The sequence below is a fragment of the Diceros bicornis genome, chromosome 37 (assembly GCF_020826845.1).
Source record: "Diceros bicornis minor isolate mBicDic1 chromosome 37, mDicBic1.mat.cur, whole genome shotgun sequence".
Classification (NCBI taxonomy): Eukaryota; Metazoa; Chordata; class Mammalia; order Perissodactyla; family Rhinocerotidae; genus Diceros; species Diceros bicornis.
In genome coordinates this window covers 16,910,543-17,032,438 of record NC_080776.1, presented here as the reverse complement: position 1 = coordinate 17,032,438, position 121,896 = coordinate 16,910,543, and the positions used below count along the sequence as shown (strand labels likewise).

At 39.6% G+C, this 121,896-nt stretch overlaps 2 protein-coding genes across 3 annotated transcripts; both read right to left on the bottom strand.

Annotated features, from left to right (window-relative positions):
• Positions 1-10,359: 10,359 nt before the first annotated feature.
• DAW1 (dynein assembly factor with WD repeats 1) lies at positions 10,360-60,489 on the bottom strand. Of its 2 annotated transcripts, XM_058533142.1 has the most exons (13): positions 60,172-60,489; positions 49,668-49,740; positions 45,599-45,743; positions 44,121-44,179; positions 41,414-41,536; positions 37,585-37,684; positions 33,565-33,672; positions 30,076-30,182; positions 29,079-29,181; positions 28,201-28,315; positions 15,797-15,873; positions 13,054-13,216; positions 10,360-10,771 (listed from the first exon to the last, which is right to left on the bottom strand). In XM_058533142.1, exons 1-13 carry the CDS (start codon positions 60,251-60,253, stop codon positions 10,737-10,739), a joined length of 1,290 nt encoding a protein of 429 aa, XP_058389125.1. In that variant the 5' UTR covers positions 60,254-60,489; the 3' UTR covers positions 10,360-10,736. The 2 variants fall into 2 exon arrangements, with proteins under 2 accessions (XP_058389125.1, XP_058389124.1); XM_058533141.1 differs by lacking the exon at positions 10,360-10,771 and having other exon boundaries at positions 11,008-13,216.
• Positions 60,490-105,825: 45,336 nt separating this feature from the next.
• Positions 105,826-108,632, bottom strand: CCL20 (C-C motif chemokine ligand 20). Its single transcript, XM_058533431.1, has 4 exons — positions 108,554-108,632; positions 107,347-107,458; positions 106,549-106,626; positions 105,826-105,847 (listed from the first exon to the last, which is right to left on the bottom strand). Exons 1-4 carry the CDS (start codon positions 108,630-108,632, stop codon positions 105,826-105,828), a joined length of 291 nt encoding a protein of 96 aa, XP_058389414.1.
• Between the last annotated feature and the right edge of the window lie 13,264 nt (positions 108,633-121,896).

Here is a 121,896-nt window from a genome sequence, read left to right as displayed (position 1 = left end):
ACAAACGCTATGAATTTATATTATATAAATTTCAGGTATACACCATTATATTTTGATTTCTGTATAGACTACATCGTGTTCATCACCAAAATTCTAGTTGCCATCAAACGAATGTAACATCAATAAAAAAAAAAAAAACTGCTATGGAATTCAGCATAAGGAGCAAGCACATCCAGCCATGGAGATGAGGGAAGATTTGAAATACGAGCTGAGATTGAAGGATGGAGATTTGGGTAGCAAAAGTCTAGAGACGAAATGGCATACTCAGACACATTAGATAAGCTAGACCAGACAAAGAATTCATGTAAGCAAATAAAGGAATATATGTTTTGAAGAATCAATCATGACCAGATTTGCACTATTAAAGGCAGAACTTCATTCTTTTAGCCACTGGTAGTTCTTTCTCTCTCTCTCAAAGATTCAAAAACCTTTCTTCAATTGCATTTTACTTGTAGGCTAAAATCAGGAAGAAAAAAAGGGTAAGCTCCTCTGGTTAAAGAAAGATGTGGAGAACAGGATTCTGTATGCTGAGGGCCTCACTCACTGTCCTTGATGCCTTTAAGGAACCTCTAAAGAACAGCTAATATTCCATAAAGCATCGTTTGAAAAATCAATGCAAAAGTAATGGGCCATATCAGTATTAGTTCACTCAGTTAATCAAGCTATCAATCATTAACTATTTAGAGCACTCTACCATGCCACCTTCTGGAGAAGCTCAGAATGTGTCTCCTGGTGGTAGAAACGGCTTGAGAGGTAATGATTACTTTCCTGATGTCCTGAGAGGCAGCCTTCTAAGGTCTTTGAAGTTTATTCCAAAGACAATTAGTCCCTGACAGAGGAGATAGGAGTTTTGTAAAAACTGTGGACATGAGTTTACCAGGCTTTTCTCTGACCTCATCTCTCCTCCACGAACTTGTGCCAGAGCCCTGAGGAGAGGAGGCAAAAATAAATTGCCCCATCATAAAAATCTTTGAAACATCGGGTCAATGGCAAAGCCGCTTCATAGCCCACACAGCACACTTCACTCGAAGTGGAACAGATTCTAAAAATGGAATATGAGAGAATGTCATCTATCACAAGAGGGAAAGGTGAGGGTCATCATGGACAGAGGCAAGAGTACTTGTCACCTTGCCTGCAGAAAGTCTGACAAATCCAAAGTGGCCCAAGGATACTTCAAAGTCTACTTACTTGGTCCATTTTTCTGTGCAGACTTTCCATTTTTTTCCCAACCTCCTCATTTCCAATGCCCTAGACTCGTTCCAACCAAAGATCCTCTCATTACTCAGAAAGTCCTCTAAAAGACTTTCTTTCTCCTCGTCTCTTGCTGGTTTGTCCCCTCATATTCTGTCCTCATTCATTGCATTGCCCATATCTCACAGCAAACCAACAGAACTATCCTCACCAGCACTCTCAAACTTGAACTTCTGTCCTTTTGTCCCGATCCCTCTGTAAACCCTAGGCCAGGACCAATTGTAGAATGTGCCTTCTCCACACCTGTGCTGTGCAGCAAAGCACCATGGGAGAGAATCACACAATCATAGTGCAGATGGCTACAACAAATCTGGGGTCTCCAACCTTGGCTGGACCTTTGGTGCTGCCCATCAGCCTTTTGTGCTCCCCTTCAGTGACTATCAAAAAAAAAATCATCGACATCCATCTCAGTCCCTAAGCACCTCATTCTCAGCAGACAGCCCTACAGAAGCCAAGGTCATCAGGTATTAATTGGCTAGGTCTTGGTGTTGCTCATAAATAACTTCACAGAACATCAACATCAGACAAAACCACTCTGTGCCCACGATGGATCAAGACAAAAACAAAACCACTTCATTATCATGTCTGACACAGACAAAATATGAGCATTGTGCAAGCCACAAAAATGACCAAACATCCCCCTCTCCTGGCTAATCTCAGTGGCAGTTGCTTACTTACTTTGCATAAAATTTATGAAGACACCCACTCATAGAATTACCTCCACTTCCTGACAACATCCAATCTACAGCAAAGAGCAAAGTCCCTAAATCCTACCCAAATGAACCCAATGCAAGCCCAAATCCTATAATAAAATCCTTTCTAACATTCTCTTTCTGAGATGCTCCATGATTCCCCAAGGGAGTGCATTCTCCCTCCAAGGAACAATCAACCCAATTTGCTCAACTACAGGCATATTCCTGGTGGTCTCTGGCTGGAAGGCATTGACAATAGTAATAAGAATTATTGTTATTATTGATGACAGTGACGATTTTACCCATTGTAGACGTGGAAACACTAAGATTGAACGCAATTTAAAAGCCACCCAGGTCCCAAATCCAGCATAATGGGTGGAGGGATTCCAGAGTCTGGCCCTGGAGCTCATGGTCTTAATGATTTTAGAAATACTGAACTACAAAATAATCAAGACCATTCTTTTCCTCATATCCTCCCCTCCAGTCTCACAAACATGAGCTTTTCTCCTTTCAGTGCCAACCCCTCCCTCTGTCTGTTCTTTGACCACCCTTCTGTCTCCCTACACCAATTTTCTTCTAATTCTTCAACCTTTCCTTTTCTACTAGAACCACTTCTTCAATCTAAAATTAGGTATAAGCCTCTTCCATTCTAAAAACAAACAATAATTACCTTCAAAGACCCCATGGCCCCTTCATCTTTTTCATCTCCAGCCCAAGTTCTGGAAACCTTAGTCTGTATTTAAGAATAACATGATTAAAAATTATAAAATTGGCATACATGAGTGGAATTTGGAAGGAAGATCTTTTCCATCATGGAGGGGTGAGGGTGCATGGGAGGGATCAAAGAAGAGTTCAAGAAAAAAAGTGATATCTGGGGCTAAATCGTAAAGCTTGGGGGGTGGGGAGGAGGGTTGCCCAGCTAGGGATACAGGAAAAGGAATTTCAGGGTAGCTAGGTGCTATAGACTAAATGTCCATGTCCCCCCAAAATTCATCTGTTGAAAACTAACTCTCAATGTGATGGAATTAGGAGGTTCAGGAGGTAATTAGGTCCTGAGAGTAGAGCTCTCGTGAATGACCTTAGTGCTCTTGTAAAAGAAACCCCAGAGAACTCCCTTGTCTCTTCCACCCCGTGAGGACACAGCAAGAAAATGGCCATCTATGAACCAGGAAGCATGCTCTCACCAGACACCGTATCTGCTGGCACCTTGATCTTGGACTTCCCAGCCTCTGGAACTGTGAGAAATAAATTTCTGCTGTTTATAAGCCACCCAGTCTACGGTATTCTGTTGTAGCAGCCAAATGGACTAAGACAGTAGACAAAAGTGAAATCACAAAGAAAGGAAAGTCTGGCACATGTTTGAGACCTGATGAGTGGTCTCATTATCTGCTGTATTAGTCTGCATGGGCCACAATAACAAAACACCACAATCTGAGTGGGTTAAACAATAGAAAATAGAAACAATTTTCTCACAATTCTGGAGGCTGGAAGTCCAATATCAAGCCGTTGACAGGTCTGATTTCTCCTGAGGCTTCTCTCCTTGGCTTGCAGATGGCCGTCTCTTTGCTGTGTCCTCATACGGTCTTTTCTCTGTGCGTGCACATCCCTGGCGTCTCTTGGCATGTCCAAATTTTATCTTTTAATACCACTCAGATTGGATTAGGGACCATCCTAAAGACCTTCTCTGTGCATGCACATCTGACTACATTTCAAAGTGAATTAGAGCTTCAACATATGAATTTTGGGAGAACACAATTAAGTCCATAACACCTGGGATTCAAGGGAGCAGGAAAGATTAGGCCAGAAATGTAGATTAGGGACAGCTCACAGGTGCTTTGGAACATAAGAGTGGGAAATCTGAGCTTCTTCTTTAGACAGTGGACTACATGAATGCCTGACATGACATACTTCACCTCCTTAGACTGTTTAAAATTGAAGGTGAAACATGCCAACACGATTCATTTACTAATAAATCTACATATGTTGTAATGTATATTTTGCAGCAACTACTTCCCTCTGAACAGACTCACTTTCAGATATATATATTCATATTCTTTTATTTCTATCCTTCTCCTTCAAACCAAGTTTGAAAACTCTATAAATATTTAAAAGATTGTCTGAAACAAAATGTTTACATACAGCCAATGCTTAAAAAAATGTTTTGATTAATACTTGTAAGCATTAGCTCAAATGCTTAAGAGAGCAGCTGATGCTATTCTAAATATAGGCCACCTGCTTTTCTCAAGGGAGTCAGTAAAACCTGAGTGAGTGTCTGAGAAAAGCAGATTTGAGAAGGGAAGGCTCTGTGCACAACGTGGGCAAAGGGCCTTTGGAGAGGCTACCCTCGGTCTCACCAAGAAGGGCAGTTCACGCAAGACCGTCTTTCCCATCACACAAGTCAGAGCTGATCCAACCTTGAAATGGCACATTCTCAAGGGAGAAATGGAAGGCCAAGGACACTTGTGACCAACTATACCACAGGCCTTGAGCTGGTCTTTTCAGGTGCACTATCTCATTTCACTCTATTATGATGTTTCCATTGTATAGATGAGGAAACAACCTCAGAAAGGTGAAACGACTTGTTCATAATAATCGAATGATGACTTGAACATTGTCTTATTCCAAAGTCCACGCTCTTTGCCACACACCATGTTAAGTGGGTTTTCTCCCCCATGATCTTGTAGGTCACGATATCATCAGCCTTCACTTGAATCCTGCCATTTGCCCTCTGCAGGAGGAGGACACTATGCTGCAGTAATAGGCTGTGGGCCACTACCCAGGACCTGTTTGAAGATAAGCTTGGACACAAAATCTCTCACCTTGCACATACACAGCAATATTTTAGGTTGACCCATATGAAGTTACTTTTCGTAAATCAAAATTTGTCAAAACTGGCGGTTTCATACGATTCAACCTAATTGCTTATTCATGGTAATAACCCAAGAGTTAATCATTGTAACTGCTATTGTACTTTCTGTTGGGGATTTTCTGGCCTAGAAAAGAACTGTACGTGGCCTTTTGCCTCAGGCACACCTAGAAAACAAGTCCCCTCTTGCCTGGGGAAAAAAGCCCAGCGTCATCCTCCACTCCAGGATATGCACTCCTTTGGGAAAAATCACATCTAAATTGAGCAGAAATTCAGGCATTCCTCCTTGAATTGCTATTTCCACAACTGAAGACAAGACAGAGTGTGTCCTAGAAATGCTTGCAAATAACAAAGTATATAGACAAAGAAAAATACTAAACCGGGAACCACACCACAAAGGGTTCCAAGGGATTATTGCACGTTTGGCATAAGCCCACACCCGAAACGTTACAGGTCAACATGCTGAAGATGCCAATGGGAAAAGTGTCTGTGATCACTTTTACCGAAGGGGCACTGGCTTCTTTGGCACTATGAGTAATTAAAACTCAAATTTGAGGGCATTTGTCAACTCCTCCAATATGTATGAATCACTGACAGTTTAATAGAAATCAGAACACCCTGGGGAATATCTCCAGCTTTAAGATATTTTTAAAGAGTATTTGATAAATTCCCTCTAATTTTTCTAATAAAAATATCTTATCTTCTCAAGTACTGAGAGGAGGGTTTCAAGAATAACTTTGAAATTCCACTTAATTAATGACATTTGTATCTTCCTCCTCATCTACAATGATTTCCATTGCTGGGCAAGATGGACCGGGCTTTATTTGAAGTTCACAGCTTTGTGAAGGAGGAAAGATACTGAAAAGCTGGGCTGATTCAGAGCCATGACCACTACATGTTTATTAACCTGAACCCGAATTTTATTAACATGCCTGAATCCATAAGAATTCATAAGAGATGAGCACTCAAAATATCCGTTGCATTTATTTTACTCTCCATTGGTTTCCTAGGAGAAGGTGAACAGGAAGATTTTTGTCTATTGCAGGGATGCCCCAAACCATAGCAAATTAATGAGAAAATTTGCCTTGAATATGAAAGTTCTTTCTTAGTTCTTAAATCCTTTAAATCCAAGCCATTGAAGCAGTGAACACAAATATTGGCTACCATTGTTTACTATTTATCAGGTTCTTTGCGTACCTATTAATTTATGTAATTGTCACAAACTCCTCCCATACTATTATTAGTCCCATTTTATAGATGAGAAAACTGAATCAAGGAGTGTTTGAATATTCAAAGTCCCACATCCGAGAAGTGGTTGAGCAGGATATTAAAACAGGAATTCTGATTCCAGAGTCCATGTCTTTAATCTCCAAAATACTGCCACTCATGAGAAACTGGATGTCATGGCAGCCACTCCCTTTCCCCCAGAATAAGGACCATTATGGCAATTTGATGGCAACAAAGCACCCATTGACCCCTACTTGGTTCCAGGAAAGTCACTCCATTTCCAAAGCTCCCATCTTAATAGAACACTTGTGAATAAAAGACTATCTCAGTATTTCATCTCTTTACTCTTTACTCTCCTTTGAAACTTTGAACTCCTGCTGAAATGAAAGTGACAGCAGATGGTTTCTCTTGCTGCCAGTTTATGAATAAGCAGCCTTTGTTAATTTGGTCTCAGATTTACTTTTATCTTTGACAACCAAACACAAATCAGTTTGACCCTTTGATTTATGGTTATGTTAAAATAATAAAATTCAAAGTACCCACAATTCTTAGACTCTCGACCCACTGAAATTACAATAAACCATATTAAAATATAAAAAGAATCCCTATTACCCTCTGATCAAGTATAAATATTGAAAGACATAATTGAATGTTGGATTCCTTGATAGATTGTGTTGTTATAAAATAAATAATTATAACATGGTTTCCGATGGAGGGATCTAGAGAGAAAAATGGAACTATCTCTTATTCACCATACTGCTCTGTGTCCTCATAAATAGATGGAAAAATGTCTCTACAGTGCATCAGAATTAATGAGATATGTCACTTGCCCCAGATATGCCAAGATAGTCCTAAGCTTTAAGCCATACCACAATCTGAGCATTGTTATATATCCCCACATAACCCTGATCTATAAAGGACACAGAATAAAAAGTTTACTCTTTATACTCTTCATTTGTAGCTGTAAGAAAAGAAGCAAGACTTTATTTGCCAAAAGATAAACACTGCCAGCTGCTGAGATGAGAGAACTAATAGAAGCATGCAAGCTTACACACTTAGAAAACACAGCAACATTTTCTGGTTTTCATAAGTGAGAGCAGTAAAAAGTGTGCTCTTCATTGCTCAGTAAAATACAGACACCTGATATGTTGTCGCGGTTACTTGATTAAGATGCCAAAGTCCCAAGAAAAGAGTAGCAAAGGCAACTTTGTTCAAAGAGATGCATCCAACATTCCCCAGAAGGTGGAATAAATGACAGTCCTCACCTTCACTGCATTTACAGCTTCCATACAGCTTTTCTGGGATTCCCATCTCTTGCACGCCTATGAATAGTCATAAACTCATTTTTATGTTCTAGGTAATATAACCTGAAACTCCTAACTCAAGAGGAAATTTGCTACTGAAGAGAAACTGATGGTTTTGCCTTGACGTGCAGAATTCAAGGAGCCCCCGACACACATGAACAAATTTATCAATTCCCCTCTACAGTCTAAGCCAATATCCAGACTGAGATTTCCTATAAAAAAAACAGGGTGTTTCAGAGGAAGGAAGAAGGTAGAGGAGGATAGTAAAAAGGGGTAAAAAACTCTAAGTTATACCAGCTCCCTGGTGGAGTCTTCCAGATGTTATAAATGAACTGACCTCAGAGGCCTGTGAAATTCCACTGGCTTTCCCCTAAAAGAGCAGAGTAACCCTAAAAGTGGCATTCCCAAATGTAGACTACTCCCATATAATCAAACCAATTTAATCAATTCATAAATTTTTTTGAGAAAACTTTTTGAGGGCTTCTGGGTCTTGTAATTTCAAAAGCACCAAATACCAGCTGGATCCTCCTTTTCTTGGCCAGATTTTATGCTCTAATAAGAGAGTATTTTTCCTACCATGATTCAATTATTTTATCCTTCAGGTTTTATTTTTTATTTCAAAGATGTCAATTGTATTAACTATCACAATAAATCAGAAACTAACTCATTCCTTCAAATGTATACTCTTCATTCTAAAAAGAGAAAAGAAATTCCAAAACTTCCATAGCCTGCTTTCTCACCAAAAAACTAATCAAGTTGTTTGTAAACATAGCTCCCAGCATGGTGTAACAGTAATTGTTGAAATATATAATACAGCTATGAATATATCCAAAGAATTAATACCAATATCTTTATGGCTTATGTCTTTTTCTCCATGAGGTCAATGTTTGATTTCTCTTTAAATAATATGCTTCTAAACACCAAGTGTATTATGCTGTGAAAACCAAGAAAATTGATCACTTACTACTTGCGAAAGATTGTAAAAATGGATTGAGCATTCAATATTTTTTTTCATTGAGGTGAAATTCACATAACATAAAGTTAACCATTTAAAAGTGAACAAGCCAGTAACATTTAGTATATTCAGTGTTGTGCAACCACCACCTCTAATTGCAAAGTATTTTCATCACCCCAAAAGGAAACCCTGTACCCATTAAGCAGTTGTTCCCCATTCCCCCCTCACCCCCCATCTCTGGCAGCCACCAATCTGCATTCTGTCTCCATGGATTTACCTATTCTGGATATTTCCTATAAATGGAATCACATAGTATATGACCTTTTGTGTCCGGTATCTTTCACTTAACATAATATTTTCAAGGTTCACCCACGTTGTTGCATATATCAGTACTTTATTCATTTTTATAGCTGGATATTCCATTGTACATGTTAGCTATATCACAATTTGTTTATTCATGCACCACTGTTGGACATTTGAGCTGTTGTGAATAGTGCTGCTATGAACATGCATGTACATGTCTTTAAGTACCAGTTTTCAATTCTTTTGGGTATATACCTAGGATCAGAATTTCCGGGTCATATGGCAATTTTATGTTTAACTTTTTGAGGAATCTCAATATTGATTTTTAAATTAAGAACAATAACAACATAAGAGATGGAGTTTGCCAAGTAGCAGAGAGTAGGTTCTGATACCCATGGATCAAGTGATGACCAGCCATAATCTAATCTAGTCTTGCTAAGAAAACTTGCTTAGGATCAAGGATTTCACCAGAATGGGTACAGCTGTCAGGAGGAAACTTTTCCATGGTAGAATCTATATTCCTTTTTACCATATGGGTATACCTGGCCCATATTTAAGAGTGATAAATTCATTCTAATATAAAGGAAAGGAAGAAAATATGAGAATCATAACCTGCCACTAGGCTAATTATATGATAAGTCAAAAATTACTACCTTGGATATGATAAATTGCATTTAAAAATGCAATTCTTGGGCCGGCCCTGTGGCTTAGCAGTTAAGTGCACGCGCTCCGCTACTGGCGGCCCGGGTTTGGATCCCAGGCGTGCATCGACGCACTGCTTCTCCGGCCATGCTGAGGCTGCGTCCCACATACAGCAACTAGAAGGATGTGTAACTATGACATACAACTATCTACTGGGGCTTTGGGGGAAAAAAGAAAAGGAGGAGGATTGGCAATAGATGTTAGCTCAGAGCCGGTCTTCCTCAGCAAAAAGAGGAGGATTAGCACGGATGTTAGCTCAAGGCTGATCTTCCTCACAAAAAATAAAAAAATAAAACCAGCTTCACCATCTACCGTCTGGTAAATTATTTAACTTCACTGCAACTCGCCTTCCTCATTTTAAAATCAGGTCTGTCATCTGCTTTGTAACAGTTCTGGGAGGATTAATGAGATGATCTACATAAAGTGGGTGGGCAACGTCTGGCCCACCATAAGCACTCAGCCACGTTGACTATTATTTTTATTATTAAAGGAAATGATTCTATAAGATTCTCATGCATTCTCTTGCTCTGGATTCAGGCATCACTGGTTTTATCTTTTGATTTATCTTTTAACATAAATTTTTAATATCCATCATGGCACCTTTACATAGAAGGACCTTTTAAAAAAAATTTTTTTAGTATTTTCAGCAGCAATAAGGTTGCTGTTTGATGATTTTCCTTGGTACCTCAATTATTTTCCACTCAGATTTTTAAATTCAATAGTCTGAATGTCTATTCTGTTTAACTTTTCCTTATAGATAAACCTGCCTAAATTTTTTTCAGCGAACTATGAATCAAGAATATATTTGCTATTGAATGAGAACCATTTTATTTTCACTATATGCTGCCCTAATTTTATTCAGTGTAAATTCTCAACGTTTTTTGGCGGGGGCGGGGGCGAATACGTTCTTGAATACGAGAGAAGAAAGATTAAGCTCCTATTCCAAAATTACCTTTCTCATTCTTAGCTGCAAAAAGTAAAATAACTAAATAATAAAACTTCTGATTAAATTCCTAAAAACATACATCATAAATAGAGATGTATAATTCACAATGAATTTTCTCCAAAACTTTATTCAACACGAATTATAATAATAACCTTCAAAGTAGAATCCAGGAGACACATTGTTAAATTCCTCTGGTTTCATTTATCAGTATCATGATGCTCTTAAAAAATAAAACAAAACTGAAATAACCAGTGGTATTTGCCAAACATTATGCTGTTTCCCATCATCTCCATCAAATAATATCAAGAAATGATATAACTTCATCAAGTTTAATGGTCATATCTGTGAAGTTAAGAACAGTGTACATATGGTTGATTTGAGGGAAAAGAGAAAACACATGAAATATCAAAATAGCTTGCTTGGTATTTGTGAAGCTCCAGATCTTAATCACTGCTGCTGGCAAGTTTGCTCACTGACTAGCTTTCTTCAGTCAACGCCATATCCTACAGGTATTATCCTTGCTGCCTAACAAAACAAATTTCACAGTTATTTTTTGTTTATTTTATTCACTTAACTCTCCTTTTACAAGTTGACATTTTCTGAGTCATTGTCAATTATCAACGTGCTAAATGTGCTAGATTCTCAGTGCCCAGCTTCAGAGTCCCGGGTAGTCAAGCTCAGGCATTTTTGGAGTAAGAATCTTTTCCTTTTTCTTTCTTTCTTTTTTTTTTTTTTTTTTTTCATGATTCCTGTCAGTCCTATATCGAGCAAGTTCATGTCCTACTCACACCAGAAATATTCATGGCGTCTTAGAACTGGAGAGGACCACTTCAGCCATTCCCCTCTGCTTATTCTCTCTGCCCTCCCCTCAAACATCGCCACCAAATGGAAATACAGTGGATCTGAACATCTCCAGGTTTGGATGATTAGCTTATGAGCCTTATAAGGAAGCAGCACATTCCATTTTGGAACATTTCAAAATGTCAATAGATCTTTCTCATCATCCGTGAAAATATGAAATTTGCATCCTCCCACCATCCCCACTACTATGACAGACACTCTTCCAAATTGCTTTGATATACTCCTCCCCAAGGGACATCATTCACATTCCCTCTTTGGAAATGACAGCCCTGGTATAGACAAGTACTGGGCCCTGCTGGTTCTCTAAACTTCAGGGGCCAGACTCGTAACATCAACATAAGAAGTGAGGGGGCTGTGTGGACCGGGAAAGCCTATAAAAACTGTGTGTTTCACCAAAAGGCACTTCATGTTTTTAAAAATGTAATGACCACACTGGCCAGTTTTCTTCCAGTTTGTGATTCTAAATTCAACCTCAGGTAGTCCCCTAAAAAATGCATGCAGTTCGTCACACTGGGGTCTGCCAAGAAAAAAGGGGCAGATCAATTCAAAGTCACGGCTTTGCTGCTGGCAAGACAGAAGTCTGACCCCCATTCTAATAAGCTCTGTCATCCAGTGGGCCAGTATTTAGCACCTTGTTGCTTTGGGATACACCAAATAAATCAATAATATCTTGAAAGAGCTCAGGAATTTAAATGCCAGCACTAAAACAAGGCACAGACAATTAATATTCCCTCCCTAAGCTCTCCAGAGTCTTCTGTGGTTGAGAGTAGAGGTATCGAGAGCTGGCTAACATGAGACACGTGGACTAGGAAAGGTTGGTCCTCTGACAACTCAGCCCGGGCTTCCTTCTTCCTTACATGGCAGCAGCTCCCTACAGGAGCATCCTGTGCCCTCTGTCACAGCCTCCCACCTCTTTCTTCATCATGGGAAAAGGTCTGACATTGTGTTGACAATAAAATACATGGCTTTTTATGGTATTGTTTTAGGAGTATCTACATTTAGTAACACTTGCAAATTGTAAACCCAAAGAAAGTAATCTGAAATTTTAGAAATTATCCATAATTAGCTAGAAAGGGGAGGTATTTTAGGGCAAAAGGGGAGATTATTCTCAGCACCCCTGAAGTTATATGACTAAGAAGCTATCTAATCAGCCAACATATAAAGCCAACCTCGAGTATGTGACATAACTTATTAGACTGGATAAGCGATTTTTAAATTTACTCAACACAATGAGAATCACTGAGAGTTCAGCAGGTTTGGGCTTTTGTGCCCTCCTAGGACATCCCTACCCCTCACTGTTGTTACCACCCCACTCCTGCCAAGGCCTCCTCCGGAGGTACCACACTAACATTACCCCATACTCTTGTCATTTCACCCCTTTCCACAATCTAAATGAACCTATTGTCAATCCAGTTCTTATAAAATGTTGCTTACATGATTAATTCACAATAGCTTATTCATGGTTGAAAAACGCTCAACATGCGTGCTTTTCCCCAAATATTAATGTGTTAGCAGGGGACATCCAAGGAGAAAACAACTTAGCTCAAAGAACAAACCTCTAATGGGCCATAAATCCAACGGTGGAGAACTCGGGTCCTGACTTGTTTTAGTTACTAACGCTTACTGACATCAGCTGAATATTAACCATTTGGCAGATGATGCCTGGGGAAATGTAGTAACCAGTAAGGCAGGCTACCGAATTCTCATTTTGTCTAGAGCAACAAAAATTCCAAATTCACAAGGCCTTACAGTCAGTGGCAGAGCTCACTCCTGTGGTTCAACAATGCAACTAAAATTAAATAATGGATACAGAACACACCAAGATGAGCAGGGACCCTGGACGAGGGGTGGGAGATGGGTGTGACCTCCTTTTGGTATTCCCCTTAGAAACTCTAATAGCCAATTTAACAGGAAAACTGAGTCTATGGTGTTTATTTCTCCCCTACCTGTAATGACTATGTCGCCTTTATAGTTGAAAGTACATGTAAAGATTTCATCAGTGTGCCCCTCGAGAACCTGGAGGCATTGACCAGTCTGAGCATCCCAGATTCTCGCTGTTTTGTCAGAGCTGCCAGTTAGAAGACGGTTCCCCTGGGGGTTGAAAGAAATCTAAAAAAGAGAAAGAAAAAATGATCACAGGTTTGCGTAATGATTCCCAATATATTTTTAATCAGCAAAAAAGGGACATTACTAAAGTACTTGTCACCTTCCCAGCCTGGTATTTATTCTTACACAGAACATTTCCTCTGTGATGGGAAAAATATTGCAGAGATTAGTACACGAAAATCAAAATCTAGACAGAAAACTTTGCCTCCCCCCTCACAACTCTGAGGATAAAGACCAAAGCACCCTTATAATTTCAGTATTCCCCACTTGGCTTCTTTCCAAGACTCATAATGCCGTTCTCCTTGCAAACAAAGAGGCTGGGCCCTGGTGTGGATGAGAACATGTCAGGCTCCCTCATACCCAAACCCGATGCCATCTCTGCAACCCAATTTTCTATAATCAAAAGCATACAGATCCTATACAGATGGCCAATAGGCACATGAAAAGATGCTCAACATCACTAATCATCAGGGAAATGCAAATCAAAACAACACTAAGATACCACCTCACACCTGTTAGAATGGCTATAATCACCAAGACAAAAAACAACAAATGTTGGAGAGGATGTGGAGAAACAGGAACCCTCATACACAGCTGGTGGGAATGCAAATTGGTGCAGCCTCTATGGAAAACGGTATGGAGATTCCTCAAAGAATTAAAAATAGAGATGCCCTATGATCCAGTCATCCCACTACTGGGAATCTATCCAACGCACCTGAAATCAACAATCCAAAGAGGCTTATGCACCCCTATGTTCATTGCAGCATTATTCACCATAGCCAAGAAGTGGAAGCAACCTAAGTGTCCCTCGACTGACGATTGGATTAAGAAAATGTGGTATATATATACAATGGACTACTACTCAGCCATAAAAAAAGACAAAATCGTCCCATTTGCAACAACATGGATGGGCCTGGAGCGTATTATGTTAAGTGAAATAAGCCAGAAAGAGAAAGACAAACACTGTATGATCTCACTCATATGTGGAATATAAACCAACACATGGACAGAGAAAACTGGACTGTGGTTACCAGGGCAGTGGGGGTGGGGGGTGGGGGGTGGGCACAAGGGGTGAAGGGAGTCATATATGTGGTGATGGACAAACAAAAATGTACAACCCAAAATTTCACAATGTTAGAAACCATTAAAACATCAATAAAAAAATAAAAATAAAAAATAAAAAATAAAAAATAAATATTTGTTGAGAGAAGGAATAAATTTTGAACTTCCTCCCCAGTGCATAATAATTCAATGCTGAGTAGAGGAGAAAAAGGTGAGAGTGCTCGAAAATGAATGACAATGAACAATGATTAAATTATTCAATTTAATCTAGAGAAAAAAAAAAAGCATACAGATCCTCCTTCAGTCTCTGCCACCTCCTCTATACCTGAATGTTTGATGAGGGCAGGGCCATGTCTGTTTTTTCATCACTGGGTCACCAGTGCCTAGCACAGTGGAAGCACTCAAAAAGCATTTGCTAAATGAATGAATGAATGAATGAATACCTTAGCTTTGCACCCCCTAGAAATGCCACTACTAGACGGCAATTCAATAAGCAATATATCACCTAACAAGTATAAAATGCAATAATACAGACTTTGGGTACTCTTTATAGTCACACACACACAAATAGATGTGAACTTGTTAAATGGAGCACACCAGCTGTGTCAATAGCTACCAGGCCAGACACTCAGAAACATGGCCCAGGCTCTCTTCTCAGCCTGTTTCCCATGTCCACACTTCGCCACCCCCCCTTCCTGCCAGTCCCTGAGGCCTCCCAGCCTATAAAGAAGATGTGCTCTGCACTGCCTCGGAGACCAGCCCTGATGGGCCAGCCAGCCACCAGCAGCAGGCGCAGATGCAGGAGAGAAGAGAGTGTAGCAGGGGGCAGTTCCTGGGTCCAGGGGGAGCCTTCAGAGCCCTGAAACCATCAAGCCTATATTTTACAAGGAACGAGCAAACCTGATCTCAGGTATGAGACCAAGGTACTGGGTTGAGCAGGGAGGTGAGAGTCACCAAGCCCCACCCTTCTCTAAAATTTTCCAAGGATACATTTCAACCTCAGATCACTGATTGGACAGCCTTGCTCTGTGATTAAGCTTTTGGGAGGAGCTACTACAAAATCCTAAGCTATGGCTTTGGAGTTTCAAAATAGGTCATTTTAAACTTTATTAAGTGTTAAATATTTCTAAGAAATACTTCCTCAATTGATCTAATTTACAGAACACTTGATACTGGCTGCCCAGCAGGTTTTTTGCATAATATAAACGTATGTGTTTACTAGAACCAAGAAAAGCACTCCATGAGCTTCTTAAGTAGTTTTAATAAGTATTTTCAGCTAACAAAATCTCTTGCTGATGGCTGAGAATACTGTTTTATACTTTTTGAAAGGTTTGAGAAATCATTTATTATGCTGAGTTTGAGGACACACTTAAAAATAAAGTCTTTGGGTAACTGATTTCTAGAAGGAATGAGATCATTGGACAAACCTTAGTACCCTCAGTGCCAATAGACCTAGTTATACTAAGCACGTGGTCTATTTTTGAAAGTAAGTAAACTGCTCCAAATGAGAAAGCAACTCACCTTTGAAATTTCGCCTTCATGGCCTTCCAATTTGGTAATGCATTTTCTTGTGGCTGCACTGAAAACTCTCGCTGTTCCTTTGAGATGAGTGAAGATAGATATAAATTCATCTGAAATACAGAACTTTGAACCATATGCCTTGAATTATCTAAATATCTATTCCTCTGACACACAAGCTCTGTGCTAAGTTTGTCTTCTTGCCTGCGGTGAGAGCCAGCCACTTAATACTCTAAATGCAAGCCGGTCTCACCGTGGGAGAAGACAGTGAAAAGGAGTATCTCTCTAGCCCCAAGATTATTAGAAGAGATAATGGGTGCCAAGGTGGGAAAGGGGAGGGGGGCCAGGAATCCAGAAAGAAAAAGGATTTTAAAGGGAAAAAAGGCAATCAAAACAAGTCTTGAGAGGCTGGCGATGAAATAAGCAGCAAAATCATCATCAGACAACAAATATGAGTTTAACGTTACAGAAGGTGCGAGAAGCCTGTCTAAGAGGGAACAGCGGCTACTGCTCAATGAACAAAGAATAGGCACTAGAAACCCTTTTCAACAGAAAGAGCCAATAGAATGGTTTGTTCTCTGTTGTACCCCAGTGCCCAGAGGCGCCAGCCTCATAGTAGACACTCAATAAATGAATAATGGATGGATGGATGGAAGGATGGATGGATGGATGGATGGATGGATGGATGGATGGATGGATGGATAGACGGATGAATGGAAGAAGAAACATATACATTTCTTTAGAATTGAGGAGTTAAATAAGCAGAGAAAGAGAAAAACAGCAGTAGTGAAATTGTCAGAAAAACGTTACAATTTATCTGGCCAGGTGAAGGATGCTTTTGTTGTGTTTGTTTTGTTTGTTTTGTTGTTGTTGTTTATTGCCGTAACATTGGTTTATACAATTGTATAAATTTCAGGTGTACATCATCATACTTCTATTTCTGCATGGATTACATCATGTTTTCATGTTCACCACCCAAATACTAATTACAATCCATCACCACACACAGTTTTCTTATTGCAAATTACAGCATCACATAGGGAATTTAGCAACAATAGGGAATTTTGGTTACTTAATTTTCACTCAGAGCAAAGCAAAATATCTCAACAAATTTTTTTTTATTGATGTTTTAATGGTTTCTAACATTGTGAAATTTTGGGTTGTACATTTTTGTTTGTCCATCACCACATATATGACTCCCTTCACCCCTTGTGCCCACCCCCCACCCCCACTGCCCTGGTAACCACAGTCCAGTTTTCTCTGTCCATGTGTTGGTTTATATTCCACATATGAGTGAGATCATACAGTGTTTGTCTTTCTCTTTCTGGCTTATTTCACTTAACATAATACGCTCCAGGCCCATCCATGTTGTTGCAAATGGGACGATTTTGTCTTTTTTTTATGGCTGAGTAGTAGTCCATTGTATATATATACCACATTTTCTTAATCCAATCGTCAGTCGAGGGACACTTAGGTTGCTTCCACTTCTTGGCTATGGTGAATAATGCTGCAATGAACATAGGGGTGCATAAGCCTCTTTGGATTGTTGATTTCAGGTGCGTTGGATAGATTCCCAGTAGTGGGATGACTGGATCATAGGGCATCTCTATTTTTAATTCTTTGAGGAATCTCCATACCGTTTTCCATAGAGGCTGCACCAATTTGCATTCCCACCAGCTGTGTATGAGGGTTCCTGTTTCTCCACATCCTCTCCAACATTTGTTGTTTTTTGTCTTGGTGATTAAAGCCATTCTAACAGGCGTGAGGTGGTATCTTAGTGTTGTTTTGATTTGCATTTCCCTGATGATTAGTGATGTTGAGCATCTTTTCATGCGCCTATTGGCCATCTGTATATCTTCCTTGGAGAAGTGTCTGTTCATTTCCTCTGCCCATTTTTTGATCGGGTTGTTTGTTTTTTTGTTGTTCAATTGTGTGAGTTCTTTATATATTATGGATATCAACCCCTTGTCAGATGTATGTTTTGCAAATATTCTCTCCCAGCTGGTTGGTTGTTTGTTCATCTTGATTCTGGTTTCATTTGTCTTATAAAAGCTCTTTAATCTGATAAAGTCCCACTTGTTTATTTTTCTTTAGTTTCCCTAGTCTGGGTAGGCATGTCATCCGAAAAGATTCCTTTAAAACCAATGTCAAATAGTGTGTTGCCTATATTTTCTTCTATGAGTTTTATAGTTTCAGGTCTCACCTTCAGGTCTTTGATGCATTTTGAGTTAATTTTTGTGAATGGCGATAGCACATGGTCCACTTTCATTCTTTTGCATGTGGCTGTCCAGTTTTCCCAACACCATTTATTGAAGAGACTTTCCTTTCTCCATTGCATGTTCTTAGCACCTTTGTCGAAAATTAGCTGTCCGTATATGTGTGGTTTTATTTCTGGGCTTTCAATTCTGTTCCATTGATCTGTGTGTCTGTTTTTGTACCAGTACCATGCTGTTTTGATTACTATTGCTTTGTAGTATGTTTTGAAGTCAGGAATTGTGATGCCTCCTGCTTTCAACAAATTTTTTACTTACCTTTCTGACAATGTCAACTTCGGGAGGAAGTAGACAAAATTGTTATTTTAGAATTAATATGATTAAAAATATCAAACTGCTACTTAGTTGGAGATTTCAAAAGCCTTAAAATGACCAATTTGTTTTAAGAGTTTCTTAATAAAACAAAAGGATATATCCTGCATAGAGTCATACTCTAAATTTTACAAAAGCATTTTTAAACTTCAGAAAACACAGAAATAATATAGCCCGAAACTGTAATTTTTTTAAAAGATAGAAATAGGAATAAGACACCAAAAAAAAAAAATTCAGCCTTGAGGGTAATTCCAACAAGGAAGAAAATGGTGATAAAAAGAAATAGATGTAGCTCGCTCTGTTGAATGAGATCCAATTTTAAGAAGGGAATGAGGAGCAAAGACTAGAGATAAATAAAAAAGATTGGTCTAAACACCAAGACTTCTTCTAAGGCATAAAACGAGAAGAGGTTTACAAAACACACCAAAAGAAAAAAAGGTTTTCTGGAAGTAATGTCTTACGGAAAAAGGAAAGAATAGAATCAGTGCTAGGAGAAATAGCAGATGATGGAGAAAACGAAGCTAGAAGAATTGAACTTGTATTTTATTCTCATCCATCCCTCTGCATCCTGCTCCACTGACCCAGCTTGCCCCCCCGAACCCCATAGCACTGACCAGCTCCTAATGTTCTGTATAATCTAGCATCCTATATAATATAACATTCTATATAATATAACATTCTATATAAAACACACGCATGGTATTGTTCATCATCTCCCCCTCCACAATATAGCTCCACTAGGGAAGGGATTCCTGTCTCTTCTGCTCACTAGTATATCCCATGTTTCTAAAACAATTCCTGGCACAAAGTAGGTACTCCGTATATATTTGGTGAATGGATTTTTTTGTATAAATGAGAATGACATTTAAAATGAAAAGGGCAGATTAATTACAGTTCAGGCATGATTTTTAAAAGCCAAGATCTGTGAGAAGGATGAAAAAGTAAGTAGTCACTTTAAAAAATAAAAGTCTCCAGATTCAGGTAGTTTATATTCCAGGATATAAAAAGAACTTGTATGTGTGATCAAAGGATCACCTCTGAAAAGTCCTAGTGAGTAAGAGAACAAGCAAGTAGATGTAATTTTGAAAAGGGAGACAACAATGAAACAAAGACTGTGTAATTAAAATGAATCACCAGCAAAATTCTACGACTGATTATAGCACAAAGGATATGTGACTACTTAAAAGTATGTTAGTCACAAGAAGCAAATATAAGCAAACAAAGAACAAGTCATGCCTGGAAAAAGCATTATAGTTTTGCCAGAATTTCTTAAATGTCTGCTAAGGAATTTAAGCAGACATGATGTACAGTCACATATGGTCATTAAGGGAATTAGACAGACATATCTAGCATCATATGTGATTATCAGGGAGATGACTTACACATAGCGTAGGCTTGTGCATGTTGTCAGGGCAATGACAACGTCATAGTGTAGCATGATATGCATTCACGGGAGTGACACAGATATAATACAATGCCATATGTGGTCATCATGGAGATGATGTAGACATGGGTTGGTGTCATGCTTGGTCATGAGGGAGATGGTGCAGATATAGTTTAGGGTCAAATGTGGTCATCAGGGATGACCTAGACATAGCATAGTGTCACACATTGTTGATAAGGAGATGACATGGACATAGTCTACAAGCAAGAAAATGATACATAGTGTAGCATCATACATGATCATCAATAAGACGATCCAGATGTAGTATAGAATCATACATGGTAGTCAGAATGTTGATGTTAACATAGTGTGCATTGTGTGAGGACATCAAGGGGATAATGCAGCCACTGTAGCATTCTATAGCATGATGTGTGGTTGTCAAGGAGATGAAAAGATATAGCAGAGCATCATATGCTATCAAGCAGATAATGGAGACAGTGTAGAGTCATATGTGGACTACAGGGAGATGGCGCATACACAATGTAGCAACATACATAGTCATCAACAGATGACACAGATCTATTGTAGGATCATACATAGCTCCTGGATATGACACAGACTATGTCATCACAGATAGTTGTCTAAGAGACAACACAAGATAGTGTAACACTCCACTTGGTTCTCAAGGAGATGACATAGACGTGGTATAGCATCACATTTAGTTTTCAAGAAGAGGACATGCACATAGATATTCATAACCAAAGAGAAAAACCTCAGTTTAAATATCACACATAGTTATTAAAGAGATGATGCAGTCATCATATAGCATCACAGGTGCTTGTCAACTAGGTTTTGCACATATATTGTTGCATCATATATGGTTGTCAAGGTGATGACAGACATCTTGCAGCATCATATATTGCCATCACTGAGATTACCCATAGTATAGCATCATTCATAATTACTAAAACATGGTGTAGACATAGTATAACTTCATTTGTTCTTGTCAAGAAAATGATGCAGACAGCGTATACAATCATACATTGTTGTCAAAGAGATGAGTAGACATAGTGCAACATCAGATTCAGCTTTCAGGGTGATGACACAGATATAGTATATAGATATCTATATATCTATATAGTATATATAGAGAGATATAGTATATAGTATAGTGTCATATATGGTCATCGGTGAGATAATGAAGACATACTGTTGTATCATACATGATTGTCGAGGAGATAGCAAAGACATTTAAACATCACATGTGTTCATTAGAAAGATGTGACTGACATTGTGGAATATCATAAATTACTGGGAAGTAATGTATCATAATACGTAATTTTCAAGAGGATGACACAGACATAGTATAGCATCATAAATCAACGACGTGAAGTATGGCATAATATCATAAAGGGTTTTCAAGAACACGAAGCAGATGATAGTATAACATTACATGTAGTTATCAGGAAGAGGAAGTAGATGCAGTGCAGCATTCTATGTGGTTATCAAGGATATGACACAGAGTGTAGCATCACAGATGGCTGACAGAGACAATTACACCATGTCATAATAAATGAGAGTAGTGAGATGAAACATAATATAGCTTCATACATGGTTATTAGGAAGTTGGCCCAAACAGAGTTTAGTATCATAGGTGTATACTATGGGAATGACATATCCTACAGCATCATCCATCATTCTCAAGGAGACAGTGTACATACAGTATAGAATCTTATGCAGACTTCAAAGTGACAAAAGAGCTATAATAGATATTTGTGCATTGCATCATTAAATAATGGGACATAGGGAAGCAGCATGCAGGGTTTCAGGGAGATGATACAGACAGTGTAGCATCCTATGAGGCCTTCAAGGATACGATGCAGACATAGTGTAGATCATACATGATCAAGGGAGAAAACACAGTCACTGTGTAGTATCATACATAGTTGTCAGGCAATGACCCAGAAATAGTGTATCTTCATACATGGATACCATAGAAGCGAGGCATTATGTAGGACCACACATAGTTAAAAGGAAGAGGAAGAACACATCTCTGGCATCATGTGCATTTTGAAGAGATGACATGACATAGTGTAGAATCAAACATGCCGTGAGATGACGCAGAACCAGTGTAGCAGCATACATCTCATCAGAATGATGGCTCAGACATTGTTGTGGCATTCATGGCCATCAGAAATGACATATATATAGTGTAGCATCACATGTGATCATCAGTGACACACATAAATATAGTGCAACACCATAAAGGGGCTTTAGGAGATGGAGAGACAGTGTAACATATGGGGTCATCAGGCGTATGATGCATGTTATCATGCATGATTATTAAAGATAGTATACAGACAAGAGATAACATTACACATGGTTGTAAAGGGATGATACATATATAGTGTAACATCATACTTATACTAGCACAAGATTAAGCAGGCATAGAGTACTATCACATGTGGTCAGCAAGATGATGATGTATACATAGTGAAGAACCATACCCAGTCAAAGAGATGATACCACATGGTGAGGCATATTACTCAATGGTCAGGAGATAGCATAGATATGCTGTGGTGTAATACATTGTCACAAAAGGTATAACATACTCTAGCATCAAGTGGTCATCAAACAGTCAAGACAGACATGGTATAGCATCAAACATGGCTTTGAAGGAGGTGATGCAACATATTGCAGCAACAGTGGTCATTCTCTAGGTGGTGAATCTGATATAAGGTAGCGTGATGCATAGTAATCAGGAAGATCAGGCAGACAAAAGATCACGATGCATAGTCATCAGAGAGACAAGACAGACATAAAGCAGTGCCACATGTGGTCATCAGGAAAATAACATAGATGTAGTGTAGCATAGGTGATCTCTATGGAGATGAGGCACACAGTGTAACACTGTTACGTGGTTATCAAGGACATGACATAATATAGTATGAGAGATGGTTATCAAACATATGGTACAGACATAGTGTAGCATCATAAGAGGTAATAAAGAGATGCTGTATACTATAGCATCATATATGGATATCAAGGAGATGACATAAACAGATACAGTATAGCATCAGATATGTTTCACCGGGAGACAATCCACAACATACCATCATAACTAGTTATAAAGGATATGACACATAATTTAGAATTATGTGGTTACCAAGGAGATGAAGGAGCATAGTATTGCATCATATGAGGTGTTCGATGGAACTGAACAGACTTACAATAACATCCAGGTAGTTATTAAGGAGATGAAGTACACACAATGTAGCATCATATAGTTATCAAGAAAATAAGGCAGCTATATTGTAGCATCTTACACAGTAATAGGGAGATGACACAGACAATGAGTATGGTCATACATTGTCATCAAGGTGATGACCCTACATATACCATCATACATGGTTATTAAGGAAATTAATGAAAGGATAGTGTTCTATATGGTTACTAAGGAGAACAAACACTGTAGATATTCCGAGGTTATTGTCCAGGAAATAACCTTGAAATAGCGTAGCATCACACATGGTTATCAAGGGAAAGACACAACCATAGTATTGCATCCCACATGGCGTTCAAAGAGATGATGCCGACATCTTACAGCATCAAACGTGGTCATCAGCAAATTGACCCATAATAGAGAATACTTTGTGGTTGTCAAGAAAAAGAGGGGGGCTGGACCCATAGCTTAGCGGTTAAGTGCGCACGCTCCGCTACTGACGGCCCAGGGTTCGGATCCCGGGCGCGCACCGACACACTGCTTGTCAGGCCATGCTGAGGCGGTGTCCCACATACAGCAACTAGCAGGATGTGCAACTATAACATACAACTACCTACTGTGGCTTTGAGGAGAAAAAGGGGGAAAAAAATAAAGGAGGAGGATTGGCAATAGATGTTAGCTCAGGGCCGGTTTTCCTCAGCAAAAGGAGGAGGATTGGCATGGATGTTAGCTCAGGCCTGACCTTCCTCACCAAAAAAAAAAAAGAAAGAAAGAAAGAAAAAGAGGGAGACATAGTATAACATCATTCATGGTAATCATGAAGATAATAGAGACACAGCATTGCATCCCACATGATATTTAATTTGAAGACACATACATAGGGGAGCATCATATGTCATCATCAAAAAGATGACACATAGAGTATTATTTGAGATTATCAAGGAAATGATGAAGTCATAGTATAGCATCATGCATAGCCATCAATGAAAGGATGCAGATATAGTTTACACCCCTACAAGGTTGGCAAAGACATGAATAATGGCATAGCATTATGTACTTACCAAAACATCCTGTACTACTAGCATACCATGATACATACTTAAATAAGAAATGATGCAGAGTGTGGCATCATATTTTTCTGTCGAGGACATGCTGCAGACATCATGAAGCATCATTCACTGTCCTCAAGGAGTTTACCCATAGCATAACTCATACATGGCTATCAAGGAGGTGAGGAAGTCACAATACAGCATCATATGTAACATGTTAAAGGATGATACAGACATAGTGTAGCAAGATATGCGATTGTCAGGAAGGTGACCCATGGCATAGAATCATACATGATTATCAAAGACATGATGCAGACATATCATATCATGTGATTTTCAAGGAGAGGAGTCTTCAGGCAGAAAATGCAAACATGCTATATGTCATACATGGTGCTATGGGCTGAGTTGTGTTCCCCCAAAATTCATACGTTGAAATCCTAACCCCCAGTACCTCAGAAGGTCACTTATTTGGAGATAGGATCTTTAAAGAAGAAATTAAGTTAAAATGAGGTCATTAGGGTGGGCCCTAACCCAATATGATTAATATCCTGATAAGAAAAGGAGATTAGGACACAGACATACACAAAGGGAAGACTATGTGAGGACACAGGGAGAAAACTGCCAGCTACAGATCTCAGAAGAAATCAACCCGGCTGACAACTTGATCTTGAACTTCTAGCCAGAATGGTGAGCAAATAAATTTCTGTTGTTTAAGCTCCCCCAGTCTGTGGTACTTTGTTATGACACACCCAACAAACTAATGTAGCAATCAAAGAGATAATGCAGTTACAGTATGGCATCACATGTGCTTGTCACAGACATAGTGTAGCATCATACATGGTTGACCAGATGACACAGACATCTTACTGCATCATACACGGCTGTCAGGGAGATTACCTATAACATAGCATCATACATGATTATCAAAAAAATTATGCTAACATAGTGTAGTTTCATCCATTGTCAAAGACATGATGAGACATAGTATAGCTTCTTACATGGTTGTCAAGAAGATGACCGGGAAATAGTGTAGTATCCTTTTGGTTGTCGGGGAGATGATGCAGATATAGTGTGGTGTCATACATTATCAAGGAGATGACACATAGTGTAGTGTCATATATGGTCATCACAGTGATGATATAGATACAATTTTGTGTCGTATGAAGATATCATAGATTTGACACAGGTATGAGGCAGACATATTGCAGCATCATAAACTGTAGCCAAGAAAATAACACAGAAATAATGTATGATCATATCCTGTTTTCCAAATGACACAGACGTAGTGTAGTATCATACACGGTAATCATGGACATGATGCAGAAATAGGTTAGTCACATACTATAGCATCTGATGGAGTTGTTAAAGAGATGACGTAGTAGTAGTATACAACACACATACTTGTCCAGGAGGTTTCACATAATGTAGCACGGTTGTCTAGAATATGATGCATATATGATGTAGCATTATACATGGTCATCAAGGAAACTATCATAGTATATAGCATCATACATGACTATCAAGAAAATGATGTGAACATAATATAGCTTCATATGTTATTGTGAAGAACATGATACAGAAATAGGATAACATCATACATGTTTTTAAGGAGATGACACAAAAATAGCACAGCATTTTACTTGATTGTCAAGGAGATGGTGTGGTTATCAGGATATGACACAGACACAGGGTAGCATCATACATAGTTGTCAAGGAGATGATGCAATCACAATGTAGCATCATAAATGGAGATCAGTGAGGTGGCACACTGTAGCATCACACAAGATTATGAAGTTGTCAACATAGCATAACATCATACATGCCTACCACGGAGATGACGCACAATATAGCATCACACATAGTACTCAAGGAGATGACATAACAAAGCACAGTGTCATGAGCAGATTTCAAAGAGATGATCCAGATATAATGTAGACTGATGCAGATAGAGTAGACCCTGCAGACATATTTGTCAGAGAGATGAGGTAGAAATATTACAGGATCACATACGGATCTCTAGGAAATGACACAGATATGATAGAGTATCATACATGGTTATAAAGGATTAGATAAAGATATATTGTAGCATCATACATGATTTTAAAGAGGATGACAAAGACTGTAAATTAAAACATAGAAGTCAGGTATATGATATAGACACAATATAGCACCATACATGGTCATTAGAGGGATAACATACATGGTCATCAGATGGATGATGCAGATGTAGTATAACATCATATTCGTCTCCAGAGAGATGATACAGACATAGTGTAGCATCATACTTGGCTATCAAGGTGATGTGTTACAGGATAGCATCAACACATGGTTACCAAGCAGATTAAGCAGACTTAGTATAGCACCGCACAAGCTTGTCAAGGAGATGATGCAGATAGAGCTCAGCATTATAAGTGGTTTTTAAATGATGACAAAGTCATGGTGTAACTTAAAACATAGTCATCAGATGTACCGTACAGCATCATATGTGACATCATTGTGTTATTAGAGGGATGATGTAGACTTAGTACAACCTCATACATGGTCATCAGGTGGATGACATAGGTGTGGTGTAGCATTATTTGTAGTCTTCAGGAAGATGATACATAGTGTATCATTATACTTTAGTATCAAGGTGATGACTCACAGAATAACATCACACATGGTCGTGTGATATCATGAGGTGACATAGCATCACATATGCTTGCCGAGGAGATGATGAAGATGGAGTGCAGCATGATACGTGGTTGTCAAGGAGATGAGGCAGACACAGTATAGTATCACACATGGTTACAGGGATATGACATAGACATAGTGTAATGTCATACAGGGTTGTCAGGGAATGTTGCAGAAATTGTGTAGTGTCTTACATGCTTGTCAGGAATATATGGTTTTCACGAGGATGACTCAAAGTTTAGTATCATAAATTATCATCCAGGACATGATGTATACATAGTATACCAATACAGATGGTTGTCAATGAGATGATATAGACATCTTATAGCATTCCATGTGGTTTTCAATGAGATGATGCAGACACAGTGTAGCATCATATATATTTGTCAGCAAGATGAGTCCTAGTACTGCAACATACATGGCTATCAAGGAGATGATGCCGACATAGTATACATCATATGTGGCAACCAAGGAGATGATGCAGGTAGTGTGGTTTTTAAGAAGTTGATGTGAGTATAGGGTATTATGCATGGTCATCAAGAAGATGATGCAGACAGCATTATGCCCAATTGGTGATCAGGAAGATGATGCATACATAACGTAGTATCTTACTTGGTGACCAGCAGATGGAGTAGACGTAGCGTAGTGTAATGTGTTGTCATCAAAGAAATAACATACATTGTAGTGTCATCGTAAGTAGTTATCAAGGATATGATGCAGATATGGCATAGGATCGAACGTGGTTTTAAAGGAGTGGATGAAAACATAGCACAGTATAATACATCACTTTCAAGGACATGATGCAGATATAATGTAGCTTAGGTCCTGGGGGGATGAGACAGACATAATCTAACAGCATACATGGTCAACAGATACAATACAATACAATAGATGTATTGTAGCATCATATGTGGTCTTCACGGAATTGAGACACGCATAGTGTAGCGCCAGCCCATGGTTCTAAATAAGATGATGCAGACATAGTGTAGAATCACAAGTGGTAATCAAGAAGATGATGTATAGCATGGCACCATATACGTTCATCACAAAGATTTGCTAGATATAGTGGAGCAGCACATGTGGTTATAAAGGAGATAATGTGGATTTATTATATCACCATTGATGGTGGTCAAGTTGATGAGGTCAACATAGTGTAGCATAATGCGTGACGATCAGGGAGATGACCCAGAATATACCATTATATATAGTTATCAAGGAGATGAGGAAGACCTAGTATAACGTCATATGTTGTTGTCAAGGAGGTGACGCAGACATTATATAGCATCACATGTAGTTATCATGAATATCATATCATATCAAGAATATAATACAGACATAGTGTAGTGACGTACACGGACATCAAAGAGATAAAGCAGATATAGTTTCTATCATAGCTGGTCATCAGGGAGATGAGACATAGTGTAGAATCATATGTGGTTATCAAACAAAGCATAGAACCCTCCATAAATTAAATATATGAACAGATTACCTACCATCAGCTGAAGCAGTTGCAATAAGCTTGCCAGTATAATCAAAACAGCTGTCTAGTATTTCATCATCATGGCCTGTTAATGTTGCCACACATTTTCCATTTGTAGCATCCCATAGCTGCTTAAAAAAAAAAAAAGAAGAAGACGACTATGACTTCCTGTCTAAAATGCAAAGATGGCCAGAAGTAGTCTTTATGACATGTTTATGGCTAGTTAAATGACAATGCCAAAGCCAACCATTTAACAAGGCACACTTTGGATACAGAGAAGACCAGAGACAGAAATTTAAAACAAGTGGTACAAATTCGCCACTACGTTAGGAAAAAAATCTCAAAGTACATTCACTGATTGGAATGGAAGTGTCCTCTTTTTATAAGAAGGTCACTAAATGATAAGGAGCTTGCTCTAAAACTACAATACTAGAAAATGAAAAGTACATTAAAATTATAATACATTTGGTATATAATCAAATAATAATTCCACAGCATAAGCTCTTAGTAACAGAAACTCACAGGCAAGGAGACACTGTGTTGCGACTCCTTGATGTTCACTCTAATGGAAATTTAATAAACAAATAGAGGGACATTAAACAAAAATAAGGCCTTTTAAGATAAGATCTTTTAATACATTTGAATCAATTACAATTGTTTTACTACATAAGAATTCCTTTAAACTTTGGGTATCAGAAACTTAAAATTTAAAAATTCCCAGTTATTATTTATAAATTAATATCTTAATTTTATAGCAAATTACTAGTTACTAAATTACACTTAATTTAGTAATTAACAAATTACTAAATTTGTTAGTGTTGCAATGAATACCTGACACAGTAAAAAGTACAGACACAAGAATTATAAAGCAGAGATATTTCTTGAGCTCACCATGCAGGTTTTGTCCATAGAGCCAGTTAACATTAGAGAGCAGTCCCAGTTGAATAAGGCACTGCTAATCTCAGCACAATGCCCAATTAAGGTATAGACCTTCCTACAAAATGCAAATGATTCAAACTGGTGAAAGATGCCTTACTTCAGGATATATGCACAAGTAATGATGCCAAGCCCATCAGTATAAGGGTCTATAGTTTCATTTTTCCAAAATAATGTCTTTGATGCCAAACCAAGATGGCTTTACTCTAGCTCAAAAAGAGTCAACTAGCCTACTAATTTCATTTCTATACAAATATACTTAAATTTTAAACAATCAAAAATAATAACATTACTTAAGACAACACTTCAGAAAAGAATGGGTAAGAAGTAGTAAGGGTAGTCTGAAATTCTGGAAGCTTTCTTACACCAGATAAGCAGACCCCTGGTAGTTCAGAAACTAACCATCAAATGTCTGAAGGGCCCTTCCTTCTCCCTGACTTCCTGTTGCATTCATCTAGATGGGTACTCATGATAATTAGCCCCTCTGTCAAAATGCAGGCAAGTCCAAGTGTGGAGTTTTACAACACAAATAGGCTAATTTAGTTAACTTCTTAGCAACTAAGACTAAAAATAATTAGGAAGGAAATTGAAGTTCTTGGATTAAATTAAATTTGGGAAATTAGCCATGATATCATTTATCCATGCCTACCATAATAACAAGCCATTGAAATTTGATTACATAGTACATGGAATAAATAATAGCTATATAACCAGACTATTGCTAACATTCTCCTTTTATGTTGCTGTTTGGCATTATTGCTTCAGAATTCTGAGAAATCACGTATTTTTTGTGGATCAGAAACAGCATTAAAGAGTGAATTCATCATTTTCAGTATGTCCTATTCCCACGGAATCCAGAGCAGAGTTAATAGGTACAAGATTTAACTAATAACAAACATTGTCTTCGTAATCCTTTGATCCAGGTTAAAAAATTCTTAAAAACTAAGAATACCTTCCAGTATCAGCATCCCACACTGCGACTGTGTGATCAAAAGACCCTGTGATGATTCTGTTTCCTGAGGTGTTAAAGGACAAGGAGATGATTTCAGCTGAATGTCCCTAAAAGAGAGCAGACATCATCATGTGTACCTGTAGATAAAGCAAGTTCTACAAATGTACAATATCATAGCTTAAAAGAAAATGCCAGAAAAGGCAAAGCTATTTGGGAGAAAGAGATTAGTGGTTGGCTGGGGTGGGAATGAGGAGTGACTGCAAAAGGGCATGAGGCTTCTTTTTGGGGTGACGGAAATGCTCTAAAACTAGATTTTGCCGATGGTTGCACAATTCTTTAGGTTTACTAAAAATTGGCAGACACTTAAAAGTAAGTCAGTTTTAACTCAATTAAGCTGTTTTTGCTTTTGTAAAGAAAGGAAGAGGGTGTCTTTTAGGAAATCAGAGGGCTTCTTTCACATCTTCTTGGAAACACTAAGGAGGGCTGTATGTTTTATGGGCTAATAATAGGTGACAGGCAAAAGAAAAATATTATGAAATAAAGTTAACTTTTTAAAAGGGAAATTGTTATAATAATTTAATATAAATTAATTAATAAATATCTGGCCTTTGGCCTGACTTTCACCTGGTTACAGTCTAGGGCTGACGAATCAAACTGCATGTGGAGTATGCAGAGAGGAGCCCCTCTCTGCATTAGATTCTGCTTGGAGTATATCCCTCGTTTTCCTAATTCTTTTAGTAAATCAACATAATTACTTTTTTAAATAACACTAGAGTTCATTTACGGATTAAATTTCTGGTTGGTTCCAAATGACAAAAATTAAATGTAGCTGAACCTTGAAATTCTATTTATTTTTATTTTTATTTTTTTGTGTGTGGAGGAAGATCAGCCCTGAGCTAACATCCGTGCTAATCCTCCTCTTTTTGCTGAGGAAGACCGGCTCTGAGCTAACATCTATTGCCAATCCTCCTCCTTTTTGTCCCCCAAAGCCCCCGTAGATAGTTGTAGGTCATAGCTGCACATCCTTCTAGTTGCTGTATGTGGGACGCGGCCTCAGCATAGCCAGAGAAGTAGTGCGTCGGTGCGCGCCCAGGATCCGAACCCGGGCCGCCAGTAGCGGAGCGCGCGCACCTAACCGCTAAGCCACGGGGCCGGCCCTGAATGTTGAAATTCTGATCACACAAAACAAATGTATTCTTTGGTGGCAGACAGGTGTAGGTACAAGAGCAGGACGCGTCCCTTAGGATGCTCTTAGGCATCTGTCTGAAAAAAGAAGTAAAGAAGCAGTGACCCACAGAAAAGATGAGAACGAAGATCAGAAAGACCATACTTATATTAATTAATCATGCTCGGCACTCTGATTTAAGGAAAAAAATTTCTTGGTGTTAGTTAAAAACAGTGCTTTTTCCCTTTTGTTTTTTTTTTCAGTCCAATTTTTAACTTTCTTAAAAATACCTCTCCTAAAAAAGAGGTCCTATGTTTTTAACTAATTTATAACTTGAAAGGATAAGAAAACCGGATTTCCCATCCATCTGTTCCCACTGATCGCCACAGAGAACTGCCCTGCTTTTGTTTGGCGGTTTGGGCTGGGGTGGGAAGAAGCAGAGGGCAGCAGGTCAGAGGAGGGCGCTCAGCGTGTTGCAGCAGTGACAGACAATGGCCCCTGTGGAGATACACAACCAACTGTTACTCTGGGCAGTGCCCTCCGGCCTTTTCACCTCCTGCCACTTGTCTCTTGTCATTTCAGGCTTCGTACCACAGGAGGTTTCTAAGACTGGAGGGTAGAGCAGAGCTGTTGACCGTCATCCCTTTAAGGAATCTCCCGGCAAGGTTCTCCAGTTCTGCCTCTTCCAAAAAGTCCCAGCCTCCACCTACTTTGCTTTTAGCCAGATGGATGATGACATGTTTTAAGCTACAGTTGGTATGGCTTACAGTCTGAAGCTAGTCAAAATAAAAGCTCAGCTGGCTTCCCCAGATTTCCATCTGAGTCTTTCGGAGTAGCCAGCAAACCAACTGGAACACTCTCTCACTCCAGTCTGAAAACAAATAACTCAAAAGCATCTTCTAACTGAGAGCTAATTTTGTAATAAAATTCCAAATTAAAAAAACAACACAAAGGTGATAGCTCATTGTAGTTTCGATTTGCATTTCTTTAATAATTAGTGATGCTGAACATCTTTTCATGGGCATGTTGGCCATCTGGATGTCTTCTCTGGAAAGATGTTCATATCCTCTGCCCATTTTTTGATCTGGTTGTTTGTTTTTTTGTTGTTGAGTTGTATGAAATCTTTAAATATTTTGGAAATTAACCCCTTGTCGGATATATGATTTGCAAATATTTTCTCCCCATTGGTGGGTTATCTTTTCATTTTGTTCATGGTTTCCTTTGCCTTGCAGAAGCTTTTTAGCCTGATGTAGTCCCATTTGTTTATTTTTTCTTTTGTTTCCCTTGCCTGAGTAGACATGGTATTCAAAAAGATACTGCTAAGACCGATGTCAAAGAGAGTACTGCCTATATTTTCTTCTAGGAGTTTTTGGTTTCATGTCTTACATCCAAGTCCTTAATCCATTATGAGTTAATTTTTGTGTCTAGTGCAAGATAAGGGTCTACTTTCACTCTTTTGCATGTGGCTGTCCAGTTTTCTCAACATCATTTATCAAAGAGACTTTCCTTTCTCCATTGTATGTTCTTGGCTCACCTTACACCTGTCAGGATGGCTATAACTACCAAGACAAAAAATAACACATGTTGGAGAGGATGTAGAGAAAAGGGAACCCTCATACACTGCCAGTGGGAATGCAAACTGGTGCAGCCTCTATGGAAAACAGTATGGAGATTTCTCAAAAAATTAAAAATAGAAATACCATACAATCCAGCTATCCCACTACTGAGTATTTATCCAAAGAACTTGAAATCAACAATCCAAAGAGATTTATGCACCCATACGTTTATTGCAGCATTATTCACAATAGCTAAGACCTGGGAGCAACACAAGCACCCTTCTATGGATGAAGGGATAAAGAAAATGTGGTATATATATACAATGGAATACTACTCAGGCATAAAAGAGGAAAAATCATCCCCTTTGCAACAACATGGATAGACCTTGAGGATATGATGTTAAGTGAAATAAGCCAGACAGAGAAAAACAAATACTGCACAATTTCACTCACATGTGGAAGATAAACAAACACATGGATAAAGAAAACAGATTAGTGGTTACCAGAGGGTAAGGGGGCTGGGGGATAGGCGAAAGCGTAAAGGGGCTCATACGCGTGGTGACAGATGAAAATTAGACTACTGGTGGTGAGCACGATACAGTCTATACAGTAATCGAAATAAAATAATGTACACCTGAAATTGCACGATGTTATAAACCATTATGATCTCAATAAAATAATTGGAAAAAAACACAAATAATAGACTTATCCTAAGGAAAAGCTAATGAAAATGTAGAATTCTTGAAGGTATTAACATTATTAACATACTGTTAAAGTGAACACTTCCTCTCCATTCTGAATGTCCCATAATTTGGCTGTTGTGTCCATACTTCCGGTAGCCACCAATGTGCTTTGAGGATTGAATGATAAACACACCTGAATTACATGAAATGGAAGAGGTTTTAGAAAGATAGAGGTTTAAATTGTTAGTTTTATATAGAAAAGCTCCAAGATGCAATTACCTTAGCAGATTCAGCCTAATTCCCTGTACAATAGCCAGCACCATACCAAATATGAGGATCCTGCTATCTGCAGGTGGAATCCTGAAGCCTTCTCCTCTTGAGAAGAGGCTGCTTGTTCTTCCTCGTCACCCGGCTCAGGCTTGCAGGGGCACTGGCTCCCTTGCCACTTCCAGACCACAGAAGAACAGGAACAAAATCAAACCCATTGCTTTGAGATTCATGCATGCTGGCTCCCATTCATGCTTTGCTCTGAGATTCATGCTGGCTGGCTCCCATCTTCCTTGTTGCTGTCATCACAGTTCTTTCAATCACACCCCCTCACTCACCAAGGACTTTGGCTATTGGCTCATAGTCTCCACTCTAAGTCCTTAGGAGGCCTTTGTGTGGGCCATCCATCCAACACCCCCAGACCCATGATCCTGGACTTCTTTTCATAATCACTCCCATCACCACCCCCTGGACCTTGACATCACCTTCTCTAGAAGATTCACTGCCAAGACATCAATCTCTAGTTGCAACTTCCCGATATTTCAGATTTCTCTCTTCCTTACCACACCCCCTTCCCCAACCAAGATATCTTCCAACTCATTGAGATCCCTTCCTTTTCTCCTAGTCCATCATCCCCATTCAATTGACACCCTGGAAGCATCACTCCTACCAGCATCCTCAACACTGTTAGTTTTGTCTTTCAACTGTACCCTCCATAAGGCTCCTAACAACTTACATCAAGCTGACATTTTATCCACTCATTTGCCCTCACTACCTCATCACTCAGCCAAGGCAGCTTAAGAAACTGGCATAGCAGATTACTGGTGTTGCTCATTCATGCCTTCTGTCCTCAACTGTGTCCTCAGCACCATCCCCCACTTTGTTTAACATGCCTCTGGCTCCACACATCCTCCCATTCCCGAGTCTTGCCCCCACTCCTGTCCTCATCCTTCCTCAACAGATAACTCGGCCTCCTACTACTTCCCTGAGAAAATTCCTTTATCAGGTGGGAATTTCCTCACCTGGCCCTCACCTTCCTTTACTTCAGTCTCAGAGAGATCCCTTCGCCCATTCTAACACACTCTAGGAGAGATGTGCTTTTCCTTCCCTCTAAGACTACATCCTTCCCAGTGGCCTATAAACATGCTTGAGCTTTTCCCACATAAAAACAAATCCTCCCTTGACTCTATGTATCCCCTTTTAACTACCTTATTTCCCTTTACAACCAAATCCCTTTAAAAAATAATCTACCATCACTCACTGTTCACCCATCTTCCATTCTTCAACTCTACTGAAACCACTGGCTAAATGTCCAATCCAAGAGGCTTGGTCGGTTATCCCACTTAACCTCCCTGAGGTTCTCGATATTTTCTTCCTTCTTGATGGCTTTGACAGTGCTCTGCTTTTCTTCTCTTACTTCTTATCTCTTTTTTTGTATCTTTTGAAGGTTTCTCTTCTCTATCTTCCCAAGATTCCATCAGTCTTCTCCCCATACTCTACCTTTCCCTTGGGGCAGTTCAATTGCTCAGTGGTTTCTACTACCACCCAGATGACAGGGACACACCATCTACGTCTCCTTCCTGGACCTCACTGCCCAGTTCAGCCCCAAAGAGCCAAGTGCCAAATGGATGCCTCTATTTGGATAGCACACGGCTTTTATCCATCTGTCTAAGACACAAGAATCATAGGAAGCAAACCTGCTCCTCCTCTTTTTCATACAGAATGGTGAATGACACTGCCAGTTGCCCAGGCCTGAAATCAGGGAACCATCCTGGTTCTCCTTTTCCTTCATGCCTCATATCTACTTAGTAACCTATTTCTATCCTCCACCCTCTAACCTCTCTCACATTCTCATCACCTGCCTCATGACAGGCCTTCATCATTTTTGCTTGGACTGCAACAAGATCCCCAAGTGGTCCATACTTCTGATCTTACCTACTTCCCATTTCTCCTTCGCACTGCCAAAAAATGATCTTTCCAAAGAGCAAAACTGACCACGCCATCTCTCAGCTGAAAAGTCTCAACAGTATGGCATTATCTACAGGATAAAGTCCAAATTCCTTAGCCCAGCATATGAGACCCTCTATAAATCTGTAATATGGCCTTGTCTGCCTCTACCACTTCAATCATGCACACCCTATGGTCTGGCTTTGAATGGGTTTCAGGTGTGCCAACACACTGACACCCTTAACCCAGGCAGCTGGGCAGCACCAGGGATCCTTGCCTGTCACCTCCAACCATGGGCAGCAGGCAGCTCCCCACAGTGTGCTGCATGTCATCACCGGGGAAGGTTGGAAAACACACTCTGCCACACACAGCCACGTGAGCTTTCAAGCACGTGCCACTGTTGCACACTTCCTCTGGGCATTTGCCGGTGCAGCTCCCTCTGCCTGGAATACAGGTGCCACTTCTCTGCAAAGTCTTTCCTGAACACCCTCCCTGGCCAAGGAGACTTGACTGCTCCCCTCTGTGCCCTCACTGAACTCCTGCCAACTTCTAGCACACCTACAACATGTCTTTGAACTTACTCACTGACATCTCTACTCCTTCTACTATACCACAAAATCCCTAGAGAGCAAGAACTATGTCTGATTCTATTTGGAATCCCAAGCACATAGGCCAGAATTTCTCACACAGTCAATATTTAGTAAATATTTATTGGATTGATGTTGTTGACCATGAAAAATATGGATGTCTTCCTAGGAACTAAATATAGAGAAAACCTTTTCAAAATCCAAGGGAAGTGGAAACATGGCCACACTTTCAGAACGAGGATTATGCTTTTCTTATGACCTTTGGCAAGTTACTTAAGCTCTCTATGCCTCAGTATCTTCAACTGTAAAATGGGGATATATCTACCTCATAGGGTTGTTATGAGGCACAACCAAGCTAATATATGTAAAGGGCTTACAACAGTGCATTGTGCACAATGAGTGTCATTAAAGGGTCAGTTACAATTTTTCACTGCAATATCCCCAGTGTCTAGCAAAGTATCTCAAACATAGCATGAGCTCTTGTTGGATGAATATACCAGGAACTTGAAGTATGTATATAAACAGATTTCACTCCTAAAATAAGCAGGCTGTTTATTTTTAAAACCTATCACTTGTTCCATAGGGTGCCAATTACCTCACTAATTGTTATAAGATGTAACACAGAGTTGGCCAAGGGCAAGGGCTTCCCAATAGTGAAAGCTATTGAGAGTATCAACCTATTCATGCAAATTTAGTTCTAATGATATCTGGAAAACCATTAGCCTCAATATTTTACATGATATAAAAAACTTATTTTAAAAGCTATTTTAAGAATTTCATCAACCTTCATCGAGTGAGTCCATTAAAGACAAATAAATGAAAAAGAAAAAGTCAGGGTGGATATTGTACTCTTATACTTATCACATTACATGTCTAATTAGTCAATGCAGCATATCTGCAAGATATTAAAACTAGAGTAGTTTGTGAATTATATCAACACCACTATATAAAATATACATAGACCTAAAATACTGGATGACATTTTAAAATTAATTATGAAGGTAGAACCACATTAATTTTACAATGGAATCCTAAAAAGAAATTGCAATGATGTGTCAACATTGGTTCATCAATTGTAACAAATGTACCACCCTGGTGGGGGGTGTTGGTAGAGGGGCATGTTGGTAGTGAGGCATGCTGTGTGGAGGAGAGGCAGGGAGTATATGGGAAATCTCTGTACCTTCCTCTCAATCTCACTGTGAACCTAAAACTGCTCTAGAAAATAAAGTCTATTAAAAACAAAAGAAAAAATTTTTTAAAGAAGAACAGCAACATAAAAAACAAAATAAAATAAATGTACTCACTATTTCTGCCGTATGACCCCTAAAGGTATGGTAACATTTTCCTGTTTCTACACTCCACAGTTTACAAGTCTTATCGAAGGACCCAGTAGCAATTTTGTCACTAAAATTTGAAAAAAAAAAATTTGAAATCAAATCCAACCATAGTATACCACACACTGAATTAAGACAGATATTAACACATGGATCTCTGTCTACTCCGAAGTTTACTTCACTTTTAAAGCAATAAGCAATCCTATATTTGTTTCAGTGGATAGCAAAATAAAGGTCTAATTTTTTAATGATATCAGTTTACATGTTTAATTTTAAAGATTTTACATTAAAGGTATATGTTTAGGATTACAAAAATCTTTTAAATGAGCACAGTGAATATGGTAAAAGATTTAGTTTAGAAATTATTAACAAATGAAAATAATGTATAATATGAGTTGTATAAACATAGAAAAACTCTGTTAGTATGTCTACTGAAAAGGATAACATTGAATTTAAAAGAAGAAAACTGAAAAGATATAAATCCAATTAACCATATAGCTAGATAAAGTTTTGAGAAGTTAGACGGTGAGTGTCTCCTTGGGAAAATAATACCTATGTTATTCCACCTGTAAGGTCTTTGAACAAGAAAGAGAGTTTAGAGACGAGAAATGATAAAGACTTTAGTCCTTTTCAAACAAGAATGTTTCGTGTTTACTGTGGAGCAAGGCTACTGTCAACACCCAACGGATAAGACTAGAATAGCCTGTTAAGCTTTTGATCATGGAACTAAAATATTTTCCTTTACCCTTGTCCCCTAGCTGTCCTTTATATAGCAAGTCACCAAAATGTTCACCCAATTGGGTCACCATTTACAGTGCAAGTTCCTTGCCCAAAAGTGTGAGGGGTCTTAAGACCCAAAATACATAATCCCAAAGCAAATTATAAATGCTCAGCACAGTTGCAGGATTTATATTTGTCCAGACTAACAGTGACACCTTCCTTCTCTCCTTTGTTCTCAGGCCACCCACATAGTACTTCCGTGGTCTCTAATACTAAAGGGAAGCAAGGCCCTTTCTGTCCATGCTCTGGGGACAGCTTGCCGTGGGGAATACTCATCCCCCCGTCAAAGCTTCCAAACACACAAGGCTGGATTTCCACCCAGAGTCTCTGCACCGGCTCTCTCCTTTGACGTCCAGTCTAAGGCATTTTTCCATCAGCTGCTGCTGTCTTTCAACTTCTGCTCAAGATAGACTGAAAGCCCTACGAGTTCTTCATCTGTTCCCGCCTTCCACTTTCCATCCTTCCTGCCCCTCAAACATGTCGGTCTCAAGTTGCTATTGTTTCTTGATCATTTTCTGTTCTATCACATACTGTTCTCTATATCCATATGACATCAGATTATAAAAGATTTACTAACTTCAATGTTTTTTAGAATTACTTTATTGAATCAAAGCTTACTGCTGATCTAATGTATAAAACATATAAACACTAAATTGGTTGAAGTTTGTTTCTCTCTCTCGCTCACACACACGCGTGCACACACACACACACACACTCCCTCTTATTCTTTGGTGGTTCTCTTGAATTCACTCCATTAAAATCCCAATGCCTCCAAGTGCAATGGAAATCACTGCTTTAACCCATACATAAATCAACAGACTATGTCACTGGACAAGTTGGTTTTTCATCAGGGACACCTAGTAGAATTCAATAGAATAACCAGAAAGTGAAGGAGTGTTCCTCACCTCTCCATCCCCAGAAAACCTAGTTCTCAGATAGACATCCAAAAATGTTATGTCTGTTAAGTAGACTATTAAAGGAGATGGTACTATATTATACAGAACATACCTTTAAAATCCTTTAAATAACATTGCAATTAAAGTAGGAATTATACTAGAAGTAAAACAGTGTCATTTATAATTTCAATAAAATCTTTCTCTTCCACCATAAGTTGGTGTAATAAAGTATTATAAAAATTATCCTTCTCTACATTATAAAAATGTATGCATCAAAGTTAAATTTTCTGTAATTTACCTGGAATATTTAATCATTTTAATGTACCAATTAAGTTTTGTGCCATCACAATGTGTTTTGAAAGTGTATTACATTTTTAAAAAGATATAATGACATTAGTAACTTAGATAAGTTTCTAAAATTTGTGGTATAAAATTTCTACTCTAAGTGCATCGCATTTTTATAAAATTTCTTCTATTGCCTCTGCCACTATCTTAGACTGTTTCCATCATCTCACAACTGTATTACTGTATCTGCCTCCTAACTAACCTCCTTGCCTACTATTTCTTCCCACCCCCAAACCCCTGACCCCTTCTCTCTGCCAGAGCAATCCTGAAATAGCACTTTCATTGTGTCACTCTTTTGTTCATAAACCTTTCATGGTGACTCAGTCCCCCAGAACAGAGTTCAAACTACACAGAATGGTCTGACCTCACCCATCTATTTCTCACATGATACGTTCACCAGAAAGACTGGCCGCTGAGCCTACCTGATGAAATCCCACCTGTAACACGGGGCTGCTAAGGTCCCTTGGCCCAGGGTGTCCTCACCACCCCTCTCTCCACCTTCCATCTTTCATGCTTACGCTTTAGTCTCACAGCATCCTTAAAGACCCCAACCAGGAGAAATCACCATGATCTCTTCCTCCTCTTAACTTTTAAACCATTCACTGCTTTGTTCTAGTCATCATAACACTGCAGTAAAAGAAACATATTTGTTGAACTCACTTGGTTAATGAGAAAAGTCAATTCAAGTGGCCAATCACAAAAAAGATACACAGGCTAAAAATTTTTACTCAAATATATACATCCATCTGCCAATCTTTTGACAAGAGGTCAAGGCCTTTTCAACTAATTGGAGTTCATTATCTGTCTTACAGAAATCATGCCCAACCTCTATAATTTCCAATTTTCTTTTCTTTAAAGTAGAATGAGAACTTAAAGAACTTAAACACACTTGCAGAAAATTTGAGTGCCAAATTTTTCTAAATTTTTACAATAGGTTTTCTAATTTTTACATTGGTCTCATCTACAACTTTACTTAGTAACAATTTTTCAAAGATTTACCTTATCTATGTTTTCACAGAAACAACAGCTTTATTTTCACACTCGTATTTCATTAGTTTAAGCAGTATTTAATTAAATTACATATTAAATTACATAATTACAATTGAAAGCACAACCAACATAAGCAGGTTTGTGGACAAATACAACTAACTCTTGATTAGCTTACAGCCCAACCAGTGGGAAGAGAAGTTAAGCATACCAGTGGGTAGCCTAGTTGCTGCAAGCATTCAGGGAGCCACGAGTATCAGTATGTCGCACAGAAGGATAGAAAATGTTGGTAACTCAATTGAATTGGGTAACTAGAGGTTGGTTTAAAAATGCTTCTATTGTATTTGGTACTTAGCATGTTACTATACGTACTTTTTTCTACCTGGTAAGACTGTAAACTAACTTTCCAACAAAGTAAACCATACTATGTATCCCTGCATTCTCCAGAAGCATCAGCCCAGTGCTATAACATCAGTAGGAGCTGCCTGCCAGAGAACCCCCAAGGGCAGAGAGTCAGCCTTGCTCAACCTTGAAATGTAGCTCTCTTCTTAACTACCATATGATCCTGGGAAGGGTGCTTGAACTTTATATACTTTATCCGAGGACAGTAATACCTATCCCAAAGCTCCTCTAAGCACTGAAGGAGGTGTTTAAAAGGCTTTCAAATCACACATCAAGCACTCAATAAATTTCAATTCTGTGTCTTCTTCCTCTCCTCTCCCAATAGATGGAGTAAGGGATGAATTAATGGATTAATTAAGGAATAAGTGAATGAATGAATGTCTTTTTACCCATAAGGATTGTTGAATGCTATGGCATAAACCACATTTCTGTGCCCCTCCAGAGTGTGCAGCTCCTCTCCAGATGCAGTGTCCCAGAGTTTGCATGTCCGATCATAGCTTCCTGTGATAAAGCTAACACAAGGAATATAAATAAATCCCAGGGCGAGAATAGCAGTGTGTTAATCAAGATCTCCTTTTTTATGTGCAGGATACTAACCCATTTACCTTGTTTTTGTTTTGTTTTGTTTTGTTTTGTTTTGTTTTGTTTTTGTGAGGAAGATCAGCCCTGAGCTAACATCCATGCCAATCCTCCTCTTTTTTCCTGAGGAAGACTGGCCCTGGGCTAACATCTGTGCCCATCTTCCTCCACTTTATATGGGATGCCGCCACAGCATGGCCTGACAAGCGGTGTATCGGTGTGCGCCCGGGATCTGAACCAGGGCGGCCAGCAGCGGAGTGCACACACTTAGCCGCTACGCCACAGGGCCGGCCCCTACCTTGTTATTTTTTATGATGGAAATTGTGTATGCAGAACAAACAGTTAAGTTGGGAACAATATCTAAATCCTTTGACTTAGAAACTGCCCAATTTTATCCCAAACCCAAAAATGAGTCGCTAAATAAAGAATAATCCTGCCAAGAATTATTCTCATAATATCAATAACTATATAATTAAATAATGTTAATAATAAATAACATCTTCTGAAACTCTACTATAGCTCAATTAACAGTATCATCCTTCCAGTTGGTCAGACCATAAAATCCTAGCATCATCTTCTATTCCCCTCTTTCCCTCACAACCCGCCCACAAGCTATTAGTAAATTCTGTTAGCACAATCTCAAAATACATCCCTAGTACGGCCATCTCTCACCAGCTCCATTGCCTCCATCTCTTGCCTAAATAAGTGAAACCATCTTCTAATGGGTCTTGGCTCACACATGGCCCTTACAAATCAAATATTTTCCTCGCGGAAATTGGAGTTATTTTTTAACGTTCCTCAAATGGCTTCCTAGCAATCTAGAGGTAAATTCAAACTTCTCATGGTCTACAAGGCCAGCGTCCTTGGCCATCTCTGGGAATCTCAACTGCTCCCAAAAGCACATCCTGACCAGTCACACTCACCTTCTCACTAGTCTCTGAAGAACTGGATTGTTTCTTTTATATTTGCTAGTCTTTCTACCCATTTCTTTTATATTTGTGAGTTTACCACCATCATCCCCAGGACCTGGAACAATGACTGGCACACTAGTAAGTATTCAATAAATATTTGTTTAACATTTAAAAATCCTTTAACATGACTGTTCTACTACAGGAATAGTTAGTATATTGACCTCTAATATTTTAACTCCAAATAACAGTATCTTAGTTATTCCTTAAATATTCCATTAGCAAAGATATTTCCCTAACAGGAAAAAAAATGTACAAAATTGAAAAGCCAGATTGAATATCAAGTGGTAGTGATAAAAAGTGAAAACAAACTCTGATATGTAAACTCAACTCAGTAGGAAGGTTGACAAGGCAGTGTATCTCTGATTCTCCTCTAGATATTTTCCTCCTAGCTTCTTTGGGAAAGTAAATTGAGACAGTCATTATGGAAGACAGTATGGTGGTTCCCCCCAAAATTAAAAAATAGAACTACCATATGATCCAGCAATCCCACTTCTGGGTATACATCCAAAGGAAATGAAATCAGGATCTCATAGAGATATCTGCACTCATGTTCACTGCAGCATTTTTCACAGTAGCCAAGACATGGAAACAATTTAAGTGTCCGTCAAGGGATGAAAAGATAAAAAAAAAAAAATGTGGTGTAAAATAAAGGAATATTATCCAGCCATGAGAAAGAAGGAAATCCTGCCATTTGTGACAACATGGATGAACCTGGAGGACATTATGCTAAGTGAAATAAGCCACACACAGACCGACAAATATAGTATAATTTCACTTATATGTGGCATCTAAAAAAAAAGAAAGTTGAACTCACAGAAGCAGGGAGTAGAACGGTAGTTACCAGGGGCTGGCGAGTGGGAGAAATGGGGAGATGTTGGCTAAAGGATACAAAGTTGCAGTTACGTAGGATGAATAAGTCTAGAGATCTAATGTATGGCATGATGACTACAGTTAATAATACTGTATTGAATATTGGAAATATGGTAAGAGAGTAGATTTCAAGTGTTTTCACCACACTCACACAAAAAATGGTAATTGTGAGAAGATATGTTAATTAGCTTGACCCTAGTAATTATTTCACTACATATATATATATCAAATCATCATGTTGTACACCTTAAATATATGTAATTTTTATTTAAAAAAAAATTTATCCCTTGATTGTTAAAAATCAGAAATAAAGAATAGAAATGGAAATAAATAGGCAGAGCGCAGATGAATCTTAGGGCAGTGAAGCTGTTCTGTGTGATACTATAATGGTGGATACACATCATACATTTGTCAAACCCATAGAATGGACAGCACCAAGAGTGAACCCTAATGTAAACTACGGTCTTGTGATAATGATGTGTCAATGTAGGTTCATCAACTGTAGCAATCGTAGGCCTCTGTGGGGGATGTTGATAGTGGGGGAGGCTATGAATGTGTGGGAGCAGGGAGTATATGGGCAATCTCTGTATTTTCCACTCAAATTTTCTATGAACCTAAAACTGCTCTAGAAAGAAAGTCTAATAAAAAAATGTTTTAAATAAATAGAGAACCTTACCAAGAGCCCGATTTATTAAGTGCAACATTAGTCAACGGCAGTATATGTGCTCTGAGAACCTTCAACGAAAGAAAACACCACTTGTTTTAAACTGAAAGTTTGGTTTAACTCATTAATTTAAATTCAAACCAATGAAGACATTCAAGTTTGCCTTAATTATACATAATAAATGGACAATATCCAATATCTGAACAAATGAGAAAAAGTACCTTGTACTGTTTATTATGGAGACGGATAATACATTTGATAGTTACAAATAATTACAAAAACATAATTGTATCTGTGTTTTCCATCAATTTGCCTTTAAGACAAATTATGGCTATTAAAGAAGATACCAAATAGCACTAATTACAATGTTTTCTTTTACATATTGCACACGGTTTTGTATGAACAGTGTATAGAGGAAATACATTAAACATATTTCAAACATAGATTCTACAATGTACTACTACTTTTTGAATCCTAAAGCTCCTTTAGAGTCAGGATTTCAATCCCTACATTGTCTACCATTGACATATTATTGAACGAATATGCTTAAATTGGATAGTTTGTTTATTGATAGAGTGATTGGCTAGGCTGAGACAGTCCCAATTATGTCTGCTCCCCGAGTATAACTACTAATAGTGCCCCCTTTCACTATCAAAAACATTCCCTTTGGAGGATGAACTATGAGGTCTCGCTAGTTATAGAGCTCATATTTGAAGTTAAATAGTGCCACCTGCTGGAACAAGAAATATTACAAGAATAATCTCATCCTCTTTCAGTACTGAATGGATTAATACAAAAGATTGCCTGGATATTCGGTATCAGATAGAATATGCTCAGTACATAAATAATAATTATATTTTATTATAATTATATTTAAATCATAAAAAATTAGTTACTATGAAGCAATTCTAGAATAAACTATTAAATATTGTTAAATAATAAAGAAAAAATAAGAGCTGATCTTGAAGTAATAAATGACCACATTTGTCATATTTTTAATTTAATCTTCAAAAACTATAGAGAAAAATGAGCATATTTACACTACATTAAAATCATTATATAAGCCATTTCAATAAATAATTTACTGAAATACAGTTAGTTCACATGGAAGGAGAAAATTTGAAATATTGATATATCATGAAACATATCATATCATGATATTCAGTAACAAACTGTTTGAATGATATTCAAACAAACATATCATATCATGATATTCAGTAACTTAAAACTACCTTAATGGTTATCCTCTAAATTTATCATTATAAAGAAGAGATAAACTTACTACAATTAGACTTATTCATTTAACTTCTCAAGAAATAAATGTTTGGATGTCATTCCTTCATTCAACAAACATTTATTGAGACAGTCAGCAAATATATGTGAAGCACTGAGGGAAAGAGAAAGCATGATTTGTATTTTACCTCAAATTACTAGCATACCAATTAATTCACTGAAATTCTTCTAGCTAGTATTTTTTAAACATGCATTACCTTAAAAAGATAGAATTTGTGGTTGCTGTGCTGTCCAAGTTTCTCTTGTAATCTCTGTATTAAAAGTTTTACTTGGTCTGTTCGTGAAGCTGTGATTAGAGGTTCTGCTTTCTGAATCTCTTCTACTAAAGCATCGACATCAGTACTGAAATTCACACACACACACACACAAAAATGTTACTTTTTTCTATACAAAAAATGCATATACATTCATGACATGAAGAACGGCAATGAAGCACCACATTTATATAACGTCAAGAACACCATCATCTTTACCAAGAAAATTCTGGGGAAAAAAATCACACAGATCAATAACGAGCATCGTGGCACATGCAAGCTGCTTGGGTTCTCTAGAATCATTTTATTAACTGAGATTTCTCCCCTGGAAGGTGTGCAAAGATTCTGATTTTCTTACCTAAGAAGGCCAAGGGCATCCTGGTTCTGAACATGAGCTCTTTCTCTTTATTTTTTTCTTGTTTCATTTTTTCTTTTCTTTTTTTGTGGTGAGGAAGATTGGCTCTGAGCTAACACCTGTGCCAGTCTTCCTCTATTTTGTATGTGGGATGCTGCCACAGTATGGTTCGATGAGCTGTGCGTAGATACACACCTGGGATCCAAACCCGCGAACCCTGGGCCACCGAAGCGGAGCATGTGAACTTAACCACTACGCAATCGGGCTGGCTGCTTTTTTGTTTCTATTAAATGAACATATATTGAATGTGCCTGGTACTGCTATACTTTCCACTTTACATGTGTTCTGTCATGTAATCCTATAACAACCCTCTAATTCAATGCTTTTATCATAACTATTTTAGCGATGAAGAAAATGAGGTTCAGAAAGGTTAGGTTTTAAATATTTTTAGGGAAAGAGAAAGTACCTAACTAAAAATAAACATTCAAAGAATTATTATTATCATTATTACTATTACTATTTCTTATGGGCTATAACATTATTTCCCTCAAAGAGAACTTGTCTGAAATGTAGATTCAAGTTTCCCCAGTATTCAATTCTGGTAAATTTTGCTAGTCCAGAATAATATTAGTTCAAGACAAATATTAAAGCCTATTTTTTTTTAATTTTGTGTTTATTGCAGTAACATTGGTTTATAACATTGTAAAAATTTCAGTTGTACATCATTGTACTTCTATTTCTGCATAGATTACATCATGTTCACCACCAAAATACTAATTACAACCCATCAGCACACACATGTACCGAATTATCCCTTTCACCCTCCTCCCTCCCCCCTTCCCCTCTGGTAACCACCAATCCAATCTCTGTCCCTATGTGTCTATATACCACAAAGGATCCAAAGTAGGGTCATTTTGCAAAACACTTCACAAATATGTATGAAGAAAGGACTCGCGGCCCAGCTGGGAGGGAGATGTTTGGTTGGCTGACAGCCTCCAGCTCAGCTCCTTCAGGATCCGCCTGAGCATTTGAGCCCAGGGCGTGCTCTTCTTGGTGGCCCTCAGTCCACGGCTGAATAAGAGGGTGGTACAAGAGCCTGGCCGTTACTGCCCCATGAGGGACTCCACTAACCGGCAAGCTTTGCTCCGGAGCTCCCCTTTGGACAACAGAGATTCTCTTGTCCAATCTGCATCATTATCATCCTGGCTGATGGCTCCTCCTGCCCGACCCTGCTTCATCCCCTGGTCTGTCACAGGTGTCACTTTCCAATAATCTTTTACCCACCTACCTCTGTCTCAGCATTTGCTTCCCAGAAATATGAACTCTGATAAGCATCTCCCTCCTCTTCATAAATAAACGTTTCCTGAGCTCCAGTGCTGTGAAGGCACTGAGCTGGGACACTATTCATTCAGCTAACATTTACTGAGTACCTAGTATAGATTAGGCCCCGGGAGTGTAAAAGATACGGTCCCAGCTCTCAAGAAATATGATCTATCAGAATGGGAGTGAATATTTGGAATGGAAATGAATCTGAGACAGTTTATAACAATGACTTTCATAAACTCCAAGAGATTCAGTTGTTGAAAGAGTTATACTTTCATAAGAATTAAAAAGATAATAACGCCTCTTGGAAAGATTTCCAACAGCCATTATGAATCAAAACAGATTTTCTAGCAAGATCTAAATTAACTAGATATTTAATCCATACACCACCACCCTGTAGTATTCTAATTGCTATCTTCCAATACAGTAACTGCAGTATGTCACATATACTGCAGGTATTTTTATGTGCAGAACTCCTCCAGATTCTTGGCCAGAATCAGAAATCATGTCCATATTTTTTTAACTTTGAGACATTTATTTACCACATAGGATGACTACAGCACCCTATGGAGAAGTCCAACCTTTGATCACAGTGTTCAGAGCTCCTGGTTTCACAGCCCCACAAGCCTTCTTTGAAATGACCTAAGAATCCATACATTTTAAACATAAAATTTTTGTTTTTACTGACTTTCCAGCTGGAAGTCATTCTCTCATATAAGTTTATCCATACCATTCATACGATATTTTATTTTGTACAAGTTGTTTCTCAAACTAAACAACAAGCCCATAGAGGGTAGGAATTATGATTAGTATCTTTATAGCCTCATAGAATCTAACCTAGAGCTTTGCATGCAGGACATACAAATACATGATTGCTGACTAAATACATTTATGTTTAACAAAGGAACTTTCTTCATGCTGGCATAATCACATGAATCAGGAATATAATCCATTTACAAAAATAACAAGCTTGATTTGATCTTAGGCCTTGCCTTCTCTGAAAATAGATTAAACAAGGATTGTTGTAGATGAAGTTCAATGATATTACCTTTGCCACCATTTACTCTTTGATTTTTTTAAAAAATATCTATTAAGTACCTTCTCTGTGCCAGCCACCTGGGATAAGACTTGGACTCTATCCAAGCCGTCATCCTCTGAGCCACACCCTGTCCTCAGCCTAAGAAAGTGTGCCACTGAAACTCCAAACCTCCAGTGACAGCCACTCTCACCGGCCATGAGGCCTTTTGGGTTCATTTTAAAACTAGGGAGCGGTTCATCTACTATTTCATTTTGGTTATGAGAGTGGTCCCTTTGCTGACAGTCTCTGTTCCCCTCCCCACTAATCATCACAAAGTAAAAGGACCGTCACAACGGAAAATCACTTATCTCACTGGGCGACAACTCTAAAACACATATCATGGTATTTTGGTTATATTTTTTTATTTTCTCCCCTTGAGAATATTTTCACTTTATCTGCACTTGGGCTCAGATATAATCTGGAACAGGTATAATCAGTCTCTTGAAGTGGAGTTTTGCATAAGATTCCCCAAAGGGAATGAATTCTGGGCAATTTGATCTCACAAGGGGATTTCCTCTGGGCGCATAAGCTTCAGAGACAAAGATTTGGTCCTCCCAACTCTGCCCCGCGACAATTAACAAGGAGGATCCCACGCAGTCAGCCCTAGGAGACATTTATCTATTAAGAAAATAACAGGCTCAGCAATACTCTTAAAATTCAATAACCAGCACTCCTCAAAAATGTGAAGGTCATCAAAAATAAGGAAAGTTTTGAGAAACTGTCACAGCCATCGGAAGCCTAAGGAGACATGATGACTGAATGAATGTGGCATCCTGGATGGGATCTTGGCAGAGGAAAAGAGAATTAGGCAAACGCTAAGGAAAACTGAATGAAATGCTCCCTTTAGTTAATAATAATGCCTCGATACTGGTTCATTAATTTTGACAAATGTACCATACTAAGCTAAGATGTTAATAATAGGGGAAACTAGGTGTGGGGTATGTGGGAAATCTGTCTTCACAACTTTCCTAAAACCATTCTAAATTAAAGTTTTATTTATTAAAAAAAAAACAGCTCTGTTTAGGAAGAAAAAGAGGTCAGACTGACAACCCTTTTCCCACCTTCGCTTCATTCAGCAAGACACTCGAGTAGAACTCACTGAAACAAACAGGAAATAGTACAGCACAGAAGAACAATTTTTTCTGGTAATGTGTTGTCTCTAGTTTATGCAGCCCATCCACACATCACTCTACATCAGGGTTTTCCAATAAAAATTCTGGATATGAAATACATGTTGCATTCCATAGCCAGCTTACCTGGGACCGAGATCAAGCAAATCTATGGATTTGGTCTTTAATTCTCCACTCTTTTCATATTCCAACATAATTCCTATAAAAAGAAACAAACATGTTATAAAACATTTATAATGACAATCTATGTCAAAAGTTAATCTACTTTTTTTTTTTTTTTTTTGCTGAGGAAGATTCGCCCTGGGCTAACATCTGTTACGAATCTTCCTCTATTTTATATGTGAGCCGCTGCCACAGCTTGGCTGCTATGAGTGGTGTAGGTCCACGCCTGGGAACTGAACCGGGGCTACTGAGGTGGAGTGTGCTGAATTTAACCACTAGGCCACTGGAGCAGCCCTAAAAGTTAATCTACTTTGACATAATTTTTTTCATTTTTCAACATAAAACATATTCAGAGATGTGATTCTAAAACAAGATTGTGTAGACTCACTTTTCCCTGGTCCTTCCTCTAAATACAACAAAATAGCTTTGAAATCATTCAGCAGACAATGCTAAAATAATTGAAAGTTGGATAGAAGAAGGTGGACTGGCTAGAGACCTCAGGATTTAAGGAATGAGTGTCTTGGGTTTTCTTTGATCTGCCATATACCCCAAACTGAGGACCAGACGGGCTTGCAGCCTGGAACCACAAAAAGCATAGACAACACAAACCAAAAACCAACAACAAAGCTTTCACTCTGTGGTCAAAGGACCAGGAAAAGGATAGTCAAGCAAAACAATAAAGGGGATCCCTAAACCCTGCTCCACAACTGGGGCCCCTGTGGGCCATCCAACCCACCAGTGGAAGCCCTGGGCTGTCCCAGTCCCCACTGCACAGCTGGGCCCCAGCAGCAGTCTGATCTGCCTGCAGCAGCTGCCAACAGCAAAGCCCCAGACTTTCTCAAGCCCTGCTTCTCAGTTGGGGCCCCACTGGGCTATCTGATCAGCCTAGAGCAGTGTCAGCAAAGTCCCAGGATCTCCCAGACCCCACTCCACAATGGAGCCAATGGTGGGCAGTCCCACCCACCTGCAAAAGGGACAGCACTGCAGTCCTGGGATGTCCCAGACCCCACTCCACCAACCAGGCACTGAAGCAGTATTGTCTCCCTGCCTTTGAACCAGTGGCATAACCAGGCCCAGGGGCTTGTCCTCCACCCACAGAAGGTCACCCAGTGAGAGCAGGCAAACCAGGAAAGTACCTTTTTCCCCTGAAGGTGGCACCAGCAGAGACTGAGCAGAAACCTCGGCAGCACCAGAAAAACAAAGCAGACCACAATAACACTGCAAGGGCTCAGAAAACTAAACTGCCCTTGGAACTAAAGCCCACAAGAGTAGAGCAGAACATGTATACTAAATCTAAACATGCGGACAGCCTGCTAAAATAGATTTAGAAAGGATCAAGAATCTCCTAACATAATAACCAAAATGTCCAGGGTACAATAAACAGGAAAAGGCAATCAATGAACACCAATACCCAGGATACAGTAAAAAAATCATCCATTGTACCAAGAACCAGTATCGGTCAACAAAGACCAATACTGAGACGAACGAGATGTTGGAACTATCCAACAAGGATTTTAAAGGAGGTGTCACAAAAATGATTCAGCAGTCATTTAGAAATTCATTTGAATTTGTAAAGAAATGCAAAATTCATTTGAATTTTGAATGAAAACATGCAAAATCTTAAAAAATAAATAGAAGTTATTAAAACAAACCCAATGGGAATTACAGAACTGAAAAATACAACAGCCAAAATGAAAAACTTGCTGAATAGGCTCAACAATACAGCAGAAATAACAAAGGAGAGAATCAGTGAACTTGAAGACAAATCAATAGAATATATTCAATCTGAACAACAGACAGATAACAAACTGAAAAAAAAACTGAGCAGAACCTCTTAGCCAGTTAATTGTACTACATTTATGAATACGGACCAGTGGATCTCAAAAGTTTTTGCCTCAGGACCACTTTACATTCTTTAAAGTATTGATGACTCCAAAGAGTTTTTGTTTTTGTAATATTTTCCATATTAAAGTTGAGTTTTTTTTAATTTAAATAGCAGTAATAAACTCATATCACGTTAACATAAATAACATATTTTATAGAAATAACTATATTGCTCAAAACAAAAAATATAAGAAGAGTAGCATTGTTTCATGTTTTTGCAATCTCTTTAATATCTGGCTTAAAGACAGCTGGATTCTCATCTCTGCTTCTGCATTGAGCTGTTGCTATAGTTGCTTTGGATGAACTATAAAGAAGAAATCTGGTCATACACAGATACGTAGTTGGAAAAATGAAGAAACGTTTTAATTGCCTTTTCAGATAATTATGGATATTCTTCTTTGATACTACAATAAAACTTAAAAAATGGTAGTTTCATAAAGATTGGTTGTAATATAGAATCTGAAAACACATCAATGAACTCTTCATATCCTGTTACATTAAAATCTATTGGTCCATCTCACACTTTCGAAGGATATTTTATCCACATGTGATTTGTAACATCATGCACCAGATATTTGAAAAATATCAGTATACTGAGTTATACATATCTTCTAAATGTTGACATAGTTCATAATACAATATCCAAAAACTCGCATTTGTTAATATCACTACCAATATCTATCACAGGAAAACTCTTTTACTGTTGGTAAGCTGTCAAGCTCATGGTGGTACATATAAGTTTACTGAAATTCTAATTTTTGCTTGAAGGCTCAAATTTTACCCCTGGCAAGAAATGCTGACAGTTTTTCTTGAAAGTTTCAGGCTCAGGCTTTGTTCATTTTCAAGAAAATGTCTGTCAAATGTCCAAGTCTGAAAACCATGTTTGTTTCTCAGTCAGCCTTTCAAGTAAAAATGGTGTTCCCTGAAAAAAACAGCTAGTTCATCTCTCAACTCAAAAAACTGCCCAACTGCTTTCCTCAAGACAACTGTCATACATCACTGTGCAGCAGGAGTGCCTTATGAGTATTTTCTATTTCATCACTCAGAATACATGTACTCATATGTCAGTATTTCACTACATTCATAAGCCTTACTGCATCACCAAGGACATTCTTAAGTGAAGCTGAGGGGTTTTTTTTTTTCCTACTGCAAGTAGGTGCCAGTGCAGAAGACAATGATCACTACTAGAGTTGGTGCCACTGCCTTGATTTCCAGTAAGTCACCATCAGTTTCACACTGGACTGCTTTTGCACCATTAGTGCAAATGTCAACACAGTGGAAAAAAGCAAATGATACCTTATTGTTATTATGAAAAGAGATTTGACCTTGAGGCCCCACTGAAAGGACTCATGGGCTCCCAGGCATCCCCCTACAACTTGAGAATCACTGCTATAGACCGTAATTTGATATAACAGATAAGATTCCAGCAGCATTTCAGATCAAGGGAAAATAAAGAATTCTAATGAAACACTGTATTTACTTTCAAAAGCACTGAGCCATTGAGATAGAATGTGGCGGAGGTGAAAAGGCATGTACCTGGTGTCAAACAGATCCAAGTTTGAGTTCCAACTCAACTCTTTACTTATTTCATGGTACTAGTAAATAATCTCTTTATTTTTCTCATCTGTGGATAATACCTTCATTTGCTGCTTGAGGTTAAATAATGTGTATATAAAGTACCTGACACACAGTCTCGCTGAACAGCACTTATTATCTAGCTATGAACCAAATACCACCTTGTGACATATCCTACATGGTCACCTTGTATTATTACTTAAACTGCATCTACGCCTTCTCTCCCCAGCGAGACTGTAATGTCTTTAAGAGAAGAAAACGTGTGCTTTTTTATACTCCCAGGAGGACCCCTCCTCAGAGTGAGTCATGGTGATGTATGCACAGTAGGCACATGATTTGGCCAGGTTCAAGTACAAGCAACACTGCGAAATGGACAATACTTACACCTTCCTCTCTCTGGCTTCCATTGCTGCCTCAATGGTGCCTGCTTCTCCCCATCATCTTCATGATCTTTCCATTTTCTCTCCTACCAACATCTAACTCACTAGACTGTGTGCTCCTAAGTCGATCTTCTCCTTATCCCTAGTGTCTACCATGAAATTTGGTACAAAAGAAATGTTCACAGTGCTGGTTGAACACGTGAACTAACTGGTAGGTGACTGGATGAATGTCCCCAGATTGCTTAAAGCAACTGACACTCCCTGTCTGTATAGCATGTGGCCTTTCAGAAATCATCAACACCATAACCAACTCCCTCCTTCCTCAAATACCATTCTCAATAGGCTTTTATGAAATCTCTCCATATTTTTCTCCACTCTGTTACTTCTCATTCCCCTTTACCGGTTCCTCCTCTTCTGCCTGACCTTTAATACTGCTGGTCTTTAGGGTTCAGGTCTAGGAATTCTTCTCTTCTCACTTTACATTGTTTCCCTATATAAATTCACCCATACTCGTGGCTTTAATTACCATCAATATACCAACAATTACCAGTTGGAACTTTCCAGTCTGGACCTCCTCTGGGTTCCAGACACATAGATGTCTCGCCTGCACCTCATACAAGTTCAGGATTTTTCTCTTCAATCCTGCTTCTCCTCCAGAGTTTCCTTCTCAGGGCCAGACATCACCACTCACCCAGCTGCATAACCACAGTCTTGGAAGGAATTCATCACAACAGTCTCAATGAGTTGGCACAACCTAAGCAGAGAACCCAAGCAACTGTTGTGTAATGAAGTGTAACATTTCAGAACAGAAAAATCATTCCAAATGATTTTTGTGTGTGTGTGTGAGGGAGGTCAGCCCTGAGCTAACATCCGTGCTAATCCTCCTCTTTTTTTTTTTTGCTGAGGAAGACCGGCTCTAAGCTAACATCTATTGCCAATCCTCCTCCTTTTTTCTTCCCCAAAGCCCCAGTAGATAGCTGTATGTCATAGTTGCACCTCCTTCTAGTTGCTGTATGTGGGACACAGCGTGGCCGGAGAAGCGTTGCATCGGTGCGCGCCCGGGATCCGAACCCAGGCCGCCAGTAGCGGAGTGCATGCACATAACCGCTGAGCCACCGGGCTGGCCCCCAAGTGCTTTTAATGACTCAACAAAACTGCCCAGAACTCCATGACACAGCAGGCAAACAACTGTAATTAAGAGGCTAGTTTGACATAGTTTTGTTTTGTTTTTTTCCCCAAAAAGTAGTTCTTTTATATCAAAGACTGGAAACTAAACTCTAGTCTAAGAAGCAAACTTACAAAGGAAAAAAAGAGTGGTTGGAGAGCCAATCACTGCAAATACTGTTCTTATTTCCTTAGAGTGAAAATAGGCTTCTTGTGCCACACCAAAATTTTCAGCAAATATGGATATTACAACATTGTTAAAATCTTTTTAAAAACCTACTTACATGCCACATGTTCTTGAAAGGATTTAAGGGGGCTTACAACGACAAATAGAATACAAAAAGCTAAGATTGGAAGTAGATAATAATCAGTTGTATTTTGGGAAAATTAATAAAATTGGATTTCTACCACACAATGTACAAAAATACATTCTAGGTTGATTTAATATTAAAAATAAAATATAAAATGGTCTAAATAATAGAACATATTTATATCTTAGTGTCTGTAACTGGCTTTTTAAGCATGATGTGAAACTCAACAGCTAAAAAAGAAAAAACCGACAGATTTGTCTGAAGTAAATTTTAAGTTTCTACACAGTAAAAGATACCACAAATTTAAAGGCAAATGATAATCAGCAAAAAAATTTCAACTATAAACACAAAGCTTAAAAAACTTAATAAAAAGAAGTCTAAAAACGATTTTAAAAAAGAAAATGGACAAAAAGTGTGAACAGTCAATTTGCAAAGAAAGAAAGACAATGATCAACAAACAGACCAAAATGAAATGTTCCCAACCTCATTAATAAGAAATACAAAATAAAATAACAGATACGATGTACGATTTTTACCCATCAGATTAGCAAAGATTACCAAGACTGATAATACTCAATATTAGCAACGTTGAGGAAGTAGCCATTCTCACTTACGGTTGGTAGACATGTTAGGTGGCTCCTTTGAAGGGGCCACCACACCTTCAGGGCGTTGAGGGTGATCTTAACTATTCTTTTATGTATTTTTCAAAATTTGGTTATAAGTAAATCTTACTTTTATAATAAAAAAGTAAGAGAAAAATAAAAACAGAGAAAAATGTAGAAAAATTATAGGGATCAACATTATTAGGATATAAAATCTTACAGGTCAAGATTCTTATAAGGTTATTTGAATACTCAAGATACAGCACTTTGAAACGTACAAGGTTCCATCAATTTAAGGCATCATTATCATCAAGGACTGTTTCTTTCCTGTTCTGTAATTTTAAGTTTTTTGCATTATAAATAAGGGTACTCAAGATGCACTATTTATTATTGAGGAAAGCAGGCATTCAATAAACAGTTGAGTAAATAAATGATATAAACAATGATTAAGTATTATAATCATAATCTGTAACTCAGGGCAAGGTTGAAAAGAATTAGCCCACACAGTATAATCTAACATCCTAAGGAAATGCATTAAAAACATTTACCAAACAAATTCACAAAATTCTGCTTTCTTTATCACGACTCCCTTGTTTCTAATAAAATGAAAAATGTTAAAAGTCTTTAAGTTGAATACTAAATATTAGTTGGATGACTATACAAATGGATCTAGAAAATAAAGTGCAAAATCTGAAACATGTACATTTCACTATTTCACTGTGACAAAACACCAAGGCAACAAGCTCACCCTTCCCGTGATCACTAAGCTTCAATATAAGCATGAGGCTGTGGCGTGTGCCGTGAAGAAAACAAGCAGGAAATGGACACAGATGCTCCCAGGAATACATGCTGTTCTTCAGTGATTGTTTCCCACAGTATCTTAATATTCTTGATCTTCTCTTGTTGTTATTATTATGCAGTAGGAACAATTCCCAAAGCACCTAGGTAAGAAGCCACTCCCCCCCAAATTCTGCAACATACTAAAAGGTTACGCTTCAAAAGATATGAGTATTCTGGGGCCGGCCCAGTGGCTTAGTGGTTAAGTTCGCAAACTCTACTTCGGCGCCTGGGGTCTGCGGGTTCAGATCCTGGGTGCGGACCTACACACTGCTCATCAAGCCACGCTGTGGCAGCGTCCCATATACAAAATAGAAGAAAACTGGCACAGATGTTAGCTCAGGGACAATCTTCCTCACCAAAAAAAAAAAAAAAAAAAAAAAAAAGATATGAGTATTCCTTGGTCAGATCATATTCAATCAAGAGATCAAGAGAAACCTTTAAAGTGCTGAGACTATTAACCAGTTAAATTAATGTTTACTTAGTTCCTTCTCCTGGCCAAAAAACTAGGGGCCTGCACACAGTAAATAAAAGACAAAAACTGTCATAACTGAGTCCGTTGAAAAGCATATATTCAGCACCTACTCTGCACGACGCTCAAAGAGCTTATGCATTAATGAATGTGACCAAGATGAAAAGGGAATGCCCCATGTCCAATTAGCCGTATTACTGCTAGGTACCTTTAGTCATCAGGAATTTAGGGAGGGAGAGGGATAATCCAGTGGATGCCAACAAGAGAATACCCCTGACCTATACGTTATCCAAAAGAATGTGGGAGGACTGAAAGTAGAGGATCAGGAAGCAAAACCAAATTGCTTTATGGCCAGAAGCGATAAAGGTAGCATGGGAATGATTTAGCGGCAAGTGATTTCTTCCTGTTTGATCATGTTATTGCAACACTTACCCGCTATTCACTACTACCTTGGAAACTTGCACTTAATATTTGGCTCACCAAAGACTGGAATTCAGAAATAAAGTGTCTAACATGCTAAGTGATATGACTTCATTATAAGAGCATCATTAAGGCAAAGGTCACAGGCATGAGTCTAAAGCCTTTCTTGAATCTAAGATTGCTATTAGAACCCTGGACTTTTAGAGTTGGAGCAGACCTTAGAGATCACCTATCAGACCCGTTCACATTTCAGGAAGAGTTCTAGGCATTCTACTTAATACACATCATCTCATTAGACTCACTCATTTAGTCAACAAATACGTGAGTGTGTATTTACACACCAGGCTTTACTCTCGGTGCTGGAGATACCGCAGTAAGCAAAAGAGACAAAGTCCCTGACTTCATAAAGCTTTTATTCTAGTGGGGGAGACTAAGCAAGACAAAGAAAAGACAAAACAAGGGAGCGGGCTATGAAATATCTTGAAAAGTTGGAAATTCTAGAAAGGGAGGTTTCACTTTACTTACTTTTGAGGGAGGAGCTAACAAGCGTGAGAGTACTGGCTATGCAGACACCCAGGGGAAGATTATCCCAGGCAAAAGGCATAGCAACTGCTGAGACCCTGTGTGGAGGCACGCTTGGCCCATCCAGGAACACCAAGAAGAGCAGTATTGCTGGAACGCGAAGCAGGGTGAAGACAGAGAGGCAAAAGGGGGCCAGATCCTGCAGGGCCTTGGACATGATGGCCTTTCTACTATAAGTGAAATGAAAAGCCATTGGAGGGCTCAAGCAGAAGAGTGACATGATCGGATTTATGTTCTAACAGAATCACCCACTGCTGGGTTGAAAACAGACTGAAGTGGGGCGAGGGTGGAAGCTCTAGCAAGAAAGAGAACAGTAGCCTTGGTTGTGGCAAGAAGTTGTTGAATTCTGTACATATTTTGAAGGTGAGCTGGCAGGATTTATTACTGGAACAAATGTGGAGAGTGCAAGAGAGGAGAAAAAGATGAGTCCAAGGTTCTGGCGCGAGCAAGCGGGGGAATGGAGCTGCCATTGACTGAGATGAGGGAGACCACAGGAGGCCCCACGTGAAATGCACACTGGACATCCGAATGAAGACTCAGGCTGGCAGTTGGGTACTCAGGACTCCTCAGGATGGTTCTGAAGCCTTGAGAATAGATGAGATCACCTAGCAAATGAGTATAGATAGAGAAAAGAAGTCCAAGAATGGAGCTCTAGGACAGTCCAACATTAAGATCAGAAAGAAGAGGAGAAGCCAACAAGATGGACCAAGGAGTGACAATGAGGCAGGAAAAAGAACAGAGTGTGTGTCCTGGAAGCCAAAGGAGGGCGGAGTGATCAAATGGGTCGGATGCTGCTGGCAGGTCAAGTAAGGAAAGGACTGAGACGCAGCCAGTGGATTTAGCAAGGTTGGAAGTCACTGGAGATCTTGAAAAGGGCAATTTCAGTGGAGGGTGGAAACATGACTGGAGTGAGTTCAAGACACAAGGGAAAAGAGAAATTGGGGACAACATTCTTTCAAAGATGTTTACTGGGAAGGGAAAGAGACAAATGGGAGAGTAGTTGGAAAGAATCAGTAGACCTATGAGTCAGACTTGACAGATCACAACATACTGCCCAAGTTACAAAATTTTTATATGGTGAGAGTCAGTTATTACGATCTCAGAGCTCATGTTCTTAACCTACACTCCACAACAAAGAGAAGAAAGCAAGACATTCATTTATCAACCAATTTATGGGAAACAGCCCTGCCTTCCTGTAAGCACAGACTATGTAAAGTTGTGGAACGCTTAAAGAAAACAAGCTATTAATCTTAACTTAAATTTTCCTATATACTATCTCTCATATCTAGAGCCTTTTCATGTTATTTTAATTGGAATTCTAAGAGGGAGAAAAGGAGTGTCTTGACTACAAATGTTAACTTCACACTGGAGAAAGTTGCTGTCCAGGCCCATTCTTGCCGAGAGGCCCAAACTTTTCACCGGGCAAGTATATTTGGTCATCTACTGCTTTGTGGCAAGTTCTGCAGACTTTTTATCTTACATTCTTCTTATTTTTAAAGTGAGTTCTGAGTTAGAAGCCAAGAGCTCTGTTCCTATGTCTGTCCCTAACAAGCTGAGTGACCAGGGGACTTTCACTTATTCTGTAAGAGTGACCATGTCCTCACCTACGAAACAAAGGAACTAGGCAAGTTTATTCTACTCTAAAACTATAGTATTCTATGGACTTATTTCATAATTCCTTAACTCATTGGATCAAGGACTGTGACTTTCTTTAAAGGCACAAAGTGTTTACGCAGTAGGCCCTCAATAAATGTGTCGTCCATTGATTGATGGTACAGTCTGGAATACAGTCACTAATGTAAAATGCTTTGTTGCGTATGTATTTTTCTTTTCATACCTCAACACACCTTGACTTGATCATTCTGGTACGTTGAAAATAAAAAGCAATGTGGTTCTCCTCGGTGTCTTCCCTTCCAGAAACCAACATCCCAGGACACCACCCATCACCACCTCTCCCTCCCCATCCACCACATTCCTAACCAACCAGACAGCATTATAACCCAGCAATTTAACAGTTTAAAGATTTCCTAAAAGAGTCGATTTAAAAGTTTTGAGGAACAGAGTCCAGCATCTGAAGGAGTGAGGGGTCCGTCTTCGGAAGCGCCCGGCTTCCTGTCCCACATGGATCACCCACTCGGGGACGCCGCCGCCCCCGAGGGTCCCCCACCCTCCTCCAGCCCAGACCGCCCCAGCGCCAGAGTCCAGGGCCCCGGGTGAGGGCGGCGGGGGCACAGCCTGTACCTGGCGGGTAATACCGGAGCAGGAGGCTCTTGAGCTTCATTTTCTCGCTCGCAGACCCCTCGCGGACTGGCTTCGTAGCCATGGAAACGGCCAAACAGCCGCGAGACACGGGCGCGCATGCGCGGGCGCCTCCGCGGGCTCCCGGGGCGCAGCCTGCTGGGCGGGCAGCCCGGGGCGGACGGGCGCCGGTCCCGGGCCCAGCGAGGCGCGAGCGGGCAGCGCGCCCTGGCCCCGCGCCGCATGCATCTGCCTCGGGGTGCCCAGGGGCGGGCGGGGACTCCTGGGCGCGGCGCTGCGAATCCCGGATCTGCACCCCTCGGTGCGAGGGGTGAGCAGGGACTACGTCCCCTCGTGTTCTCAGTAAGGGTGACCTCACAAGGGGCGGGGCGCGGCCGGGCACCGCCGGGCTCGCCCGTCACCCGGGCCGCGCGCAGTTTAGCATGCTGGATTTCCGATAAGGAGGGATGGAAGAAAGCTCCCGCTCCAGGTTACCTTTCCCGGCCCCTCCTCATGCCCTGTCCCTATCCTCACAAAAGAGAAATGACCTCAACGTAATAGCCTTCGTTTCCCGACGCTGTGCCATACACTGCGCTAAGCGCTTTCTGCACCTGTGTTCATAGAGTCCAAACAAAGGTATGAGTTACCCATCATTTAATATCACCGCCATCTCCGGGATGAGAACGGAGAATTAGAGAAAGTGAGGAACTACCTGGGGAAGCAACCTAGTGAGTGGTGGAGGCGGGATGGGAAGGCGGGTGTGTCAGCAGCCTGTATCTGGAAGCCTACTCCTGTGCTCTCAACCATGAGTTTAAGGCTTTGGAGGTCTTCTCTTGGCCAGTTTTATTTCTTGCCAGCATGGATTCTTTGCCTGTCAAGTCTAGTTTCCATCAGGAAGACTGGACAGGTAGAGTCAGCTAGTCAGATTGTCAGTTTCCTCTAAAGAATTTGGCCAAAGTCCCTAAATCGGAATTTCCCAAACTTGAGCAGTTCCTGTGTTATCTTCACACCGGGGGCCACATCTCCTTATCACCCCTATACCTCCATATCTAAGACTTTTCTTTAAGTTCTTACAATTACTCTAAGTTGACTCCCTTGTTTTACTTCACATTTTATAATGTAATTTAGAAGAAAATTGTTAATACTGTAAATTAAAATTTTATATAATTTTCAATGAAGAGCTGCAGGTAACTGTAAAAATAAATGCAATTTTTTAAAATGTTATTGAATTACTCTATACTATTGCCTGCCAAAGACTGTAAACAAAGGCTTTCTCTTTCTTTTTTTTTTCAAGAGGAAAAATTAGCATCTATTTGAAATTTTCAAGGCAGGTAGGCTAGCACTCAGCTAAGCCTTTTCACTTCATGTACTCAGAAGTTTGGAGAGATGACTGAAATGCGAAAATCTTTTCTACTAAGTGATACAACTAAACCTAATACAAATGGGCAACACATAAAATCATGTATTCCCATCAGAGGTAAGCATCCCGTACTTTGGAAACAGGGAACCAGATGAAATCTAAGATACCTTCTAGCTCAAACTTCCTCTAATCATTAAGACTCTGGAAAGCGTTTAAGTAGGGAGAGGCAAAGAGTTCATCTGTAGAAACTAGCAGATTTTGTTTATCCGTATTATTCCTTATGCTCATGCCATTTAAGATGACACCTTTGGAAAAATAGTAACTTTACAGTGGAGAAATATGGTAAGGACACAGCAATTCTCTGTTTCCTGCCCACAGTGCCTTACCTGCCTCTAATCATGAGAACATCAGAGCAACCCAAAATGAAGAAATGGTACAAAATGACTGTCAAGTTCAAGAAAGAAAAAGATAGACTGAAAAACTGTTCCAGATTAAAGGACACTAAAGAAATAGAACAATTAAATGCATTGAGTGATCCTGGATCCTGGACCAGGGAAAAAACTTAGCTATAAAGGACATATTGGGACAACTGGATGAAATTTTGAATAAAGATTGTGGTTTAGATGGTATTATATTGATATTATATCAATATTAAGTTTCCTGATTTTCGTCATTGTGATTATATAAGAGAATGTCCTTGTTCTTAGGAAAAACACACTGATTTCTTTAGGAGTAAAGGGATGTGATATCTGCAATCAACTCTCAAATGGTTTTGAAAAAATGTATATATAAGTATAGGAGTGCATGTGTGTGTGTGTGTGTGTGTGTGTGTTAGGATAGGTAGATCAATAAGAAATGATAAAGCCCATGAGCAAAATGTTGAATCTAGGCAAAGGGTCCCTATTGAGGAGTTCCTTGTACTATTCTTGCAGGTTCTCCAGAAGTTTGAAATTATTACAAAATAAAAAGTGGCCTTTGTTTCCCACAGGCCAAGCCAGGCTTCAGAATGTTCCAGATGTAGGTGACAATCACAGAATTACTTGGCTCCACTTTTGTTTTAAGAGAGCCCCAAGTTCAGGTTCAGTCCTGTTTCACCCCAATTCCACCTCCATCTTCCTCTAGTCCAAGAGCCTCCATCATTGTTTTCTACTCTTCACCACTCCCTCCATTCCCATGAGTTCCTGTCCTTTCTAAGTGGCTCTTTTCTTCCTGTTCCAGGTGGATGATTTCCCCTACTTCCTTGAACCAAACTTTTAAATGTTGTCTTTTTGCTTTTTAAAAAAAGAATTCTAGCTCGGCAGATTTTTTTTTTTTAATTTTTTGTTTATTGCAGTAACATTGGCTTACAACATTGTAAAAATTTCAGGTGTACATCACTACACCTCCACTTCTGCACAGATTACATCATGTTCACCACCAAAACACCAACTACAACCCATCACCACACACATGTACCGAACCATCCCCTTCACCCACCTCCCTCCCCACCTGCCCCCCAGCAACCACCAATCCAATCTCTGTCCCTATGTGTTTGTTTATTGTTGTTATTATCTACTACTTAATGAAGGAAATCATACGGTATTTGACCTTCTCCCTCTGACTTATTTCACTTTGCATTATACCCTCAATGTCCATCCATGTTGTCACAAATGGCTGGATTTCATCGTTTCTTATGGCTTAGTAGTATTCCATTGTGTATATATACCACAGCTTCTTTATCCATTCGTCCCTTGATGGGCACTTATGTTGCTTCCAAGTCTTGGCTATTGTGAATAACGCTGCAATGAACACAGGGGTGCATGTACCTTTACAAATTGGTGTTTTCAAGTTCTTTGGGTAAATACCCAACAGTGGAATAGCTGGATCATATGATAGTTCTAACCTTGATTTTTTGAGGAATCTCTATACAATTTTCCATAGTGGCTGCACCAGTTTGCACTCCCACCAGCAGTGTATGAGAGTTCCCTTCTCTCCACATCCTCTCCAACACATGTTGTTTCCTGTCTTGTTAATTATAGCCATTCTGACGGGCGTGAGGTGATATCTCATTGTAGTTTTGATTTGCATTTCCCTGATAGTTAGTGATTTTGAACATCTTTTCATGTGTCTGTTGGCCATCTGTATATCTTCTTTGGAGAAATGTCTGTTCAGGTCTTTTGCCCATTTTTTAATTGGGTTGTTAGTTTTTTTGTTGTTGAGATGCATGAGTTCTTTATATATTTTGGAGATTAAGCCCTTATCAGCTGTATGGTTTGCAAATATCTTCTCCCAATTGTTAGGTTGTCTTTTCGTTTTGTTGATGGTTTCCTTTGCTGTGCAGAAGCTTTTTAGTTTGATGTAGTTCCATTTGTTTATTTTTTCTATTGTTTCTCTTGCCTGATCAGACATGGTGTTTGAAAAGATGTTGCTAAGACCAATGTCGAAGAGCGTACTGCCTATGTTTTCTTCTAGAAGTTTCACAGTTTCAGGTCTTACATTCAAGTCTTTAATCCATTTGGAGTTAATTTTTGTGTATGGTGTAAGGTAAGGGTCTACTTTCATTTTTTTGCCTGTGGCTATCCAGTTTTCCCAACACCATTTGTTGAAGAGACTTTCTTTTCCCCATTGTATATTCTTGGATCCTTTGTCAAAGATTAGCTGTCCATAGATGTGTGGGTTTATTTCTGGGCTTTTGATTCTATTCCATTGATCTGTGTGTCTGTTTTTGTGCCAGTAACATGCTGTTTTGGTTACTATAGCTTTGTAGTATATTTTGAAATCAGGGAGTGTGATACCTCCAGCTTTGTTCTTTTTTCTCAGGATTCCTTTAGCTATTCGGGGTCTTTTGTTGTTCCATATAAATTTTAGGATTCTTTGTTCTATTTCTGTGAAAAATGTTGTTGGAACTTTGATAGGGATTGCATTGAATCTATAGATGGCTTTAGGAAGTATGGACATCTTAACTATGTTAATTCTTCCAATCCAAGAGCACGGAATATCTTTCCATTTCTTTGTGTCTTCTTCAATTTCTTTCAGAAATATTTTATAGTTTTCGGTGTACAGATCTTTCACCTCTTTGGTTAAGTTTATTCCTAGGTATTTTATTCTTTTTTGTTGCAGTTGTAAATGGGATGGTATTCTTAATTTCTCTTTCTTCTACTTCGTTGTTAGTGTACAGAAATGCAACTGATTTTTGTATGTTGATTTTGTATCCTGCAACTTTACCATATTCGTTTATTACTTCTAAAAGTTTTCTGGTGGATTCTTTAGAGTTTTCTATATATAAAATCATGTCATCTTCGGCATATTTTGATATCTCTCCCTTGGCTCAGGGAGCTTAAGCCAAGTTCTCCACATCAGTGGTTAGAGAACTTCCTAACCACCACCACCCCCATCATATCCAGAGCCATCTTTACCAACTCTGGGGCACAGGACCTTGGAGGTGAGGTCCAGTCTTCCCATGACCCATGCCCACCAGAGGTCAGCAGCCCTCATCTCCGTCTTTGCTTGAGAGTCGTTTATCTGGATGTCCAAGCACCCTGACTGTCCATTCAGTTTCCAAAGTTCTTCTCACAGTTTCTCCTGAAGATCTAAGTCCTCTCTGCTCACAGGACTCCTCGTGTTCTGACTTGACAGCCCAGAATCCTTATCACAAGTATCCAATGTAAGTCCCTGTCAGGGAAGAGGGAGAATCCCCCTTCGCCATTTCCCTTAAGGTTCTTCTGGCTGGCCAAATAATTGAAAAGACAGGTTAGCAGGAGAAAATAATACCAAGTTTAAAAACATGTATACATGGGAGAAACCAGGGAAACCGAGTTTCTCAACACAATGGCAGAGATTCTCGTCTTAAATACCATCTTCAGCTAAAGACAAAGGAGGATGTTGGGGGTGGGTGGTGTTTTGGGGTTTCAGAGGGCAAGAAAACAATTTACGTGAAGAGGGAAATGTAAATGTTTGTCAGACAATGCTCTGCAGGGCCACCTATAGAGAATGTGGCCGGAGAGACAGGAATTATAGTAATCAAGTGTATGTAGATTTAAGTCTTCTTCTGTCCTGATAAGAGTTTTCACAGATAGGGTCATCCCCCCCTTTTTCCACTACACAGAGGGAGACACCTTTACAAATGTAAATATTTGGTAAACAGAACTTTGTTAAGAATGGGCTTAGCGAGGACCTGCCAGTCTGTCTACGCCCAGAGTTAAAGTCCTGTAGGCAGTTTGGGGGAGGTCAAATGTCTGTGAGAGAAAATTATCAAGGTAAAGAGATTTCAGGGTGGCCAATTTTGATCTCCTACATCCCCCATCCGTCTCTCTAGGAAGGCAGTAGTCTTGTATGCAAATGAAGCGGTGATCCGAAGAGAAGCAAGTGAAGTTCGTGAGTGCAGGCAGATTTCACTTTTGGCCTTGGCTTGCCTTGAGGTTAAAGCTGTGCTTAATTGACTCACCATTTACTCATTCCCGGAAGCTGCTGCACAAATCTCTCACCCTGAATAAATGACTGTTTCACTCTAAATCACCCCGGTGCAGAGCCATTAGTTATGAATGATGTACAGCAATCTGTAAAAATCTGCAAAAACAAAACTCCTGCATTGCCCAGATGATGGGTGCTCATCCCAGTGTGGGGCTGACTTGGTGTGACTTCCTCACAACACTACTGCAGAGATCTTCCTAAAACGTTTATAATACTTTTAATCAGTTCATGGCATTTGGTGTTGATTTGACCATTAACTCATTAGATCAATAATTGCCATTCATATGGATTTGTACATATAAATGTAATATTTGACTCTGGGTTTCTTCCCACTGATACCTGCCTTGAACAACCAGAAACTAAAAAATTGGTAGCATTAATTTTACTCCCCTTGAAGCCACTCTGGGCTTCAGTTCTCAAAGTGTGGTCCCTGGACCAGCAGCAGCATCACCTGGGCACTTGTTAGAAATGCAAATTCTTGCCCCACCCCACCACCTACTGAATCAGAAATGCTGGTGCTAAGACCCAACAATCCGTGTTTGAACAAGTTTTCTTAGTGATTCTGATGAAGGATGAAGTTTAAAAACCACTGCGCTAGTGCAATAAGTTACATTGGCTTGGCCAGGGCTGCGTGAAATTGGGCACCCTCCCACTACAATCAGGCCTTTTGCATTATGAACAGCCTTCCTTGATTGTCAGTGAGGTAACCGGTTGCTCAGCCACACCCGACAATGTGAATGAGACCCAGAAACGACGTGGGAAGAAGCTGGAGTTCTCTACGTAGTTGGGTTTCAGTTGCTCCAATGCCCTGAATGGACATCAGACTGAGGTGGGGATAAGAAGGTCCCTGGGAATGGGGGAGGGAGGTGGGGAGTGGGAGGACCTTGTAAGTGGGAGAGGGAGAGAAGGATGAGGAGAAGGATGAAGTGAGGGGAGCAGGAGTCAACCTAGGGGATCCAGATTCAGCATTGAGGTGGGACAGGTGGGATAGGAGTAGGGGTTCCAGCTACAGCAGGGTTTGGCAGTTCCCATTTGACCCAGCTCCTCCTGGAGAGCGCCATGGCGTCAATGAGAGACTGTATCACTAGTCTTCGGGGCCCTCATTGAGAGCAGTAGATAAAAAAGAGAGATGTAGTTCCCTCCTGGTGAGAAAGGCAGAAAGACGAGATCTGGAAGTTCGGAGCCGGGCAGTAGAGGTCAGCGGTGCAGCCCAGTTAACAGTGGCCCCACTCCTGCAGGCCTCCGAGCAGAGGGGCTATATCATGACAGGGCACACCAGTGACACGTGGCTTTTTACCTTCTTCCCATGCCTGCCTGCACTTTCACTGCAGAACTCAAAAATCATTTGATCTTACCTGTGACCGGAAAACTGGCAGGGCTGGGGCCACTAATTGAATCATTTAATAAGTATGACTTGAGGACCTATGAGCGCCAGGCATGTTACAGGTACAAGGGATCTAATTCTGAAAAAAAATATTTCAGGAGGATCATTCATAAAAGAAACAGACTTCAGGTGCGTTTGAAACTACTGCATTTACAGAGAGGGGGCACGTCTCTAGATGTGACCACATTTACATGCCCTGATGGGTTACTGCTGGGACATACAGGTCACACTAGCAGGGCTGATAAGCAACAGCTTTGCCACTTGTAATTCCTTAGAGCAGAATGCCCACTTGAAGCCCGGCTCTACATCTGCCGGCGATGTGATCTTGGGCAAGATCCACAACACCTATGGCTTCAGTGTCCTCATTGGGAAGACAAGAGTGATGGCAGTATCTGATTAATAGTGTTGTTGTCACTGAGTTTGCCTCATTCAGAAACACTAGGTAAGTATCAGGGATGGGGTTGATAACAATAAGCATTTATTATTCTAAGCTTGGTTGTTTGAAATTGGGGGAAGGGTGTCTGCATATTGTTCCCATTTAAACTGATAATCTAGGTCAATCAACAATTACTCTGAAAATCATTTACATGCAATTTGGAGTCCTTTGTGTGATGCTTGACAACAAGTATGCCTTACTAATTATGCTAATTAGTATAAATATTAAAACTAGTTTACATTCCATAAGACATAACTACTTTCTCTGTGGATCCAAATAGATTTGGCTTCTTAAGGAAATGGCCTGTAAGGATTTAGGAGGAGAGGGTTCTATCTCTTAACAGGTCTAGAGTTAGTCCAAAGAAGAACAGCAAAGGTGTAAAAGGACCTGAGAATGTCCAGAATGTGAACGAGAGGATCTGGGGTGGGCATGACGCTACCTTACGTGCCTGGAACACAGTAGATCCTCCATTAGTGCTTGATGCTTGGGAATTTGGAGGATCCATTTGGAAAAGGAAGTAACTGATTATGTGCAGGTAGAGGGCAGGGCTAAGAGAGCCAGATACACAGAGGCAGATTTCAGCTCAATATAAAGAACTTTGTGCCAGTTTTCCAGTAATGGACTAGGCTATCTCAAAAAGTACTGAGAATTTCCCAGCATGGGAAGTGTTCTAGCTGAAGCCATTTGACCAGCTGCCAGGATTATTGTAGAATACGATGCTAAATTGAAGAAGAGACAGGACTAGATAAGAGGTCTAATTTCCCTTTCGATTCTGCAATTCCATGATTTTGTGCTGTCACTATGTTTTCACAAGGAATCTGGAAAGATGAACAACAGTGGATTGCTAGTTGGAAGATAAAAGTTCCAATGCTGGCCCTCTCATCAATGACCTTTAAGCAAGTCATTTGTCCTTCTAACCCTCAGTTACTCATCTGCAAATGGTTTTCTTTCATTTCATTCAGCTCTGGCATACCACAACTTGCTTACTCATGCTCCGGGCTTTTATTATTGTCATTCTTTCCACCTGAGAAACCTCTCACTTCATCTGTTCTAAAGTCTTACCAGGCTAGAATCACCTTCTCCACATGCTCAATTCAGTTTAGTACAATGGTATGTGGTGGGTGGTGGGTTTCACATCACAGGCTCTGAAATGTCCCTAGGGGGCCATTCCTGCCTCAAGCCCCCATTCAGAAGACTGCATCTGGCCAGTTTTCAGATCAAATTCATGTGAACCCAGTGATTCCTCAGTCATTTCATGTTTAAAACCTCATTATATTCAGAGCTTTTATTTGTTTTTTCTTCCTCCAATAAAGTTTATTCTAAACTCCTAAGGGATCTTACGCAATAGCCGCCTATCATAGATTGATGGAGAAAAGGCCTGAAATTCTCAGTCTTGGTTCTCCTCAGTCCCGCGCTCCTACTTGCATTTGCAACCCTTGCCCTACTCGTCAGGGTGCTCCCTGCCATCTTGATGCCGCCAGTTGCCAAGATGTAACCCTGTGCTGCTGTGGATCCCAGTGGGGCAGTTTCCATGATCCCAGTGGGGCAGAAGTGGACTGCACACCACTTCTTCATTTCCTCCTCTAGTCCTGGGGACCCTGGAAGAACTCTAGCTCTTTGTTAACTTCCGTGTCTCACTAGGGGGTCCTGTGAACTTTCAAATATCTAAACTCACCAGTTTGACCAAGAGAAACTAGGTCAAACTAGCTGTCTCTAGTCTGCATCCGGTTGCCGTTTCTACCCGATTTCCACCCACTTCTGTGATGATGAAAGCTCCTTAGTGAGGTTTGTGGGATTCCAGTACCATCTCAGAGAAGCTTGGCATCATTCTTCTTTCTTCTCAGATCCCAAAACTCCAAAGAAGTTCTCGCCCACCCTCCTACAACTAACTATAATGAACTGGCTCCATCCTTCCTCCCTCTACCCAGATAAAAGGTCATTTTCTAAATGTGCTGGTGGTAGTGGTGCTGGTGGTGAGGGATTGGTTTGGACTCAGTTCGCTGGTGCCTTCTGCCTGCCTGAGAAAAGGGCCTCGGTTAGACTTGTGAATTACCGACAGGTAGGTAAACACTTCCAGCCATGCTTTATATAGGGCGACCACTAGCCTTTGGGCAAATTAAAAAAGGTGTCACTTCTGGGTTGGGGGATTACAGAGGGTGTCCCGTCACCCTTCTAGGGCCTGCAGGGCCAGGTGTGATGGAGACACTCTCACAGCTGGCCAACTGAAGCTGAGCATGGGCCAGGTTTTGCCCCCCTCATCCTCCTTGGCAGGTCTTAATGAGCTGCCCAGAATGCAGGGGTCCGCCGTGGTCCTCCACAAATGCCCAGGGGGTGTTGATCCTTACAACCCTGCTCACACAAAAGCCTTTACCCCTCCAAACTTCCCTATTTGCCTCAAACTGTCCTGTAGTGCAATTGCTTGCAAGTTGCTCTTCAATGCAGAAGAAGTGGGGGAAAGATGGTGTAACACGGAATTAGGTTAGACTCGTCAAGAGTCAGACTTTTGATGCTTATGTTGATGACCATGTCCTCTTCAGGGAGGCATCATGGCCTAGAAAGAATGCAAATATGAGTGAGAGGAGTTTGAAGTTTGAATGCCAGTTCTGCCACTTGCTAGCAGAGTCACTTTTAGAACCACAGTTTCCACCACTCACAGTGGGTATAATAATAGAATCTGCCTTATGGGATTCTTGTACAGATTAAATGACATAAACAGGTACAGTGCGTGGTCTATCCCTTTAAATTCCTAGGCACCTAAAATACTTTTTCTTTAAACATTATCATACTTCAATTATCTGCCTCTATAACTGAATTATTTAACTCTGGAATACAGAGACGTGCATAATATATCTAATTATCTATTCAAAACAGAATATCATTTTGAGGGATTTTTACAACCCATTGATGGTTATTTAGCTGCTGAATAATCGCTTGGCAGTAGGGGGCAGCAGTGTACATGCGTTATACATGAGCACTGGTTTCCTTCCAAAACTCCAGCAGGCAAAGGAGACTAAGGTTTGCACAGACCACACACCTTCATTCTGGCTTCCTGAAACCTATCTTTGAAGATCATTCCTTGGATATACCAAAAGAGTACATAAGACGAATTCTCGTTTGTTTTATTGTTTTATAATTTTGTGCTTATTTGTTGAGGTTTTGTCATTTGAAGGTGTCCTTCTCTTTGCTTCAAAAGACTATCCAAATGTACTGAGCTACATTTATTTGTTGTTTTCTATTGCATTTAACTTTCCCTATGTGTTATTACTCTTTTCTTAACCATAATTTAATATATTTGAGAGGCAAAAAAACATCAATTTTTGAATATATAATAAAATAGTGATAATTACAGGTGACAGAGCTATAAGAAATCAAAACCTGTGGTTTCAATTACCCTGCTAATGACACACAAATATGCTAGCAATAGTAATAATTAAATTTACTGAGTGCTTACTTTGTACCGGGCGCTAGCTTAAATGTATTACACAAATTATTACCTGATTTAATCTTCACAAAACTTCCATGAAGTAAGGACCATTGTCCCCATTTTACAGCTGAGAAACTGAGGCTCTGAAAGGATAAGAGCTTGAGCTTCCTTCTCCCTGGGTATGGACTTTTTTCCTCGTTCTTTTATTTAACCAATTTTTTTCCTTGCCTTTTAGTCTAAATTTTTTACTTAAAAAAAAAACCTAAAATTCCATTTTCTACTACCTTCCCTTTGAGGAATGTAGTTCTTTCACCACAAATGAAGAACTGCTATCATACTACTTCCCTGAGATGAGTCTGTGCCGACTCCAGTGCCACAGTCCCCGCAGGACTTACTAATGTCTAACAAATGCCAAGACAGTGACAGCTTTGCTCTCTCTCAGCCAGGATTTTGACTTCGCGTGTGTCTGTTGACCTGAATACATGCTTGCTAAAAGGTAATAGTTTAAAACAGAAAAAGGAAAAAGTTAAACAGCCCTTATTTTGTTTTGTTTTCCATGGGAATACATGCAAAAATACTTTAAAAAATAAAACCTTCTGAGACCTATGGTAGTATTATTATTGTTGTCATTGCTATTGTTATCGTTTTTCCCAGGACTTAAATCCCCTGGACTGCCCAGCGTCTCGGAGTAGCAATATTCCTGGGTAATTATGAGAAGATGTAGCTGAGCATGTCTCAGCTGCTCACTGTAAGTGGAGTTCTGAATCTTGTCTCCTTCCCTTCTTTCTCGGACCCCGTTAGCACTCCCTTCCTTCTCGAAGCTTCTTGGCTTTCGCCTGCCTTTATGATCTATTTTGCTCTTTCTCGTGTTTTAGTCCCACATTGCCGTCTCCAACTCGACCTATGTAATGGCATCCTTTTCCCAAACCAGCTCCTCTTCACAGGTTTCCCAGACTTCCCTTTCTCTTTTTCCTCTTATTTAATCAACTGATAAGTCCTTTTGTCTCCAAAACTCTTATATGGCCACTTTGGCAGATCTGGCAGGTTGGCTCACCCAGCAATGTTTCATCTGCCTGGGAGGACGCGCTAGCACCTGCTGGAGACCGTAGACATCCTCACAGCCCGGGTTCCATGCGGGGCCTGACTCCCCCCAAACTGGTGATGCCTGTGCCTTCTGGAAGCAGAAGCAATGTCAGGAGGCAGAGGTTGTGCTGCAGCTGGTGAGCTCAGTCACTCAGTCATGGAAACAGTGCCATTTTCCTACAGCAGCTTTAACAGAGTTTTCCATATCTTGTCTCTAGCTTCATGGATATTGAGAAGCAGAGTGCAGGCCATCTAGAATGCCTGCAGTATTGTGGTCCCAGAACCATCAGCTGTGTGCTGGTATCCTCATTCTCTGCTCCCCGATTATGGCAGAGCTGGCCATATACTTGGCTGCCCAGCTCTGCAGTGTTGTTTTGGTAGACCTACTTAGAATTTCTCCTCAGAATCTGTTCTTCTAGACCTCCAATGAGTTGGAAAGCTTCTTATTCCCTGTTTTGATCACTTTAGCTCAAAATAGAGTCCTCTCTAATCATTCACTGCTAAAAGAAGTGATTGGAGGCAACAAATTCTCAAAGATAGGAATCTGGGAGTGGCTCCCTGGCACGTTCAGGTCAGTGACGATTATAGAATGAGATATTGAGAGTTGATAGCGAGCAGGGACTTTGATCATCTCACCAGCCCATAGGAGATGATGCTGGTTTGCTAGATGATGACACTATGCTGATAAGATGGAGTTAGCAAGAACTAGCAGGATACCCTAGTAGGCCCCATGGATGCAAGTGGTTCAAAGATAAATTCCATTAATGCAAGGACCTGCCACCTTACAGATGTTTCTGGAAGACCAATATTCTCAAGCTTGTTGGCATATTAGCTTCAAAGAGAACAAGAAGATGCTGCACTCTGCACCCCATCTAATTAAGAGGCAAAAAACCTCATGGGAATGTTAGGACACTTTGAGGTGAAAGTCTCAACTCATTTACTGGGTAATCTCTAAGGCAGCTAACTTTGAGTGGGAGCGAGCGTAAGGAGGGTTCTCAATTCATCCAGGCTGCAGTGGAAACAGCTTGACCACTTGGCTCTTATGAGTTAAAGGATGCTCAGGATGATGTGGAAGGCCTACAAGGAGCCTTGAAAGAAGAATCAAAGCTCAGACTCCTGGGTTTTGAAGCAAACCATACCCTCGTCTTTAAGTAAATGTCCTTTTGAAAAATAGTTCTTGGCTTGCTATAGGGCCATTGCAGAGTCTAAACACTTGACCAAAGAACCAATTGGCCTTGTAGATAGAAGGGTCCACCCTGAACTGGGAGTTGTCTGGCTCATCAAGCCATAAAGTCAGGTGTAACCAATATCACACTACCAACAGGAGGGAGCAGTGTTTATGGGATCCAGCTAGAGCAAACCCTGAAGGCATAAATCAGTTGTATGAACTAAGCTTATACCCCCAGTGTTCTACCCTGCTGCCCTGACATCTTTTCCTCTGCCCACGCCTATGGCCAAGTAGGGAGCTCCTACAGTGGACTGAGGAAGAAAAAAATTCAAACAATTTAAATGCGGCTTCACAAGTTGGAAGTGGACTACCGCTAAGTTAGTCTCAGTCAAGGGCAGCCCTCAGGGCCAGTGGAGAATCAAAAACCATGCTCAAGACGAAACTTGGAACAGCCTGTCTCAAAATTCACTTTGCATGGAGCGGGAAAGATGGACTGGCAAGTGAGTGATTGCTATAATTTGGACAAATGTTCACGGAATTGGAAGGAAAAAATTGGAATTTGGTGGCAAAGAAATCTAGAGAAGAGGAAGGTAGGGGGCATCTCAGAATGGGGCCAGATGGTGAGAAGATTTATGTCTTATATGAATGCTTACCAAAGACCCCCACTGGAGTGAAGGTTCTCAATGATCAAGAGAAAAAAGCAAACCCACACTGGAGCTGTTAGCCAGCCTCCCCCAACGAAATCTACTTTTTGCTCCATGAGCTCGTGAATAAAGTGACTATAGAGGCAGGGATGAAGGTAAGGGAGGGCCCAGACGGGATTTCTTTTCACCACACTGTCCTATCTGTTGCCACTGGGCTGGCCTGCCTGCTGCCACTGCTGAGTGTCCCAATAACCCTCAGCAGCAACCAACCTTGAATCTCATTCTTGCACCATGCCCCGAGTACCAGGTTCACACCATCATAAGGCTGATTATATTGGAACTGCTCCATCATGGAAGAAACAGGAAATTACCCTCAGTGAAAAGAGCCTTAAGCTGGAAAAGAATTTTCCTGTTCTGCCTACCACGCTCCCTCTTGCCACACAAGCTGCCTCTGCATTGCTATAGGCTGAATGTGTGTCCCCCACCCCGAAGAATTTGTATGTTGAAATCCTAATGCCCAAGGTGATAGTATTAGGAGATGGGGCTTTGGGGAGGTGATTAGGTCATGGGTTGGGCCCTTATGAATGGGATTAATGCCTTCATAAAAGAAGCCTGAGAGAGAGCTTCCTATCCCCTTTTCCCAAGTGAGGACACAGCAAGAATTCTGTGACCAGGAAGAGGGCCCTGACCACCTGACTGTGCTGGCACCCTGATCTCAGACTTCCAGCCTCCAGAACTCTGAAAAATAAGTTTTTATTGTTTGTAAGCCACCCACCTGTGGTATTTTGTTATAGCAGCCCTAACAGACTAAGACATGCATCACTATCATATCCAGACAATGTTGCTTCTGAACAAAGACTCATGTCCATGCCCAAGAATTAGCCCAAGAGTTAAGACAGTCAAAGGATTCCCTGCTTTTACCACAAACACAGGCCACTGGAAGCAACTGGCCCACAGAGTGCTCAGTTCCAGGGCCAGGTGGAAAGCGAGACTTGGTTAGAGTGGGTGTGTTGTTCGTGATGTGGTAATTCGCTCTGCACCAGCAACCATATTGGGTGCTGATTCCTCCCACAGTCAGAATACATTGTTCTGGGATCCAAAGGATGGAAGTGAGAGCAGCATCTCTTAAATTTCCACCTAATAATTCACTCACAAAAGTTTGATTATCATTTTTTTCAACTGTGGTTCTGCTGCTTTAGAAGTCTGAGATCCTGAGGACAAAATTATTCCCCCATTAGACACAACCATGTTCCCATAGCTAAGAACTGCCCTTTGGCCACGTCAGGTTCCTTGTGTTCCTGAGTAAATAGGTAAAAAAGAGGGGTTACCACATGGACTGGGGAGATTAAATTGGTTATCAAGGGGCGATGGAGTTCCTGTTAAGTTATTCAGTCAATGGGAGAAACCTCAAACCAAAAAATCCTGTGTGGCGGCCCCATACCGTGCATGGCAGGCGGTAGAAGCCAATGGAAGACCATGAGAACCCATATAACAGTACCTCCCTAAGATTCATGCCCTTCAGAAATGAAGGTTTCAGTTACCCCTGAATAAAGAACACTAACCTTCTGAGGGGCTGGCTGAAGGCAAAAGGAACACAGAATGGGCAGTGGAGCCATGAAGATATAAATAATAAATACCGAATCAAGCCTCATGATCAGTTGCAGAAATGAACATCATTGTAGCTGACATATTTCTTCTCTCCATGCTGTGTCATAATTTTTTCTTCTCTTTCCCTTTTCCATACTATTCTACTATTTATGGCTTGTTGGTGGATGTTAACTTTATAATTGTTGTCCATAGGTTATAGTATAACAATGCAGAGCCATGATTAAACAAAAGGAGGAAAGACCCGACAACATAAATGGACTTGAAGGCATTATGCTGAGTGAAATAAGTCAAACAGAGAAAGACAAATATTGTATGAGCTCACTTATAGGTGGAATCTAAAAAAAGAACCCAACGCATAGATACAGAGAGTAAATGGGTGGTTGCCAGAGGCAGAAGTTTGTAGGGGTGAAGGAAATGGGTGAGGGCGGTCTAAAGGTACCAACTTACAGTTACAAAATGAATGAGTCCTGGTGATGTAACGTACAGCATGGTAAAAAAAAAAAAAAAGAAGAAGAAGAAAAAGAAAAAGGAGGAAAGACCAATACCCATTGATCAATGCTGCAACTGATGACATTTTGTGTCTCTGCTTTGGGGGAAGAGTTGAATGTATTCTCATTTTCATGAAGGATGGTTTCATTACAATAATGAGAACATTTTTTGTTGCTGTTGTTGTGGTTTGAAAGTTTAAGTCCTGGAAGAAGGGCATTCATTGGTGTCAGTAGCCAAAGATGTTGTCTGTGGCAAGAATTAGATATTAAGTCCATTCCAACCCCCATTGTATTGGATTGGGCCTTCCTGAAAGCTGGGGGCTAAGACACCAAAGACTACATTTCCCAGAAATCCTTCTAGTTCAGATTTCCCACATGATCTTGCCACTCTAGGTCTCTCTAAAAAAGAATGGGGGAAGAGGTGTTTAAACTCAAACGTAGGTTATGTTCTCAGCTGCAATAGAAAGCTCAAGGGTGTTAGAGTCAGAAAGATGGGAGTTTGAATCCCTACTCTGCTACTGAATCCTATGAGGATGTGGGCAATTTCCTGACCTTCTCAGAGCTGTGCCTCAGCATCCCATGTGTATAATGGTAACCCTTCCGTGGAAGAATTATGAGAAATCAGTGAGATCATGACGTAAACCACCTGGTATAGTACCTGGCACACATCACCAAATGTTGGTTCCTCATCCCTTAACAATTGACAGATCTGTACGGCAGTTTGGCAACTGGTCAAATCTTTTCCAGAAAAATAATAAGTACAAAAAAAAATTGCTACATTGCGGGAACAATAAGAAAAGAATTCATGGTATTACCTAACAGGGCATGAAGCCAGGGGAAATATCACTCAAGCTGGAATCTGTTTTCTCTTTAGAGATAGAGCATTTTCTGAGCAAAAGCCCCCTTTAGAATGCATGGCCAATATCACATTAAAACCTCTCGACTACATCACTGTTTAGCCAGATGGATTAGTTAAGTAGTTTACGAGTGGTAGAATTGTGTTTTTGTGAAGGCCCCTACTGCCTCTACCATCCTGATTTATTTCTCTCTTGGAGCAGGAAGTGCTATTTAATACATAGCAATTGCCTAGAATGATCTTTTTCAAGTACTTTCCAAGGTAAAAGTTCCTAAAATATGTCGTTACATGCTCTCACTTTCATGTAAAGCAGAACTACTTGAAATGCTTGTTCTCAAAACTCATCCGTGACTTCAACCGCCAGAGGTGAAAAGAATAGAAATTCAAACTGTTTCTTCACAATGGAAACCACCACTTTTGAAACAATGAAGTGAAGTTAGCTTTCAGGGCTGGTTGTCCTGCTGAAGCTATTGTTCTAGAAATGTCTGGTACCTGATAACCCAGAACAGAACAAGTAAGCTATTCATTATCGAGTAATAAAATATAGAGTGATGTATTTTCGGGTATAAACTACTCAGTACCTCCCATGCCCAAGGCCGAGCGAGGACGTTCACCTTTGGGAATTGGTTTAGAGGAGGGAAAGGACCTATTTCCTCTTTTATTAAAATATTTCATGAAGCTGCTGAAAGTCACGTGTGATACTTGAATATTTGCAGACTATATTCATTTGATTCTTCTAATGTAAACAAGAGTACAAAAACAATGAACAGATATTTATGCATACACCTACATCAGTATAGTACTTAGGTATTGTTTAATAAATGCATTAATTCCCCCCATTGATTAATGGGTGATAGGAAGGAGATAAAGGAAAGTATAAGGGATAAAAGAGAGAAAAAAATAACTGAGGCAGATGGTTAAGAAGAAAAAAAGGAAGCATTAAAAGTAGACAAAGAGAGAAAAATATAGGGCATATGAACAAAAACAGAGAGAGAAAGAGAAAGAGGTTAATTGGAAAATATAATAGGAAACAGCACTAGATAATCTGAATCCGAACTCCAGGTCCTGGGAGTAAGTGACCATAATGTAGGAGTGAAGCTGTTTATTTCTCTTTCCTCTCTACTTGCCAAGTCTGTGTATTCACTGTATCCCTCGTGCCAGGCCCAAGGACAATAAACCCTTGTTCAGTAATTGAATGAAGATGAGGAATCATCACAGAACCACAGAGAGTCGCCTTGAAAGATACTCCACTCCATAGCCATTGTTCAGCCATCTGGGTGCTTTCCACAAATAAAGAAAGGCAGTTACAGACGGCTTTCTTCTAATAGGATAAATCCTCAGCCTGGAGCCACCACCAGTTCAGCCCTTGAGACTTGACCCAGCAAATCTAATCCATTTTCTACAGGACAGGCCCACCGAAGCTGGCTGTATGTGTCCTTCAAGACCACCTTGAAACCCCTCTGGTTCCTCACACTATAGTGTCCAGTCCCCTCTGCATTAAGACCCTGCCCTCTGAAAACGTCTCCTTCTTCTCTTCTCGTTTTCAAGGTAGGGCTCATTCTCTTGGTGTGGTCTGAAGAACACAAAGGGAAGGGACTGTTACCTCCCTTATTCTCGAACCACAAGTCTAATGCTGTACCTTCCATTCAAAGGAATTTTGGGGGGCAGCCACATGGTAATGGGAAGAGCCCACCACTGAGAAGCAGTTCACACGCCTCAAACTAAGAAACAGTTTCCTTCCCTTCTCTGGGTACAAAGCTCTGGGAAATTGTTGAAACAGGATAAAGATATTTATCTTTGGCCCAGTCTCAGCTTCCTTTTCGTGCCAATTTGCCTTCCTGCTAGGGATGTCCCCAAGTGTCCTCTTCTTTCAGCACCTGCCATCAGCCAGGGTCTCCCTGGACTCACCCTATTGCCAACCTGTTGCGAGCCTCTACATCAGCCACCCTCCTTAAGCATCTTCCTCCAAACCCTTTGCCAGCCAAGCTTCTTCCTCCTGCATAGCATTCTGGAGAAGAGGGCAAGTGCAGAGCCAGGCTGCATCATGACTCAGCTGCATGAATCCAGGTAACTGAATTAACCTCTCTTCTCTCTCCTGTAAAATAAGGATAATAACAGTGCCAACCTCCTGGTGTCCGTGTGAGATACAGCAATACATGTAAACTCCTAGAACAGGACACTTCCTGAGTGCCCAGGAAGCGTTAGCTACTATTAAAAGGCTTACTCTGGCTCTGCCTCCTAAGAAAGCCCACATGATTCAGAAAGTCACATTAAGGGGGCCGGCCCGGTGGCACAGCAGTTAAGTGCATGTGCTCCACTTCAGGAGCCCGAGGTTCGCAGGTTCGGCTGCCAGGTGCGCACCGACACACCACCTGTCAAGCCATGCTGTGGCGGTGACCCATACAAAGCAGAGAAAGATAGGCACAGTTGTTAGCCCAGGGCCAATCTTCCTCAGCAAGAAAAGAGGAGGATTGGCATCGGATGTTAGCTCAGGGCTGATCTTCCTCACCAAAAATAATAAAATAAACGAAGGCACATTAAGGAACGGCTGACCACTGGCTCCAAAGTGTCATGTGCAGGATTGATTAACAGTAGGCTTCTGAAATGGTATGAAAAATTATGCAGGTACAATCATTTTTTCCCCTGTAATTCTCAACCCTGGCTACACGCTGGAATCATCTGAGGAACTTTTAAAAACTACTGATGTCCCGGCTCCCCTCTCCACTACACATTCTGATATAGGTAATCTGGGGTGAGGCCCAGACATTGCTCCCCAAATAAGTATAACGGGCATCCATCAGTGAGAACCACTGATGCAAAGCAAGTTTCTCAAGGGGGGTGGGGGGCATCAGATCACTTCTGTGGTTTAAAAAAAAAAAAAATCAACAAGAAGTGCTCAGACACCCCTCCCAGAAACTCTGATCCCATAGGTCTGAAGTGGGACCAAGTACCTATACATTTCTAACACTATACAGGTGATTCTGATGTGCTTTGGAGAACCACTGGCCAGCAAATTTTGTCACCTTTCCAAAGCTGATGAAGAAAGGTTGGCTCCCAAACAGTAGTCTGAGATGTAGTACGTGTCGGGGATGACATTTTCCCCAGCCCAGAGTTCTCTCATCCAGACTCAGACGCTCATGCTCAGCTCCCAGGGGTCAGCCCTGGGTGGAAGTGGCCACCAGGAAGACAGGAAGTCCTGGAACCTCTGGCTCTTTCCTTCCAAATCGGGCAAATCACCAACTAGAGCAGTTTTCGTCACCGAGAACGAGAAAAAGCAGGAGAAATGGCTGGAACCATAAGGTCCCTTCTTTATCTTTATCCAGAATATTTTAGATTGAGTGAAATAGCCTTGAGAAAGTTGTGTCTATTTCTGTCAATATATTCATATGAGAACAGATTTTCAACGATAACTGATAAAAATTAAATCCAAGAAGAAGTAGGATGTTGTCACTTCATTTCACACCACACCAAATATAGATGCGCAAATTGACAAGCTCGTATAAAAAAGATACACTCAAATAAAGTAAAATAAACTATTGTGTTATTTATTTTTATCTATCTAAATTCTTTAATATATTCTCTTTTTTAAAGAAGACATTTAGGTATCAACGTAACTTTACATCCTGTGCTGCCTTAAGATGAGTTTCCCATTATTCTGAAACTGCTCTTCCCATATTTATGGTGTGAAAATGTCCATTCTTTAATTAAATGATGGCATATTTGCTTGTTCATTTGTTTTTAATGACTTTGCTTTTAAAGGATTGGTAACTCTGTTAGTCAACCCCTTAACTGTGAATACCCCACATCTTTTTTAAAACCAATCTGTGAAATCACAGAGTCTGGGAAACAGGTGGTTTCTGCAAAGTGCTTTTCAAAGTACTTAAACAGTATACAAATAGTAGGTGTGGTGGTATCTCCAAAATATTGACATCTTAACAGATGCCCCAGATGATTCCCGCATATGGAAATCTGATAACCGAACTAGAGGTATTGCATTTTTAAAAGGAAAATTTCTTTAGTCAAATGGACGTATAACTAGTGACACACCATAATGAAAGGAGGAACAAAATGATAATGTATTTTGGAGAAGTGGGGACTAGTGAATTTGAAAAGTACTCCTTTGAAATAATGAACAAATCAGGGAAGAGGATGTTGGATGGATGTACAGATGGATGGATGGATGGATGGATGGATGGATGGATGGATGGGTGGATGGATGGATTGATGATGGTGGATGGATGGATGGATGAATGGATGGATGGATGATGGTCAATAGCTGATAGAGCAAAGGAAAGAGGATGGAAACAGGAAGACTAGAAAGAATTGGGAAGAGGGAGATAATTAGAAGAAGAGGAGAAGAAGGAGGAAGAGGGTGTGTAGATAGTGTGGAAGAGAGAATGCTGAGAGTTACTCTACAAGTGAATTAAATGGTGACCATGTCCAGTTTCCTCATCTGAAAATGAGCAAATTGGTTCAAATCATCTCCAATATCCTTTCCAGCTATGGCATTCTCTGTGTGTATAGGGTAGACAAAGGAGGCGGAAAAGGAAGAAAAAGAGAGGAAAGGAGATTCAGTAATTCCAAAGCATTAGTCTATGTATTAGTTTCTTATAGTCACTGTAACAGATTAGCACAACCTTAGTGACTTAAAACACAAACTTTTTCTCTTACAGTTCTGGAGGTGAGAATCCTAAAATCCAGGCAGCCCTCCTGTGCAGTTCTCCTGCAGGCTTTGATTCAGAGACATGGGCTCCTTTCAGCTTTTGGTTCTATCTTCTTCTACTCATGTTGCCCAAGGATATTACCTTAAGGACAGGGTTTCCAGATTTAGCAAATAAAAATACAAGATGCTCCCTTAACTTTGAATATCAGATGAGCAGCACATAATATTTTTAGTAAGCGTGCTCCAAATATTGCATGGGACACGATAATGCTAAAAAATTTTGTTGCTTATCTGAAATTCAAAATTAACTGGGTATCCTCTATTTTATTGACAATCTTCCTTGGGGTTCATACCCATTCCAACCAGGCAGATGGGGAAAAGAACATGGATAATCACACTCTAAGGGGTGTTTATGGTCCAGACCAGGACGAATATTTGCTCATCAACAAGCAGCTTCCCATGCTAGCTCTTCACTCAGGCCAATTTTTCCCACATCGCTCCACCAGCCACACTCTGTCCCTTTCTAATCTGCTTCAAAATGCTAACCTGTGCATATTACCACTCTATAATCCTCCCAAACTCCTTAATGTCACCTAGGAGTCCCTGCCCCTAACCTATTTCTGCAGCCTCCTTCATTATTTGCTCCTCCTCAGTTCCCCAACTCTTGCCACACTGTTTTCCTTCAGCCCCTTATACAAATCTTTAAGCCAAAACGAATCCATCTGTGCCTCCCTAACTGCTCAGAGAAGGAGAAATGTCACACCCAAAATGAGCTGAATGTCATTTAAGTTAACATCCAGGGCCGTGCAAGAGCGGGGTCTACCAATAAGTCTTCTTACTGTTTTGTGAAATCCCCAATTTCTTTCCAGTTCTCTTTGGATTCAGAGTCCAGGGTCTTTAACTGGCTCACACAGTTTTTTTAAGCATCTCCAAAAAGGTAGAAAAGAAACTGAATATAGAAAACAGTGCAAAATATGAATATGTTTAAGGGAGGGTGGTTTTCAGGCTTCCGTTAAAAAAAAATGGTCTGACCCAGTTTTCAACTAGGTCAAAATGTGGTAGACTGAGTTAACTCATGAAAGGCACAAGTTACCCTAGAGCGGAGGAGGATTTTCACGAAGTCACTTCCTACCTGCTCCTTTAGCTTGAATGGAACTTGCCTTTCCAGTCCAGGGAGTCTCGTGCCCCCAGGGAAAAGTGAACTCACGACGTGAGCATCCCTCAACTTGCATTTTCCCATCCTCCTCCCAACTTGGACCGGGTTCCTCATTCCTTCCTGCTGTCATTGGGTTTCCCCGTTTTAATGACTTGGAGTGACCCAAAATGAGAGGCTTTGTGGTGTGTTTCATCTTTTCTGCCCCCTTTTTTCTTTTATTTTTAGCAGGGTAAGATGCAAAGGGATCTGACATTTAGAAAATCTAATAGTTTCTCTCCTTTTTTTCTCCTATGTTTGCACCGGCATCACAGCTCTTAAATATTTTTTTGCTCCTTTTGCCTGATTATTTCCTTTAACATCTTAAATGATTCAATTCTTAGGACTTTTCTGTTATGCCATTCTTGTTTCTTTTCTAAAGGTTTTTCCATTTCTTAGTTTTGCCGACCTTTGAAATTTGAGCCCTCTTGATTTCCTATAAATGTCTGTTCTTTTAAAAATCAGCCCCATTTTATTCTTACCCGTGAACTTTTAATTTTCGCATTCCTGTTAGACATTTCTGATTAATTTCCTTTTTTCCCCTCTACAACTATTTTTCACTTCTCTTTCATTTATCTTTCCCCTTCCTTCACCTGAGAGGGAGATGGTCCTATCAACCCAGCTTCTAAGGTCTTCTTTGCTTTCTTCTTCCTTTTTCTCACTGGAGCTCTTCGCTATATTTTTAGTTTTATGTCTTTAATATTTTCCTCTGGTCTTCCTCCTCACTCATTCTCTACCCTCTCTTCTCCTCTGTGTCTATGCCTCCATTTCTCTTCTAAGTTTTTCTTAGTTTCCTCTTCTTTTCTTTGGATCTTCCTGGTCTTGCTTCATAACAAAAACGTCCTTGCTTCACAAAAAAGACTCTAGTAAATTCCCTAAACACAAGCAAGACTTTTTCTTGTTTCATCTTCTGGCCTTCGACCTGCTTCGCCAGCCCCATTTCTTATACCCTCACACACAGACCTGGAGTCCCAGACATCAAGATCACTTGCTTACTCTTCTGGAGTGATCTGACCTCTGCCTAGAATGCTTTTCCCTTTCTCTGCTTCCCTCCTAACTGTTCCTCCAAGACTGATTCAGGATGTCACCTTCCCCCTGACCTCCCCAGCCTGGCTAGTCAAATGTCATCTATGCTTCTATCACCCCAGGAGTTTAACCTCCTCATCAATCATAATTCAAGGTGGAATTGTAAATGTAACCTTTTTAAAAAATGTTAGATAAACAACATACAAAAGAGTGCATAAAATAAATATACACTATATCAAATACTTATTTTTAAACATCCATAGAACCTCCACCCTGCATCCTGTTTTAGTCCTTCCCTGCTTACTCCCCCCCAAAAATAACTGTGATCTTTGACTTTACATTAGTCCCTTCCTCACTTTTCTTTAGAGTTTTACCACCTTTGTATGCATTCTTAAACAATAAAGTTTAATTTTTCCTGTTTTTGAATTTTATAGAAATGGGATCATCCTGCGGATAGGTCCTGTAGACAGCGTTCTTTCGTCTTCTTTCTGTCTCTCAAGGCTATGGTAAAGATTCCAGGCTACTGTTGCGGTTAGCTATCGTTTGCTTATTTGCCCTTCTGTCTAGATTTCCATTGCACACAATGTTATGCAATTTATTTACCCATTTTAAAGTTGATGCACCAGTTTGGAGCTACGGTAAACGTTGCTGCTGAAAACATTCCTGTACAAGAATCCTGGCGCACACATCTTTCCAAGGTATGGATGCCAAAGAATTGCTGAGTCACAGAGTGTACTCACGTTCAGCTTCAGTAGAAAATGCCAAACTATTTTCTACAGCAGTTGTAACAATTTATGTTCCCACAGACAGTCTATGGAAATTCCTTTCAACCCATAGCCTCACCAATCTTTGCCCATCTGACAGGCAGGGATGGGCATTTTCATCTCTGTACGCCCGGAGCTACGCAGTTGACTGGCATGTAGGAGATGCTCCCATGAATTTGCTAATTCATAAAACTCGCTTATGTTTATGAACTACTACAGATTTATTCCAATGTCTGAAAATTTTCCAAGGATCTGCCTTAGGAGGGCTTGTAATCAATTGTGGGTGGATGACATCTACTCTGAAAATTTATTTTTCTTTACCATGTAAAAAAATTTGCTCCTCTAATACTGCTAGTGTATAGGTCAAAGTTTATATAAGCCTTTACACAGAGCAGGGTGAGGGAAGCTGCAAGTATATCACACGGCCAATGCCTTCAACCCTAAGACAAAGGATGGAGAGCATCCCCTGAGTCTCCACATTTTTGAGCTTAGGAGGAGTTTTTCACCTCTGCCTCACAAAGCAGTTCTGGAATCAAGAGATTTGAGCTTTCCAGGGACTTTTGTGGAGTTCTGCTACCTCTGGAGGCATGATGCAAGCAGGATAGTGCGTTCCTCCTTATCTCATGGAACCCCACTTTAAACTCTCACCCCTAGTAAACCAAGAGATGCCCACCGCAAATTTTCTAAAATTACAAGTCTTTAGGGATTGATTTTTTTTTTCCTGAGGAAGATTTACCCTGAGCTAACATCTGTTGCCAATCTTCCTCTATTTTGTATGTGGGTCACTGCCACAGTATGGCGGCTGGTAAGTGGTGTAGGTCCACGCCCAGGAACTGAACCTGGACTGCCGAAGAGAGCCTGCCGAACTTAACCACTAGGCCACAGAGCTGCCCCTATGGATTGACTTTTTAAATTAAAAAATGTAAAAGGAGAAATTTTTGGACAGACCTAACGCTGTGTCTTCATACTTCTCTGGAGATCATTTTCTAGAGAGGTAGCAGAAGTGAGATGGAGTGAAGTTATGAAGCATAAAAGAACTGCCAGTTTTAAACACATGTTCAAGGATTTTTTTTTTTTTGGTGAGGAAGATTGGCCCTGAGCTAACATCTGCTGCCAATCTTCCTCTTTTTCACTGAGGAAAATTGGTCCTGAGCTAAAATTTGTGCCAATCTTCCTTTATTTTGTATGTGGGACTCTTGCCACAGCATGGCTTGATGACTGGTGAGTAGGTCCTCGCCTGGGATCCAAACCCACAAACCCTAGGCCGCTGAAGTGGAGCACACGAACGTAACCACTACACCACCAGGCTGGCCCCAAGGATTTTTTTTTTTTTAAATGCCAGTGAAGTATTCTAATACAAATTTCCCCACCTACAAACAAATGTTTCTCTTAATGCAGATGTTAATTGAATGTATGAGTTGATGCTCTATAATTTTTTTAAATGTCTTTAGGTTAGGGCCTCTTTGGTAAGTTGGTTTAAATTCTCATCTTTATATCTCTTCCACCTTTAACATTTCCTCATTTATACAATGTGTATTTGAAAGGATTCTGCAAATGGAATGTCAGGTATGAACTTATCTGAGAAGTTATTCCCTGAAATTTCTCCAAAGCTGATAGGAAAAGAGAATATTTGTCATTAGAAATTTTTTGTAAATTGTTCTAACACTCTCAGAAAGTGAGGTTTTTGGGGCTGGCCTGGTGGCTTCGTGGTTAAGTTCACGCACTCCACTTTGGCGGCCCAGGGTTCCCAGGTTCAGATCCCAGGTGTGGACCTATGGACTGCTCATCAAGCCACACTGAGGCAACATCCCACATACAAAAAAATAGAGGAAGATGAGCATAGATGTTAGCTCAGGACCAATTTTCCTCACCTCCCCCCCAAAAAAGTGAGGTTTGAGTGTGTGAAATGAGAATACCTCCAGGCTTCAACCCGCCCAGTTGTCAGCCCCTACAAATCTCATTAAATTCTTTCCTAACTAATGAATGAATCCTTAGTGAATTATAGTTATGAGTCAATGGAACAAAAAAGAAATTAAAACTTAATTTCAAAATGATCACATTTGCCCTCTTGGTCAGTCACGCTATTTCTCAAAAGTCAGGAATTAGCAACTTTTTGCAAGGACAGAATGTCATAACTAAGGGGGAAAAACACGTGATGGAATGGCAGGGGCTTTGTAGAATAGAAAGAGCACTGGGCAGGGGCTCTGATGGTTCACATTCTAGAACCTTCTCAGTATATACTTGAACAAGCTCCCTGAGCCTCATTTCTACACCTGTAAAAATGAGTGAAATTAGATAATGTCTAAAATCACATGCAGGCATTAATTTCTGTGATTGATTGATACTAAGGCCTCAGAATTAATAAAGAAGTAAAAAAAAAATCAGAGAAAAATAATAGTGTTTCACATATTCAAAAGATAAGTTGAAGCAAAAAAAAAAATCCACTGTACACTTATCAGAACAGCTAAAAACATTTTTTTTAATGACAACATTAAATGTTGGCAGGGATATGGAGCAACTGGAACTCCCATGCATGGTTGGTGGGAGTTTAAAATGTTATAACCATTTCAGAAAAAGGTATGGCACTTCCTTATACAACTAAATATACATTTACCTTCTGATCCAGCAATTCCATTCTTGCTTATTTATCCAAGAGAAATGAAAATATATGTCCACGAAAAGACTTACAGGAATATTCATAGCAGCTTTATTCATAATAACCTAAAACTAGATGGATGTCCATCAACAGGTGAACAGATAAACTGTGGTATATCTATACAATGGAATACTACTCAACCATAAAAAATAAATGAACTATTAATACATACTACAAGATGGGTGAATCTCAAAAGCATGCTGAGTGAAAGAATACAACACAAAAGAGAATATATCTTGATGTATTCGGATTGCACATGTATGTATTTGTCAAAACCCATGGAATGGTATGTTTAAGATTTGTTCATTTCGTTTAATGTAAATCACCTTAAAAAAGGAACTGAAGCACTGGAAACAAACTACTGGAAACCATAGTTAATGATATGCAAGCTGAAATGGTTGGGGGTTGAGTGTACTAATGTCTGCAACTTATTTTGAAATACATCAAAAATAAGTCAGAGTGATGGCTGGACAGATTTAGCAGATGAAGAAAAGAGAGTTAAATATTAATCACAGTATCTAGCTAGTTGGTATATGGGTACTTACTGTATGATTGTTTCAACTTTTCTATGTATTTGGAAATTTTTTATAATAAAATGTTAGAGAAACAATTAAATCAAAAATAAAAAGGAAAAAGAAAGAAATGCACCTAATCATTTGTCAAATTGATAACAACACAGATAAAAATATTTATTTCAAGTGATTTTTAAACACAAGAGTCTGTACAAACTTAGTGGGATATACTTTATACAGATCTAAAAAGAAATGATAAACTTCATTCATTGGTTATTATTAATAGCAATATTTCTACTGTTTTTTTGAAACTATTTCATACATACTGTAAGATAAGGCAAATGAATATTTATATTGTTATTGGGAGCCAAGACTGATGGTGTAAAAAGATAGAGATCAAAACTGAAACCCAAGAAGTTGAGTAAAAACTCTGTAATACTAAATATTAGTTGGAAATATCAGTATGAACTCATGCATTTTTAGAAATATATTTCCTAGTTTTTCTCCCCTTGAAGGTGTTATAAGCAGTCCACCTAGTTACAATCAGTACCTCATAGAACACAGATCTTAGTTTCTATATACCATCCTCATCCCACAAACATAACTATTGCTTCTTGGAGAAATAGCCAATTCCAGGTCTGAGGTAGAGGAAGTACAAGAAAGCAAGGGATGCTCCAAGATGACTGGGCACATGTCTGAAGGACACGAGTCAAATTTTAGGACAATATGGGCTCCACAAAAAGTAAATGATTGCGACACATTTAATAAATAAAAATCCATCCTACTACTCAAAGAGGAAAAGGAAACATTTGCTTTCACTAGCAGTGTCTATCATACAAATCCTTGCTCTGAAAATGAGTAACTTTGGGGGAAGAATTATAGATTATCCCAGGGGCTGAGGGGAAGCCCTTCTTTACAGCAGAATTCCAGCTAATAATACAGAAGGGATAATAAGACATTTACAACCACAAAAGAAATAATTGATTCATGCAAGGATCATGAGTGGATGTAAAACTGCTAGTTAAATTATATTGGGGATATTGGCATGATGTCAAAGTATCATGTCACAGATCACTTACTGTGTTGAAAGGGAAATACCTTCCTTACAATGGGAAGATGTTTCTCACCATCTTAGCCAAGTGACCAAATTAGCATCACTAATTGTGGGACAAACTGGTATTATTTGTTTGGGGAAGGGAAGCACATAGTGTAAACCTCACCTATGAAATTATGTCAGGAAATTTTGCCTGAATCTAATCAGCTTATGGACTTAACTTCCAGTCTAAAGGTAATATAGAATACAGGGAATAAGTTAAATTAAAAGAAACAATCGTCACATGCAGAATGTGCAATTTGATAAAACAAATAATTATTCAAACAGTCAATGTGATGGAAAAAATAAGTGGGGGAGATCTGGTGCAATTTCTCAATTAAAAGAGATAAAAATTGACAAGCACAATGTATAAACCTTTGTTGGAAACTAATTTGGAATAAAAAAAATAGCCAAAAAACAATGTGGAGCACAATTTGGGAAAGTATAATATGAATTAGGCACTACATATATTAGAAAATGGTTGTTAATTTTACTAAGTGTGATCTTGACCTGTTGATTATGGAGGAGAATTTCATTGTTTTAGGAGATGCGTGCTAAATTCTTAGGGTGAGGTAGCACCATGTCTGCAACTTATTTTGAATAATTCAGCTAAATAATTCAGAGAAAGGAGGAGAAAGACCAAGAGAACAATATGGCAAAATGTTTATGTTTTGAAACTAGTTGTTAGGTACACAGTGTCCATCACACTAGCCTTTCAATTTTTCTATGTGTTTGAAAATTTTTATAATAAAAAAACTAACAAAAAAATAGTCATGAATAAAATAATCACTTTAAACTCACAATAGAGAATGTGATTTAAAAATAAGAGAGTATCAAACCAAAATATATTTAAAATAATATTATTTGAATATACTCACAAAACCTTGGTTCCATTCACAGTGAGTAACACGGGGTGCTTGGCTTCTGGTCCTGATCTACTCTAATCCATCCTATGCATGCAGCCAAAATGATCTTTCAAAAAAGATCACGTCATGTTATTCATCCTTCGGTGGTTGAGGATCAAATCCCAAATTCCTTTGCATGCCTTCTGACATAGTCTTATTTATATTCCCCATAACAGTCAGAGAAGTGAATTTACTCTGCTTCATAGAAATGCTCTCAGTACCAAAGGCTCTTTTGTTCCCCTAGTGTGATGAATATTGCAGATTGTCTCACTCAACCTCCCCTCTACCTTCCTTCTTCTAACTGGAGAGGTTGGAAAGCTAAAGCAACATTTTGTGAACTCCCTTTCAGCTACGGTGCTGGATGTGAAGTGATCTGCCTATCAGATGTACTAGTTCAAGATTTGGAAGGTAGAAATAAGGTAGGGTCATCTTTACATCTCTTTTTTCTGTTTTTGCTATCTGGCAAAGCCGTGAAAACATGAGGTTTCTCTGCTAGCATTCTACATCCATCTCCAGATTCAAGGGTGATGGGCTATTGGGGTCTCTTGAGGAGGCTTTCTAATCCCTGGGTTACAGATATGGGTGTCCGTTTTCCAGTTTCTAGATATTCTAGAGGTTCTATTTTAGAACCTTTTAGATTAGATTAGATTTCTATTCTAGTTTATTAGATTTCTATTTCTATTAGATTTATATTAGGTTTCTATTCTAAAATAGAAAAGAAATCTAATCTATTCTTAGATTTCTAAGACTTATTTTCCTGTATTAAAACATTTTTGATTAAAATACCTAGAGCGGTTTTCATTGTCCACAGTGAACTCTGACTGATGAAATTTTGTGAATCTGAGAAATAAATATCTAAAAAAATAAGATATTTTGAAATAGCAGGAACTTACACTTGGGCAGGGATTCCAAAATCTGGAACATCAAATCACCTTGGACACTTGAGAGAAAAATAGATTACCTGACTCCACCCCAAACTGACAGGATAAGAATATTTCTAGGTGGAGCCTAGTATATAGTTTTTAAATCTCTCCAGGTGATTATGATGCAACCTGCCTAGCACAGAAGTCCACAGACAGGTGTGTAGGATTTTATGGCGTAAAGGCTTGTAGATGTCATGAGACCTAATTCCCATCTGATGCAAGAATCTCAATGCTGACATTCTGATATTTCCCAACCTTCCTCTCCTACATATTACGTTATCATCTGCAGTAACTGAACAACCTTGCAGGAACTCTGTCTTAAGAGAAGCCACCTTCAAGGAGAGAATGAAATAACTTCTTTCAAAACTATGCAATAAAGTAAATGCTCATGTTAAATTGTGAAAATCCACATTTTACTTGACAGAATGTATATTAAACTTATAATAGCATGTGATATACTACTAAGCCCTTTAAAAATATTTTTATTATCTTAAAGCACATTCCAGATACGGTTAATAAACCAAAACAGGATCTCAAAGTAGTATATCATAGAATTATGTAATTACAAGACACAAGATTAGAAGCCATCTTAAAGATAATTATTTTAAAAAAGGGACCTAGAGTAGAAGGCATGACTTAAAAATAATGACACTGAAAAAAAAGTGCCTTCAGAGGCCATTATCTTGCTCTTTTACTCAGTTGTTGGCGGAGCCAAGACTAATGTGTTTAACGAGGCATTCAGGGATCTTTTCAAATAAATGCCAATTTATGTTCACTTCCCTACTTAATCATTCTTTAATTTTCACTGAGGTCTTATTTTGAGATGCTCATTAACCTTCTGTGGATCCAACTCTAACATAAATAGTGGGAGAGTGGATTAAAGATGGACAAGAAAACAGAGAAAAGCAAAATTACAAAAAAATAACAAAAATCTGTAATTTTGGAAGAGACAAGTCATTATGGATATGTGTGCAATGAACTTAAATCAGAAGGCAAAGGTGGAAGGGCAAAGTTTCTTCCAACAATACCTGAGAAATAATTGAGAATGGAAGCCCATCCACTCCCAATATTCTGACTCTGATACAGACATGTGGGGTGTTGCTTTCTGTTGATGACAGAGGTAGACCACAGCTGTGTCCAAAGTCCTTTTAATTTCTCATCCCCCCCTTTGGGTATCAAATATATCGGGTTCTTTGAACACTGTAACACCAAATGGCTAAACGTTAGTTAACTACCACAGGAATAGTCTGATCTGACCTTTAGGGTAGAGAATTTACATTAGTAAATAAATAAACTGAGACTTATCTGGGTCTGTTAAGAAGTAAGTTCATGGTTAACAACTTCATATAGATTCTGCATCTGATAAATAGGGTATCAGGATGTCAGAGTTTGACACAGAAACTAGCCCCTGCTTCCTAGGATAGTGATTGCCAAAAAGGACTAGTAAGCTCATAGAGGAAAACAAAAAACTTAAGTTGTTCAAAACACATAAAGAAAAGCAAACATTTATTGTGCTGTAGTTGAGCAGGTGAACTAGAGGATCATTCATCAACTGGCAGGCACTTCCTGGGTACCCAGCATGTGACAGACACTCTGTCGAGCCCTGGGATAGAGTGGTGAACAGGGTCCTTGTTTTCATGGAGCTCCCACTCTGGATATGTTACATGTCCCTGAAATGCTACCAATAATCTGAGGGTCTCATTCTCTTCAGAAACTCTAAGGGCATGGGTTTCGGGACCAAGCTGACCTGGGCTTGTTTTCCAGCCTCACCTCTTGCTGAACATGTAATCCTGGGTGCTTGTCCCACTGGACAGCTCTCCCCTTCTCCTGGTCCCCATGGTGGACATGTCCAACATGGTACCACCTTGAAGTGGGAAGTGACCTGATCCCATTGAGTAGAGAGAGAAAGCTCACCCATGTCCTTCAGATGAGGAGCACAAGTCCTTGGGGAAGAAAACAAAATTTTTCTTGCCTTAATCAACTTTTCCTTTTCCTTAATCAACTTACCAGCTTAGGGACCGCCTTCAGATAGGGCTCCTATAGGCCAATCCTGACCTCCTCAGAGATGAGCAGGCATGCTCCCTCACCCATGGGCTTTTCCCAGGAACCAAATTCACTTAACCATGAGGATCAGCTGGGCACTTGTAGAAGTGGAGATTCTTGGACCCCACTCTAGGCCTAATAAATTAGAATCTCAAGATTTCTATTTTTAACAAATAAGAGATGAAACCAGGTGGCTCTTTCTATTTTTAATAAGTCCAGATATTCCATCAAAACTTTAGATACTGTTCTTTTTTACAGACTTTTTTCTGGTTATAAAATTAATATAGGTACATGGTAGAGGATTTTGCAAAGAGAAAAAAATGTTAGGAGGAAAACAAAATTCACCCATTATCCCAAAGCCTAGAATTAAGAAAAATTATCAAATTGATGTCTCTCTTTTCATTTTTTTCCTGTGAATATACATATATATTTTTCTAATATATTTAAGATCATACTATAAATACTGTTTCTGTCTTCTAGATTTTCTCTGTATATATGCACATATGCTCCGAACACATGCCTGATTAGTATTTTACAGAAATAATTTCATTTAACTATTATTTATCGAGAATCCCCTAAGTGCAAACACTGTTTTAGGTGCTGGGGATACAGTGGTGAGCAAGCAGGAAGAGACCTGTGTCTTAATGAACTTATATTACAATAGCAGGAGATGGTCAAGAAACCAGCTAATTGGTACATAAATGAATAAAATAATTACAGTTAGTGCAAGTGTCAGGAACGATAACATTTGGGTGCCTACTTGGTTCCAGGAATGGTTTCAAGTATAAATTCATTTAATCCTCATAACAACCCTCCAGGGAAAGCACTAGAATCATCCCCATTTTACAAATGTGAAAAGAGAGGCACCAAATGCTTGCCAACGTATCTAACTATTTACACGATGCTACGAAATAAAAAACTGGGAAGACCAACTTAGGTCAGGTGGCCAGAAAAGGCCTCTCTGGGGAGGCGATATGAGAGCTGCAACATAGAGCACAAGAAGGGACAGCAGAGCAGAAACTGAGGACGATCATGGATGACAGAGGGATATGCGCTGTCACTATGCGCAGGATCCTACTGCTTGAGGTGGTACCCTCTTACGTTTTTGATTTATGGGGAATTCTGGGTGTTCTTGGGAAGGAGTAGGGATGGTGACTGAAGGTCCAAGGCAGTATACCTTCACTGATCAGTAGAGAAATATTCTGATAATTTTAACAACCATACGTGACACCAGCTAAAAACTATCCATGGGTATACTGATTATAATAAGTGTACAGCCATAATGTATTAAAGTTATCACTCCTGGTTGGATATTTTGATTGTTCCTTTTTTAACACTGTCATGAGCATATTTTTCCATACATATTTATGCACTTGTGCCATTATTTTCTTAGGATAAATTCCAAGGAAGTAGAAACACTGTGAAATGTGTATGTACATGTTTAAAGCTTTTGACACATCCCGAAAAATTGTCTTTAAAATGTGTTGAATTGTACTTCCACCAATTGTGCATGAGTGCTGGTTTGTGCTGGGAATTATCAAGTAGTTTTCCTAGCCGTTCAAAGTTATCCAAAGAGCACCTTCTAGGTACAAGGGCCTACGCTAGACACTGCAAGAAATGCAAAGAGGTAGAAGCAATGCTATGCTTTTCACCTAAAGGAAAGCCCAACATCATGCAGAGGTGAAGCACACGTGGTAGGTACAGTGTATAGGAGAATGAGGTACACCCTCCATCACTGGGAGAGACATAATGTGCTATGGATGAACAGAGGGATGAGGGCATAGCTTGGCTGGACTGATCTGGGAACAGTCCGTGTAGGAGGAAGCATATGAGCTGGGTCTTGATCTAGTTAGGGATGAGGGTAGCATTCTAAGTGAAGCTATAAAGAGAGATGTGTGAACAGAAAGCGGCAAATTTTGCCCAAGTCGTGGAAAGGAAGCCAATGTACCTGGAGTATGTGGAACACCTGAGTTACTCCAAGAGGCAGTATGGGGCTGGGTCATAGAGGTCCCTGCATCCCAGGCTGGGGACTTGATAGGTAATGGGGACCCAGGAGCAATTCATAATCCACAGAATGGTAAAATCGATTCTTGAGGGTAAATATGCCAATAACATGTAAGGCATATTCAAACGGGAGGAGATTAGAGGCTGGGCAACCTCTTAGGTGGTAAGAGCCGCAGGAATGAGGTGAGGGCAATCAGAGTGGAAATAAAGAGCAGAAGTGACAACTGTTGCAAACCCTAATCAACAGGATTAGTGCCTGATTAGCAATAGGGGTGGAGGGCTAAGGGCAAGGAGGGAGTCAGATGGCTTTTGGGGTTTTGAGCTTGAGTGATTGGAAAATAGAGAGAGGCAGATTGACAGAGAGGAGTCTTAGCCTCAGGGTGAGGTTGGGGAAGAAGGTTCTTTTATAGTTTACTTAACAACAAAAACATACAAACAAACAAAATAGCCAGAGGAAAGGAAAATATTGAAGAAACAGGATGAAGAAGGGGTAATTTTGGAGCGAGGTCCTGAGCAGGGTCACAGGCTGGCACTGGGAAGTCAGTGAAAGAAGCGAAGGATTCTCATCAGACAACATCGGTGTTCCTCGTGAAGCAGGAAGCAAGGCTAAGAGGACCGCTCTGTAGGGAGCTGTGCAGGGGCGCCCTGTGGCAACTCCAAAAGGAGCCCCAGCCTGGAATGCACACCAAGGGGAGGCTGCTGACTAACACCTCACCATTCCTCCCAGTTTGACCAAACTGTAGACCCGCATCTTCCTCCCTCTAGGCCTCTGACCTCCCTTCCCTTAGAGTGTCTACTACAGAAAATTTGTCATTATAAATTCTTTCTCTGACCCTTTGAAATATAAATCATTTTAAAAGGCTCTTATGAGTTGTACAATCCAGGAGGGTCTTTCTCAAGGACCTGGGAGCCATCTCAGGGAAATGTAATCATCAAAGAAGACAGCGCCCCTACTTCCCAGCCTCTGTGGAAGGATGGGAGCCTGACTTCAGTGGGTGCCTTGCTCCAAGTTACAAAACTACTTCCTATCATAAAGATACAGGAAAGTTTACCTTTCCTTTGGGTAAAGCCAATTAGCAAACACAGATGGACTATGGTACCCTACCCCAGCTCTTAAAAACTCTCCTGCCCTTTGTTTCAGTGGAACTGAGTCCAGACTTTAGTTCTGGCCTCTCTCACCTATTGCAAAAGCCTTGAATAAAGTCATCTTTGTCTATATAACTTTGTCCAGTGCAATTTTTGCTTTGACAGCCAGAGTGAAAGCCCAGTTATTCTGGAAGACCATGAATTTGCTGTAGCACCAGACCACAGATTGTGGAACTCTGCCACTAGGACTTAGTCATCCGAAAATTAAGTAGAAGAAGGACTGGACTGAACCACGTGTGCAGTTTTGTAGCTTGGGTGTGGCACAGGGAGCAGAGGGACAAGGATATTGACGAGGGAATTGTTTCAGTGACATCTCATGGGGTTTAGACTGGCTAGGGAAGGAATTGAAGCCTGCTGATAGATTGAAAGAAAAGGGAAGAATCAAGAAATTAGTGGACTGTATGAGATTAAAAAATAAAGCAAAGCAGATGGAAAAAAATGGGCATAAGTAGCAAGAAGAGAGGCAGCTATCCTCAGAGAGGAGTCAGCCCAGTCTGCCCATGTCCCTCCCCACTGGTGTCACTTTGCTGGGTTTTCACTGTCTCAGGGATGACGTTACTTCCTTACTGTGACAGCTGCTTCTCCCACCCTCATCTCCAGCCACTTCTGCAACTTGCACATACACATACGTACACACACTAGCACATGCGTGTTTGTGCACACAGATCCCCATCCCAACCTGAAACGACCTGAAATGCATCCTCACACGCTCAGCTCCTGTGTTTCCTGACCTTGGATGCCTTCTGCAAGTCCCAGGCGGGACTCATGGCTATTCTCTTAACGTCCATAGCATTTCTATTACAGACAGTGCTTTTATGGGTTTATAAATAAATAAATAAATAAAAGCCTCTTCCTCTTTCTTCTCAATCGTAGGTTAAAATGTGTGATTTAGGACTTTTGTTGTTGGGGTATTTTTTTTAGTTTGTTTTGGGGGTACAGTATTTTTACCCCCCTTAGTCGTAAAATGGAAAACATCCTTTTACTCCACTGACTTCGGCACCTAGGCTGACTCATTTGCAGGCAGGTTTCACATCTGGAGACTGTGGAGGCAATTTTTACAGTGGGGTGGGAGGAGGGGCCGGGTCAGGCCCGGACATCCTCAGAGCTGAGCGGAGCAGGGTGGTGTTGGCAGGAAGAGGCAGGAGGCAGGGCAAGCCCTGGCAGAGAGCCCTGAGAGTGGAAACTAAGCAATGGAATCCCTGCAGCAAGTGAAACGTAACATCCGGTCCAGATGAGACCGCACATCACGTGTCCAATCCTGGGAGATGCGGGAACCGGGTGATGAAAGAAGGTCCAGGCAATCATTGTAATTACCTAAGACTTGATTTTATTAAAGGAGACAGATGCCACCTCCCCTTTCTGTATTTGGAACCTCTACCCTACACACCTTAAACAAAATGCCAAAGGTAGGCCATTAGGGGTACCATAAAACAGAAGACAGAGCTTTCTGAGTCTCTTGTTATTGGGAGCAGGATCGGGGGACACAAAGACACCCTTTACAATTTTCTAGAAGAACCATACTGTCAGCTTCTGTCTTGAGATGTAAATAAATTGCTGCCAGAGAATTAAGTGAGGTGGGAATTTTTTTGAATGAAGTTTTGCCTAGACTATTCTGCTCAATGAATGTAGTTCCATCCCAATATCAAGGGTAAGATACATGTGAGAAAACTTCTGTGGCAGAAGAATTCACGTAAGGAACTGAAGATCTCATGCAAAAACGTGGTTTTTATGGGCCGCGTTAAGAGTGAGTTTATGAATGCCTGTGCTAACTCCCAAAGGAACTGAGTTCAGCTTCCATTTACTCTTCTTAGCCTCGGTGTTAACCTGCCAGGGCTGCCAGAAAGAATACCACAGACTGAGAAGCTTAAACAGCAGAAATTAATTTTCTCACAGTCTGGAGGCTGGAAGTCCAAGATCAAGGTGTCGGCAGAGTTGGTTCCTTCTGAGGCCTCTCCCCTTGGCTTGTAGATGGCTGCCTTCCCCCTCTGTCTTCACATGGTCTTCCCTCTGTGCATATCTGTGTCTAAACTTCCTCTTCCTATAAGGATACCAGGTGGATTAGGACCTACCCTTATGACCTCATTTAACCTAAATTACCTCCTTAAACAGCTTACCTCCAAATACATTCACATTCTAAGGTACTGGAGGTTAGGACTTCAACATATGAATTTTAGAGGAGACAATTCAGCTCATAACAGTCTCTTCATCCTTGGATCCTGTACCTACCTGGATCAGCCTCTGGATTTCATGACTCAGGAATCCAGCAGTTCCTGTCTTCCCTGGATTTGAGCCTCTGAAGCTCTAGCTCACTATAGCCTAAGTCTAAATGAATCTAAATCCAAGGCTTTCCTCATCACCTAGAATTTAGGTGAATTTAAACTTAATATATCCCCGTAAAGAGTATTGATATTCAAGTGAAGGGGGAGGGGAGCAGAAACAAGAAAACTGAAAAAAGTTTTCCATACTAGCCTTCCAAACTCATGACCATTTACTGTTAAAAATACCTCATTGTAATAATTAAAGGAGTGGAGAATACATTGTACCATGCAGCATTTTCTATAACCACATTATTGTACCAGATTTATGCATAATCATTGTTTATTGGTTTCAATTGAGCCGGAGCCTTAGAAAGCAAACGAATTTGCAAAATCACCACACTCTGTGGATATAAATGTTGCTCTGTGCTAATTAAATCACCAAATCACAGTCTCAAGACATAGTTAACTTTTTCTAACTTGAGTTAGCCTCCTACTGGAGTTTTGACACTTGGTGGCAAAGTCAATCCAATGAAGAATAGTTTATAGTCAGGGATTCTAATTCCTGACCTGTTTTTCAGGCAGAGTAAACCAAGGCTTAGTGCAATAGTCCTCCATGGACCTTATTTCATCTCAGAAAATGAAGACTACACTCTTGGGTAGGTTTAATCATACTTGCCTTCCTTATCTTATCTAGGTTCCTTTCTCAGTCAAGGGGAAGAAATGCACATCATTTCTGAGAGAAAGAGAGTAAATTGCGACAGGCTCTTCACAAATATGGAGAACTTCTCCATCCCCACCCCCAGCCCCAATCTCTATCCCTTTTCCTGACTCTGTTTTGCTTTCATACTATACATTTATGTGATTATCTGTTTGTTTTCTGTCTCTCCTTCTATAAGTCACAGGAAAACAAGACTTTGTCTTGCTCATCCCCAGGGACCAGAATGGTGTCTGACACAGAGAAGGTGCTCAATAAATCTGTTGAGTGAATGAATGAATGAGTGGAAAACATACCTTTTATTCAATAAAGTGTGATTTAACGAGAAAGAAAAGCACAACAGTGTAATATGTGTCTGGCACTGCAAGGGAAGAAGGTGCCCACATCACAACTGGAGCTTTCTCCTTGAAGAAACAAACTTTTTAAGTCTTTTTGATACAAAAACAAAGTCTGAAGTGTTCTATGTTCTACCACTTTGATGCCTTCTCAAATAGCAGAGCATACACATGACTATAAAGACTACAAAGAACCAACAAAAGAACCAACATCAAGGAGCATCAGACACCACAGGTGCTGCTGTCTTCATTGACACAGAAACATCTTTATGCCAGATGACTGGTCGGAAACTTGAGACCAACTAATTCCATTGTATCTCTAAAGACTCTATGAGCTTGGGTAAATTCCTTAACTCTCTTGACCCTCAGTTTCTCTATCTGCAAAATGGGCATAAAAGTAGTACCCACTTCATGTTTAAATGAGATAATACATTAGCGATCTCAGCAAGTGATATTAGCACATAGTGTTTAATAGTCTAGATATTATTAATGACATGTTTACTATCCAAACCCTTGCATTCATCTGTCCTTTCTCATACTTCTCATGCTTCTATCCCAATACTGTTGTATGCCCTCAATTCATCTCCATAATGTCCCACTCTGGCCTTCCCTGGCAACTCTTCCTTGTCCTTCCATCTTTCACTCCCCTATCCCCTTGCCTCAGTTGAAATCTGAGTTCATGGCGAGAACATCACTTCCCCTATGGTCTTCTCAAGATGACCACAAAGCCGGGAAAAAGTGAAGACCAGCGTTCTTGTGCTTCCATGATGGCACTTATCCATTCCTACATACCTTCCCTACCACCTCCTTTGAAGTACATATATGTCATTAGACCATCCACTTCCCCTCCCTCTGGCTGTCAGTTGAAAGTCTTGATCAGTTCTTCATGCTTCTTGAAGACTTTGGCACAAGCTCACAGTCTTCCCTTTCACTCCTGTTGCTGACATCAGTTTAGGCAACTTTATACCCACATGGCACAATGCCACTTATAAAGTGGTCTTGTTCCCCTCCCCCAATCAAGCTTCAACCCAGCCTCTATTTCTAACTAGGAGTCAGGAAACATGCTAAACCACAAAACAGGAATACAGTCAACAAAACCCAGAAGGTGGGAAACTACAGAACAAGCGTCTTGGTTTCTCCTTGGTTTCTCCAAGTCTCTCCAAATGGCAAGAGAGGGGATAGGGGTGGTAGTAAGAAAACTAGATTCAAAGTAAAAAGAAACAAATCAAACAAATGCAGTGTGTGGACCTTATTTGAATATTCGTTCAAACAAATCAACCCAAAAAAAATAACTAAAAACAATCTTTTTTGAAACAAACAGGGAAATTTGAACATTGACTGGATATTTGGTGATATTAGGGAATTAGTGTTGATATTTACATCTAAGATATTGAAATTATTCATGTGTTTTTAAAAGCCCCTGTATTATATATATATATATATATATATGTGTGTGTATGTATATATATATATATATATATATATACTTATAGACAAAGTAATTTGATATCTGGGAATTGCTTCAAAGTAATTCGGGGGGTATAAGTGAGGAGAAGTGAGTTGGGCGGTATGGATGTAACAAGATAGCCATTAGTAGGTTGAAGCTGTGTGATGCAGGCTCTTTATATGATTCTTTCTGCTTTTGTACTTTCCCTAATGTAAAGTGGGGATAAAAATCCATGTGGATGGCGCATCCAACCTGGCAGCCTTCCAATCCCCCATTTCACTTGAGCCAGACACCTACAGTCATACCCCTGGACATTGGCTCCTGGAGTCCTTCCAGTCCACCTCACTCTCCTACTCATCAACCACATGGGGGCCTTTTATTATCTGAGGGCCTTTCCATTTTCTCCCCGTCTCTCAGATATCTTTGGGCTTCATCTCCTCATCTCTGGTCTGCATCCCATGGTTCAGCACTTCAACTCCTCTCTCTGCCCTCATGAGTGACTCTCTTGCTCTTTTTTTGCTTGCACTGTATCTAGAGGCAAAGGCTAAGCCTGAACTAATCTAACTAGTTCTCTGTTCTTACACCCAAGCTGCAGCAGGCTGCCTGGCACATGTCATTTGGAGGCACAGCACATTGATTATCTCTGACCTCAATAAAACCCCAGCAATGCTTCAGCGTGTACCTGTGTCCTTCACTGGCTATCTCAAAGCTTCCCCTTTCACCTCAAAGACCCAACCCTGCCTGTTCACTCATCACTCTCAAAAGACAAGGAGTCTTTCACCAAGAAAAACGAGACCACCCAATGCGAACTCCATCAACTTCCTCCATCCCAAATCATAAACCTCTCTCCATCTACTCCCACTCTTTGCCCAGTGCCTCTTATTCCAAAGGAAGAGATACCTCAACTGACTCATGTTCTAGAAACCATTTCTCCCTCCTCTTGAGGGAAGTTGAACCACCATTTAACTCCCTCTCAGAATTTTCAACTCTTTAATATCTTCAATCTCTTCTCAACATCTCTCTCTCTTTCTCTTGACTCTTTCAATACTTTTCCATCTTGAAAAAAAACAAAGCGCTTCTTTTTGTTTTTATTTCTTTGTACTTTCACTGTCAAACCATTTGTCACTATTCATTCTTCAACCCACTGTTCCCCAAATCACCAATGACCTACATATACCAATGACCTATAGAGTCAATTGCCAGAGAATAAGAGATTATCCCATAGTTATCTTATTTGATCTCTTATTGACAACTGACACTAATGGGAAGTGCTGATGAAGCCCTGAAGAACTCGGAGACATCCTGAGAATACAGCAAGTCAAATCCACATATGAGGCCTACGGCCACAGCCAGGCTTTAGAAGTTTCACACAAGAGACTCTTGGGAAATATATGACTGAAAAACTCAAAAAACACTCAGGTGATCAGAGATTAATTCCAGGAAGAAAGGACTAGACTATGATTATACATTATTGGTGGAAGTCTATGTTCTCAGGAAGACTGTGCAAATAATGGAAAAGGCTACTTAGGCTAAGAGAGAGTAAAGGCCATCCTGTGGATTTTCCTCTGGAGAGACAAGGGGCTTGATGGAAGTTTAGAGGAGGCTTTTGTTTCTTCACTCTCACTTGAATTTAAGAACAAGAAGGAATTCATGTACTACGTGTATAATTAAAAATAAGTTTAAAAGACAGAAGACGCTAGTGAAAGAAGCCAGACACCAAAGAGTACATTTTATATAGTTCTACTTATGTGAAATCAAGAAGAGGCAAACTAATCTATTATGAAATAGATCAGAACAGCTGTTATCCTGGGACTGTATGAAGTAAGTGGGAATGAGGGAGCATTCTGGGTGCTGGAAATACTTAATCTCTTGAATGGCCCAGAGTTGTCACACAGGTATGTACATATGCAAAACTTCATCAGGCTGTACACTTAAGATTCACATATTTTACTGTATGTAAGTTATATCTCGGTTGAAAATTAAATAGAAAGATACACATTTTCCAAAATGAAAAAAAAGAAAAAGAAGAGATGTGAATTGGGCATGACTTCCCTAATCTAAGAACACAGTTAGTGCAGTGAGACTAATGAATTAAACATTCAAATTGTATGGCTGAGACTCTGCTCTGCACTCTTACCACAGGCTTAACAATCTGGCTTTGTGAGTCCGATTTGATTTCATGGGGGAACGCACTGATCTGGCCATGTGCTTATGCCCATGCACTTGACATTGGAATGTTTTCATTGTTGATTAATAAATTGGCCTTTTGGCCTAGAAATTTCAGTCTCCAGAAACTCAGCTAATAGTTATTAGTACTCCTTGTTCCAAAAGATTCAGACACCTTCAGAGCACTAACAAAATGTGCTACTTTTCTGGATCCACAAACCTCACCTTGTTAGGCCTCCTAGCAGTCAGCCAAATGTGTCATCCCCTGACAATGGCTCTCTCTGGCTGTGCTATTCCAAGAGAGGGTGACTGGTAGGGGTGGGAAGAAGAGTCATCCAAGATGATTCTCAGGAATCCCAAACCCATCTTTTCTGCACCTTTTTTTTCCATGACTCAAACTGAATTCTCACCATTTCTCACCTTACTCATTGCAGCTTTATCTGCTACCTCTGTTTCCATCTTCCATCTCATCTCTCTTTCCTCCTCCTTTGACTTTTTCAATGGTTCCCCAGCGTTCTCATATTCAAGTTCAAACCACTATTCTTAGTTGAGGTAACAGTTTCATTTAATCTGCAACTACTCCACCCCACCCCTGACTATTTGCCTACATTCCACTTCAACCAGTATTCCTCAATTAGTGGCATGATCAACATTCTGGGTAGGACAATTTTTCATTAGCCAACCCTGGTGGTCTAGTGGTTCAGAGTCAGTGCTCTCCCTGCCACAGCCCAGGTTCATTTCATTTCCTCATCAGGGAGCCACACAGCCCATCTGTCCGTTGTCCTACTGTGGCAGCTGCTGTAATACTGAAAGCTATGCCACTGGTATTTCAAACACCAGCAGGGTCACCCATGGTGGACAGGTTTCAGCAGAGCTTCCAGACTAAGAAAGACTAAGAAGAAGGACCTGGTCACCTACTTCTGAAAAAATTGGCCATGAAAACCCTATGAATAGAGTGGAGAATTGTCTGATATAGCACTAAAAGGTGAGAGGATGGCACAAAAAGACCAGGCAGAGTTCCATTCTGCTGTCTACAGGATCCCTAGGGGTCAGAATCGACTTGATGGCACCAAAAACAACAACAGAATTCTTCATTGTGCAGGACCATCCTGTGCATTTCAATAGGAACCCTCTCTCCTGCTCACTGAATGCCTATAGTACCCCACATTCAGACACTGTGATGACTAAAATAAGCCCCCAGATATTTCCAAACACCCCCTGCTGCCCCCTTTCCAACTGAGTGGCTCCTACTGGCCTTTCTTACCTCAGCTCAAGTACTGGGCTGAATCATATTCAGTCGCCATCTTCATAGTTCAAGAACATCGAATAGTGGCTATTTAATATGGTTCAATCAAATATACTTTCCTTCTGGATGCCCTCACTATGGATACCCTACAGCACCCATGACTCTTTATTCAAGTGCTCACCACTGTGTGTCATAACAGTTGAGTTACTGGCCGTCTCCTCCCTCCATCTCACCACACTGCTTAGCCCTAATTATCTGCAAGCAAGGACCAAGCCCTAACTTTATCTCTTGGTGTCTCAAGCTTCACTTGGCTCGGTGCCTGGCATTTAATATGTGCTAACCTATGTTTGATGAATGAACAAACAGGATATTGAGCATACTTTCCCTGATGACTCAATGTTGTCATTTCTGGGCACAGAGCTGCCTTCAGGGCCTATTGAGCCACTTACAGTTTGGCCCTGTTTTATGGATTTGCGTGTCTGGATCTTGCATTACATCATGTGGTGTGCCTGCCTCCACTGATCCCTCGTGGCCTTTGGAATCTGAGGCAAACTGTCCGGAGCGCTGTGTCGAGATGCTCCACGAACTCTGGTGCATAAATGTTGTGACAGTATCTATACTAAGAGCGTCCTTCTGTCTTATTTCTGGGTTCTTGCTAGGTTTCACACATTTGAAGTCTCTTCTCTGGTTAGTGAGGCAATTATTTTCTAAGAACCCTCTGTGTAGTCATTTCCTGTTTGGAAACTACTTAAAGATGACTCAAGAGGACTTCTGAAGTGGAAAAATGTTCCTGTGCTAAGATGCCCATTCCTAGGCCCCTGTCTGGTGACAGAATGACGGACTAAGTGATTTCTCAAGGTATTTTCTAAACGGTTGTTGTGTCTCTGTAGTCACAAAGTATATGGGTATGCTTCTTTATTTTTAAAAGTTTTATATCAACAAAGACCGAGCTATGAATCTCAGATATAGGATCTTTCTAATTTTTGGTTTGGATGACTTCAAATCAAAAAAAGAAGAAAAAACCTTTCCATTATAATTCATATAGAATGGTGTTCAGGACCACGAAGGAGAGAGATAAAGGGAATAACCAGAAAGAAGTAAATAAGGAATATAATTTTTCAGAAAATTTTCATCTTTACTATACCTTTAAATATTTTTAATATACAGCTTAATAAATGCTTATGTAATTCAATCAACAATTTTTGATTCTTTTATTTTTAATATTTATTCATCTCATCATCATTTTTCTCTTTTACAAGATAATTACAACATTTAGGAAATAAAACTAAGTAAATAGAAGATTGTTAAATAGTTTTTTAAAAACAGCTTGTTGCTTAGAAGAAAGTCCATATAATCTCATTCCTCCAAACATAATTTTATACCTCAGACTAAACTAAATAGCTTAAGGGAAATTAGCATTAAATAGCAAAACACAAAAAACTCACGTATATAAATAACATAAAATAGAGTTAGACTCCAATATGATGCTTAACAAAGCAAACTATGATGCAATATGAATCAACTTCATTAACTGGACCAGTCCAATGAGGCACAAATCAGATAAGTGCTAAACCCTCAGCGATGTGCGAATGAAACCACCAACTCCAGCTAGGTTCTTTTCATTCTTGGACTGTGTCCAATTCATTCCAGAGAGCATCGGTTTTTACATCTTCTTGACTCTTTGGCTGTAAAGAGAAAAAGGAGAAAAGAATAAGCAAAGACAGAGTGACTAGCTGGCAGGAATAGCTTTGGTACCTAAAGATGGACTCTCATTCCCTAATCACAACTCCAAATGCCAAGCAGCTCAGAATCCTTATGAGCAAATCGAGGCTCAGAGAGGATGGATCTTGCCCACATAACTCAGCTATCTAATGACAGAAACAGGATATGAACACTTATTTGTCTTCAAGTTCAGTGTCTATGGTACCGTGGTGTTAGGTGACTGCCGTCCATTGATAAGACGTACCTCTCTATTATCCTCAAAGCAAATCGGAGCCATTGATCTCTTTTTAACCGTTTATTTTTCAGTGTTTGACAAACAATCAGATGTCATGTGGTCTGTAAATTATATAAATACTAGGTATCTTTGCAGCAAGAATCAAGCAGCTAGTGACTACCACATAGATTCCTCTATGTGAAAAATCACTAAATTAAAAAACATAAATAAAATATATATTATATTATAAATAAAATATTTTTAAAATAATAAAAATGATCTATACGTGGAAAAAATTAACTTTTGTTTTCATAGTCTAACTCAAATTTGCCCTTTAAAAATTCCACAGTGTTTAGGCTAAAGAATCTCAGTGAGCCTATGATCCACAAGTCTGCACACTGCCCTTGCCCCCAAACACTTGGAGAGAGGCTGATTGTGAATGTTCCATACCTGAGGATGTGCACAGCTTGTTTCACCCATTTCTTCTTTGGATCTGCACACACAGCTAGTTTTTTCTTTGTGTAAAAGCTGAAAAATCAGAAAATTTGATTTGTGTTTAAAGAGTCTTTAAATGGATTTTTTCACAGAACATGCAATGGAAATTTCATATTCTAATTGATTGCTCTGTACACTAAGCATTTGATTTATTTCATTCAGAGGTGAAACAAAATGCACAAAAAAAATTGTTTCTGATAAAGCATGATGCAAAAAATGAAGGCAATTCTCCCTGACTTTCTCTGCAGTTTGACAAGTGGTTGTGTAATGGCAGGAGATAAAGTCCCAGAACCATTATTTAATTTTGTTGGTGGTGGCTACATGAAATATGTATATAGCTAATCAATAACGTATATTATTCCAAAGTATTATATCCTGCATAAATCAAGAAGATTATATGTGACAGTATAATTACTGAGTTTTTACTTACAGCTCCAAACATTTTCTGATAGAAGATGCTCATTTCAAACTTTATATCTTCCATATTTCCCTGAGACAGCATTTTAGTAGCCTCTAAGTTTACCTTAGAAAGTGATTTTGCCCTCAACTATGTTCCTTTTTTAAAAAAACTAAGTTTTGTCTTATTCTAGTCCTATTTACAGTGAACTTTGAAGTAGATACATACCAGTAAAAGAAAGCTATTTTTGCCACATCAGTTATTTCTGGATGATACTCCACACAAGCAAAATTTTTTATATCTGAAATTCCCATGTACTCCTGATGCAACTGAATTAAAATCAATTAATAACTTACATGATTGCACTGATGTCACAAGCTTCATTGGCCAGCTGCTGGGTAAAGCCCACAATAAATTTGGGATGAAGAACATGTTCTGTATGTCGGAGGCAGCAGTCAAAGCTGCTTGCTGCTAAAAAGAAAAAAAGGTACTGAGTCCACCTGAATGAACTTATTCTGTGATAGGTATTATGGAACTACTTGAAGTTGCAGAAAACCTAGAATATGATTTATATGGTAAATAAACCATTCAGAGGAACAGTTCCAACGTCTTTGAGACCCAACTTAACATAGTGGGCAATTCACTTAAAAAAATAGTTTGCATGCTGGGAAATTTTGGTTCAATAATACAGTTGAGAAGCATGTGACTTCTCCTAAAAGGAATATCTTTAGTAAGAAACATAAATTGACAAGAATATGAATATCTCCCACTTGAAGAAACTCTTGATAAACTTCCAAATTCAGAAAATGAACAAATTGGCAGATTTTAATCTATTATCTGGCTACGAGTATTGGGAGGAGGGGAAGGACAAGAAGGAAAATGTGATTTATAGGAGCTGCTTACAGGAGATACAACTAAAGCACTTTGAAATTGTAATATTAGTTAATGGGAATTTTTAATTTTGTTCATAAAAGTTCAACACGTGCATTTTCAGGAATGCACCTGTTGCTAAGTGATGTGCTCTCAGTAATAAAGCAATACTTAGACACTCCCCCAAGTTAAATTATAACCTGCTGTAAGGTAAGGGATAATGTTATCTCAAAGTTGGCAAGCGATGTCCCCAAGGCCTTGCAAGAATGAAGAAGTCAGGTGCCATAATCCACTCCTGAAGGATGAATTTTGAACCTTACTGAAACTATTTAGTTGGGAGGTGAGAAAGTTGTGGGAAGTGGGAGTGTTCCCTACATTTCATTCGCTGGTAATGTTATGCAACTTACATCACTTTCAGAAATAGCACTCTGACCTTGTTCTCGAGCTTGGGGTCTCTAAGAGTCCACCCACCCCCAAAATCTGCCAGGATTGATTGACAGCAGAAAGGAAATCCTGATCGGCAGCAGCAAGCTTTCCTTGCTCCACGCACCAACGAGCTGACAGCTCCCATCACTCCCTTTCGAAGACTTTCTAACAGGCTTCCATCCCTTGGGGACCCCCAGATAAGCTCATGGCTTAGTGGAAAATGAAAATAGTTTTTCCTCCAGTGCTAGCAGACAGAATGGCACTCACCTTCCGACTTGCTGCAGAGGTGGAGTAGCAGCACCGACATCAAAGCAGCCAGGAGCAAACTCTTGCCACTGTACTTCATTTTCAGCTCAAAGGATTCTTTGAGATCTGCTCAGTGTTGGGTACCCAGTGCCTTGGGAGTGCTGTTATGTTCTGACAGCAGCCTAGGCTTGGGATGGCTCTACTTATAGCAAATATTGGGAATGTACAGAGAAGGCGTGTTCTCACGTGGGGTTTTCCCCATTGATCAACTTGCCCCATCATGTCGTCACAAAGAAAAACCACAGGGAAAACTTCCTGCCTTTCCCTGGTGTTGGGAAGGTGTGAAGGTCAGGGCGGAGGGCAGGGGGTGAGAAGGGGAAAATCCTGTTAAATCCTTTGGATTTTCAAAGAGGGAAAAGCAGCTCAGCCCTGTGGCCCAGAAAAGATTTCCGTTCAGTTTGAACTTAATCCCTTGTCTCTGAAAAGAGAAGACAAGGATTAACAGTGATACAAAGGTGAACCCCACACTGGAGCATTCCAGAACTCCTATTGTTACCCTCTATTTGCTTTCCAGAGCCAATCGGAGAGGGGGAGGATGAGACAGGATACCAGGCATACTAGGACATGCGTTTACCATTGCGTAGTTGGTGCTCAGCTAGCACCAAAGACCTTGAATTTCTAGGCTACCATTCAGAGCAGGTAATACAACAATGCTCTAGTAGTGTCCCCAGTTTTGGTGGAAAATACTAGCCCTGAAAGCCCTTAAGTAAGGCTTAAGCCTCAGCTGCATCTTGATTTCGTGTCAACTCTTCCAAGAATCTTCTACATTTACACGACTCTAATCAATATTGCAGCCCAGAAAATAATCCCCACCTACCCTTAACTCTTCACACTGATGTAGTTACATAACTCAATACAAAGCCTCAGAAGCGTTGAAGAAAAAAGACTATCAGCAGTGGCTAATCAACAAAACAAATGCCAGATAATACTGATAATGATAATAATGTAATATGAATCCCTAACCTGTGATGATGTAATAAGAATTCTCCACTAGGGAGAATATCACTGTACGCTAGGGATTGGGTTTGCAGGAAGGGTGTGACTGCAAAGAAATAAAACAAGGGAGTTTGGGGAGTGATGGAATTATTTTCGACCTATTATGGGCATGGTTACACACGTCTACACATGTGTTAAAATTCATAGAACTGTACATCAAAAGAGAAGTGTGAATTGTATTATATGATCATTTTAAAAATGAAGTTTAAAAACATGGAAATCAGGGGCCGGCCCTGTGGCTTAGCGGTTAAGTGCGTGCGCTCTGCTGCTGGCGGCCCGGGTTCGGATCCCGGGTGCGCACTGACGCACCGCTTCTCCGGCCACGCTGAGGCCGTGTCCCACATACAGCAACTAGGAGGATGTGCAACCATGACATACAACTATCTACTGGGGCTTTGGGGGAAAAAAAATAAATAAATAAATAAAATTAGAAATGTTTATTAAAAAAAAAAAAAACATGGAAATCATAAAAAAAGAGCTGTCCACTAAACACAAATAGGTTGAAAGTAAATGGATTGAAAAAGATATACTATGCACATAGTAAACAAAAGAGAACTGGAGTTGCTATGCCTATATCTGATTTTAAAAATAGATTTTACTACAAAAAATGTTACTAGAGTTAAAGACAGAGTTCCATAATGATAAAGGATCAATCCATCAGGAAGATACAAAAATTATGACCGTATATACACCTAACAACAGCACCTCAAAATACATGAAGCAAAAACTGACAGAATTGAAGGGAAGAATAGACAATTCAACAATAGAAATTGGACATGAATTAAAATGAAAACACAAGGTACCAAAACTTATGTGACACAGTGAATGCAACGCTCAGAGGGAAACTTATAGGGAGGACAAATGAAATAGGGAATAGCAAAACAATAGAGGAAACCAATGAAGCCAAAATTTAATTCTTTAAAAATATCAACAAAATTAACAAGCTTTAACTAGACTAGCCAAGAAGAAGTGGGGGTGTAGAGAGAAGACAAATTGCTAAACTCAGGAATGAAATAGGTTACATCACCACCAACTTTAAGAAATAAAAGTGACTAAAAAGGAATACTGTGAACAACTGTATGCCAATACACGAAATAACATAGATGAAAGGGACAAATTATTAGAAAGACACAAATTCCTGGAACTGACTCAAGCAGATATTGAAAGTTTCAATAGCTCTATAACAAGTAAAGATATCAAATTGGTAACTAAAAATATTTCCACAAAGAGAAGCCAAGAGTCAGATGGCCTCACTGATAAATTCTACCAAACATTCAAAGAAAACTTAAAACCAATCCTCACAAACTTCCAAAAAGAAGAAGAGGAGGGAAAAATTTCTAACTTATTCTATGACAGTATTACACTGATTTCAAAATAAGATGAGGATATCACAAGAAAAGAAAATGACAAACCAATATCCCTTATGAAAACAGACACAAAAATCCTTAACAAAATACTAGTAAACTGTATGCAGCAACACATAAAAAAGATCATGCACCATAGCCAAGTGGGATTTATCCTAGGAAATGTACCACACAATATTAACAGAAAAAAAACCAAACCATATGAAAAGCATTTGACAAAATCCAACACCCCACCAAAATAAGGCACTCAACAAACTAGAAATAGTAGAGAACTTCCTCAACCTGATACACGTCATCTATGAAAACCCCACAGCTAATATCATACTTAATGTTGCAAGATTGAATGCTTTCCTCCTGAGATCAAGATCGAGACAGGGATGTTCACTCTCACGACTTCTATTCAACATTGTACTGAAGGCTCTAGCCATGACAATTAGGCAAGAAAAGAGGGACAACACTCAGATTGGAAAGGAAGTGGTAACTATCTTAATTTGCAGATGGCATGATCTTGAATATAGAAAATCCTAAAGAATCTGCTAAAAAAATATTAGAACTAATAAGTTTAGCAAGGTTGCAAGATTCAAGATCAACATACAAAAATCAACTATATTTCTATACACTATCCATAAACAACCTGAAAATAAAATTAAGAAAACAATCATTTTTACAATAGCATCAAAAGAAATAAAATACCTAGGTATAAATTTAACAAAAGGAGTGAAAAATATAACTAAAAACTACAAAGCATAATTAAGGAAATTAAAGACTTCTAAATAAATGGAAAGACATCCCACGTCATGGATTGGAAGACTTAACATTCTTAAGATGGCACTACTCCCCAAAATGATCTACAGATTCAACACAATTTCTATCAAAATCCCAGCTGGCTTCCTTGCAGAAACGGAAAAGCCTATACTCAAATTTATATGGAATTAACAAGGGATCCCAAATAGCCAAAACAATCTTAAAAAGGAAGAACAAAGTCAAAGGACTTACACTTCCTGATTCCAAAACTTACTACAAAGCCACACTAATCAAGACATGTGGTACTGGCATAAATATAGACATATAAATCAGTGGACTTGAATTGGGAGTCCAGATATAAACCACCCTGTCTATGGTCAACTGATTTTTTTATTACAGTGCCAAGACCATTCAAGGGAGGAAAGAATAGTCTTTTCAACAAATGGTGCTGGGAGAATGGGTCATACACATGCAAAAGAATGATGTTAAACCCCTACCTCACACTGTACACAAAAATTAACTCAAAATGGATCATAGACCTAAATATAAGAGCTAAAAATATGAAACTCTTAGAAGAAAACATAAGAGTACATCTTTATGACCTTGGATTGGGCAATGGTTTTTCAGATACAGCCCTAAATCTCAGAACAAAATTAAAAACAAATAAATTGGACTATATCTAAACCATAAACTCTTGTGGTTCAAAAGATACTATAAAAAATGTGAAAAAAATCAATCCACAGAAAGGTAGGAAATATTTGCAAATCATATATCTGATAAGGGACTTATACTTGTATCCAGAATATATGAAAATCTCTTACAACTCAATAATAAAAAGATAACCCAATTTAAAAATGGACAAAATATTTGAATAGACATTTCTCTAAAGATACATAAATGGCCAAGTACATAAAAAGATACTCAACATAATTAGTCATTAGGAAAATAAATCAAAATCACAATGACATATCACTTTATACCCATTAAGATGGCTATAATCAAAAAGAGAGAGAATAAGTGTTGGCAATGATGTGGAGCGACTGGAACCCTCATACATTGTTGATGGGAATTGAAAATGGTGCAGTCACTTTGTAAAACAGTTTGACAGTTTATCAAACAGTTAATCATAAAATTACCATATGGCCCAAAACTACCACTCCTAGGTAGACAACCAAGAGAAATGAAAATATACGCCCACAAAAAACTTGTATACGAATGTTCACGGTAGCATTATTCACAATAGCCAAAAAGTGGAAACAATGCGAATGTCATCAGCTGATGAATAAATAAATAAAATGTGGTAAATTTGTACAGTGGAATATTATTTGGCAATAAAAATGAATGAAATACTGATGGATGCTATAACATGGTTGAAATTTGAAAACATACTAAGGGAAAAAAAAGCACAAAAAGCTAAGTATCGGATGATTCCATTTATAAGAAATGTTTGGAATTGGTAAACCTACAGAGGCAGGAAGCAGAATAGAGACTGTCTAGGGCTAGGTTGGGGTGTCAGATGAAAGGGAGGGGCATGGAGAGTGACTGCTAATGGGTATGTGGTTTCTTTCTTATTTTTTTATCTAAAAATAGATAGTGATGACATTTGTGTTAACCCCATGAATATACTAAAACACATTGAATTGTGCACTTTAAAAGGGTGAATTTTATGGTATGTGAATTATATCTCAATAAAGCTCGTAATAATAAAAAAATTCTCCACCTACCTACGTCTGACATTCACCCCAGCCCACAGATCCTATTTCTTTCTTTATGACTCCTCTTGGTTGCTGGGAATCTGTGTTCATTTATCCTTCTTCCTCCATTCTTGTAGTCTCTCTTCTCCTCCCTTTCTCTCATCTGTTAATCACATCTCTTTGTTTTTAAATTATTTTATTGAGGTCACATTGGTTTATAACATTGCGTAAATTTCAGGTGTACATTATTATATTCCAGCTTCTGTATATACTGCATCGTGTTCACCACCAATAGTCTAGTTTCTATCTGTCACCATACCCAAGTGTCCTTTTACTCTTTTCACCCTCCCCCAGCCCCTGCCCTCTGGTTACGACCAATCTGTTCTCCTTATCTATGTTTTTGTTTATTTTCCACATATGAGTGAAATCATATGGTATTTGTCTTTCTCTGAGTGATTTATTTTCTTCTCCCTTTAATAACTATAAAAGAGAACTGATTTTTTGGTACATTTTATATTGACTGAAATTGTATTTCCCTATGCTTAGTTTGATAGATGAGTCATTTCATATTTGTCACTTAACTTTTTAAAATGTGACATCTTCAACTGATTTTTGGGGTCAGTCAATGAACATGTTAATGAAAAGGGTCACATAAGAAAATTAGGGCCGCTCCGTGGCTTAGCAGTTAAGTGCTCGTGCTCTGCTATTGGCGGCCCTGGGTTCGGATCCCGGGCGCACACCGACCCCACACCGACCCGCTGCTTCTCCGGCCATGCTGAGGCCACGTCCCACATACAGCAACTAGAAGGAAGTACAACTATGACATACCACTATCTACTGGGGCTTTGGGGAAAAAAAAGGAGGAGGATTGGCAATAGATATTAGTTCAGAGCTGGTCTTCCTCAGCAAAAAGAGGAGGATTACCATGGATGTTAGCTCAGAGCTGATCTTCCTCACACACACACAAAAAAAATTAGAAGACTATTTATCACTCTGGAATTTATTTTCTAGCCATTCTTTTCAAATATCCCAGACACATTCCTAATGAGTCCTAATTCCTACATGCAGTAGAGTCTCAGTGTCTTCCTGGGAGTTTTTGTTTCATTTTCTAGAAAAGATCTGACAAGTCTCTCATGTGGAAGGTACTTAGTAGTGTATACAGATGGCAAGAACATACCGACTGAATTCAAGGGAACTTATAACAAGAGAGGTAAAACTCACAAATAGCTATAAAACAAGGCAATATGGCAAGTGTCATATTTATATTATATGAAACATTTTTCACAGAAATTGTTAACAAAATATGATCATTTATAAGTTACTTAACTCCCCTTCCAGTTCTACGACAGATGAATGTGAAACGTATCTGCTAACAGAGTATCCATCAAAGACCATTCTCCTTCTGATGGGGGTCCCATGAAAAGTTTTTTGGAAGATGGTAGGATGTTCCCTTTAAAACAGCATTTATTGAGCACCTACTAGATGTCAGATATATTAGTAGGGAATGTGCTGTAAAAGCAAGGAAGCATGACATTTGATTCCTACAAGGCGGGGATGTGGAGGTGGACACAAAGGACCAGCCAGCCCGGAGCTTCCCAGTTTTCACACCAGCGGGTCCTGACTGCAGCTGAGCTCCAGTGATGAGCACGGTTCTTACCATGGATTTTGAATAGTACCAAATTACACAATCGCTAAACTAGAAAAGAGTGGAGACCGTCTTCCTCAATACCTTAATTTTAAAGACAAGGATACTAAAGCCAGAGAGATGTTTGACCTTGTCAGTGTCAAACCACGAGCACCAGAGCTGGATATAGAAATCAGATCCTCCTCCCTAGTTCAGCATATTGTTCCTCATTTCCACCTCAAGGGTGTATTATCTGATTATCAAATGGATGGTATTATATATCATTAGCCTACCCTTTAGTTTCTTTCAGATAGTAATACAAGTTGTAGTTTCCATACAGGCTTAATTGCATACAACAAATACCGAGGTATTACAGAGATTGCTGAAAATAAAAATAAACCACAACTGCATTGGAGGATAACAACAATACAAATTCCCACAATGACTGCTCAAAAAAAATCAAGCATCTTGTTTCTCAGCATCTTCATTTCCAAGATGCTAAGCCAAGCCTCAGGCACAGATCATCTGTTTGGAAAATAATCTCAGGAAATAAGAGTGAGGCAGGGAGGTGGAAAAAGAAAAAGCTTTCAGGGTCATTCTGAGGGCCCTGGAGAACTGATTCCACTAGAACCTCTTGAGAAGCAAACAGATGCCTTCCAGAATTATCTCCCTGAAGGATGGAGGACAGAGTGTCAGATGGCTCACATCCCTCATTATTTGAGCATTGTCCCCAGGGGCATTAACTCCCTACAGTTTTAAACTGTGCTTGGGGTTGGGGAGATTGGTGCAGCACTCTCCCTCATGCTGGAGGGACCCCTCTAGAGGAGAAAGACAAGTGGAGCACGCTCAAGGTAAGTTGTTGCTAGCGTGATGAGATCTGGACTCACTCCACCACAGCTGGGGCTGAAATCAAAGGTGGGCTGAAAGGATGTGATATGGGGTTGCAGAAATACCTGCTACGAATGGCTTAAGAAAGCTTTTTTAGAAACAGCAATTATAGGCAGACAATTGTGAAGAAAATAACTATCATGAATGCTAAGGCCAGATGATTCCTCTGCAGAGCCCAAGAGGCCAGCTTGGTTTTGTAAAAAATCTTCTCCAGAACATACTGCACATCCACAAGACTTGTTTCCTTGTGCCCCGTTTATCCCAAGACAAATACTTGGGCCCATGAATTCCTTTGTTGCACGGCTGTGTAGTCACTCTGAGGAACACTCATATATTGGATCTAGGAAAACCAAGGCCGAATGTTTCTGAGGTTCACAAAGAGGCCTGAAAATACCGTCTTTACCACTAAAGAGACGGTCAAGAAAGGATTAGCTAAAGGATGTCACTCTGACCTGCAGCAACAGCCAGAGCCAAGGTGCTGGGGGCCAATGCAAGCATCATGAGAGATGGCACCGTGATAAAGAAGGCTTCCACCTTCAGCTTCATTCCCAAGATTAAATATGAGATACTCGTCAATGTGATACCTCAGAAAAATCTTATAGGGAGTAGGTCAGATATCAGCTTTCCAAAAAATATGATGCCACTCTATAATAGCCACTGATAGACTCATACATAAATTGCTCCTTTTCAGAACCAAGGGACACCCTTGAGAGACTGTAGGTCAAGTAAAACAGGAAGCGAGCTCCATTTTGAGTTTCTGCAGGGTTGTTGTTTAAACCAAAGGAAAGAGCCCTATAACCAGTCCCATGAGAGCAGGCACTATTATCTCAGGAATGGAACGTTGAGGGTTGCCAAGTAAATTTTTGAGTGAGTATATTTGGACACCCACCTGAGTTGATGACCAAAGAAAGTGGTATAGGTTATATAAGTGAAAATCATGTACTCCTTTTTGTTGTCTTGGTGAGGAAGATCAGCCCTGAGCTAACATCTGTTGCCGATCTTTCTCTTTTTGCTGAGGAACATTAGCCCTGAGCTAACATCTGTGCCCATCTTCCTCTATTTTGCATATGGGACGCCGCTACAGCATGGCTTGATGAACAGCATATAGGTCCGCACTGGGGATCAGAACCCGCGAACCCCAGGCCACTGAAGCAGAGCACGGGAACTTAACCACTATACCACCAGGCCGGCCCCCATGTACTCCTTTTTTGACCTACAGAAAGAACAGTAATTTTGTATGAATTGGATACTGAATGTGAAAGAAAAGGAAAAGGTAGGAATGACTCCAAATGTTTTGCCGTGAATAACTAAGGAAACGCTACTGGAATTTAATCAGATAGGGCACTGAGGGAGGAGTAGATTATTGAGGGAAGAGTAGACCCGAGAGTTGGGTCGTGGTTGTAACGCCTCATGGATATCCAGACGGAGGAGTTTCTTTCCCTCACACACAACAGTCTGACCTTGATTCCATTCATCATAGCTCAGGTACAGGTGCAACCAGACACAATCTTGAAGAGCATCAACATTTGGTTGGAACACAATATAAAATCACCGAAGAGACCATTTAGTCATTTTTTTAACATTACGTTAGTTTTAATTCAGCTAAAATTCACACAAACAAATAAAACCTGACTTTCAATATGGGTTGGTGAGATTGTTTTTGTTTCACTGTATCTTTTCATAACACGTGCAACAGAATTTTCACTGTTACTGCAACACAGTTTGTTACCTAGTAAGAAAAAAAATTGGAAAGCAATGATGAACATTCAAGGGGAAAAGGTTTTTTATGTAATTCAAAATTATTTTTTGGAAATTCCAGTTTTTCCAAAAATGTGATTCATTTTTTAATTCCTTGCCCATGTCGAAAATAAAATATGACAAATCTAAGAGAAATAGAAACCACAAAAAGTCATACAGGAGAAGATATGCTACCCTAGGAGAAAGTGCTCCAGATACGTGTACAAAATTTCTCCTAAACACGTGACAGTGAGCCACATTATTTACAAATACTTTTAAATCCAACTCTCTTTCTTTCTTCTTAATTTTAAGATTCAATGTTTTGTGATCAAAAAGTTTGTTGTTATTAGATGGTACACAATAAAACATTATCCCTGATCCATCACCTTAAAAGTCTTTTGATTATCCAATAGTCTGTATTTTGCTTCCACTGCATGAAGTTGGGGACTTAGCTGTCTTTCAAGGAACTTTTCTTCATGGTGGAGACAATTCTAATTATCAAGGTACACAAGGGCTCAAAAGATTTTAGCAGGAATTTCCCACTATAAATTTTGAAGCCAATGAGTCTTCCTTTCCACTTCAAAATAATTTGCATAACCAAGCCATCAACTTCCTATGACTAAATTTTTCTTTCAGATAAAGAATCTGATCCACAGTGACAACTTCATGGCTTCAACATGACTGATTTTTATTTTCAAGTCTTTCAGGAAATATGAAATTTTCAAAGTACAGTGTTATCAAACTGATTCTGCCTTTCTTTGCTTATTCACTAGTAGAGTGACCAAGCCTGGCTGGCTCAGCCAAAATCTGTGCCTTGGAATCCAGACTTAAGAAGGGTTAAACGGCAGCACAAAACATCATGGGATTAAAATTCCCCTAAAAAACAAGATAAATACCATACAACATACTAAAATATTCAGTGTTCACGCTGGATAAGTGTATGTGTGTAACAATGAGAAGACATCTAAATTTTTTAGGTGTACTCTGTTAAAACATGTACACTGATTGACATATTGTACTCCAAAAATATTCTTGATTTTCTGTATTTGCGACATTTATTTTAACTTGAATTTCATCATACTAAAATTAGGTTTTACTTCTTTCTTTAAACATTCTGAAGCATTGATCGTATTTTCCTTAAAGTGCTATCACTGATGAAATGCTATGTTTTTTGGTTTAGTAGAGTTTCTTTATAACAATACTCAGTGGAAAATGCAATAAATACTGTTCAGGGGCCAGCCCTGTGGTATAGTGGTTAAATTTGGCATGCTCCACTTCAGCAGCCCAGATTTGTGGGTTCAGATCCTGGGGCGTGGACCTACACCACATGTCAGCCATGCTGTGGTGGCGACCCACATACAAAAAAATAGAGGAAGATTGGCACAGATGTTGACTCGGGGCTAATCTTCCTCAAGCAAAAAAAAAAGAGGAAGATTGGCAACAGATGTTAGCTCAAGGAGAATCTTCCTCAGAAAAAAAAAAAAAAATGGGGTTGGCCCCATGGCCTAGTGGTTAAGTTGGGCATGCTTCACTTTGACAGCCCAGGTCCAGTTCCCGGTGTGGACCTACACCACTCATCAGTGGCCATGCTGTAGTGGCATCCCACACAGAAAATAGAGGAAGATTGGCACAGATGTTAGCTCAAGGCGAATTTTCCTCGAGCGAAAATAGGAAAATTGGCAAAAGATGTTAGCTCAGGGTTAATCTTCCTCATCAAAAAATATATATATATGTTATTCAACAATTTTTTATGATTGATTTTAGTATGATAATTTCCTGATGTGACAAACAGAAGCCAACCTTTTATGAAATGTGCTGAGGACTCTGAGTCTACGTGCAGGACATTGAGACAGTAGCTTCATGATGTATTAGGAACGGCTGCTGTGAGGCTGGGGGAATGATGTCCTGAGGGCAGCATATTACTCCTAAATTGTTTTAATGAAATGGTCAACTGTATTAGTCTTTTTCTTGCAAAAAGATTTTATCACAAAGTGTATATGTCAAGCTGAATATGTAAATCTTCTAGTGCCTTTTCTTCTCTTAAAGGTTGAAGAAAGTCTATAAGGCATAATACGGACAGAACAGAATTTTAAAGATATTTCTGCACATTTTAAAAAATATTACCATAATACATACTCTGTCAAAAGAAAAAAAAATACAAGTAAGTCAAAAGAGAAACAAAGATTAAGCACAAATTCACCATCTAGAAGATTACTCTAGACTTATTTCTATTCATATATTTAACATAAATTGGACATAGTGTAGATGTTTTTAAAATCCTATCCTTTTCATTTAAGACTACAGATATAGGGGCCGGCCCCATGGCCTAGTGGTGAAGTTCAGCACTCTCTGCTTCAGCGGCCTGGGTTCTGTTCCCGGGCACAGACCTACACCACTTGTCGGTGGCCATGCTGTGGCAGCGACCCACATACAAAATAGAGGAAGATTGGCACAGATGTTAGCTCAGGGCGAATCTTCCTCAAGTAAAAAAAAAAAAAGGAATATTGGCACAGATGTTAGCTCAGGGCGAATCTTCCTCAAGCAAAAAAAAGAATACAGATACAGTCATCTGTTCATATCAAAAATGTACTCTCTATGCCATCCATGATTTAATTTCCTAAGTTGTTTCTAATTTTTCAGTTATTATAAATAGTACTATGAAGAACATTCTGTGGATGAATCTTGGTACATATTCTTAATTACTTTCTTAAGCTAAGTCCAAGAAATTGAATTTTAAGGATCAAGAAATGTGTACATATTTAACAGTTTTGAAATTGCAAAGCTACCCATGAGAACTCTCTGCTTGGGTGGACACAGTTCCTTGTTCATTTCACAACATCCAGAAATAGATGCATTGACTTAGGGCCTTTTGGAAACAACTACATCTTCTTCTCTATTAAATATGAGTCAAGATTGTGGCAAATGCCCAAACACAATTAACTACTGTGATATGTCCTAGCCTCTACCTCAGTAACTGCCGGGGAATTTTTATTTTTTCTGGCACAAGGAGAACATGCTCAGTGAAAAGTACATGCCACGCCCTGAAGTCTTAAAGTAAATATTTTGCCAAGGAAATCGAAGAACCAGAAGAAAGGAATCAGTGGAAGGGAGGAGTATAGTCTCTATCACTCCCGTACTTTCCAAAGGAGTCTCTGGGTACTGAGTATATTTATTTAACAGACCAAAGGTTTTGAATATGTAACTGAGTTATGGCCCTGATGATGAAATCTTGGTAGCTCCCTGCTGTAAATTTGAAAATTCCCCTGCATGCTTTCTCAAAGCTAACATGAAGGAGCCAGCTTTAATAATCCGACTAGGCTGAGAATAATTTGTTAAGGCATGCTGCTTAGTCAAGGCACAGATCGGACCGAGGCCATACATTCTTTCAGAGTACATAGTCACGTTAGAGCCAGCAATTTCCATTTGATCCTTATGAATGGCATCAACTAAAAGGCCAGCATGTTGACATGCTCCAAGTTCTGATATGTGATGTTTAAATACTCCAATATTATGTAATTTTACTGTGCTCCTGTAAAGAAGCATTTGGCTGTCCATTTGTCACACATTTCTGGAGTTATTCTAAGAAACACTAAGCCTAATCACTTATTTAAGGCAGTCCGTAACTGCTAAGAATATAATTAGAAAAGTTTGCAAAAATTACACACAGGACTGCTCATCACAGCACTGTGTAGAATAGGAAAGAAAATGAAAATATTCAAATAGTTAACAATAGAGAAGCAATTAAAATAATTAGAAGATATCCAGAGGATTGAATAATATGTTACCATTTAAATAATTTTGAATAATTTTCTGCAAGGGGAAAATGCTAGTGATGTAATCATAATGAGAGTAGTAGGACAAAAAATTGTAAATAGCATGTTAACTCATTATGGGAAATTGTGTATATTTACACTCGTGCATTTTAAAAAAAAACAGACTGGAAGAAAATTCAGCAAAATGGAAACAAAAATTATCTCCAGCACTGGGAGGCTCTCCCTCCCTATTTTCGTGTTTTTTCTATATTAATTTTTACAATAAACACATATTGCTTTTATAATCAGAGAAGAATAAACTATTTTCAAAACCACATTAAAAACAACCCCATTTTCTAGTATATGCAGTGATAAACTTAGGAATATCATTTTAAAGGGCTACTTTTATTCATAGTTTTAATATTTTCTTGTAAAAATTGCCAATGGAAGAGAAAGAATCATCTTATTTCTTAGAATACCTCATACTGGGCTTTCATGAAAATAT

What these genes read in the sequence shown, in the direction of transcription:
- CCL20 (XM_058533431.1), bottom strand. Translation starts at nt 108,632, where the DNA reads ATGAAGTACAGTGGCAAGAGTTTGCTCCTGGCTGCTTTGATGTCGGTG. An exon ending in CCTCTGCAGCAAGTCGGAAG is followed by an intron (nt 107,459 to 108,553) that starts GTGAGTGCCATT and finishes TCTTTTTAGCAG; the next exon opens with CAAGCAGCTTTGACTGCTGC. An exon ending in CAAGCTGTGCACATCCTCAG is followed by an intron (nt 105,848 to 106,548) that starts GTATGGAACATT and finishes TTCTCTTTACAG; the next exon opens with CCAAAGAGTCAAGAAGATGT.
- DAW1 (XM_058533141.1), bottom strand. Translation starts at nt 60,253, where the DNA reads ATGGCTACGAAGCCAGTCCGCGAGGGGTCTGCGAGCGAGAAAATGAAG. An exon ending in GCATTCAACAATCCTTATGG is followed by an intron (nt 37,685 to 41,413) that starts GTAAAAAGACAT and finishes TTCAAATTTTAG; the next exon opens with TGACAAAATTGCTACTGGGT. An exon ending in TGCAACTGCTTCAGCTGATG is followed by an intron (nt 15,874 to 28,200) that starts GTAGGTAATCTG and finishes CTCATCTCAAAG; the next exon opens with GAACAGCGAGAGTTTTCAGT.